The sequence below is a fragment of the Tachypleus tridentatus genome, chromosome 13 (genome assembly GCF_004210375.1).
Source record: "Tachypleus tridentatus isolate NWPU-2018 chromosome 13, ASM421037v1, whole genome shotgun sequence".
Taxonomy (NCBI): Eukaryota; Metazoa; Arthropoda; class Merostomata; order Xiphosura; family Limulidae; genus Tachypleus; species Tachypleus tridentatus.
Window position 1 is genome coordinate 212,095,705 of NC_134837.1, and position 144,179 is coordinate 212,239,883.

Below are 144,179 nucleotides of genomic sequence, written 5' to 3' on the forward strand. Positions count from 1 at the left end.
CAATCTAGCTGACACACTCTCACGTGAGTTTCCTATACCTCAAATATGTACAACACTCAACTCGTTGAATTAGTATGAGAAAAATAAAATGGTTTATAAGATGAAACTTCCCACATAATGAACAATTATTATTTACTGTGGAAGCTATTGCATTTGCAATGAAATTAATTATAGAATGTCATATCCTCGCTTTTCTTTATTCTAGAGAAACGGTGAGTGCCTCTCTTAGATAAATATCTTTTCGAATTCAAGTAAAAATTACTAGAGGGCGCATTTTGTGAGTCGAAAAAATTACGACGAAGACGAAGTATTTAATGGTTTGGATTGTTTTGAGTTTCGTGCAAAGCTACGCGAGGGCTATCTGCGCTAGCCTTCTCTAATTTAGCCGTGATGGAAGGCAGCTAGTCATCACCACCCACCGCCAACTCTTGGGCTACTCTATTACCAACGAATAGTGGGATTGACCGTCACGGTATAACGCCCCCACGGCTGAAAGGGCGAACAGGGATTCGAACCCGCGGCCCTCGGATTACGAGTCGAATACCTTAACCACCTGGCCATGCCAGTCCAAGTACTTAACAAAAAGTATAAAACAACCCAACATTCATGTAAATATTTATTCGTGAAAACCATATGAAAATATTGTACATATGCAACTTGTTTTTAAAGAATAACTGTTCATATTAATATCTATACATACATAACACAAATATTTGTATGGTGGGCATTTATTCCCAGCTAAAGCATTTTTTTTATTATACGATTATATTACGAAATAAAGATACTAATTAAAAATCTATAACGAAAGCACAAAACATTAACAAAGAAGTTTATTTGGGTGAAATTCTTAATCAAAAATAACACAACAGAAAACAAGTTAAACACGAATAGAATTATGTACGTCATTCTTCTTTAATATCATGAATTATCTGGTGTTATTTATGAACATTTTGTCTATTGTTTATCAACGTTTCAATGTCTTTGTTGTAGTTTTTATTTCAAGTTTCTGAACTTCACCAGACGTTGTATCAAAGCATCAAATTTATATATCAATCTACATGCTTGTTGGCGGAACTCTTTATTACTAATAGATTGTGGCGCCATCTCTACAGCTTTCGGAGCAAGTGACTTCTTCGAGTTTTCCATTTAATTAACGTTTTAACTTCTTTCAAATTCGTTTTCTATACTTTAGAGGGTTTTTTTTTCTCATACGAGATTTCAATTGCAACTAGAGACGTATGTGATAACGCTATTAAAAACACAAAACATATTATACTATGTATCTAAAATGCATTCGACGTTCAAATTCAATTAATTTTGAAAACAACTTAGCGAAAGCTGGGACAAATTGGCATTAATCGAATACATGTTGTTAAGCCTTGGCGAAACTCACAAGATATGACTGTCTTTTGATGCTTAGCAAATACGACCAATCACATCCGTGTACAAAACCTATATTCCGAAACGCCTCTATATTACTCCAGCGACACAAATTCGAAAGCTACTTATGTGTATTTATCTTGTAGTAGCCAAAATATGACCATAAAAGAAATACATCATCAAAACTCTTATCCAAACGCTGATGTTATCGATATACTGTTTTATACTTTCTATAAAATCTGTAGTGATGCATTTGTACTATTGTTGTTCTACGCTTGTGAAACACCAGGGGATCGAGGTTCGCTCAGCGTGGACGACTTTGTGCTGGTTTTGGTGACAGAAGTGCTGGAGGAACTAGTCTTACTTCCAGGGGCTCCGGGACGATAACCCGCTTTCTTCTTCTTCTTCTTGCAAAAGAAACAATCTTCTGTGATGAACTTCCGTAGTCCTCTGTGCCACCAAGCGTAGATAAGAGGGTTAAGGAAAGAATTTAGAAACCCAAGCATTGCCAAGACACTGGCTATGGTTACAGCTAACTTCAAAGAGGGGCGAGAAACGTAGACCAAAGAAGCGATAAAGTACGGAAACCATGACAACACAAATGCACCAAGGGTGAGAAGCACCACTTTGATAGCTTTCCACTTCTTCTTTGTCTTCTTGTCAGCGGTCACGTCACCAGTTGCCGAATTCTGACCTCGATTACCATTTACAGACGTGACAGCTGTCGAGGTTTGTTGACTACGATTTTCAGACATCTGCACGTTCTCTTGGGGCTTCTCTTCCGTGCCCCCTTTCCTGATGTCCACCTGATGGATGGCCTTGTACAGGATGAACAAATACAATACAGTAATGAATCCGAGGGGAAAGAATATGCCAACGATAACAGTAAACACGAGATTTGAAGGCTTTACCACTGTGACGTACCAACATCTTGACCCATCACCTGGATAGGACCAACCCATAGCCGGAGAAAAACCAATCAAAAAACATAGAAACCACGCGCCTCCAATCATAAGCCTGGCGCGTCTTGTCGTCATCCAAATGTTGTAATATAGTCCATAAACTATGAAAATAAAACGGTCAATACCAATCAAAGTGATGCTCCAACTGGATGCTAATGTTGCACTGACAATAGTTCCTAGAAATAGAAAAATAGAACGACTTATTTAACTACTGTAGTGTAAATACAATGGTATCGATGTTACGTTATGCAGGTTCTTAAAATACACTTTGTTTTAGGTTTTGTTTCATGTGCCTATTTAATATTTGCTTATGTATCTTGATAGAAGTTTATACGTTTAAATGCAGTTTTAAACCACGTGGTCAGTGTTGAACACTTTATGCCAAATCATTTTTTATACGATTTTACTAAAGTTGTTGTCTAAACAAACGAATACAAAGTGATTACATAAACGTTTCTTCACTAATTAATTTTATGTTTAACTCTGTAAAATGATTTGATTAAATCAAAATATTATATTACTTTCTACTTTACGAAAAGTACAAAAATTATCGAAACACAGACAAAGTCCTGTTCACTGAAACGTTCTAATAACATAACTGTACGATTACTATAGAACACAGACTCAGATCAGATAAATTACAGTTCCTTATGCAAGTAACTAAATTAATGTGTGATCAGGTCTGTTCGCTAAAACTAATATCGTTTAACACTCTATAATAATAAGATATATCACATTATTAACTGTAATTATATATTATTTTAATAAGGAAGATTTGGTTTGAATTTCGCGCAAAGCTACACGAAGGCTATCTGTACCACCAATCCCTAATTAAGTAGTGTAAGACTAGAAGAAAGGCAGCTAGTCATCACCACCAATCGCCAACACTTGGGTTACTCTGAAAATGCGAACATGTTTGGTGCGATAGGGATTCGAACCCGTGATCCTAGGATTACGAGTCGAGTGCCTTAGCCACCTGGCCATTCCGGGCCTATAAGAAAGGTAAAAGCTTAATATAATAATTCGTAAATATTCTGTATGAGACTATCCATAAGATATCTTATTATTTAAAGGTGGAAACCGCAAAGTTTTTTTTTTTAAATAGTTCGAAAATTAAATTTATTTATAGAAGTTCCTTTCAAATATTTTCTTATAAAATATGAGAACACTTTTTATTATCCATAATGTTTGTTCAAATTTCCGTTTCTAATCTTCATCAAAACGTGAATTTCGGTAAAGCAACAATGGCGCTGAGGTTTTATTTTTCATTTCGCTACTTCTGTTGCAGTGGACTAGTTTCTCCGACTTCACGGCTTCGTGGAAAGGCGCAGGTAAAACAAACTAAGCCTCATGTAGTGATGAAGTGTAAGCACTTTGTTCGATTTGACATGCTTTCAATCGACATGTGTACCACGTACTCACCTAAACAGTAATATTTGATGAAAAAATAAATCGCTTCTACACCACTTTTGAAGTTATTAAAGTAAAAGCTTACATACTAGTCTCGGGGTATCTCAACGTACGTTTTAATCGGTTATAACCTAAAACATTTTTTGTCACTCGACTCACCAAGCTGCATCAGGCACGAAAGATGACTTCGAATGGAATCAGGATAAAATTGACCAACTAAAATAGTGAGACCGGTCAGAACGTCCGACATAGCCAGGTTTCCTAAGAAAAGGTACGTAGCTTTAGGGGTAACCCCCTTCTTCAAAATCAGGCCAGATGAAATGACCACAGCCGAATTAGCAAGGACGATTATCACCCCTATCACTGGAATAACAATGTCGTATACCAGAAGTTGCTTCTTCTCAGTAGAAGGGAAATCGGTACTGTTCATGAAGTAGTCGAAATCAGTGAGATTTGTTTCGTTTAAGCCCGACCAGATGTCGCTTCGTGAACCGTTGATATCGTATGGTTCTCTTTCGTCCATTTTGATTAATTTATTGGACCAAATGCTCTTCTTCTGGTATGCTACTAAAAAAAAGAAAGAAAGATAAGTAACAATAGACAGATGTCCAAAATTATTCTTATTAGCTTTTCACGTGATTATTTCGTTTTTATACACCACCTTTTCCAATTCTGTGAAAGCGACACTGATTCTTTGAATTTTACCCATTTAAGTCACCTCATTATATTTTTAATGTCTTCCATCCAACTAAAGTAAAACATGTTATATATCTAGTTGTAATGCACGTCCCTTGAACTCAATTTATATAATTTCGTGATTAATGAAAAGTTATCATAGTACATGAAAAGTTGCTTCCCTTATATGTATTTGTAAAAAAAAAGCAAACACGGCAATAAAAACTACAAAACATAAAATGCGGAGCCACAACTTTCCACATATCTTCGTATAGACTCAACAAACCTTTATATCAAATTCGGAAAGAGCCATTTAGAGGGAGCAAAGTGGTGGTCAAAAATGTTAAAATGTCCAGTAAAATCCGCAAAATGTAAAACGCAAAACTGAACATTAGTAAGTATTCCCACGCATATAAGTCTAATGAGTCTTTATACCAATTTCGGTGAAGATCTGTCCATATGTTGCGAAGTAGTTACAAGGGCATACAACAAATTGTACTGTTATATTTATATAGATAAGTAGTTACAAGGGCATAGAACAGACTAGTATATTTACATAGATGAACAGAAATGTCTTAAAATTACCTCCACTAGATCATTTACCCTGGAATTGTGTTTAAAACAAAACAAACTCGATTAGAAAGCAAGAAAAGTCAAGTAAATATTTTAATTATGGGAAAAAACCTGAAGTAGAATATTAATTAAACCAGTCTTGAACATTGTCGTTGTTGTTTTTTGAATTTCGCGCGAAGCTACACGAAGGCTATCTGCGCTAGCCGTCCCTAATTTAGCAATGTAAGACTAGAGGGAAGGCAGCTAGTCGTCACCACTGCCAACTTTTGGGACTCCTTTACCAACGAAATGTGGGATTGACCGTCACTTTATAACGCTCCCACAGCTGAAAGGACGAGCATGTTTGGTGCGACCGGAATTAGAACCCGCGACCCTTGGATTACGATTCGAACGTCTTAAACCACCTGGCCATACCAGACCCTGAACATTGTCAAACTGAAATTAAAATTAAGTTATATTCCTGTTGCGTTGTTTAGTGTCATTAGCATTAAGTTGTTTTTGAGGTTGAGGAGCATCCACGCATGCGTGTTTTGGAAGCATATCATTGGTTCACAAAGGGTTATTTATGCTCTGTTCACCACAGGTATCAAAACCCGCGTTCTAGTGTTATAAGTCCACAGACACACCGCTGTGTCACTGGGAGAGAGTCTCATATGTTTATAAAGATATTTATTTATAACTTGCCTGTCATATTCTAATTAAAATCAAATAAAATATCTAAAAATTAGCATACATATTTTTTAAGAAACAGTATGTTAAACAATTCTTCATGCGTTTTCTATGAACAACTATAAATATTTAAAGTGCAAGGATAAAACGAACAGAGAAAGAAATCTAAGAAGGAAACGATTTTTTATTGTAATTTAAATCTTCTTATCTGTTCACTGCACATTGCACCAATTAGCCAATCATATGCTGCCCACAGAGTTAGACTATCGTATGGTTGACGTCGAACACTGTTATCGCTTCCTCTTGCCTTTGTGGAACTCGATTGAGAAGCGGCAGTAACTTATATAACTAGCCATGTTCTGGAACTTGGGTTTAGAGGAAAAGAGTTGTTTGTTTGTTTGTTTGTTTTTGAATTTTGCGCAAAGCTACATGAGGGCTATCTGCGCTAGCCATCCTTAATTTAGCAGTGTAAGACTGGAGGGAAGGCACCTAGTCATCACCATCCACCACCAACTTTTGGACTACTCTTTTACCAACAGATAATGGGATTGGCCAACACATTATAACGCCCCTACGGCTGAAAGGGTGAACATGTTTGGTGTGATAGGGATTACGAACTCGAGACCCTCGGATTACGAGTCGAACGCCCTAACTACCTGACCATACCGGGTCAAAGAAAGAGAGAGTAGCATCTCTCCATTTCGTGGAAGTTTATACTAATTTGTATTTTCAAGTTTTAATTTTTACCAGAAAATAAAAGCATGTAGCTGTATGTAAATGTGTAGTAAGGTAATATCAATGAACTTTTCAGAAACAGTAGTTTTACAGAGGAAATTCCAATGAGAATGAATTTTTCATAAAGAAAGGAAGAAACTGTTAGAATACATCATTTAAATACATACCCACGTACATATATATCTTATCTTTTTCCTCAAAAAATAACTGACAATGCAATTTTTCAAAAATCTACAAAATAAATAGCCTGTTGTTAACTAATTATTAATGTATTTTTTCTTTTAATTATGACGTCATCATGTCCGTTCATATCAGATGTACACTTCCTTTTGCGCAAACCAAGAATCAAATTTCATAGAAATTGTTTCCCTGTTCTCCCGTAGATTTTGTTTGTTTGTTTGTTTGTTTGTTTTAAAACACATGTTTAAAGCTGCACAGGAGATATTTGCGCATGCTTGTCTATAATTTTGAAATGATTAACCAGAATGAATATAACAAGTAGTAAGCACCCGCCGCCAACTCTTGTTAGACCTAAGAATGAGACTTGACCGCCATTGTTCTAGTGCACTTAAGGTCCTAATATTTAAAGCTCATTTTCGCAGCAACGGGACGCAAACCATAAAACTCACAGTGTGAGCATGCTAATTAAAATGTTTATTGAAGTTTGTATCTTTTCTGGTAAAGGTTTTCTTTGATAACTGATAAGATACCAATTCTATTTCTTGTCTTAGTTCTCCATAGTACATATGTAAACTTCCCATATCATTGATTCATTTTAGCCTCAGTCAAACAGGTGTTTCTTTATAAAAACATATTAAATCGTATTATATGAAAACTTTCCAACATTGAATGAAGTCAGTGTACCTCTGATAGAATTTATAATGTTTGGTTTGTTATTTCAGGTTTTACGCAAATGAATCCTCGAAGCAAAAAAGATTGTTTTGTTTTTGAATTTCGCGCAAAGCTACTCAAGGTATATCTGCACTAGCCGTCCCTAATTTAGTAGTGTAAGAATAGAGGGAAGGCAGCTAGTCATCACCACTCACCGCCAACTCTTGGACTGTTCTTTTACCTACGAATAGTGGGATTGACTGTACCATTGTAATGCCCATACAGGTGAAAGGGCGAGCATGTTTGGTGTGACGGGGATTCGAACCCGCGACCCTCAGATTATGAGTCGAACACCGTGCCTGACCAGCAAGAAAGAAAGGCATAGCTTTACACTGACTTACATTTATCATCTTTTAGAAGGTTAGGGAAAAAGCTAATTTGTCCCTAGTCTACATAATGTGTATCATAGGGTTACATATTCAAGCATGGAAGTATAGTTATTACATGGCTGCTTCATAAGTCTAAGGTTTTTCACACTAAATATATAGTTTTGATACCAATGGTGAGCAAAGCAAAGATAGCCCAAGGTGTTGCTTTGTGCTTACTAACAAACACACTCTTACAGCTATTGTCGCTTATGGGTAAACTTTTAATGAATATAATTTAGTTCGCGATTACCTTCATAATAAAAACAAAGTTATTGGTAATTTATGATGATATGAAATGTGTGCATGAATAGAAAACCTCGCGGTTTCGTTAAAAAAAAAGGTCAACAGTAATGTTCCTGATTAAGGTCTCTAATTCCGATTATTTTTATTCGTGGAATAAAACGAAATAAAAATAACTTTTGTGTGTTCTTACTTTCACCTCACTCGTGGAAAGAATTACTAGAGACGATTCTGGATGTTTTTGAGTTTCACACATGGCCAGGTGGTTAAGTCACTCGACTCATAATTCGAGGGTCACGGGTTCGAATCCCCATCACACCAAACATGCTCGCTCTTTCGGCAGTGGGAGCGTTATAATATAGCAGTCAGTCCCTCTATTTGTTGGTAATAAGAGTAGCCCTGGAGTTGGCAGTAGGTGGTGATGACTAGATGCTTTCTTCTGGTCTTACATTGCTAAATTAGGGACGGCTAACGCAGATAACCCTCGTTGTAGCATTGCGCGAAATTCGAAAAAATCATTTAAATACGACAAAGAAAATCTAGGAACAAACACTGAATTAAATGATCGACATATTTGCCTTACAAAGAACGTTCGATTTACGTTTTAAATGACGTTAATTAATTTACGAACAATACATCAAATACTTACTGAGTTCCTTAAAGGCTTAAGACTTTGCACGCTGAGACACTTCTCAAGTAAATCATTTCAGTTAATTAATTCTGACCACCATGAATAGATACCATAATAAAACTTAAAAAATAATAGTGTTGACTGTCTTAAAATACGACATGTGCGAAATGAACTTTTTCTGAAGCCAAACTTTGAATCATAACTTTCAAATACAGTGGTTCCCCCAAAATGTTTTTTTTTTTTTCATTATCTCTCACATTCTTGGGACACTTAAACAGACAAAAATAATGGTTTAATCTCCTAGTGGCTTAGCGAGATAAGTCTGTAGATTTATAGTGCTAAACTTCGATACCTGTAGTAACTACAGCGCAGATAGCCCATTACGTGGTTCTGCGCTTAGAGGAATCAAATGTTTTATATATATTTAGGTATTTACACAATGTACTGTTGACGAGAGTAGCGTGTAATATACAAGAAAAATGAATGATAATTCTTTCAAGGACGAAAATTTATTTTTAATTAGAATAATATGGCAGGTTTTTTTCCCTATGACGATACTCTATCTTTAATGGCAATAACATGTGTGTTTTTCTTACAGTAAAGCCATATTGGACTATCGCCTGAGTCCATCGAGGGGAATCGAGCCCCCGATTTTAGTATTGTAAATTCGTAGATTTACCGCTGGACCATTCGTAGACGGTAATAACTTTGCAGTTAATTATTTTCTCGGACAATACACTATCTTTAATGGTAATAACATAACAGTTAACTTTCTCTAGGACGATACTCTATCTTTAATAGTAATAACATGACAATAGATTTTTTTTTATAGGAAGATACTCTATCTTTAATGGTTATAACACGAGAGTTGGTTTTATTCTAGGACGATATCTATTTTTAATAGTAATAACATGACAGTTAATTTTTTTTAGGACAATACTTTATCTTTAATGTTAATAACATGACAGTTAATTTTTTTCTAGGACAATACTTTATCTTTAATAGTAATAACATGACAGTTAATTTTTTTCTAGGACAATACTTTATCTTTAATAGCAATAACATGACATTTATTTTTTTCTAGGACAATACTCTATTTTTAATGTTAATAACATGACAGTTATTTTTTTTCTAGGACAATACTCTATTTTTAATGTTAATAACATGACAGTTATTTTTTTTCTAGGACAATACTCTATTTTTAATGTTAATAACATGACAGTTAATTTTTTCTATGATAATACTCTATCTTTAATGTTAATAAAATTAACTTTTCAAAATAAAAAAATAGTTTTAGGGTCGTTTCCTTAAGAATAAAATATTTAAAATGACAAAAACTTTCTATTTGGTGTATGAAAATCTTGAACTTATGAGGCAAAGAAGACATTTAAGAATTTGTTTGTTTTCATTCAGTGTTGTATAAAAGATAAAATAATATTTCTTTCCATTTTATGGCAGTGCTTCACTGATCCTTGTTGAGAACTGAATGAGCCACGGTAAGAATAATTATCACTTTTTAGAATTCCCATATACTTGTACCAAGGATATGTCATAAGGATTCTGTTTGAATACACACATTGATCAAATCTAAGGTCTGAAATAACTATCATAGTACCCATTGCAGTGTATTAACTATAAAGAAGGAAACTAGCATATGATACCAGTATATGCTAGAAGTAACCAATTTAATAACATTCTTCAAATGCACGTTGATAAAAATGGTGCTTAACACTATGTTTTAGCTTTGTTGTCATGTCACGGCCCAAAAAAAAGTAGATAATTGTCAGTAGAACCTAGAGCTCACATTGAAGCTTTACGTGATGCTAGTTGGACTCTCCAACAAATTGCTGCAGACTTGAAATACTCCCAAACATTGTCAAATATACCCTGGACCGTAAGATAAATGTAAAAATATGAAAGTAAAAAGCATAACACCTGAACTCCATACCACTTATGTTAAGTACCTTATATGCAGAATTCTGAATAGAAGGAAGACTGCCACTGATCTCAAGCATGATATAAACCACCATGTACTAAATAACAGAAAACTGTCTAGATTTACAGCATCGAGAGGACTCAACAAGAATGGTATGTTTGATTGTGTGTCAGTTAAAAACTTGATTTCTAACTATTGTTAATAGTCCGAAATGAGATAAAAATAATATAAAAATTGGAACGTTGATGATTGGAAATGGATTTTATGGACGAATGAGTCCAAGTTTGAAATATTTGGTTCAAAGTGTAGGTTGTACATCCAGCAGAAGAAAGGTGAAATACTTACTTCAACGCATAGCACCTACTATGAAGCATGGGGGAGGCGGTGTGATGGTTTCGGGGTGTTTTTACACTGACCCAACAGTATACATTTGCAAAATAGACGAAATAATGGACCCGCATAAGTAGCATCAGATACTGATCCGTCACAGTCTACCCACTGTTTTGCATATTATTTGTAAAAAATTCTACTACCAAGAAGATAACGTACCCAAACATTCATCTAACCCATACAGAAATTTCTTAGCAAAGAAATAAGCTGCTGGAATCATTAAAATTATTTGCTTCCACAGAATCCCAGTCTCAACCCAATGGAGCAGATTTAGGATTTGACAAATGAAAGGTTATTTCCAAAGAAACTTTACGGGAGTTTATTAGAAACATTTGAAGTAAAATTCCGAAAGAAACTATTGTTTCAACAATGCCTGAAAGACTGTTCGCAGTTATTAAAGCAAAAAGGACAACACAGAAAACAATAAGTGTTTGCTCAACTCAAGGACTTCCACTGAACATATATTGTTACTACATGTGAAGATTAATAAATTTTTAATGTTTCACTTGTGATTTATTGTCCATTGTTCTTTAAAAATAGCCTGAATCTAATTTCTGACTTTGTTCTAACACTTGTGCATAGTATTTTTTATTCGAGCAAAGGTATTCAAAGGACAACGGCGTTAGTTGATAGATATAACGAAGACAGCAAGTAACAGCACTCTGGAACAACTATTTTCTGATCGAACAGTGGTATTTGACAACCACCTTTAAAACCAACCACCAGCCTCAAAGTACAGAGGGTGATTTGTTTTGGACGGTAATGGGATTCGAACAGTGAGTGGCCCACAAGCTGATAGTCCAACATGATGAATACTGGGCCGCGTTCTGTCCTCCATATCAGAGATACACTAAACTGAATAAACTCTGAAACCACTCTTCGACAGCCCGTTTTTAACGTGGAAATTAAGAATAGTAATGATTTATATAATTTTTAATAGCAGTTAACTTCTGAAAAAAATGAATAAGATAAATCAGTATTTTGATTTAAAAGTAATTGCCAAAAACTGCTCTCTCTGGTGTACTCAAAATTACACACACACACATAAATACACACAAACCAGAAAGAGGGATTTCATTTGCTGGGATGTCAAGCGAATTTATCAGTAAAACTACAACAGTTTCTTCATGTTTTGATAGGCTAAATAATTATAGCAAATTTGTTCAGAAGTAAAGATCGTAACTTGTTTCCTGTAATCTGTCGTTTTATAACTTAGATCGTGAAGCAAGTTGGTTTATAATTTTGTGGTGTTTTTATAGATATATTTTCATCACGTAAAACATTCTTTGTAATCAGAATGCTGCTTCAAACAAAACTGAAAATATAAAAAACGTAGAGAACACTGACGTACATAATCATAAACCAGGCAAAATTATCGGTTCTTTATTTTTGATTCTTTTTCGTATTAAATGACGAATTTCAACAGCCTAATTCTTAAGTTTTATATAACATTAAAAAAAGAAAAGATATAATTTCCTGGACTGCGATAAGTGTCTTTAGCAAATTATTATTTTTGAATATCTTAACTTACGGTTCTTATCCTGAGCAGCTGTAACACTTCAAGCTAGATTACCAGAAGATTCGTACTTCACCCTTTGCATCAAGTTCAAGACCGTCCTTGAACATTCAGTTTTTCCTTCAGAGACTCTCTAACCTTCGTTGCTTTAGATTCCAAGCTTCGTTACCAAGGCAACCCCTCGTCTCTTAGTGATTAAATTCTTCCTTCTCTTGTTTACTTTGTTCTAAGCTAGAAAGGAAATAATTTTACTCAACTGAGCACTTACATAAGTGTATTAGGAAAATACCGTGACTGTAATTATGAGGGAACGTTATGATGGGACACGTACGACGCGCCCGAGCGATAGCCTAAGTCGGAATGCCTAGGGGAACTAATCTTTAGTCTGCATTAACCAAGAAGTCGTTGTGTAACATCCTAGAACCAGCTTCTGATAAGGCTGAAGGAGATGTGTGGTGTGTAAAATCTTAAGATGGCGGTAGCCCTTCCAGATAAGGATGTCAACATATCCGGACTAACTGTCACTTCCAGGGAAGTGTGGTTATGCCAATCTAACTACTTCCAGAAATTCATCGTAATCGCATCTGTTAGTTTCGTATATATGATTTGTTTTTCTACAGCTAAGCATCTCTGTTTCTTCCCCATAACAAGTTTCTGAAGTTACACAAAATTATAGTATTTTTAAAACAAGTCTCAAAACGGAACAGTTCAAGTAAATATTCCTAGCAGTGACGCACGTTCACAAGGACACTAGACGTCACAGACATATACGTCAACTGGACTGGGTACACTAACTCCAACTAAATATATCACAACAGTTTTAACTAAATAAATGGTGTGTTTATAACTTCCACTAGATCTCGTTTAGTCCCCTCACAGAAGTATGTCTGCAGATATAAATCGTTAGAAACTGGGTTTCGATACCTGTGACAAGAAAAGCACGGATTGCTCTTTGTGTAGTCTTGTAGTTAATAACAAACAGCAAACAACTTTGGCACATAAAGTCTTCGTAATGTGTCGTTTAAAAATGCACGTGAGGTTTAAACGTTAAAAAACTCAATCCTATCAAATATTTTTGAACGTGGGTAGCATACCCTAATAAGCACCTTATGATAATGTAATAATAAGCAGCAAGCAACAATTTATAAACATAGTGAAGTGGTTTACTCATGGTGGAATGTACTATATGTCTTATTGTGTTGTGATCTAATGTGATAACATTTAAGTGTTATGACTGTTTATTTTAGCAAAGGCACATTGGACCGTCTGCTGCGCCCATCGCAGGATATCGAACCTCGGATTCTAGAGTTGAAATTTTGTAGAATTACTATTGTCCCACGGGAGACGTAATAATTAAATGCATTCCACCATGAATAAGTCACTTCATTGTGCTTATAAATCGTTGCTTGTCTTGCTTGTCTAGTTATTATGTGCATCTAGAGAAAATTGTCTTGGGTGGTTCCTAACTGCCCACCAGTCTTAGCAGTCTTTAGTGCAAATAGCTTTAATGCTTAAATAGCGTTAGCTGTTTAGAATAGAAGAAAATGTTACCCTAAAGCTAAATGCAGAAAATAATTGTTGATTTTTGTGTTTATTTTAAGTGTATGACTTCAGAATAGAAGTCAAATACAATAAACGGTGTACCCTTATCACTGAATGGGTCCTATAGCTTCTGATACCTCTTTTACTGTAATACATTTCACATTTCCACTCTATTGATTGATTTATTTAGCCTATGTGCGATGCTATTGGTTTATGGCCTAATTGTTTGAAATTGTTTGATTTTTTTTTAACAAATATGAAATATATAACCGACTTAGTTGATTGGAAACTTTACCAATGTTATAAGAATTGGTGACAATATTTAAAAATGGTTAAAGTTAATAACAAATACCTTTCATTTGCTAGCGAAGTCAATATCATGTCGTATTCAAGTACAGAATAGCGAAACAATCAGATATTCTAATATTTCAGCATTTGATTGAAGATATGTTTATGTTCCACACATCCCAATACTGACTTACAGACACAGCAAGACAAGTTTCATCTCCTGTTGACTTAAATTGTAATACGCAATTCTTGAAAATAAAAACACACACACATACATATATAATCACACTGCGGTTACGAAAATTAATCTTCAAGAAACGCAAGGACCACATCAAGTTTTAATGTAAAGTAACATAACTTGTTTAAGTGCGCCATCTAGTGGCAAGTCTAAATACACATATACTTGACAGTGCCCAAGGTGCTTTGACATTATAAATGTATCTTTAACTGTCGAAAAACACTGACGGAAAATTTGTATATAAACAGAGAAAATTTGAATTGTACTCAATCATTTCAACTATTATTATAAACACTGGTCGCCATGGATACTTATGTCCTTCTTCTTTAAGCGAAACAATATATTATGGTGATACTTTATGACGACTAACTCGTCTGTTAGTAACTTTCAGTGGCGGCCAACTTAAGACACATCGTGATGAATATAAATTACATATTTATTTGCTGTCAAGCACGAAACTAAACAATGGGCTATTTGTTATAAGCCCTCAGACTTAACACTGAGCTATCTGCTGGCAAATGACATCATCTGAACCACTTACGTGCCCTGAAACTCGACATATTAGCATAATTGTTCAGCATAGCCCCTGACGTAAAATTTCATAACTAGTTCTCGACTGATAAGATTTTATGGTTACGACCAGAATTCTGTGATGGTAAATACAAAATGCTTCACTGACCATATATATTTATATACTGTAGTATTATTTCATGGTATCACTTCCATACTGTCCTCTTTTGTTTTAACGTATTTCATAAGACGGTCGACGTCACTTTACAAAGAGAATACTATACATCTGCACAAAAGCAAAATTTATATATATAGATTAAAACTAATCCTATAATAGATCATGGACATAAGTTTTATGGTCTAAGCCCCTTAAAAGTAAATCTCAAATCATAACATGTGTATTAGATCTTATATATACGTTTATGTTTCACACACCCTAAGAGATAAACTTCACTCCACAACATGTATAATAGATCTCACGAATACATTTATGTTCAATATACTATTAGCAATGAACCTCAAACCACGAAATTCATTATTTTATATCTTAAAAACACGTATTTCTCCTTGAGCAACACCTACAAATTCTAAAATCATAAATTAACACGGTCCATATGTAAAAAGACATAGCTCTAAAACTAAACATGGATCCCACATAGCTCTAACACTAAACATGGATCCCACATAGCTCTAAAACTAAACATGGGTCCAACATAGCCCTAAAACTAAAGATCAGTTTCAATAACACGATTTATGAACGGATACAGATGGTGACTTTTTTAATAACATATTTGCTTCTTACAAATTGACATATTTTGTATACAGTTTGAACTATTTAAATTAAGAAATGTAATGATATTAAAATTACCTCTTTTAAAATTCTGGTTGTTTTTCACTTCTGATTTATCAAGATCTTCTTGGTGAGTCAAACACGATCTGAGAAAGTGACCAAGAATGGGGAATTTTCAGATTTCCTTCCGTTAAGAAACTTTGCGTGACTCAAGAACTGAAACACTCTAACGAATCGCAAGCTTGATACGCGTATTTATCTAACTTCTAAGAGACTATCATTAGTAGCAAACAATGAATGTTCGAAACGTTATTCAAAACTCTGTTTAAAAAGGTTCTCTGGAAAAACCAACACGTGTACATTATGATATGTGCGTTTCTTTGTTTGTTTTCTAATACCATAATAAAAAATGAAATAAAATTCCCAACATATCTTATTTAAATGCCAAGCACGTATGAATGTAAATGTTCGCGGGCACGTGGAAGAGAGGTGACAGTCTGAAGTCCAACTGGACTACACGCAGGTTGCAGTGTTGACGAACTGTAGAGGAAACGTGCGGTTGGAATAATAATTACCAGAAAATAAGTTAAATATATTCTGTAAATACGACTGAAGGTGATGACTGTTATTCAACCACTTACATTGTGAAACACGTGGGAAAACACGTGAATAGAAAACAATCACTGACAATTCGTTGCTATTTTCACATAGTGAATGTGCGTTCAATCGCTCTACGGGGGGTTTGGAGATAAAGGTTGGTTTGTTTCGAATTTCGCGCAAAGCAACTCGAGGGCTATCTGCGCTAGCCGTCCCTAATTTAACAGTGTAAGACTAGAGGGAAGGCAGCTAGTCATCACCACCCGCCGCCAACTCTTGGGCTACTCTTTTACCAACGAATAATGGGATTGACCATCACTATATAACTCTTCCACGACTGAGAGGGCGAGCATGTTTGGTGTGATGGGGATTCGAGCCTGCGACCCTCGGATTACGAGTCGAGTACCTTAACCACATAGCCATACCGGGCCTTTTGTGTTTAATAACAAAGAAACAAACATATACAATGTAATAAAATGTCTTGGCTAGCAACTTTGATGTTAGTAAATTTTGAAACTGATAGACGAATGTATCGACCACTCTGAACAGATAGAATTTCGTAATTTAGCTTTAGAGTACGTAAAATATATGTGTGAAATTTTTGACATGACATTATAACCAATTCTGGTTGTTTTTTGTATATGGGCAAATACATATTTTAATTTTATGTTGCGTCTACCGCGGGAATTGAGCCCCAGCATTTAGCACTCTAAGTCCATAAACTGACCGCTGTCTCACTGGGGATAAAATTTATTGAAAGAACCAATAACAAAACAAAGGAACTATCAAATCTTCTTTAATATTATGCAATAACCACACACCTTCGCTGCTTTCGCCCCGGCATGGCCCCGTGATTAAGGCACTCGACTCATAATCTGAAGATCATAGGTTCAGATCCCCGTTGCACCAAACATGCTCACCCCTTCAGCCGTGGGGACGTTATAATGAGACTGATAGTTCCACTATCGTTGGTAAAAGAGTAGCCCAAATATTGGCTGTGGGTGGTGATAACTAGCTGCCTTCCCTCTAGTCTTATACTGCTAAATTAGGGACGGCTAGCGCAAATAGTCCTCATCTAGCTTTGTGCGAAACTCAAAAACATACAACAAACACAATAAACTATACTGCAAGGAAAATATGTATAAATAAACGTACAAATGTGTTTGTATGTGCATTTGTTCCTTATATGTTTTCACATTTCTTGATCAATAAGCACCAGACTTGACACAGTGGATAAGATAAGGAAGTTAATGGGGGTTTGTTCCCCATCAAATTTCGGAAGCAAACAGATCAGTACAACTTGTTTCAGCAATACAGAGTAACATGACGAAGTCATGAGGTTCTTGGACCCCCATCTAGTTTCGGAAAAAACCAGATCAGCACAATCTGACACAGTAATGCACGAAGGGTGTAGACCCCCATCTAGTTTCATATTAGTAGAATTCTTGTATGTCTTTCTTTTCAGTATTGGTACCTTTATACATTTTCAATGTTTGTTATGCTAAGAAAAAATAAAGAATAGAAACACAGTTTCCCATCCCTTATTACAAGCAAGACGAGTTTTTATTTCACTCGTCCGACGGACGGGTACTCGAGCGAACGATAAATAAACATGGCAAATGTTCAAGAGCTAAAGACTGCTTTATCCTCTTGCCACAAACACTGGAAAGATAAACTTTTATTTGAGCAAAACAATTCGTTACACAAATACCTTATCTTAGTAACGTCATTTGTGTTGGAAGGAGTGAATATCCTGTCGGTCACCTCATGTATTTCCTATGCATTTCCTTTTACTGAGGTCACTTATCAAATTGTTTGTTTCCTAAAATGTTCCTCGTCGTACACATGTATACTCGTATATACACTTTATAAAACTGTTACTCTACCTGCCTTCTAAGTGTTTCATATCGCATTTGTTTAACAGGAGATAAAGACAGAAATATTTCTATTATTAGCTATCTGAAAAACAATAGATTCGGATTTTCATCACGCAGTGTGATAAATTGATTTGGACTTTCATCGCATACAAAACAGAAAATAGAAAAGCTAGCGATATCTTACGTAATACGTTTTAATTGTTTTCTGGCAGACTGTATTTTGCAACGAAAGTTGTTTCATACATACGTAAGCCCAAGTCTTCTGTAGAAGTACTCGATAAAAGTATTAAACGTATACGGGTACTAAAAGAGGAAACAAATATTGACATTATTGTCCTTTACACGAAACAATGAACTTATTTATATAGTCATCGTTTTGGGTTCTTCTCTGCAATTAGATGACAAATTTTATAACATTTAGTGTCGTGAAAGAATGGGCCCCTAGTGAAAATGCTTAAAAAATTAGAAAATCTATTTTCAATAAAAGCAAAAAAAAAAAAAAAACGCATAAAAGTTAATCCAGAACCCAAGACCTTAAAGTGAGCCTGAAACCCAGGCCGTAATGGGCGCACATTCCATCACTTCATTCGATGAAATAAACTACGCCCCTCCCCACTTTCAATTTACCTCCTACACCCCTCTTATGTTATAAATACGTATAACTATAACTTTAAATCCCTAAATAATATTTCCAACCCCCCTCCCCAAGTAGCAGAGCAGTATATCTGAGAACTCAGAGCGCTAGAAACCGAGTTTTGATTTCTTTAGTGGTCAGAGCACAGATAGATCATTGTTTTAGCTCTGCGTTTAATTTCAAAACAAACAAACAAACGTGAGTGAAAATATGTCGATAAAAAGGTTTTGAACATCATTCAATATTGTAGTTTCATTTCAAGTGTTATAAAAAAAACGGTTGTTAATCTTGCTCTGCTGATGCTTGCATTCACGGCCCTTTCAAAGTAAAATACTTAAAAGTTCTTGCTTCTTAATTGTTAAAGAAAGGACATACAAACTCAAACCATGAAATATACAAGGGGAGCCAAAGTGACTAAACACTTGAGTAACAAAGTAAAGACTACTGTGGATCACATAAGAGCACTTTTTCAAATTCCTTACCAATGTAACTGAAACATTCAAAGTAATATTCGATATTTCTTTATTAATGTTGGAGACATTTACTTAAATAATAAAATAGAAAATAGAATAGGTGCAAACTTGAATTATTGATCTGATGATCACTGCTACCTATTTCAGGTATTTATTAAATGTACACATATATACGTATGTGTGTATATATATTTTTACATATAAAAAGCATTATGCTAGGCCTATAATATTTTTAATGCTACGTTCCTAATCTAATCCCTTACAGATTTCAAGAATTAGAATGGCGTATTAATATAACAATATTTCAACAACTTATATTATTATTATTATACACTCTTCAAATTCTTGTGAATATGTAAGGAACTATAATAGGAATGTGATGTTAAAAATTACAGTAGGCCTGACACGATGTCTTATGACAAACGTAAATAAGTCATACTACATCAGCTTCGAAGAGACATTTACACCATAACAATTCATGAATTTTCATGAATCAGTTTGATAAAGTTATACTTAAATTTTTTGGGTTCTAAAACACGAGCTTTGAGTGCATGGTGTGAACGAGAGGTACTTAAACCCAAATGGGCCACACGTGGCATCAAGTGTCACAGTTAAAAGAACTGCTAATTACACCCTCCTCTCACTAATTATACATCTTTATTTGGATGTATTCTAGAGATTTTCGTGTAGATGTTTTGCATGTAACTATACGCGCCCTTGTAAACCGGTTCTATGAAGATCGTAAGACTGAGTTGATCTGTCTGCTTTAGATAAATGTCACATGTTTTTTCAGTAAGGTTTATACTGACTAGACACTGTTTGTATGTCATGCCCTCCTATCAGTCATTTCTTTTCTTTCTCTTTTTTGCCAGGTGGTTAAGCATTTGATTCGTAATCTGAGAGTCGCGGGTTCGAATCCACGTCACACCAAACTGCTCACCCTTTCGGCCGTGGTGGACGTTATAATGTTACGATCAATCCCACTATTCGTTAGTAAAAGAGAGACCCAAGAGTTGGCGGTGGGTGGTGATAACTAGCTACTTTCCCTCTAGTCTTACACTGCTAAATTAAGGACAGCTAGCCCATATAGCCCTCGTGTAGCTTTGCCTCAAATTAAAAAAAAGTTATTTATTCTGACGTTATAATATGTCCGACAGCACAAATCTTCATGATATCTGTACGAGTAGCAAAAGTTGTGTAACTTTTTATATTGTACACTGAACACGTTCAACATTTCGGAAATACAGAAAGTCGGTCAAGGCTGTCCAGGCTGAAAGGAATTATAAAATCACTGTTCTCTTTCTCTCTTCAGCTCATCGACTTATAAAAATCAACACGTGGGACGTAATTATATTCACTGTAATTTCATCGAGCTCTACAAAACTGGCACTTACATGTTCAAGAAGGCCTAAAACAGTGTATTTACTTGTCTTCTTGGGGTTGACATTCAGCCTCTTTCCAGTTTTATGCAGTAATCGATTTCAATCTCTCTTTCAATATAACGTAATTAGTCGTTCTATCCAGCAGGATAAAAATCACTACAAGTCCAGTATATATGTATATTTCTATTTGTTTTTAAATTTTGGTTTGTTTGTTTTGAATTTCGTGCAAAGCTACACGAGGGCTATCTATATTAGCCGTCCCTAATTTAGCAGTGTAAGAATAGAGGGAAGGCAGCTAGTCATCACCACCAACCGCCAACTCTTGGACTACTCTTTTACCAAGGAATAGTGGGATTGATCGTCACATTATAATGCTCCCACGGCTGAAATGGCGAACATGTTTGGTGCGACTGGTATTCGAATCCGCGACCCTCAGATTACGAGTCAAACGCTTTACCCCCCCCCCCTGACCGTGCCGGGCACAGCACTTTTGGTTCACGCACAAATAATAACCATGACAGATAAATAATAATGTTATTGGATTAAGCTTCTTTAGATCCTGGATTAAACTATGAGGATTAAGTCTCAACTTAATCCCAAAAGAAACAGCAGCCCTTGACACTGTTGACTCTAAAATGAAACTTTTCTGTCAAACTTAAAGATTTCAAAAGAAATATTGTTAGTGTTAACATACTGTAAATGTTAATTTAAAAGTAAAAGCAATTGAACTAATTAACCAGTAAATAGTGAATATGAATACAACCTTCTTAAATGATTCATTTTATCGTGGCCAATTACAGTGTTATAATATAGACCTATGAGACCTTATTAAGCATAGCTTGGTTAGTTCGTTATTGTTAAGCACATTGTACAGTTTTGTGCTTAACAATAAATAACCAGTTAGCCAATCGGTGTCGAAGCTCAATATTTGGACATGGTATAAAACTTTTATTTTTATGGAAAATGAGATTAATAAAGATAACTAAATATTTTCACTGCAGATTGAAAACATTAAATTGATTCATTCGTTAGCCAGATGGCGCTGCTGGCGCTATTATTTTGTTTTTAAGTGCAAAGCTGCAATATGGACTATCTGTATTCTATCTATCACGGGCATCAAACCCCGAATTTTAAATACTAAACTTGCATGCTTACCGTTAAGCCACAAGGAGGAGAGGCGGCGTTAAGAACCGCCGTAGACAGTATCAGTTTTGACTGCAAAATAGTGTTTGTATGTTATTATTTTCGGATTTTCAAAGAAACAAATCATCCTGGACTGAGAAATGTTAAAATTAAAGAGATTGAAATTTAAGTGTTGATGATTATTGATTTTGTGTGATAAAAAAGGGGAGGAGGTTAGAGTTATAAATATAACAAAATTACAAAACCTATTAATCACCGCCGGATTTGTCCTGTTTAAAAATATTTTCAATAAAAATTGTATGACGCATGTAACCGTAATCTAGTTATTTCAAATACAATTTCTGTCTTTCTCAGTCTGTTTTGAATTTTCGCTCAAAGCTACAACAGAACATTGTGCGCTAGCTATCCCTAATTTAGCAAAAGACTAGAAGTAAGACAGTTATTCATCATCACCCACCGCCAACTCTTGGGCTACTCTTTTGCCAATGAATAGTAGGATTGACCGTACATTATAACAACCCCACGAGTGAAAGGACGAGCATTTTTATGTGAGTGGTATTCGAACCCATGACCATAAGGTTACAATTCTAGCACCCTAACAACCTGGTCCTGCTAGGCTCTTTATTAAGAGTTTCTTTGAAAACTGTAATTGTTTAAAACAGATTGATATTTTAGTTGGTAATAGTTAGAATGCTGCACATTACTATTAAGAATGAAAGCTCGAAGTTTTATTGAATTGTAAGGGAATGTATTTGTATTTCTTTCTGTTTCATTTTGAAGTGATACACTATAAGGAGGACAGCTAGTCAACATCACCTGCGCGAACTTTTGAGCTACTCTAATTGAATTGCGACGATTAACCATTACATTGTAACGCATCTACAGCTGAAAGGACGAGCGCGTTTTGGCGAGGAAAGTCAAGCGTCCTAACCATCAGGGTTTGCTGGTTTGTTTGCTTTTCAATCTCGCGCAAAGCTACACGAGGGCTATCTGTACTACCCTAATTTAGCAATGTATAAGACTAAATGGAAGGTAGCTAGTCATCACCACCCTCCGCCAATTCTTGGGCTACTCTTTTACCAACAAATAGTAGGATTAACCGAAAATTATAACGCCCCTAGGGCTGAAAGGGCGAGCATCTTTGGTGTGACGGAGATTCGAACCCTCGACCCTCAGATTACGAGTAGAGTGCCTTAACCCACCTGGCCATGCAAGGCGTCTATTCCAGACCCCTGTTAAATATAAAAACAGTATTATATAGGGACACAATAAACCACTTCAGTTCCTATGCTTGTTTATTTTCATACACTGAAAGTAGAAATGCAGAAAGAAAGTTTAAGATAATATCGTTAAATAATTTTTTCGTTTAAATTTGTTTCATTTCATTTTTCCAGTTTTTAACCTTTATGCTCTTAGTGAAGTCGTTTCTTACTTATGTACTTTGTCTTTTCTAACTCCAATTTTATGGTGTTAATAATCCGGTTTAATTTTGTCTACACTTTACGTTTCTCACCTTTTCATTTTACGCTCTTAAATTCAATCATATTTCGTTTCATACCGTTTATCTTAACAGTTCTTTTAACGTTTTTCTTCTCTCCACACATGATTTCTCATCTCGTTTTATACTCTTAATTTTAACCGCGTTCTTTGAGAGTTTTTCTCTTTTCTTTCTCCCCTTTGCTATTAAGATTACTTTTCATTTGTTTATCTCCCTCTCAAGGCTATTCCGTCTCCTACGTCTATTTACTTCTTCGAACAGCTCTCCACAAAGATTACAAAAAAACCTGATAGCTCTTAGACTCGTTTCTGCGCTACAAGCGATAAATATAGGTTTAAAAAAAACAGCTCTCTTTGTGAAAGTTGCCGATGGCCAGCACTTCCTTCTGACTCTTCTAACACGATGTTCTACGGTTGGATAAACACGGAAGATCAAATCTAGAAGAAAAGATTACAGAGTGGAACAGGACGAATGAAATTGTACTGCAGGAGAAAGAATTAATCAAAGGCAAGAACTTGATAATGTATTTTTCTAACATCATATAAACGTTTTGCGCTGTCATTACTTTATATTATGGTGATGAATACGGATCAGATTTCATTGGATTTTCATTCTGATATATCTAATTAATTCAGTAAACAAGCTGACAAATCGAACGCTTAGAGAACAGTCTATGAAATATTCAAGATTTATTTTTCGTAACAATCACGTTTGTTTGTTTCATTGCTAACAGACTAAAGGATCCTCCGCTAGGACAGCGGTAAGTCTTAGGATTTACAACGCTAAAATCACGTGTTCGATTCCCCTCGGTGGATACAGCAGATAGCCCAATGTGGCTTTGCTATAAAAAAAACACACACAATATAAATGTTTGGTTTGAATTTAGTGCAAAACTATACTAGGGCTAGCTGTCTCTAATTTTCCAGTGGAAGACTAGAGGGAAGGCACTTACCCACCGCCAAATTTTGAGCTACTCTTTTACCAATGAACAGTTGGATTGACAGTTATATTATAACACCCTCACGGCTGAAAGGGCGAGCAGGTTTGGAGTTATGGGGATTCGAACTCACGACCCTCAGATCACGAGTCGAGGGCCTTACCCACTTGACCATACCGGGCCTCGCACGACAGGAAACATTGATATTAATTTATAAACGCTGCAAATACCGACCAACAATTAAATGAAAGAAGAAACGAAAAATACGCAGATAAATAAATATAAAAACTAGTGTTTACTCTGTTCCACAGTACTACTGCTTACTCTTTCTGTCTATTACATTTCTGTTCTTCTGTCTAACTACATTTACGTTGCTTGTCAGTATGTAAGCCACATTTTTAATTTATTGTGTGTTTGGCAATCTGCTATGTTTTTCTCCTTTAAACGTCTAAATATTTTCTTGCAAGGTCGACTTTCCCTTTCAAACACAGTAGTTAACATTTTAAAAGACCATTATAAAGTCAAGCCTGGCATGACCTCGTGATTGGAGCTCTCGAATCGCAATCTGTAGGTCGCGAAATCGAATCCCCTTACCGAAAAACTTTCGTATTTTCAATTATAATGTGACAGTCGATTCTAATATTTGTTGGTAAAGTACATCCCAAGAGTTGGCAAGTGGTGATGTTGCCTAGCTCCCTTCAGTTTAGTCTATTACTTCAAAATTAGTTGTGTCTGGCGAGGGTAGTCCTCGAGCAGTTTTGCGCCAAATTAGATCCAAACCCCAATCCAGATAGATAGATAGGTTCTGTCTGCTTCAGTTCAATGACACTGATGTCTTTTTTCCACACTTGAGAATTCCTCTCCACTCACTTGGTTACAGGTTTATTTATATACATGGTTTCTTTCCTATCTATAATCACCAATCTATGTTAGAGCGTATATATATATATTAATTTGAAATGTAACTGACTGGCCATTGAGTCTATGCTAGAGCCTGTACATACACATTGATTTGAAATGTAATGACCAGTTACTTGGTCTATGCTGGAGCATACATATATACATTTATTTGAAATGTAAATGCCTGGCCATTGAGTCTACATTAGAGTCTACATATATATATGTATGCATGTGGATATTGGTTTAAGTCTATATGACTGGGCATTTAGTCTCTTCTAGAACCTGCGTCCATATATATTTTGGAATTTAAGTGACTTGTCGTTAAGTCTGTGCTAGAGACTATAACCAGACCTATATCTATTATACGTTTATTAATATCTATATGGAAATCAAATCTTTCGAATAGTCCATGAGTACAAAGAGGCGAAAAATATTATAATTTTCAGCTATGTTTCACATGTCTTACTACAACTTAAGAAACAGTCATGTGTAAATGTAAACAAACAAGCACACACAGACACACTGTTGATGAAAGCGTTACACGTTATATAAATGTCCGTTTATTTTAAAAAAATTATACACTTTCGAACCAAGCATTGAAAAATATTATTCTATTTTATGTTGCTATTTTTTTCTTTTCATTATGTCATTAGTCGAAATTTTAATATTTTTTGTTTATTTGTGCGTAGTTAAGCACAAACCTACACAGAGGGATATCTGTGCTTTGTCCACCACAGGTATCGAAGAAACCCGGTTTTTAGCATTGTAAGTCCATATACATTCGGCTCGGTATGACCTGGCATGTTCAGGTGGTTCAGGCACTCGACTCATAATCCATGGGTTGTGGGTTTGAATCCCTGTCACACCAAACATGCTTGCCCTTTTAACCGCGGGGGCGTTATAATGTGACGGTCAATCTCACTATTCGTTGGTAAAAGAGTAGCGCAAAAATTGGTGGTGGGTGTGGTGATGACTAGCTGCCTCCCCTCTAGTGTTACACTGCTATATTAAGGACGACCAGCGCAGACAGTCCTTGTGTAGCTTTGCGTAAAATTCAAAAAAGAAACAAACTGTATAAGCTCCGCTGTGCTACTAGGGAAAGAGAGGGGGACTTTTCTGTTCGTATATTTTACTTTTGTTTCAATCATCGCTAAGTAAAAAGTTAAGGTAATGTGCAACACATTGTTTGCAACTACTAGGTTATCTTATATCACGATTAATGAATGACAGAAACTCTCCTGTGCAATAATAAAGAATATGTAGGGAAATAACCCCCTTCCCCTCAAAGTCTGCTTACTTTTCAGTTGTATCTTATTAGTTTCCATTTCTTAAATATATCATGCTGTTTCCTATTCATGTCTTTCGAAACGCCTCCTGGTGGTTCAGCGATAATCTGGGGTCTTATAAAGCTAAATGTCGTGTAGCTTTGCATTTACCATTAACTAAACAGGAAGTTTATATTCGGCTTGTTTTGTTTGTTTTTGAAATTCTCGCAAAGCTACACGAGGGCTATTACACTAGCCGTCCTTAATTTAATAGTGTAAGACTAGAGGGAAGGCAGCTAATTATAACCACTCTCAGTTAACTCTTGGGTTGCTCCTTTATCAACGAATAGTAGGATTGGCCATCATATTATAACACACCCACGTTGTATTGAATTATTTATAATACTTATAGTTTCAGAACTTAATAAATGTTCTAACTATTCAGTCTTAATTGGTCCAGAGTGGCACAGCGGTATATCTGCGGAATTATAATGCAAGAAACCGGTTTTCAATAGCTATGGTGGGTGAAACACAGATAACCCATTGTTTATCTTTGTGCTTAACTTTAAACAAAAAAAACATTTTCTATAATTTTGGAACAAACGAAAGTGTTATGATGAGTTCTTTAAACTCCGAATGATGTCTGAATCCACGTGACTGCAATAAAGATTCGTTTAGATTCGACAAATGGTTTATTAAAGCCTCATTTTATGAAACTAGTACATCGTTGTTATAATGAGGCTTAATCAACGTACCATATAAGAACATTATAAATAGCTTAAGATAAAACAGGACTTCGTATTGAGGAAATACAAGAGTATAAACAACAGCTACAACGAGTAACATCTATTAACAACTGCGCTTACACGATAAAGTGATGTTCAAAAGTTAGAGTTTACATAATATTTCTGTAAGTTCAAGCATACTTCTTGTAGTTCTTAACCCTACACCTTTGTAAGTTCAAGCATACTTCTTGTAGTTCTTACCCTATACCTTTGTAAGTTCAAGCATACTTCTCGTAGTTCTTAACCCTACACCTTTGTAAGTTCAAGCATACTTCTTGTAGTTCTTAACCCTACACCTTTGTAAGTTCAAGCATACTTCTTGTAGTTCTTAACCCTACACCTTTGTAAGTTCAAGCATACTTCTTGCAGCTTTGTAAGTTCAACTTCTTGTAGTTCTTACCCTATACCTTTGTAACACATTTGTAGTTCCTAACCCTACACCTTTGTAAGTTCAAGCATACTTCTTGTAGTTCTTACCCTATACCTTTGTAAGTTCAAGCATACTTCTTGTAGTTCTTAACCCTACACCTTTGTAAGTTCAAGCATACTTCTTGTAGTTCTTACCCTATACCTTTGTAAGTTCAAGTTCTTAACCCTACCTTTGTAAGTTCAAGCATACTTCTTGTAGTTCTTAACCCTACACCTTTGTAAGTTCAAGCATACTTCTTGTAGTTCTTAACCCTATACCTTTGTAAGTTCAAGCATACTTCTTGTAGTTCTTACCCAATACCTTTGTAAGTTCAAGCATACTTCTTGTAGTTCTTACCCTATACCTTTGTAAGTTCAAGCATACTTCTTGTAGTTCTTACCCTATACCTTTGTAAGTTCATACTTCTTGTAGTTCTTACCCTATACCTTTGTAAGTTCAAGCATACTTCTTGTAGTTCTTACCCTATACCTTTGTAAGTTCAAGCATACTTCTTGTAGTTCTTACCCTATACCTTTGTAAGTTCAAGCATACTTCTTGTAGTTCTTACCCTATACCTTAAACACAGAAACATTTACACCACAATCCTTGTACATTCACGAAAAAAAAGGAAAAATATTCAGACGAAACAGGATGTTGTGGTCCTGACTATAACAACATGAGAACTAAGTTATGCGTGTTGTTTTGTAGAAGTTTCAAACTACTGTTGAAATGTTTGTTTTCGGATATTAAAGTAAAGGCTATTCAAACGCTAACTGTGCTAGCCAGCTCTATTTTTGAGCTGATAGACTAGAGCGAAGGTATCCACTGCTATTTCTTAGACTACTTTTTATCTTACAAAATAGTGGGAATACACTGTCACATTTATAACGCCTTTATAATTCTTAAACTGCGAAACGTGCTTTTTATTATGTTTTTCTTTTCCGCTACGGTAACCGGGTTGTGAACTCTGAACCAACAAATCCACAGTCCTTAGAACATGCTCAGGCACAGCGAATGTTGTTCTAAGAATAGTATTAGTTAAAGTGGTTGCATGATATTTTTATGTTAAACATAAAGTACAAATAGTAATAGAGAAGAAGATATTACCTTTCATCTTCACGCGTTCTTAACTGTTGTTTATAAACGTATCATCCTTTTTTTTATCTCGCAAACATTAACAGTCGTAATGGACTGTCTGGGGAATATCTGTTACAGAAATCAATAAAAAAACAAAACAAATACAATATCAGTTCAATCGTCACAATTTTTTCACATTCGCTCGTCAACTGGACATTTTAATAATCAAAGACGAATCTCTGATTAAAAAATAAAAAATAAAATGATCATACTGAATCTTTGTGTCTCAGGGCGTCTACGTAGAGAAAAGCGTTCTACACTGCACGTGCAGTTTACGTAACTTTGTTTTTCTTTATCTCGAGTTTCGAATGAAGTATTATCTTATTTGTTTGAGTAGTCCACTACGTAACGAACTAACAACAAGATCCATTCTGTTGTCCGCACTCTCTTGAAACAGCGCTCAGCTCGTGGACATCTTTATCTCTAACCATTCATCAGATGTTATGACATCAATAAGTTAAGTACTAGAAGCGTACCGAATCACTGTTCACATAAACACGGAAAGATACAGTGAAATGGAATGGTCATCTCACCAGAAACTGGATTGCTTCATTTACTGATGGTGCTCATCTAGATACTTCTAGTGCTTTTGAGAACCAGTAATCATCAGTCATATGGGACGTTCCATTTTGTCTGTCCAAACTAAATAGAGCAATAGATAGCTGTAAGGAGCTGACAAGTTCCGTAGTTATCAGCTAAGGGACCAACCACGCAATATATTCATTGTTTACAGTATTTTGCAATTCAGTTTTAGAAATATCACATTTACTAAAGTGTGTATTTACAAATATTTAGTTCTCATTTGTACCTTGAGTTGAAAATAAGTAAATGATATAACAATGAGTCGTGCACATTAGACCCCAGTGGCTCAAGATCGAGTCTGAAGGCTTATAACGGTAAAAACCTGGGTTCGATACCTGTGATAAACACTACGCATGTAGCTCATTGCGCTTGGTAACAAACTATACATCAGACCTGAGACTTCGTATTTTGTTTCATTTATATGAACATAACTTACAGATGTATTATTTCACTATAAGTTTCATGATGCCACTAAACTTTAACTTTGATAACAGATATACTTGTTTCTGTACGAGAAAGTTATGATATATATAGAACTGAAGTTCACTACATTCATGAATTATATACGAGAAGTTTGCCAAACGATAGGGTTTTCTTTTTATTCCCTGTAAACTAAACATGCCAAATTAAACCAACAAATGTAATCCAGTTAATTTGTCCTAATGGTTCCCATTTATTTTGGTTCAAAGCCTGCTTTACGTACACTGTATAGAATATGCGACCCTTTTCCTTTGCATTATATATATACACATATCTGTAGGACCAAAGGTTTCCAACCTAGGGAGACAGTCTTTCATTCCCACCCCCTTGAAAGTGTTCTAAACATGAAAGGAGTCTCCCGTGTTTGGCGCACCTCCAAAGGGAGTTGGTTAGCAGATGTGAGCAATCATACATTATTTCTCAACATGTTTGTCTTTACATACAGTTCGTTTCTTTAATTATCCATTATCTTGGTCAAAACATTATATAATTCTGATGTAATGATATGAATCCAATAATATACGGTTGCCCTAAAAATGTCGCTTGTTTGGATACCTTACCCTTTGCAGACCTTCCTTTCAGAAACCTAAAAGTGTGAACATTAGTGGATGATTGAACAGGGTGATGAAGGATGGAAAGAAACATTTCTGCCCTTCCATAAAGACAGATATTGTTAGATAAACATGTACATCTATTAACTTGATTATTGGTCAATCACAAGTTACTCACGTAAAAGAAAAACTCTCTTTTTCCTGATACGAAGGATCTTACTTTGTGACGTAATTAAAGCGTCAATACCTATATTTTATAGAGCTGACATATGTATGATCTTTCTTATTATATTTCAAAGTTCGTTATTCTTCTCGATAATTTAATTATATTAGTGTTACTTTACTTTAATTATTTGTGTCGCTAATTCATATATGATTAGTCTTTCTGGTGATCATGTTCATGATAGTATGGAAGGTAGTAAGTATTTGTTGTGATGAACAACATGGTAGTGTGGAAGATAGTAACTCTTTGTTGTGATAAGCTACATGGTAGTGTAGAAGATAGTAAGTCTGTTGTGATGAACTACATGACAGTGTGAAAGGTGGTAAGTCTTTGTTGTGATGAACTGCATGACAGTGTGGAAGATAGTAAGTCTGTTGTGATAAACTACATGATAGTGTGAAAGGTATTAAGTATTTGTTGTGATAAAGTACATGGTAATGTGGAAGGTAGTAAGTCTTTCTCGTTATCATGTTCATTGTAGAGTAATGAACTACATGATAGTATGGAAGGTAGTAAGTCTTTGTTGTGATGAAATACGTGATAGTGTGAAAGGTAGTAAGTCTGTTGTGATGAACTACATGATAGTGTGAAAGGTATTAAGTATTTGTTGTGATGAAGTACATGGTATGTGGAAGGTAGTAAGTCTTTCTCGTGATCATGTTCATGGTAGAGTAATGAACTACATGATAGTATGGAAGGTAGTAAGTCTTACTAGTGATCATGTTCATGGTAGTGTGGAAGGTAGTAAGTGTTTGTGGTGATGAGCTACATGGTAGAGTGCCAGGAAATAGACTGTTTCCTGTGATAATTTATATGGTAGTGTGGCACATTAGTCAACTGTTTGTTTTTATATAAACAGTACGTATATATATGTGTTTTGATAGCAAAGCCTCAACGGGCAAAATACACCGTGTACACCGAGAGGAATCGTACCCTGATTTTAGCGTTGTAAATCCAAATACATATCGCTGTGCCACGAAGTGGCTTTAGGGTCCAACCACGGACACCTGTTTATAAAAGATAACACTATTTGTTTTCTTGTGTGAAGTCCTTGTTATTGTTTGTTAGTAAGCACAAATTTCCACGAAGGGCTAACTGTTCTCTGCCCACCGGATGTATTGAAACCTGGGTTTCTGGCCGTGTAATTCTCCAGGTATGGTGTTGTGCCGCTAGGTGGCGCTATGTAAGGAAACATTCAACTGTTTTTATCTACATTAATGGTTAGCTCATCGATTTTACAAAAGAAGAAAGAACATAACAAACAGCGATCAGAATTTAATTAAAATAACCGGATTTATTGACTCCATATTTAGTCAAGCACTTGTCTTTTAGAAAGCCTACATTTACTAAGTTTAAAGGACTTAAATTTTGACCAAGTTAACTTACTGAAACAGACGTATTACTAGTATGTTCACGAACCGCTCCGTTTCATGCTCTATTTTACGACTGTGCATATTAACAATGGTCCTGCAGCATAGTGTCCATTTCAAAAGGCTCGTTTTTAAAGTTGTTATGTTAAAAGCACACCACTTCTTTCATGATTTACATAATCTATTTATATTACCATGACAAAGGTTTTGTAGCGACCGTTTTAACAGTCTGATCGAACAGATAGCCATACTTATGTATTCGTATAAAATAACACTAATACTTGTTTCATTCTTCATCTCCTTGAGGTATGCGATGGATAAACAGATATGTCATGGAAACAGCTGTGTACCTTGACTTCTGTCCATTTTCCAAATGACGATCCTTTTTTATTACATTGCGTGAATTTGCCTAAGACACGTTGACTACTCATACCACTGACCTTTGTTTTCGTAGGATCCTAGCTGTTACAAGTTACCACATTTTCTTTACCTCTGCTAAGATACAACTTGTTGTAGGTCTCTTTCCGGATTGTCCTGACACCTCAAACTGATCCATATTCCCTTGTTTTTTGACACCATTACGTGTAAGAGATATCCCAGTTTAGGAAGTTATAAAACCCTGAGCTAAAGACATATTTATGATCTCAATACTGCTATATGCTCTTCACACAGACCACCAGCTTATTTGGTGGCATCACACCATCTCCGAACACCATACAATATCAAAACGTGGCTCTGACATATTTCTTTCCACCTCGAATTTACATTGGGTTTGGTTATGAAATGAATTGCATGCTTGCATATTTTCCATCCCGATTTAATATAATGACTAAACTTCAGAAGATTAACTCCAGAACAATGTTTTGCTTGCGTTTCGTTAACATCGTTAATCACTCTCAATGTGAGAGACATGAGCACGAAATTTACGTTAAATATGACAATTTAATTACCCGTGTTGATATTTAACACAGAGACTAGACATTAAAACATTGAGATTACAACCGAGCATTTAACACTTTCCAAAAATGTGGGAAGATGTAATAACCCATGACAAAAGTAACAGAAATAACTGCTCGTTAACAAAAGTGTCTTGATCTAAAAACAATGGGCTTGAACTACATTAACAAACTTTATCCATTGCGATTGCTTGCCTCAACTTTTGTAGGCTTATACGTGTGTAAGTTATGCCATTGTCAGGGTCAAGAACCACCCTAAAGCGGGATGGAGCATAACACACTTCGGGCCAGTGGTTCAAGAACAGACTAATCCGCCATTTCTAGAACCACGGTTTCAGTAACAGATTAATCTAATACCACTAGGATCAATAACAGGTTAATTTGGCGCTGTTAGAGCTAGTAGTTTCTGAACAAGTTAATCTGTCGGTACTAGTATGACCAGCAGTGGTTCATAAACAAGCTAATCCGGCACTACTAGGGCCAATCATTTAATAAAAGATTAATACAGCACCACTGGGGCGAGTGCTTCAATAACAGATTAATTCGGTACTAGTAGGGCCAATAATGGTTCAATACTAGGTTACTCCTGCATTAGTAAGGCCAATGATGGTTCAATACTAGGTTACTCCGGCACTAGTAAGGCCAATATTTCAGCACTTAGTTAATCCAGCATTGGTAAGGCCAGTCTTTCAATAACAGGTTAATCTTGTACTAGTAGGTCAAGTCTTTCAATAACAGGGTAATCCGGCATTAATAATCCGTCATGACGAGAAAACTCACTTGTATAGAAAAATATATATATATAGTGTGATAATTGCCACGACTTATATATTGGAGAAACAAGTAGGAAAATGGAAATCAGATTCAAAGAACACAAAAAGTCATCTTCACACGTTTTCGAACACTGCAAATGAAATAAACACAACATAACCATAAAAACACCCAAATACTAAATAAAGAAACAAACATAAACAAACGCAAAATTAAAGAAGCCTTACTTATACAACAACTTAAACCCAAAATAAACCAATTCAAAGGAACACCTTTACACCTATATTAATAAATATATCCAACATTTAAGCACGCCCTCTACATTCCTACACTCAATTACACAAACACCTTCAAACATGTGGTCAGGTACCGGTCAGTAGCATTTTCTTTCTTTGTGAACCTGACGATGACCGAAGAAGATCAAAACGTCTTCTACATAAAAAAATTCTCAACCCATACCAGCCGTTTTTACATATCTAATCCGGCGTTACTAGGGCAAATCTTTCAATACCAGGTTAATGTACAATATTATGCTTTTAAATGATCAGCGAGCAAAATTTCAAAACCATACGTGTCACAGAATCATTTAGTTTTGCATTATTACGAATAGGAAGGTACTTATAGAAATTACTGCAATAAAAAAACAAATCGTTTCTTTAGTTTGTTTGTTTTGTTTTTGAATTTCGTGCAAAGTTACTCTAGGGCTATCTGCGCTAGCCGTTCCTAATTTAGCAGTGTAAGACTAGATGGAAGGCAGCTAGTCATCACTACCCACCGCCAACTCCTGGGCTACTCTTTTACCAAGGAATAATGGGATTGACCGTCACATTATAACACCCTGTGAGGGCGTTGTGAGGGCTGAGAGGGCGAGCATGTTTGGTGCGACTGTGATTCGAACCCGCGATCCTCGGATTACGAGTCGAACACCTTAACACACTTGGCCATGCCGGGCCTCTTTAGTTTGTAAAACAAAATTGACAAAGCTAACAGAGAATTGAAACTTAAAATATGTTACTCTGTTTTATCTTAAGTTTTTTTTGATATAATGAATAAATCAAAGAAATTGCTCTGAGATTTTCTTCCTGGAAATTTCCAGAAAGTTGGGTAAAATCTCAAATGTAGTTTTACCCTCATCATATGTTTAAAGAAAACGGGTTCTGCTTATACGCTAGTGAGAAGGAAATAGCTGGGTTTTCCGTTTGGGTGTATTTATGTATAAGTGCACAATGTAGAGTAAGTACTGAAGGAAACAGATCAGCGTTTATTTCGTCCAATACGTACTTAACGTTACCCAAAGCACACTCGTATACACGTCTACAATTTCTACGATTTGAGATTGTGAATTTCTACGTTAAAATGTCACACGCAACCCAAATTACAAATTTTAAACACATATTATATAAGAGTTAAATAAATGCTTGGAAGATAGTGCGATTAATCTTACTTCATTTCTTACGTCTTTATATTAATGGATCTTTAATCTGTGTTAGTTCACGAGTCACGTGCTCTCGAGAATCTTTGCTTCTCGTGGTCATCCAAACGGTTTCTCATTCCCTAAACTACTTACTCATGGTAATCTTATAAACTGACCAGCACTATTCAAGTCACGCAACATAGTTATTGGTCTACTACAGAGGGAAAGCCTTCACCATTCCTTTTTATTTCAACAGAATCTCAAATCGTTAGGCTACAATCATATTTCGTGAGCTGTATATCTGAGACTAAGCCTAAACTTATCTATATATTCATCACTCCAGCACACTTATCTGTATCATATTTATAAAAACTAGACTGTTATTAACTCATCCTTTCATTTCGTGAACTACTTGTTTCAAATTATTTGAATTTGTTAACTCTTTGTGAAGAACGACTATTGATTTCCTCATCTTTTATTACGAAGTATTTGAAGTTGAAGATTTTATAAAAATTCTAACTCAAAAATCTTCGTTTTCCTTCTGTCGTCATTCTCAATACTAAGCTGAAATTAAATTAATTATTATAATATTTTGCTTCAAAAGTAAGAAATAACATGTTTAAGTTGGCAATAATATCAGGTGGCTAGGAACATTCTGAAAACAAAACTGATTTTGTAATTAGAAGATGACGAAAGAAAGAACAGAAGTCATAGAGGGCTTCTGTCAACTACGGTCGTCCCCCAGTGGAACAGCGTATGACTGCTAGAAATCGGGTTTTGACACCCGTGGTAGGCTGAGCACAGATGTCCCACTGTGTAGCTTTGTGCTTAATTTCAAACAACTACAGTTGTACAACATAATTGATTGTAAAAGAGGAATCATCGTGTTTTGTAAAACGTTTTCAATGTTACTTGTAAACCACGAATCGTCTCACGGTTTTAAGTTGTTCTCTGCTTAGTATCAGGTCAACCTCTGCTTAGAAACAGGTTAACCTCTTTCGATTCATGGATTTCTTTTTGCTTTCTTTATTCTGTTCAATACCAAGAATGGTTTTAACAGTATAAAGACATTTTAAACCTCGTATTAAATCCACGTTTCACTATAATTCTAATGTGGGCGTTAACGACTGTGATAACATGTGACAGTTCCAAATCAAAATCAAATCTTCAGTGGTGTTTTGGTCGCGACCTTTGGTTGTCTTCTCTCCTCCCCACCCATGTAGTTAATACATTGGTAGGGTATATGTTTTGCATCTGTCGAGCTGTTGTGAAAGAAACTAGTGACCATGAATGCCTATGATGTCATTTCCAATAGTTTGATTTCCGAAAACCGTGGTAAGTTAGGCGTGAGTTGGCCCTGTGATAGAGCTATAGATTTCGGAGCCGTGTGTTACAAAAGTTGCAATCAATTCTTTAGTGTGGAAGGTGGTTGATAGATTTCAGATAACTAATTACCTTCCATCTGATCACTAGTCCACAAACTCGCAATCTGAGGGTCACAAGCTCGTATCCTCGTCACACCAAACATGCTCGCCCTTTCAGCCGTGGGAGCGTTATAAAACGACAGTCAGTCCCACTATTCGTTAGTAAAAGAGTAGCCCAAGGGTTGGTGATGGATGGTGATCACCATCTGCTTTACTTCTATTTACTCTTACACTGCTAAATTAGGGATGAGTAGCGCAGATAACTCTCGTGAAGCTTTGCACGAAATTCAAAAACAAACATTTTATTGCGCATTCATGAGTTTAAGTTACTAGAAGTGTATTTACTTATATACCCTTTAATACACTCTTAATATTTTATTTTAATGATAGATTGTAAGTACTAGCTATGAGCGACTTATTTATTATAGTTAATGTAGTTATTTAACGGGTGGAAGTACCAATCTATCATGTATGACGTATATTGTCACTGCCATCAGTAAGTTGTTCTTATATGGACATTTATTGAAATACTTCATTGTCTATTAAATAATTATAGTATGTTAGAATATTTATGAACATCTTTTACTGTTTTTCTTATTGGTACGTGATATGCTGTGGTTAATATTTTGTCTTGAATTATTTTCACTTCAATTTTTATTATGTTTTGTGATGTATTGTACTAAGCTGGTCATGCGTATTTCAGATATTGGTGTAACACATGTTATATAGATTTTAAGAATGTTTTTTGCTGATATATCTCTCTTCTGTCCTGATGGACGCCACACATATTTTACTATTTTCAACGCTCTCTTTATTTCGTCATTTACATGTTTATTCCAATTTGGTTTTGGATCACACGTGACTCATAAGAATTTTCCGATGTGGCTTTCTGGGGGCAAGTTCCTCGTAAACGTGGTATTGGTAGATCCTTTAGCTGATTTTGTGAAAAGTAAGTGTGTTTCTGGTATGTTTATTTTACTTCTGGATATCTGATAGTATTCTTGTATTCTATTAAGTTGAGATTGTGGGTTTGTTGCTGCTGTTACCAGAGTTGAGGAGATTTTTCCAGGTTACCACATCGTCCACAACATGTGAGCCAAAACCTTCATTCGAGTCATTCGGGACAAGTTACTGACATACATGATGAAAAGTACTGGGCTAACCACCCCTTCCTGAGGGACCATGCTTCGGGGGTAAAATACTCCTAGTAGGTTCCCTCGACATCAGTTTAACATCTTCTGTCTGCCAGAAAGTTGTACAGCCAGCAAATACTTCAGCGGTGTAGCCAAGGGGGGCAGAACCCCTGGAAAATCTCTGCATATTGATCACATAGTATTTTTCAGCTTTTTATATATCACAAACTCGCTTTGTATCATTTAACAAAAAAATAAAACTTATATGAACACTATTACTTTTGATTTAATTTGTTTTAATAACAATTTTATTAAAATGTAGATGGAGTTCAGTTTTTAATTTATTTATCCCCCATAATTTTTTTCTCCCTCTTCCTAAACGGAAACCTGACTACGTCACGGAATAATTCCACGTGATAGTTCAATTTCCTACATGGAGAATCTGAGACCGCCATGTCGCACAGTGTCGGATGTTTTCTTAACATCGATAAAGCATGAGACAGTGAATTCTTTTTTGTTGTTAAAACTATCAGTTATTGTTTCTGTTAATCTGAACAAGTGGCCTACTGTTTTTCTAGGTTTTGGGAAACCAGTTTAGCTTTTTGGTAATTTGTCTGACATTTCTAAATACGTTATTAATCTGTTGCTTACTATTAGGTCAGATGACCGGTCGCGAACTGGTTTTCACTGGTATTCATTGGTTTCCCCTCTCGGTGGAACATTACTGCATTAGTTTTCATTCTAGATGCCGGGCCATATCCTGTTTTGAATGATATATTAAATAATACTGTTAGGTGGCGAAATAATAGCTAAGTGCCTTTGTTGAGTAATATAGCTTAGATTTCGTCTTCATATGATGCTATGTTTTACGTGTTTCTTGTATAGTGTAACACTTTGTTCATAGTGATATTATGTGTTACTAGAGTTGTTTCCGCATTTTGTTTATTTGATTGTGTTTGATAATATTTATTGGAAATTATGGAGTGTATATTTCATTGTTTTTTGTCACAAATTCGTTAACCTGGTTATAGAAATGTGTGTTCATGTCTGGATTGTCACATTATAACGCCCCCATGGCTGTTTGGTGCGACGAGAATTCGAACTCGCGCGCGATCCTCAGATTACGAGTCGAGCGCCCTAACCACCTGATTATTCCGAGCCAATGTTTTTATTACTAATAATACTTTGTCAGTTTCAGCTATCACATTTTTTATATTTTCTTGTGCATGTGTGTGTGTTTTTATGGGGGGACTTCATATCATGAACAGTATCAATAGTTTGTTTATAGTTTAGTTTTACACTACACAATGGGCAGCCCATACCATGCCCACCACAGATATCGAAACCAGGATTTTAGCATCATAAGTCTTCAGATTTACTGCTGCGCCGCTAGGGACACTCTGAGATGCTACTGAGATATAAAGCAAAGAAAAATCTCGATGGCCAGTAAAATGAAATACGAGGTTCAGTAGATTACATTAAAACGATTTTATACAGAGTGATTATGTCTAAAATGTATCGCTTTCATTAAGGTTATGCAACAGCTCTTTCAAACAAATACATTCGTACGTACATACTCAGATCATAAAGGTATTTGTTCTGTCGTAAATTTAAAATATCCTAAAACGAGATATTTTTCTATATGGTGGAACTGAAAACAATAGAATATGAATCAGCTTGGGGTAAAAGGGCCTGCAAAAAATAGACCTGCAACAATTAGCACCCTGCTCGCAGTAAAAAAATCGCGGCGTCTTGTAATAGATAAGAATCAATGATCACATAGGTAATTGGAGAAAGACATTCACGTGACCCACACAAAATAATCAAAAAGATATCCCTCTGGAAATGAGACCAACAGTGTATGGGCCAACTACAACAAGGCTTCCAGCTGTCCCTCCCTTTCAACCTTCGCCTACCTCAAGCAGCTGGAAAAAGAAATGAGTATTTATGCTGTTGCATACGAAGTCACACTGGTAAACTTGCCAGACGCAGTGCTTACTGACTTCTGTGGAATCGAACTATTTAAAGAAGTTCGCTAGAAAACCGTCGTCAGATAGCTCATTGTGTAGGGTTAAGATCTTGTATCAAATTGAATAAATATAACAGAGCACAGATAGCTCATTGTGTAGGGTTAAGATCTGTATCAGATTGAATAAACACAAGAGAGCACAAATAGCTAATTGTGTAGATTTGTACAAACATACAAACATCACTTTATTTAATTAAGTCGTTATCATCATATTTGCTGAGAGTGACTTGTGCTACCACGTGACTGGTTGTTGCCAATGAAACATAAGGAAAGTCAAAACCTCAAGATACAACTGACTGAATAATAAACAGATAGAAATACAGTAACTTAGCAACCTTCTTCATTTTGTTATGTAGAAGTTAAAGACAAGTTGGCATAAGTGAGAGAAAAACAAGTGAAGAATTATTTTATTTAATAATGATGGCAGAAACTCCTGATAAACCTATATACCATATATCTCTACATTAAACATATAAATATAGTTTTATCTTCATCTCGCTCCATATTATCTTAGACTATGTATTATGAACATCACACGTTGACGCTGTAAAATGATCTCGAGCCTTAAAAACAAATATTATCTAATCGGATGATCCATAATAACTATAGGAATGTGAAGGAGTGTGGCTTAATAAAATTATCTTTAACATTACTTGACAACACGAATCAACATAAAACAGAAAAAAAGAAATCTGTTGTCAAATAAACAACATTTTTGATAACTTCCACCACTTATACGTGTGGATATGTGTCAAAGTAACAACTGACACATATTGCTGTGTCAAACAAAAACTAATACACTATATAGCGGCCAAAGACACTTTTTTGTATAGGTTTTTTTTCATTTTGACTACCACCAGTATGTTTAATATTTCTCATTATGACTTAGGTCCACCTTAGGTCAACTTGTGTTCAGGGTTCCTTATGAGGGGTGGAATTCTCTTAAACTAGTTTCACTCAATAACACACGTTGATCAAAGTGTAGACTGAACTGACCTCTCCTGCACTTCGACTTCGAGGGTAAACAATTTTCGGAATACTAAGTTTATTTATTAATACGTCAGATAACAAAAGAACCCTACAATAACCGCAATAAAAAGAACGAAATTAAAATAAAATCGTAACATTCGATTTATATTGAAACAGAGATAGTTACTGGCATGTTTAGGATGTCTTCATTATATTTAATACATTTATGTTTATGTTTGAAATTATGACAGACGAGCTCACGTCATATTAACCTTTGTTGCAGGCCTAAAAGATAGATAAAAAATAATGTACATGTCTCTCACTGTTTTAACAGCTCATAACCACGAAGCCGAGCTTCAAGCATGGACCAATCAGAAAAGAGCAGAAAGAGATCTATTTGGATTATCTGGAAGCTTCTGACAGGCAGCAAGTAATCGGCTATGTTCCGCGAGCTATAAAACGACAGGATCTAAAGGTGAGCTGCTACAACAAGGTGATTTACATACATAACACAGTAATTGTTACTTTTTGTAGTGAGCGCTAAAACCACTGTAATTGACGTGTAATTTTTTTCTGGGGCAAGCATGCTAACATCTAGTAAATGCTTGGCTGACTAACTCCATAATGTCTTCACTCTGACTTTGTAAACTTAGCATGTTAAGCAAATCAAACACCTAATCCTTGTATATTTTAACTGTTTGGAGAGTAAAGAATTGTAGATTGTTGGTTTGGTTTTGGTTTTTTTATATTCTCCCTTCCCGATTTATGTTCCTAATCTCAGTTGTTAACTTACTTCAGTCTTCTAAAACATTACAATAAGTCCGCTGAATATCAAACATTAAACATGTACTTGTTGTTTTTATGAATTATCCATACTCGGAAATTACAGTCGCTATGCTTAAAAATTCGAGTCAGAATATTCATTACGATTGAGTTTGTTTGTTTGTTTGTTTTGAATTTCGCGCATAGCTACAAGAGGGCTATCTGCGCTAGCCGTTCCTAATTTAGCAGTGTAAGACTGCAGGAAAGGCAGCTAGTCATCACCACCCACTGCCAACGCTTGGGCTATTTTTTTTACCAACGAATAGTGGGATTGACCGTCATATTATAACGTCACCACGGCTGAAAGCGCGAGCATGTTTGATGTGACGGAGAATCGAACCCGCAACCCTCAGATTACGAGTCAAGCGCCTTAACCAACTGGCCATGCCGGGCGCCACTGGGAGACAGCAATAACAACTAACTGTGATTTAAGAGGTTTATTACTTAGATTAATTACGTGCCACAAGATATATAAATAAACCAACTAATCCCTGTACTATGGTTACGCGACCGTTTTAATAACCCTCACATTTCAGCCTCGTGCTAAACTGACTCACTGATAAGTACTGAAACTGTATTACTAAAATACGTTATTGTTATTAACAAAAGGCGGTTCGTATTTTGAATTAGTAAATATGTTTGGCACTTTTTTGTTGTCGTTTATTTTATATAAGTTGAATATACCGTTTGACACAATCTCTGTTTTCACGTCAAGAGATCACTAGTATAGAATGAATCTGCCATGATTGTACACGTTTCTAAACGCTCAAGCTTGACAATAATAACTTATTTAGAGAAGCATCGCTAAAGCCTATATACATATATATATATATATATCACTGAATTGTTGTTTGGAATTATAGCAAAACTAACGCTCTTTGTAATACTATGTTTCTGCACTTCGTGTTCGTCAGAACTGTAACACAAGTGGTATTTAGGATTGAGAGAAGGCACGAAAGTTCTGTTTAAATTAAAAGCCGGTTTCCGATCTGTGTAATTATACTCCGTTATTATTACAATGCAATTCCACATGTTCCTCCTGACTCTAATAGAACACAGCACATCATTTTGTAGTTAGACCTGCTTTGTATTGAACGATCTGTGCATACACAAATAAAGTATGCTAGAGGAACTGGTCAAGCTGGTAACACGTTGTCTTTAATCATAAAATACCCCAAATATCTGTTTAATAAATCATATTTTAGGTTGTAAATTATTCCCATTGGTTTGAAAATGGACACTTCAAAATTACAACGAATTATTAGTTTCTAATAAACGAACTTCTCATAATCAAAGTGTAAATCTCGTTATGCTACGTATTGATTTTCCCATTTAGTTAAATAATCATTTCTGAATAATCTAAAACAAAAATCGCCACACTGATGAGCCACGAAATCGTGTTTCTAATCTTTAATCTGTGATAACGAAGACTTTTCTGTCAAGACACGAGCCTACTGTGCCAAGTTTTCTTTTGAAAAAACAACCCTTTTTTTTTTGTAACGTGACAAAAATCACAAGTAAACCGTAACTTTTGTGTCAGTATTTATTGTATACTCCAGTCAGGCAAGTATTCAATGTGATCTGATGCTGGAAGCTTTAACAAAATGAACGTAGCCGGTTATAGTTTGGTTTGTTTTGAATTTCGCGCAAAGTTACACGAGGGCTATCTGCGCTAACCGTCCATAATTTAGCAGTGTAAGACTAGAAGAAAGGCAGATGGTAATCACCACCCGCCGCCAATTCTTGGGCTACTCTTTTACCAACGAATAGTGGGATTGACCGTAACGTTATAATGCTTCCCACGGCTGAAAGGGCGAGCATGTTTGGTGCAACGGGGATCCGAACCCGCGACCCTCAGATTACGAGTCGAGTACCTTAACCACTTGGTCATGGGTAGTTATGAAATAGTGTAAATAAAACTGATATTACAATTATTAACCTATACGACACTTGATTGTTTATACATAGACTTAAAAGCTAGATCAGAGACCACTACGGCTCAACAAAGGACTTTTCTAGTTTGGAACTTCTGACAAGAGATAAAGCAACAAAACCAACGTCACCCACCGCCATATGGACCGACTAGAGCGCTTATAACACCCTCTAACAGCTGAAAATGCGGAGAGTGTTTATCGATGTCAAGTTTTGAATCTCCCACACTTGAATCCACAGCCTGTTACGGTAATAACTAGGGACCATGCCACAGCCAATAGTTTGGTTTGTTTCGAATTTCGCGCAAAGTTACACAAGGACTATCTGCGCTAACCGTCCCTAATTTAGCAGTCTAAGACTAGAGGGAAGGCAGCTAGTCATCACCACACACCGCCAACTCTTGGGCTACTCTTTCACTAAGGAATAGTGGGATTGACCGTAACTTTATAACGCCCCACGGCTGAAAGAGCGAGCATGTTTGGTGTAACAGGAATTCGAACCCATTGCCCTTTGCGAACTCAACCCATGTATTCTCAAGATAGCTAGTATGGGTATTAGCACTTTAATTAAATTAAACTACAAAATAACGTTTCGACCTTCGTAGGTCATCTTCAGGTTAACAAAGAGAGTTTGTTTTGCACTTTATTTTAATTAAAGTTTTAATATTCATACCAGCCGTATTGAGAATACATTTTTACTTCAAGTGGGTTTCTTGACGTTACGCCTCAGGCGACTCTCTTGTGTATTAATTTTGTTTTTTAATCACTTTAGCTTTCTACCTCAAGTAATGTCTCGGGAAGTCTGAAGCTTTTATAAACATCTTATATGCATTTAAACAGTCGTATCCACCCGAGCGTTTGTCTATTTCCCGTTTGAAAAGCTGTGCACGCTGACAAAGCTCAACACTCACTTTTGAAATGACGGGAGATCAGGCACGAATATTGTTGACGTCACATTTTATTTCACGAGCTGAATATTCTACAATAAATCGTCAATAATTAATCACGCTATCATTCATATTTTAAAATGTGACGTAACTCATAGAATAAAAATGTAGATTTATTGTATGTTAATGTTGAGCGGCTCTTAGCATGAGTGAACTGCTTTTCGCGATGGGCAAAATAAATGGCTCAAAGCTTTTGCAACACAATTATCCTTTCAAAAGTCCATAAAGTGATTTAAATTGATAGATGAACTTAAACCTTTCCCGTCACAGTGGACGGATACCTTTTCTTATAATCCATTAATAATTCTATATGAGAACCGTATAGTAAACCCGAGTATTTCGGCGGATTTCCCCGAAACTAACAAACAAGACTAGTTTTGTTGTTTCTTTTTGTTGTTTTTTTTGGCTCTCTCTAAGAATAAATCTGGAATAATATTTGGTTGTCAAGAAAGAGAGAAAAGACGTAGTTCAAAACATTAAAACTTGTTAATATTTTTCAACCAGTAGTCTGCTGATTTTCGTTCTTTTTGTTTTTTTCATCTGCAAGCATGTGAGCATAAGTCAGTTACCAATCTGATCTCTTACACCATATGACTAGATAGTTAAGGTGCTCAACTCGTAATCTGAGGGTCGTGGGCTCGAATCTCCATCACACTAAACATGCTTATCCTTTTAGCCGTGGGGATGTTATAATGTTGGAGATGTTAACGCCGAATCACTTAGAGAATAAACATTCAGATCTGCTTCCGGTTCACAGAACATTTGTGCTTTTCTCTCTTGTCAGAGCGATTGTTTACTTGTACCACATCTGTTTAAAGTGATTCAAAGGCAATGACAGATGGACCAGACGAGAGTCTGACTAATATTTTCACTCACTGCTCTCGTTCTTGATTCTCTGAAAAACATAAAATGATGTTTTGGAACAGCATAGGAACTAGTGGTCCATCTTAGTTGTTCCACACTCTGAACTAAATTAACTTTAAAACACACCTCAAAACCAGCTCTTATAATTCATGTTCTCCTCCTACTTCTCTAGATTGTTATTAAACTCAAGGCCCCGGAATGGCTAGATGGTTATGGCACTCGACAACACGAGGGCTATCTGCGCTAGCCGTCATCCCCACCCACCGCCAACTCTTGAGCTACTCTTTTACCAACGAATAGTGGGATCGACCGTCACATTATAACATCCCTACGGCTGAAAGGGTGAGCATGTTTAGTGTGACGGGGATTCGAACCCGCGACACTTGGATTACGAGTCGAATGCCTTAACCATTTGGCCATGCCGGGGCCTCGTGTTTAATAAAAATCTAGAGAAGTATGAGGAGAACATGAATTATAAGTGCTGGGTTTGAGGTGTGTTTTAAAGTTAATTTAATTCAGAGTGTGGAACAACTAAGATGGACCACTAGTTCCTATGCTGTTCCAAAACATCATTTTATGTTTTTCAGAGAATCAAGAACGAGAGCAGTGAGTGAAAATATTAGTCAGACTCTCGTCTGGTCCATCTGTCATTGCCTTTGAATCACTTTAAACAGATGTGGTACAAGTAAACAATCGCTCTGACAAGAGAGAAAAGCACAGATGTTCTGTGAACCGGGAGCAGATCTGAATGTTTATTCTCTAAGTGATTCGGCGTTAACATTTCCAACATTATAATCTTGTTTAGATAAGGAATTCGTGTAAATATTTTCACTTAAGAGCCAAACTAAATATTCAAAAAATCTGTTAAATATTTATTTATTTCTTAACATACGTGATGATGACTTCAGAGAGAATCACACAGATAAATATCGTTCATGGTATACTGGTTTAGTTAAGCTGATGCTAACTTAGCTGTTTAGATTGTTGAAAAGTATATGTCTGTTAGTGTGTCTGTCCTAGTGAGACCCGGCATGGCCAGGTGGTTAAAGCACACGACTTGTAATCTGAGGGCGGGGGTTCGAATCCCCGTCACACCAAACATGCTCGTCCTTTCAGCCGTAGGGGCGTTATAACGTTACGGTCGATCCCATTACTCGTTGGTAAAAGAGTAGCCCAAGAGTTGGCGATGGAAGGTGATGAAAAGCAGCCTTCTCTCTGGTCTTATACTGCAAAATTGGGGACGGCTAGCACAGATAGCTTTGCGCGAAATTGTAAAGAAACCAAAACCTGTCCTGATGAAGAGGACAATATGGCACGTATGATTATGCGTGGCAACAGGATCCAAACTTCAGATAATAATTTCTAAATATTAATTTACTTATTGAAAGTTATATCTTCCTTGACATTTTCTGGAGTAATAATACTTTTTCTTATGAAAAGGTCAAAAATCAAAATAGTAGCTAAGATTTATTTTTTGTAATATCGTATCGTCGCGATACCTTCCTTGCTATTTTGTAAATAAGTATTTTTATATCTTAAATTAAAAAATCACGATTGTAACTGCTCGTTTACATTATTTACTATAGTTTCCACAAAACATGAAACTATTAGGCCTAAACGATCGTCATAAATCTTCATAACTCTCAGAAACTATTTGTCCCGTTTGATTATTATTGGCAGATTATAATTATCACTTACCTTATGGCATAATTATGATCTTTACAAGTAACATAAGTAACCTCAAACAGAAGGAACGACAGGAAACGACGTTTGGATTAAATTCAGGTTTTTTTTTTACTTTTTTCTGGCTTTAAAAAAGAAAAGTAGTATTTATTTACAGAAGAAGAAAAATGATCATAGGTGAAGAGTACACAAAGAACTAATACAACGCTGTTCTGTGAGTGGCGAGAGCTATTACCGAAAGTTCCGAAAGAAATTCAGTTCTATTTATACAAATAGGAAAGATATAACCTTAAAGTCTCACTAAATCTTCCACACAGCTGATGGCAACAGAAACTACGTAAAAAAACAACAACAACATACTTCGAATAGTATAAGAACAGTATCTCAAAACATCTACCCCCCTAGTGGCATAAAAATATATGTTCGGACTTATAACTCTAGAAACCACGTTTTGATACCTGTTGTGGACAGATCACAGAGAGCCAAATTTGTACCTTTGTGCTTGATTCCAAATAAACAAATTCACCTTACTGCTTGCTTGTTTTGTTTGTTTGAAATTTCGCACAAAGCTACTCGAGGGCTATCTGTGTTAGCCGTCTCTAATTTAGCAGTGTAAGACTAGAGGGAAGGCAGCTAGTCATCACCACCCACCGCCAACTCTTGAGCTAATCTTTTACCAACGAATAGTGGGATTGACCGTCACATTATAACGCCCCCACGGCTGAAAGGGCGAGTATGTTTGGCGCGACGGGGATGCGAACCCGCGATCCTCAGATTACGAGTCGCACGCCTTAACACCTTGGCCATGCCGGGCCCTACTGCTTGCTACATGGTCTACGTACTTTACAAAACGAGGGGTTTTGCTTTTATCAAACAGTAATTTTTTATGGTATTGAGCTCTAAATTTTTCTTTTGTCTTTAAAGAAAAAGTAGCAGCTTTGTTTCTTCAACTGTATAAAAAAATGTGATGGAATAATCTAATTGATTTTTGATATTATTTTCACATTTATTGCCAAGATCGATTTAACATCTCTTTTAACAGCACGTATTCATTTCCAAAGTCTTATATATTTGTGAAAAAGAAGTTAGCTGAAGATGTTTTGTTACCCTTCCTTCAACACCCGATTGTCAGACTTGCCATACGCAGTAAAGTAGAAACTAGCACACTTTACTTTAACAAAATGGACCGCACTGAAACAGTTACATTTCAATAGTCACGAAAAAATCAAATGTCAAAAATAATGTTCTGAGAACATGTGTATTGAACGTTATTTATCATTATGATTGTGTTGTATCTTTAGTTTCATATATAGATTTAGTGTTAATCTAAATCTTTTAAGCTAACCGAATCTCGTAAGACAATATTGGGATTACTACCGAAAATGTCGATAACACTGAGACCGCCCATCTAATGAATCAGTATATTGTAATCACTGTTTGTTTGTTTTTTAATAATTTTGCATTCACTCAACTAATATGGCGCATGACATTACTTGTATTAATTATTAGGCTTTACCTTATTTCTGATCAATGTACCTGCCTTTCTTTCATAATGAATTAATGATAATTCATTTGACTTGTATTCAGTTTTGCAATCAGTTATTGAAAAATCGAATGCTCTAAGCCTATTACTATCATTTGATTCTTAAAGTATTTTATTCGCTTCTCAGTAGACAGCGTCGTTCAAAAATATACAAAATAGTTTCTGCTGGTGTCGCCACCTAACACAGAATACCGCGAACTCTTGATAAATTTTTGGGATATTTTCAACACTGGTGGAAAAATGTGTTGTGATCCAAGTATTTATCGTACTAATAAACGATTAAATTTATTCTTATTCGAAACCTTTTAGTTGTTACAAAATTACAGAGTGAATTTCGATCTACTTTAATAAGCCCAGCAGAATTGGTTGTTTTAACCCTAAAATTAAATTACCCAACATCTTAGATTATACCTAAACACGAAGAATGTTCTTCGAATAGCCAATGACATCTGAACGATTCACAATAGTGAAGAGAAAACACTTTCATTCTATCTTAAGTCTTTAGCTAATAAAACTAATGGGTCTTCAAGAATGCAATTATCTCGATGGTCCTGTTTTGTTTTACCTAGCCGTTGATGGCGATAAGATATAAGAAAGAAAATACTGGACTTGTTTCACATAGAGTAAAAAAAGTAAGGACATCAACGAGCAGCAGTCAAACACTCAAGTTCATCCCTGATTTATCACAAAACGATAACTTCTAAAGTTGGAACTCCAAAGTTCCTACACGAAAGTCGATTCGTAAAGAAAAACGACGTCATCCTCTTGATTGAATTAACTCGAATACAACAAGATGAGTTAAAGAAAAGTCTCAGAAACATTTAGTTAAGATTATAAAATATAAAATGAAAATTTAAGTCATATTTTAACAGAACGATTGTTTGTTTGTTTTGAATTTCGCGCAAAGCTACACGAGGGCTATTTGCGCTAGCCGTCCCTAATTTAGCAGTGTAAGACTAGAGGGAAAGCAGCTAGTCATTACCACCCACCGCCAACTCTTGGGCTACTCTTTTACCAACGAATAGTGGGATTGACCGTAACTTTATAACGCCCCCACGGCTGAAAATGCGAACATGCTTGGTGCGACGGGGATTCGAACCCGCGACCCTCGGATTACGAGTCAAAATCCTTAACACACTTGGCCATGCCGGGCCCTTAACAGAACGAAAGTGTTAAAATTATTACTATTGAAAAATGGCGTGATTATTTTTAAGGTATTAAAGGTTATTTTAAAATCCTGCGACACCTTAAGAGCTCCGTCGCATTTAAGTAAATTGAAACAAGTCTCCACAGCGATTTCTTTTCTATTTAGTTTCGAAGGAAAAAAGAAGGCTTAATTCAACTTAACTTTAAAATTTTTTCGTTATAACCAACATTAAAGAATTTATATTAAGCCTATCTCTAAAAAGTTATATTTATGTTTCGAAGGAAAACAACAAATAAAGCCAACTTTAACAAAAAATAATAAAGAAATTTGAATAATAAATATGTATTAAACACATATGGAAAAAAATAACAAAAACGAAGATAATTTGAGAGTCGAGATACATGAAGCTCATTGAGCCTTTAACCTCAAAACGAGCTGAACAGAACGTCACAAAATTAATATATTTTATCGCCATCTATTGTACAATGTTGTAAGCAATATTTCTGACACTATTTCCCCGCGTCTTTCGTCTTTATAACGATATATACCTTGTATTGCTTAATTTAGATTATACCTGAAATAAACAGAGTAAATGTTCTGTCAAACTATGTATTAATTTTTACCATCAATAAAACTTTTCCTTATGCTTTTAAGTCATTGTTTGCCAACCAATTATTATATTAACATAACATGCTTCCTTTCTGAAGTTAAAGTAGACAGTATTCGCCGATTATCACTGACCACTCTTGAGTCATAAAAGATGCATGTGACTTTGATTCATCTGTAAATACAAAAGTCTTAAAATGTAACTGTTCGCTATTAAACCATTACTTATGCAAACTTTTTCTTTGTTTTTAGACTTGATGAGACTAAAATAATATGACCAATATTAATAGAAAATATTACAGTAGAATTTCTCTTTCTTTAAGGTGTGTTTGTTTCTTTGTTTTGAATTTCGTGTAGAACTACATGAGGGCTCTCTGCGCTAGCCACCCATAATTTAGTTGTGAAAGACTATAATTTTTTATCGTAGCTATCTATCTGCATATAGCTATCCTTAATTTTAAACTTGAGAAAGAAGACCGCTAGCCCTTTGAATACTCTTTTATCTGCCCGAACAGTGGGATTTGACCGTCACTTTATAACCTACCTACAGCCCCAAAGTGTAGGGCGCGTGTCTGCAGCAATGATTGGTTTGGTTTGTTTTGAATTTCGCGCAAAGCTACACGAGGGTTATCTGCGCTAGCCGTACCTAATTTTGCAGTGTAAGACTAGAGGAAAGGCAGCTAGCCATCATTCTTGGGCTACTCTTTGAGCAACGAATAGTGGGATTAACCGTAACATTATAACGTCCACACAGCTATAAGGGTGAGCATGATTAGTGCGATGGGGATTTGAACCCGCGACCTACAGATTACGAGTCGAGTGCCTTAACTACCTGGCCATGCCGGGCCCTGCAGCAATGAGACATGAACCATAAATTTACACTCCGCGTACACTAACCACTGGCCCACACCTTAACGCCTTTCTATAAATAAAAATCTAGTTATATTGTAGACATTTTAAACCAGTATTCTGGATCCACCCATTAATCAACTGATTTTCATTTATCTTATAACTTATATCTCTGTAACTGTATTTTAAGACGAAAGTTCACGATGATGTAATACACGCTTTATTATATACTGAATTTACAACACTTCTTACGTGTTATTCCGTAATTCAGCCATTTTTGCATTCGTCTTGAGCTGGAAATCCGCAAAAATGGTATATGTCGTTTATGTCTGTATATTTCTTGTCCATACGTCTTTGGATGTGACATTTTCAATTTAGATAAAAAAAATTTCAGCCATACGTTTTAAAGTGAACAAGCATAAAAATACAATATTCGTTTTTTAGGTCATTGCACACGAATACTTCTGCAAACACTAGTATTTTGTCTACACCCCAATATTAACATTAAATATTTAGCTTAAATTTATTACCGTATTTTTAGCAACGTATTTATTGTTCATGTTTCTGGGATTACTTTGAATTTGCATGTTTTGTAGTAAAAATAAATTCTTAGTGTTACTGTGTCTGTTTTGGAGGAAAGAAAAAGGCTTAGGAACTACTGTTTCGATCTTTGTTGTAAAAAAACAAAAGGCTTAGGGACTACTGTACCTATTTTTGTGTTGAAAAAGCTTAGGGAATACTCTGTCTGTTTTTGGGGGTAAATAGTTGAAGTGTAATGTGCCTATTTTGATGACTAAAAAGGGTACACTTTTTTGAAATTTGAAAACTTTTGAGTAATTTCAGAAAACATGTGCTCAATATTGTGCAGATTTACAGGTACAAGTTGAGAACATGAGACGATTTATTGATTCAATCAACGATTTTGAGCGTCATAATTTGACAGTAGATCCTTACTTGTTGAAGCGAGACTATATCTGATGGTTCGTTCTCTGGCCAACTTGAACTGGTTTCTTGTTTGTTTTGTTGTTAAGTACACAATGAACTATTTTCTGCCCACCGATGCTATCGAAACTCGATTTTTAGCGTTTTAAGCCGCTAAGCCACCGTTGTCATGGTAGATCGCGTGCTACTTTCTGAAACGTCATCACCTTATTTCACAACATTTGACATTAAATGATAGAAATCCGCATATAAAGTAATAAAATACATAAGTTGTACGTCACAAATGTAATTTGGTGTAGCGCAAGAACAAACAAGATATATTGATTACTCTATCTACATATATCTAATATATCTAGCTTACATTACCTATGTGCCTACAAAAAAGGCTGAAAATCATATCCCATCAACGTTAGTTACACAATGCCCTAAGGCACTCTGTAATGGGAAAAGAACAAAAACAAGTAGAGAAGATATAGTAAAACCTTTTCCTTAAAACACACGTATTATCTTCCAGTCAGATCAAGCTGTCTACTTATATTAAAAATTTAAAAAATCAAACTGGTAACGAGAACAGCTAATCAAATATGCTTTAGTTTTGTTTTTACTAGTTTTCCTCGAATGTTCTAAAGTTATATTTGCTTCTACAAGTTTTCAGAATCTTCTTAAATTAAATATATTAATATCATGTTTTATTTTCTTTTTTTATCAACATCTAGAAAATATTTCACTAGGCATGTACTATAACTATGTTCTCTAATTTTTTTATCTAATTATTTCAAGTAATGTCGGTAAAAAATAAAGAAGTTTTCAGTAAGTACTTTTTATACTTGTTTATTTTTTAAAGTTCATGCAAAGCTACAGGAAAAAAAGCGACTAGTCATCATCACCCATCGACAACTCTTAGACTAATTTTTTACCAACGAATAGTGGGATTGACCGTCGCTTCACCATTATTGTTGTGCATGACCTGAAAAGATTATTGTTTGTTTGTTTTTGAATTTCATGCAAAGCTACACGAGGGATATCTACGCTAGCCGTTACACATTTTGCAGTGTAAGACTAGAAGGAAGGCGGTTAGACATCATCACCCACCGCCAAGTCTTGGACTACTCTTTTACCAACAAATAGTGGTATTGACTGACACATTATAACACCCTCACGGTTAAAATGGCGAGCATATTTGGTGTGACAGGGATTCGAATCCACGACCCTCAGATTACGAGTCGAGTGCTTCAACCACCTTGCTATGCCAGGCCACTTTTTATACGCTTGCTTTTGACCTTCTTGGTTTGCCTGTATCCTAAACTAAAAGTGTTATTTTTGTGTTTTCTTTTAGCAATTCCTATCGATGTACTGCAGAAAGTATTGCTAAATACTGGTTTGTATCTCAGGACGGCTGATGTGGGTATTAACACTTTTACTTTAACAAAGAACATGTGATTTTATGTTTGTTTTTGTTTGTTTTTTTTTTGGAATTTCGCACAAAGCAACTCGAGGGCTATCTGTGCTAGCCGTCCCTAATTTAGCAGTGCAAGACTAGAGGGAAGGCAGCTAGTCATCACCACCCACCGCCAACTCTTGGGCTACTCTTTTACCAACGAATAGTGGGATTGACTGTCACATTAACGCCCCAGGAGGGCGAGGCGACTCGGGCGCGAACCCGCGACCCTCAGATTACGAAGCGCACGCCTTAACGCGCTAGGCCATGCCAGGCCCGTGATTTTATGAAAGGGGCGTTATTAAACTGCAAATTTAAATACAGTTGGACTCCACCCACCAACTGGTTTTAAGCCAAGTTTTGTAGTCTTCGATAAGTTAACAGGTGCGTCCTGGTGAGAATGTTCAATTTAGTCCACCGTAGGAGACGTGTTCGGGGAAGGAGATATTGAGTAACAGTCTATTTTTTGTGTGTGGGTTATGTTGTCTTATTATAATCGCGACAAATGTTAGTCTGGGACTGACTTTTTTATTATTTCAAAATCATTGTGAAACACGTGGGGAGCCATGCATATGAATATATCTCAAAAACGAGTAAATCGTATTGGCGAACAAGAAGTAGCCATAACGTATTGCGATAATAAGTAGGCTTAACGTACTGATGAGCAAGAAGTAGGCTTAATGGACTAATGTATCTGGTGTGGGTGGGTATTAACACTTTTACTAATAAAACACAGAAACTTTATTAGTAAAAGTGTTAATACTCACACTAGACGTCCTCATATACATTTTGACTTGAAATGGGTTTCTCCTCATCACGTATATACTGATTTATCTCTCAATTCACCTTTATTTTCTGGAAGCCTATCATATTGTAATTAAATGCGGAAACAATAGCTTCACGTTTGTAAAAATAACAAAATTAGACAAGGAAACCTGTTTATAATTAATTTGCTTATGCCGTCAGAGCAGCAGCACATGAACATGTAGTGAGTGACGGGTTTAGTAGTTCTTACTTAAAACCTCATGAAGACAGCATTCTTCAGATAGCTACATCTTCCGAGGCGTCCTTTCAGTGCACTACTCAAAACATACAGTTGCATTATTTAGTGCCACACAGAAAGACACTTGATAGCTAATATATTAAATCAATAATTAAGAGCTTATGTGTTTAGTAGAATATTAACAGACATGAGTAGAAAAAAACTTAAAGTTAGTTGTGATTGAATAGTTATATATATATTGCTCTGTGTTAATTCTTGTCTGTGCTGTTGTGAAAGGATTATGTTGCTATCCCTACTACCTTGTTTGTATTGTTTAGAAAGATTGATATTAGTTATCCCTAGATTTACTTTACTTTTTGAACAGTTTTCTTTACTTATGTTTTAACACAGTGTTTCAATATACATAGGAAGGGTGTATTTATAGTTCTAAACACAACGAGGTTCTAACTCTAATATTTATTTATTGTTCGCTGGTAATTTTTGTTTCATCCTGTACTTAAGCTTTTTAAAGGTTCGCCCAAAATTATCTTCAAACGTGATGATAACATCGTTCACACTAGAAATATTATTTTTAAAAGTTACCATTCGTTATTAACAGTATTTACAAAAACGAATGTTGCTGTTGAAACTATGCCATTTCAGTGCAATTAGTTGACACCATTGTTTTGGATTTTGAGTTATTCTGTAATAAAAGGACAACTAGAAAAAGAAAAAGAAGAAACTGAAACTTTTTGTTATGATATTTACAAACGCTATCAGAACTTGTGACTCATTCATTACATAGATATTGTTATAAAAAGTAAAACTGTATAATATTATAAAGTTCTCTTGACCTATTGAGATTTTTAAAATACCCTTTTGATGAACAGTCTGAACCATCCCTACATAATAATAATACTGAAAAGATGTTAATAGGACCAATTATACAAAAGTACACGTATTATTAAGTGTGGAGGAGGATTCACGCACCAATTGTGATCCAGAATGCTAAATGAAGCGATCTAATTTGCTAGCCAAAGTAGGAATTGATCCGAAGTGCACATCCATAACCTCCATCCAGTTATGGGAAAGCAGTTGCCTAGAAATAAGACCAACGGAAGAAAAAACAATCCAACTACATGGAAACCTAAAGATTTCAGAATATTGGTTTGGTTTGTTTTGAATTTTGTGCAAAGCTACACGAGGGTTATCTGCGCTAGCCGTCCCTAATTTAATACCCGTCACCAACTCTTGGGCTATTCTTTTACCAACGAATAGTGGGATTGTAGATGTTTTTTCTACACAATTTAAATATTTTGCTTAACAAAATCACACAATAAATCAAAATCTCATTTTGACCACTGATAATAATATCTGCAACCGAATCTCATTCTATCCGCATTTCTATCCCATTGCTCGTAATCCGTGGGCGCGGGTTTGAATCCCCATCACACCAAACATGGTCGCCTTTTCAGCTGTGAGGGCGTTATGAAGTGACGTTCAATTACTCTATTCGTTGGTAAAAGAATAGCCAAAGAGTTGGCGGTGGGTGGTGATGACTAGCTGCCTTCCCTTTAGTCTTACACTGCTAAATTAGGGACGGCTAGCGCAGATAGCCCTAGTGTAGCTTTGCGCGAAATTCAAAAACAAATTATCCCATTGAAATAATGCGCATGCGTATTAGGTAAACGATGCAATATTTCTGGTAATATCGTTATAATAGTGTGTATATGGCTATTTTAGGCAATAATTGCCTTTTTAAGTATATTGTTATTCTTGAAAGTTTCATCGAGTTCGAATCTGTAAGTTATGCTTACTTCGTTTGTATCGAGAAAATTCTGTTTGTGCTTTGGTTTGAGAGCTGTAACTTATAATTTATTCGTTATTACAATATATAAAATGAAGAATACACGTTAAATATTAAATTAATGAAAAAATTTTAATGTAAAAATTATAACCGTCATGGGCCAGTGGCGCAACGGATAACGCGTCTGACTACGGATCAGAAGATTCCAGGTTCGAATCCTGGCTGGCTCGAATTTTAAAACAATTTTTTTATTACGATATTATAACCTTATAAGTGTTTTAGTTTAAGCGTTTTTACCAGGTATTTATAATAACATTCAGTCGTTTTGAATTTCACACGCTAATTTAAAACTTGTAGGCTTACCGAAGGCATAAACGTGATGCAGATAAAACTGGAAAGTTGTGTGATCAGTAATATATTTGAAAGAAAATAATTTACACGTATTTTAGTTATGACGAGAAACACACTTGAAGTAAAAATGTATCTCAGAACGGCTGGTTACGGTATTAACACTTTCACCAAAATAAAGCAGAGAACAACGTTTTGGACTTCTTAGATCGTCGTTAGGTTAACAAAGGTTATACGTATTTTGGCAAATAGCTAAAATAGGTTATAAAGGAATGTTGAGAGTGTTTAAAATAATGGACGTTGTTGCAACCTCTATAGGTATCAACAGTTGAAAGAAAGGTAAGATGTAGCGATGATTTTTCAATTTAATCTACACAAACTGCTTTGGTTGAAAGACAAGCTTTTCTAATAACTTATATTGAAATAAAGTTTTTATGTCCCTGGAAATTTAATACTTCTAAATAGAATATATGGATATTATCTTTTTTCCCAATTATATTTCTTGAAATGGCAAGTGCCCTATATTTTATTTTTAGTTTTTAAATATTTTATTTATGTTGTAATAATTTAAAACTAGGCATAAACCTATATATTGTATCGGTAGTATGAATACGATTTATTTTTAATATACATTAGAAACACAGTATTACAGTTCAAAAAAGTTGTCCCCTGTGTCACAGAGGTGTGTTGGTAGATATACATCACTAGAAACTAGGTTTTGATACTCGTGGTGAACAGAGCACAGACCCTTTGTCTAGCTTTGCACTTAGCTACAAACATACAAAACAATTGAAAAGACGATGAAACTGGTAGCGGCACCTAGTGCAATAAAATGTAACTGCTTCAAATCACGCTATTCTGTTCACACTTTGTAATGTTAATAACGTGCGTTGGTGTGTGTTTTCTTATAGCAAAGCCACATCGAGCTATCTACAATTAATAAATCGTCTGAAATATTTGGAAAGAAATGGACAATGATTTTAATTTAACCACATGGCGTATTTTCGTTTATTTCAGATCTTCACGCAAGGTTACACAAAGGCTAGCCATGCATTTTCAGCTGTAATTTCGAAAGGATAGACCAGAAGGAAGACACAGTCAACAGTAACTATCGCCTACTCTTGAATTACACCTTAATACGACTATTTCATATTTCGATAAATACATGCATAAGACGCACAAGATTATACATCTATAAAGTACAGTTTCCACTTCTACATTTTTGGTTATTAAGGTTTGTTTCACTCGTATCAAAATCATGATTTTTTTAAAACTATTAACTCTTTTAAGATAAGCTTCTCTGCCATTGGTCAAACATTTTGTGTTTCCTAATAATTTTCTTAAAAGACAACTTTATCTTTTATAAGTTAACAAAACTGTTAAAAAAGAACTACTGATTACATTACAGCCTGCTTTTTTCACACTTATTAAAACACATTTATTTATGTAAACGTAAGGGATCCCTTTAATCCCACAGAAAATATAGATTATAGTAACATAAATAAATGTAATCATACAGTAGGGATTTATTATTTCTGTGAAATGATTAGGAATAATGATTCCTTACAATGTCCTTAAAAGGCTTGTTTGTTTATGGTGTGCCCTGCATGAATATCAAAACCCGGTTTTTAGTGTTACATGCCTGCGAACTTGTCGCACGACTATACCTAAAAAATAACAAGAACATCGGAATATACTGGCCTTTTACAGCATTACAGCCATTGACCGTACTCCCAAAAAAAAACGCTCTCGAGATAACAGTCAGGTGGTTAAAAGAATTAGAAGATGAAAAACTGGTATAACCACCTTCCCATTTCTGATTTGATCAAGAAAGCCAAAATTAAAACAACTAAACCAATGCACAACTAAACATGTTATTCGTTAGTTAAAGGGTCAGATTTTACCTTGCCCACCAACAGTAACATTAAATTATAAACATAGGTTCTTTGTAACCCGAATAAACGAAAATCCTTTATAAATGGCGATTTGTAAAGCATACAAGAAGCAGAAACCCATTCGGGAGTATTTAGTATCGCACCTTTAAACTCTCCAAATTGCAAATTGCTTCCAATATTGATAACTTGTGAGGATAATATTAAATAAGTTACTATTTACTATTATCCTTATTAGATTTTGTGCTTTTAAATAATTATTTTATCTTCAGCTCAAACGTTTATCACCATTAAGAGGGAGTGGTTAAAGGAGCAGGTATAAGTTTTTGCTTTACTCTTTTATTTCACTATTATGTAACAGTTTAAATGAACATACAGGGTCCAATAATAATAATAAAACAGTTTGTTCAACTTAAAACACTTGGAATAAACTTCCGCCCTTACCAAAAGAATACACTTAATAAACATATGCTTGGCCAGAATTTGACGTCAATGTTAATGAATGTCAATATTATTTCAAATAATGGAATGAAGAAAAAAAAACTAATTCCAAAAAATACAGCAACACAAAAAGTACCTTTCAATATTAATAATAAAATCAAGTGATAAACAGCAATAATTAACTGACTGTATCGGTCAATAATTAGCTCGTGACTCTTTTCTTACTGAAGCTTTTGGTTCGGTGTTTACACACGTCTCTTGTGATCATAAATCTACATAATCTTCTGCTACATCAATGGTATTGGTACTTCACCTCTAGGAAAGCTGGTGTCAGTTTCATTATGTAAATGGTTAGCTAGAAGGTGAGTTATCGTTTGAATCCAACTAAAACTTTATATATAAACTAACCAATAGAAGGAAGTAATAAATGAAAGATAAACACACACATAACCTTTAAAGATATGAGTAGATATCTAGAAATTGTTGAAGGGAAGATCTTGTTATCCTTGTTAAAACAAACTGCGGTGTCTCCTTCATTGTACAGATCTTGACAGGACATCTTTGGAATTTGGCACTATGAGATTAAAAACTTATTACACATTCATTCTTTCCTCAATAACCATCATCCCAACACATTCATTTTTAAAACTGATTGAAATTGTTATCTACGTTATTGTCACGTGTATGTTTTTGTGACTTATTATTCCAGTTCATCACTTGTCGTTAAATTATACCATTTTCGGGAAATGTCATCCCTAACCAAGTAATCAGTAACTATGAAAGACTTGGTTTCATATTTATAGTTCACCATTGCAAAAAGCCTAATTTTGTTTTGTTTTCTCTGATCCATTTTTATCGATTAGGTTATGTGGAATTTTTTGAAACTTGTATAACGTAGCAGTTAGTTGTGAAATGAATGATAAAATGGGTTTCATGCTTATTACCCTAATGCAAGTTCTAATTGTATTAATTGATTAAAGACGAGTCATGTATTGTGATACTGAGTGCAATACATGTACAAGTAGCATTTTGTTACCTATTTGTCTTGAAAAATGCCCATGTTCTTTTAAGTATGTTAACATAAAATTCATAAATCAAAAACGTTTAAAGGAACAAAAAGGCGTTTATTAGTCCATCAAGGATGTCACTTCCAGTTTCCTACTATTCATGTATTCATCCAATGTACTCTTGAACTCGGCTAAATTTTCTGTCTCTACCACCCTTGATGGCAGCTCATTCCAAAAACCAACCATCCTTTTTGAAAAGTAATACTGTCTAATCTGCAGATAGCTCCACGTTGCAAAAATTTGAATTCATGACCCCTTGTCCAAATGTTTTCACTGCTAAACTAAAAATTTGATGGATCTATATTGTCAGTATGCTCAATAATCTTAAATTTCACCTAATTCCTTCTGAATCTCCTTCTCTGTATCACTCTAGTGGCTCTTCACTGAACCTACTCCAATAATTCAATGTCTTTCTTGAAGAAGGGAACCCAAAACTGTACACAATGCATTAAATGAACCCTTATAAGCGATTGAAGAAGGGAGCCCAAAACTGTACACAATGCATTAAATGAATCCTTATAAGTAATCTGTATAGTGAAAGAATAATATATCTTGTATTATATCCAGTATTTATATAGATGCTACCCAAAATTTTATTAGTCTCATTGCTAGCTACAACACACGGTATAGATGACTTTGTGGTTTTCGATTATAATACCAAGATATTTTCTTCAACCACAGTATTTAATATATTCCCTTTTAAATTACAACAATAATTTGAATTGTGAAAACCGATATACATCACCTTACATATTGGATAGTTAAACATCATCTGCCACGTACAGTCCCAGTGCATCAAATGATCTAAACCTATCTGTAATACTGTATCATCTTTAATACAGTTAACCTCTCCAAAAATATTAATATCATGCGCAAACTTCAAAATTTTGTTAGTCATTCCAGAGTCAGTATCATTTTAAAAATTATAAACAGCAGAAGACCCAGCACAGAATCTTAAGGCACACCACTTGTAACTGTGATCTAGCTAGATCTAACTCTGTTTATTACTACTCTCTGCTTTCTACTCTTCAGACAGTTTTCTATCAAATTTAATAACGTTTCCCTCACACACACAGATTTAGTTTTTGTAACAAGTCTTTTGTGAAAATGCTTTTTAAAAATCAGGGTAAACCAAATCCACAGTATTCCCTTTATCAACTCTTACAATCATATACTCGAATAATATTTGTTAAACGAGACTTTCCCATAGTGAAACCATACTGGTTCTTCGACACTATATTAAACTACTTTAAGTGGCTTTGCAATACATTTTAAATCAAAATCTCCAAAACCTTTCGAACAACTGATGTAAGATTAACTGGACTATAATTGTTTGGACATTGTTTATCACCTTCTTTAAATATTGGATTAATATTAACCAACTTCCAGTCTTCTAATTCTTTTCTACTACTCAATGACCTATAACAATATTTGCTTGTGGATCACAAATACCTTCTTTAAGGTAATTTAAGAAACTGGATAATTCAGCTTAAGAAATTAACAATTTGAATACGAAGAAGTAAAACCAAACCATGAATTGCTTCAGATATGAATAATTTATTTGTTACCTTAAAAAAAAGTGCATACCATAGAGCAAAGCAATATTAAGCTAACTACTGTGTCCATCGCGAAGAATCAAACCACTAATTTTAGCATTGTTATCTGTAAAGTTAGCGAGGGATAAAAAGCTTCAATAAAATTATAAATCATTTACATTAAATGTTTAATTGGTAGATCAGTTTATTTTAGTATTTAAACTATATATTTAGTGTCGTATTTTGAAACATATTCTTACATAAGAGAATATTGAAACTATTATTATGTATGTACATAAACATAATCTCTAGTCCAAGAAAGCAGGAAGCAGGAAGAAAATAAAAAAATAAAAAACGGTTCCTAGGATTGGTTTGTTTTGAATTTCGCTCAAAGCTACACGAAGGCTATTGGGGTTGGCGGTTCCTAATTTAGCAGTATAAGACTAGAGGGAAGGCAGCTAGTCATCACCTCCCACTGCCAACTCTTGGGCTAATGTTTAACCAATGAATAGTGGGATTGACCGTAACATAATAACGACCTCACGGCTGAAAGGACGAACATGTTTGGTGTAACGGGGATTTGAACCCCCGGCCCTCAGATTACGAGTTGAGTTCCTTAACCACTTGGCCATGCCGGGCCCGCTTCTTAGGAGACTGTACATCTTCCATCAGACCCGAACAAGCACACGACACAAATCAGTCAAGTTTAATTAACTAAATATAGCTAAGAAACTAAAAAGAACAAACTGTACCCAACTATATAACTAATTTCCAAGATAAGATAACAAGGTAAGATAACAGAAATAAATAAATTTAGTTATATGGAATAATTTCCAACCTTCTACAGTTTAATGTAAATTAATACCTCAAAATAATAAAAACAGAAACTGAATAATAAGTATAATTATTTGTTAGAACCCTTCTGTTTTTAAATACTACAATCTTTTACTAGTCCGTTAGGAATTTTCAACAATTAGAATAGCGTATAATGATAGTATTCAACATCACTGTGTACGCCATATCCATTGCTGATGACGCATTTGTTGTTTCCCGTGTGACGGATTTACTATTAAATATTTATTTTAATATCAATGTTTGTTTAAGTCATATTCATATTTCGAAATGTACGTAACTTGAATTGTTAAATCTGTATTGTGAAATTCCCGCCTATCCACTGAAATTGTAGAAAATTCTCGAGTATAAAAATCAACAATATATACGTGTACGTGAACACCAATGTATAGTCTATATTGTTATGCAAGCTGAAATTTCGTGGAACCCTTCCCATGGCTATAAATATAACCAACGCGATGTGCTAAGACACAGTATATATTATTGGTTTGCTATAAGCCTCGGAAGAAATAACTGTGATTTATACAACACTTATTAATCGGAATTTTCAGATATTTGATATTTAAAGATTTTAAATATTACAAACCATTTAGCTCTAGCAAATTCACAATAAAGATTAGTATTTTTCACGTAAACATTATATAACTTTAGCGATAAAAAACTTTGACTGGCGAAGAACTTAGAACGGAGAGCTAGCTAGCTCCCTGCTAAGTAAGTTATACGTACTTCAACTTAAAATTAATTCGTTTATCGTGAACCCTCGATTAAATATCAAGAAATTTTCAGATCAAATAGAAGACTCGATATTGTTTATAAGTTCATAAAATTTGTGCATGTAGATCATTATTTGAAATAACCGTTATGATAAATTGTGTTATTATTTGTGCATTAAATTTCTTCATATTAAAAAGAAAAAGAAAAAGATGGGGTAAGCCTATTCCAAAGATTGTTGAAAATACTTGTAAAAGTAAGCACAAGTTAGATATCTCTTTCAACAATGCTTACTTAAAACAGTCGTTGATGAATATAATCTAACTAAATGTGGAATACTTCACGCAGATCTTGGTCTTACTCAAAAGTGAGGTATCTTCATGATTGTTTCTCCTATTACCCCATTCTTTATTTTCATTTTTTTTCGTCTGGTGTAGAAATTATTTTGTGCTCCAGCATCCTGTAGAACTCATTTTGTAAATATCGAAGCGAGAAGTTTATTTGTATGATTAAAGAGTTTCTTAATTTGTAAATTGTGCATTTATCCGAAATCAGTCAGTGTACATAAATTTTGTACTTAAGTTTCACAATATGATATCGACTGCATAACTTATGTGCTACACGCCATAGTCGGTAAAACATTTCACTCAATATCCTAGCTTTGCCGGCAAAAAACGTTATGTACCATGATAACCGATATCTTGATGGAAACTGGTATGGAGGAAAATGCTTCGTCAAAAGCGGCAAACAGCGTAAAAGGCGTGTTGCCGAAGTACTGTTATATTATTTTTATTGGGAAACCGTATAATGCTAGTAAAAAAGGATTTGTTTAAAAATTATTACTAGTGTTATTGTAATGTAAAGCCACACAAACAATCATCCTATAGGTAGCGCTCCTCTGGAGTGAACACGTATGTAAAGAATAAATTTATTGTTGTAAGTGTTATTGCTTATTTCCCGAGAGTCCCCCGCCGGAAAGCCTTTGGATTTACAACGCTAAAATTAGGGTTTGATTCCCTTCGATGGACTCAGCACATAGTTAGATGAGGCTTTGTTAAAAGAAAACACATACACACTGTTTCCTGAGTCTTTACATTATGTCCCTTTCCCTAGTAGCACAGCAGTATATCTGTGGACTCACACCTCTAAAAACTGGGTTTCAATATCTATGTTAGGCACAGTACAGATAATCACTTGAGTAGCTTTGTGCTTAATTCCAAACAAACAAAACAAATTTTGTGTCCCCTGATGAGAGAGCGGTAACTCTTCGAATATACAGTGCTTATATCAGGAGTTCGATTCCCTTCAGTGGTCATAGCAGATAACTTTAAGTATCTTTGCGATAAGTAATACACACTACGTTTCACAAATTGCTAAGAAATTACTTGTACTTAAATTAATAGATGGAAAAGTCAAGGCTTATAATACGATATTTAGAAACAAGAAAACAGTTTCTTAAAACTTGAAAATTTTATTTTTACTGCAAAAATCCTTTTTTCATAATCTAGTGAACTGAGAACCAAACATTCAGACACTAAAAAGAATCTCGGATTCAAGTATAGACGTGTTTTGAAATTCCATCTGATTTTTAGTTCTTCGGAATTTAATTTTTTAACATTCAAAACAACCTGACGCAAGCGTATTTATTTAATATTATTAGCGTTTCTTTAAGTAAGATTATTTTATATGTATTGAATTTTTTAATAAGTGTCAGAATTACTGTATATGTTTAACACGAGTTCAAAGGTGTTAGCGATATTTCTTATCGTAATACAAACTGTTGATACAAATTCTTACATTAAATAAATAGTTAAGTCAATTAATTTACTTTTAATCTTGTACTGTGATTGTGAATATTAAGTGTTCAGTTAAACTTCTTTAATTGACAAATATTATGGTTAACTTTTCTGAAAATGCTAATAAATACTATTTTCACTTTCATTTAACTTGGAGAGTCTTTTCCACGATTCTCTGTATATTAATTTTAGTATGTTGCTTGGTTTTTATCATGACGTTGTTCAGGAAGTTGTAGAGGAGGGGGTTTTTAGGCTTCGAGTAAGCCTAATAGAAGTACAACTGGGTAGTTGCTGCTAAAGGCTCTGAAAAATTTAATAAGAAACTTATTTATGATTTCAGTTTATGACGACCTTTTTGTTGTGTTTTGTTTTTATGATTAGTAGAGAATATCCGAGGTTAAGTTCCTTCAGGTGAGAATATTATTTTATCAAATTACGCAAACCTAATCAAGTTAGGCCTAACGTGTTAATAATATAAAAAAGCAGTAAAGGTGGTTATATTATTTACATTTGTTATTACAAATATAAAAATATATCATGTCTAAGTCATAAGGCAGGTCACTTGTGTAGTATCTCTGAACAAATAATGTTAATAGCAGTAGCATAAATGCTTATGCAATAAATTAAATTGGAACTTGAAGGAAAAACAAGGATAGGAAGAGTTATTTTAATACTAATGTTGGAACGATATCTGTAAACTGATACAGGCTGAGAGCGAGAAAGTTCAAAGCGTGTTAAAGGATCAAGCCTAAAAGTGAAATGTGTTGAAGAAACTTTTTATGCATATGCAAATAGTGTTGCAATTAAAATCTTAATATTTTAATACATTTTTTTGAACTGTGCAATTCAGTGCATGTTTCACAGAGTTGTAGAATTAGTTGTCACATAACAGTGCACACATCTGACATCCATGCATACATAAGAAAAATGCACACCTGTAAATTTCATACCAAAACTGTTTGTAGATACAAATAATTCCTTGATTATACTTAACAAACAGTTTGAAAATCATTGAAATAATATTATTATTACATTATTTTTGTCTATAGTACTGTAAAGGTTTAACTGCCTGTTGTAGGAAGAATTTGTGATAAAATAGTGGAAAGCTTTGAACTTTTATTACTTACATTAAATACCATATCAGTTCATGGTGGCATTAACATAAATCAAGATTATTTTTTTTGTTTATCACTTTGTATTTAGGTTACTATACATACTGCATTGTAAAATCCTAATTATTAAATGTAAATGTTAAAATCCATGAAATACACCCCACTGGTAGCTCAGCTTGTAACATTAAAAACTAGGCTTTAGTGATAATGATGGGCAGAATACTGATAGCCTGTTGTGTAATTTTGTGCTTAACAACAAACATAAATACATGTACAAATTTATGAAATAATTTGATGCAAAATTGAGCCGACATAAGCATGGTATTGAGTGTGCTCACTTTTAGTGTTAAATACAAATAAATTTAGGATGTGTATTTTTCTAACATTTTTTCCTTCAGATAAGGAAGCTTTGCTTCCTGGCTTCACATTTTAAGACTAAATTTTAAAATATCTATATCACTGGCTACTGCCTAATCTACTCTTGGCTGTTTCATACTGCTATTGCAAAATAAAAATGACTTAAAAAATGAGGTAAAGACAACAGTGACATAAGGCCTATCAGTTGTGTATCATTACAGTTGAATATGGGGAGAAAAATGATATTGTTTCTGTGTAAAAGGAATGCATTACAGCAAAGTGTTTATGTAAAACACTTAATTTCTTGTTTTAATTACTACAGATGCTATTTTTATGAAAAAGTTATGACCAGCACAATTTCTAGTGTATTATATGTGCTATAGATCCTGCTGTTACTAATCAAAATATTCACATAGAAATTGACGTATCTTTTTACAACACTTTTCATGCACCGATATCATGACTGATCCAAAGTTGTCCAAGTTCCCAATTTGTTTTTTGTTAGAGATTAATGATTACATAATGAAAGATTATAGATATAGAAAGGGTATTGTTTATTATTTCATTTGTTTGAGATTAAATTATAACTACAATTTTATTTAATGTGCACATTGTTTTTCTTGCAGTCATTTGTTAAATTAGTAAGAGCCATTCCATCCCAGTTTTAGGAAACCTAGCTTCTGAAGACAGCAGAATATTTTGAGGAGAAAAGTTCAGATGGTTAATTGAACAAGATGAGTGTCATGATATTGGCATTGTTTTTTTTTCAGGTACAGCATAAGATAGCTGAAAAGAAATGTTTCTGAATATTTATTTTCTAAAAAAAAAAATATTTACATGCAAATGGATAATACACATGTATAATTATTTACTTTCAGCACTTTTCTACCCTGTATATACTTATTCAGGACTGTATGATGATTAAATTTTGGCCAACGAGGCAGGGAAGTCTACCAGTATTGCTTAATTGATAGAAATTTTGGTCACTTCACTTCTCTAGTGGATTTGCTCACATTAGTCATTGTGAGTCAAGGAAGTGTGAGCTAGGCTGTCTGATTATAGCACTCTTGTCTGTTGAGAGGCATGTCATAAAGCAGAGTATAGGCTTTGGTCTATTTGAACCTTAAAATAGAAGTGTTTCCATTGAATGTAAGAGAAATTGGCAGGTTATTAGTATGTAACAAGACAATTTACTTAGGTGGTTGATAAAATTAACATTACAGCTTGTTTATTATCAGTGAAGATTGAATGTTAGCAAAGAAGGCTCCAAATAAACTCCAGAGACAAGTGTCACTTCCATTTTCTTTTGTACAAATGAATGTGGCAGTATTAATACAAGTTGGGGAATATAAAAATAACGCACAAGAAGTACGTTGGGAAAAAAAACCTCTCCATTTTCAATCCTGTATTTTTATTATTATTTAGAACCCTACTATTACTTGGAACTCTAAAGATATTAGAAACTTTTAATTTATAATAAATGAAATATGCTTATTTTATAAAAGTATGAAATTCATTCATATAATTGGGAACACATGATAAGAATAAATTAGAAAGCTATTTTTCATGATAAGACCAAGAAAAAATTTGCACATCACTTTAGTACAAAATGTCAGATTTTATGTTTCTATTTCTTTAAAAAAAAAAAAGAAGCTAAGAATAACAGGTGTCTTTCGATAGATTTTTTGAAGGGCAGTCTTTTTTCACAAAAGGAGAAAGACTGGATAAAATGCTAAACAGCTTTTTATTTTAAAGGTTATTACAGATCTGGGCAGTAAGTTTGAGGTTTTTCAGCTTGAACTGTTGGTGTCACAGCTCATGAAAATAATCAGCTAATGAAAATGAATGTTTCTGATTATTTCTGTTTTTGATTATTCCAGTTATCAGACTCATGTGAGAATAGTCAATTAATGAGCCCAATTATTAATTGCTTGGCATCTTCCACTAATTGCCAGCTCTACTAGTGAAGGTGAGAATTTTTGAGATGAACCATTTCTTTAAAATTGGAAAATATTTTTATACTGGAGTTAGTTAAAGAAACATCTGTTTTGGGAAAAAAAAATCAAAATATCCTGGCTTCAACAACATTGCTTTTAAAAACTCAAAAGATGAACGTACCAGTGGCTATTTGAAATGTTATTGAAAAGTTCGTAATATAGATAAGTGGAGGTTATGACCTTAGCATTTAGAAGTAGAGTTCATGGCTGCTGATAGCTATTCAGTGCTATAGCATTAACAGCCTGGTATATTATTGCTCGTGCTAAGTATATTATTTCAAATTCATTGTTGTATATGAAGGTAACATAATAAATTAAGACAATATTAAAATTTGTAACTATAGTTGTGAGCAAAAGCTGTTAAGAGTTACATTTGAGTTTATTCATAACTGGTAATTAACACAATAAAATCTTAATTTTCTTAAATTGTTGTTTTATTACAGTATTTGATGACTTTGACAGGATTAAACAAATCGTACCTTGGATCATATGAATTAACTATTGAAAAAACTACATATTTAACATGCAGCTGAAATACGTGTGTACAGTGTGGTTCCAGTGTATTTCAGGTGAGTTTTTTATCCTTATTATAAGTGCCAGTTTGCCTTATAAGTACAGACATATACAAATAATTTAAGGACAACACTGCACAACAAAGTTTTTGCTTCTTGAACACTGTTGGGTGTTCCTTGTAGATTTTTGGCTGCTGATCACGAAAATCACATCCAGATTTGCCCATCACATACCGTTTCATCAAAATCTTCAGTTTCGTTATGTTTTTTCTTATATTTGTGTCTAAAAACTTTCGTTTGTGTAAGAGACCTATGAACAATGTTTTGTGCAGTCTGGGCATGTCCAGACATGAAATCAGGCCAGGTTGGAAGCTGTTGTGTGGAAGTATGCAGCCCGGGCAGGCTGGAGCCAGTTTGACCCTGTCTCAGCAGGCTATAAAAGTGGCTTGCATACACAGATGCTGCTCATTGGATTAATATAGATATTACAGTGTGTACGTATTGTTTCAGAATATAGCATTGCCTCAGTAGCACTGTAACAAGTAAGTTAGATGTTATAGATGTTTTACAGGACAATTGGTGTCGGTCAGTATGTCTCATCAATGTCGTAACAGCCACGATACATTCTACTATATTTGTGGCAAGTATTCCTTGTTCATCAGAGACACTCAATGACTGCTCTTGTGAAGAAAGCATATCATCTGTACTTCAGCTGTAAAATTGATGATCAAGACCAGGAATGGGCATCTCGCATTTGTTGTGCAACATGTGCTGTCTGTCTGAGAGCTTGGCTCGGAGGCACTTGAATGACAATGCCGCTTGCTGTTCCCGATGATATGGTGGGAACAAAAAGAGCATGTGACAGACTGTCACTTTTGTTTGACTAATGTGTCTGGTTTCTCTGCCAAAAACAAGAAGTCAATTGAATACCCTAATCTGCCTTCAGCAATGAGACACATACCACATGACGACAGTCTTCCAATGATATTGATCCAGATTTTGAACCTCCTCAGGTGATCCACATCTCATAACACAGTCAGAATTAAACGATTTGGTCAGAGATTTGGGTCTGTCAAAAGCAAAAGCTGAATTGCTGGGTTCGAGACTGTAGGAATGGTGTTTGTTGTCACCAGGTATGAAAATTTCTGTTTTTCGAAGCTGCCAAGATGATATAACCAAATTCTTTGCACAAGTTGACAGTCTCTTTGTGTTGACATCGAAGGATTGCTCTCTGCTTTGGGTTGTGACCGTGACCCACAAGAGTGGCATCTCTTTATTGATTCATCAGTGTTAAGCCTCAAAGCTGTTCTGTTACACAGTGACAACGTTCACCCTTCAATACCTGTTGACTATGCAGCACACATGAAAGAAACCTACGAGAACATAAAATGTTGCTGAAGCACATCCGGTACAGCAAGTACAAATGGAATATCTGTGGAGATCTGAAAGTCGTTGCCCTGTTACTGGGACTGCAGGTCAGCTATACAAAGTACTGTTGTTTCATCTGTGAATGGGACAGTCATGCCAAAGAGTCACATTATTCTACACAGAGCTGGCCACTCCGTAAAATGTTAGTTTCACGACAGAAAAAATGTAGTGCATGAACCACTTGTCGACCCCGGCAAAGATTTTTTTGCCTCCTCTTCCCGTAAAATTGGGACTTATGAAGAATTTCATGAAATCAATGAACAAAGAAGGCAAAGTTTTTTTTTATTTAAGACAGATGTTTCCAAGAATAAGTTAGGCCAAGATCAAACAGGGCATTTTTGTTGGCCCTCAGATCAGGCATGCTATTATGAGTGACAAGAGATTCGAAGATCTGTTAGTTGGGCCAGAAAATATTGCCTGGAAAGCCTTCAAAAACATTGTTGACAATTTTCTTGGCAATTACAGAGCCCAACACTACATTCAGACTTCTCAAAACATACAAAACAATGAAGTGCAACATGTCACCAAGATTCATTTCCTCCACTCACACTTGGATTTTTTCCCTGCAAATCTCAGTGCTGTCAGTGATGAACACGGTGAAAGGTTTCACCAGGACATTGCTGCAATGGAAAAACGATATCAGGGCAACTGGAATCCGTCAATGCTTGCTGTCTACTGTTGGACACTGCAACATGATGCACCAAACATTGAATACAAACAAAATCAGGAGAAAAAAACTTTTAATTATGTTGAACTTAATCGCGTATTAGAAACATAAACATAATTAAATACATTATTGCTGGTAAACAGTTAACTGTCTATTTCTTAGAGTTCCTATGTGATGAACCCAAACCAAAACTATATTTGTGCATAACCACAAGGTACCTGTCACAATCAACAAAAACTTTTCAGGAAGTAAAACTTTAAAAAAAATTGTTGTGCAGTGCATCTGATACATCTAAGTTATCCCATCTATTAACTACAAAAATAAAATGAACCATCTCAAGAAGTATTAGCCCCACCCACAGTTAACATAAGGAGTGTAATAAGGGTAACAAAAATGAAAAGAAAAATACACAATATTTATTAAAATGAGCAGTGAACAGCAATATGTTGACACTAACTTTCAAAAACAGCATCTATTGAAGCCAGTGAATAAATGTTGAGGAATTGTGACACAACAGTGGTAGAATGACAGTCTGGAAGGTATTGCCTGCCATGGAGGTCTGATGCTTGACTAAACATTTGTTAGCTGACCTCTGAAACTACTTGAAGGTTAAGCACCCCAGGTCATCCAATCTGAAGAAATGTCACCATGTGAAACTCTGTGGTGACGATTCTTTAGCTGATCCAGTAAAACTTAGCTAGTCATCATTCAGTCATCAAGCCTGCTCTCAAATTTCTTTAAACTTCATCTATGACATCTGAAGGCAGCCCATTCCAATAGTCAAACACCCTTTTAGTGTTAACAGAAGGTGACTTCTACTTTGTCAAAATTTATACTTATGTTCCCTAGTCTTATCATTCTCACCATTAAATACCAAAAAGTAGATGCTTCAAACTTATTGATTCCCATAACAATCTTAAACATCTCAGTCAGATCCTCTCTAACTCTTGGCTTTTTGAAAAGAAAATTATTTCAAAGATCTTTGCTTATCCTCTTATGACATCCTTTCCTTCCTAGGTATCATCCTAATATTCCTCCTTTAAACTCTTTTGAATAATTTAAAGTACTTTCTAAAGTAAGGAGCTCAAAACTGAACACACTACTCCAGATGTGGCCTGACCAATAATCTGTACAGTGGTCTTGTGACCTCTTTATGTTTTAAAATAGCATTTATGTAGATACAGTTTGAAATACAATTTACCCTACCACTTGTAACAGTACATTGTTTCAATGTCCTGAGAGTCTGATCACTTAGAATATTAACTTCGTTTTCATCTATACCAAGGGTGGCCAAACTTGTTTAATGTAGGAGCCACATATGATAAACTTCAGATGTTCGAGAGCCACAAGACATGAAAAAATATTACACAAGTTTTTATATAAATATTAAGAAATACATGTATGTAGTTTTTAAACTGTTAATTTGTATTAGTTTCAATAATCACAAAGCACACACACATGTATATATATCAAATGTTTTCAAAATCCTGGCTGATTATTGTTTTAACTATATTGAACATATTTAATATGGTAATGAACTATGGAAACATCTAAGAAAAATATGCAAATTTGCATTTCATTAACATTAAATGAGACTGCAAAAAATAAAAGGGGTAAAAACAGATATTTTTAATTATATTTGTCTTAATAAATATCTGGTCAAAACATGGAGGAAAATATGTAAAACAATATAATTAGAGATATTTTAATCAGATACCACCTTACAAAATTTTAGTCTTATCATAATATTTTTCTGGTACAGACATTGATACAATTATCAGACTATTTACTGTTAGTAGAGATCTTGTGAGTTTTCATCTTGGTCGTGAGTCATTGAAAGTCTGGCTGATATGTTGTCAAGGCTGTATGAATTAACTCCATTGGGTGTTGATTTGTAAGGATTGCACAATGCTTTGTCTTCACAAACCTTGTTACAGAGTACAATGATTCACAGTAGTATGTTGTGCTGAAAATTGAGATGAGCTACACACTGGTTTTCTTTAGTTCAGGATATTTCTGGAACTTGCTTCCAGAACTCAGTTGTAGAATGGGATTTATGTATCATCTTTAGATCCGGGTCCTCATGTAGTTCTATTTGTTCCATTTCCACAGCAGATGATTCTGTAACCAGAGGTTTGAGAATTGGACATCCATTATTTGATCACATCAACCATGAATGGATTTACAAGAAAGGTGAAGTAGGGCTTTAGCTTCTGCAAGTTCTTGAAGCTATCTAGGAAATTATCGTGCAGACCTTGTAATTTATCTTTGGTTTCTTTTAGTCTGTGGTCTTTTATTTCAATATCAGGGAATGTATTTACTCTCCTTTTGAGATTGGGAAAGTAACTGAAGTTTCTTAATAGTATGTCTCTTTGAAAAAGTCTTATTTTATTCTGAAAGCTGAAAATTGTCTGAGTAAGATCAGGAACAATCTTATCCTTCCCCTGGAGTGCCAAGTTGAGAGTTTGTAGATGATTCATTATATTAGTAAGGAACATTAGATCTTGCATCCATTTATCATTTCCCTATTGAGAAGAGAATCTTTTCTTCAAGAATGATAATAATGGGTTCCAACAGATCTACAAACTTAAGACATTTCTGGTTGACAGCCACCTCACAGTGCAGTAGAAAGAGACATTACTGGGTTTATCTTCCAAGCTCCAGTTCTTCAATAAAATTTTTGAACTGTCAGTGGGTCTTCCCATTTAAGCATATGAAACTGACCATTTCAAGAACAAATTTCATAACATCTTCATACTTGAAGTATCTGGCTGCCAGGTGTTCATGATGAATAATGCAATGAATAGGGAGAAACTCTGGAAAACTGGGATCACTTTTCATAATTCCAATTATTCTTGCATTTTTCCTCACCAGTGCAGGTGCTACATCTGTTAAAACACTGATGAGTTTATCCAGTAGAATATCAGCATTTGTTAAAGCACTGTCAAGTGCATTTTTAATGTCCACACCAGAAGTTGTTTGTTCTAGTGCCACTAAGTCCAACATCTCTTCTTTCACAGTTACATCAGAGGAAACATAACGAACAAATACTGCCAGTTGTGGGCTGTCTTGTATGTCTGTAGATTCATAAAGGGCTAAGCTGAGTGTAAGGGAATTCTTTAAATTAGTTTGCATTTTGTCTGCAACATCACCACTGATCTTGGAGTAGAGATATGTCACTCTGTATTGTGGCATGAAACTTATGTTTATGCTATTAGTCACTGAAGTTTTGTGTTATGTGAATATAACACTACAACAACTTCAGCTATATTCTTCTTGACAAATTCACTATCAAAATATGGGCATTAGGTATGAGCAATATTCCATGATATAACAAAACCAGCTTCAGTTGTATCAACTTCCTTACTGAACATTGTCAGCAGTGTCTGCTGGCTATTTAGTGATGATGTTAAAACAGTTAACTTGTTTTTGTGTAATTTTAATTTACGTGGATGAGCAGATGAAAAGTTTTTGTGATTTGTTTCATAGTGGCATTTCAAGTTACTGGCTTTGTAATGACTGAGTAGCATATTACAGATAAGACACAAAGGTTTACTTCCTTTAATGGTGAATGCAAAATCTTTCTCCCACTCTGGCTTAAAATTTGCATTTTCATCTTCATACTTTTGCTTCTTACAATTTGATGACACCATCTTCCTTCAAGATTTTCACGGACACTTCTAGAAAGGTAAAGTGAAATAAACAGTTATCTCCAATATGCACAACACAACCAAACCCTACAGCACCTGGTATAACACTAACACCCGCTAAAGTTCACTGCTCGCAACATAGCCACACACCACAATAACGCGACTGCAAGCCATGCCCACTAAAACTAACATTATCAGTACCAGCTTATATGATTACTGATTCTCCAGTATAATTCCTCTGTAATTCTTGCTGATCCAAAATTTCTTTAATCCTTGACTTAAATTTAGCATTAAAATTAGGATTTAAATTCTTAAATATATTTAATCACCATGAACATTAAACTTACATTTTAATCCAGTGGACTCTCAGCTTATACATGGTAAATAATTATAAAGCTTGAAAGTTTTTATTTACCTTTTATATTAATTGTGATGCAAAAAGGAGCTCGGCCATGTATTTCTGTGAACTGTACATTATATGTGAAAGAGCCACGTGTGGATCGAAAGCCACAGTTGTTCCTATAAAAATATACTCATAAATAAATTGCAATATCATACAGGCATTACCTTCCATTTAGTATAATTGAAAGTCAACTGCAATTTATCCATTCAAGTCAACAAATATTACAAAACCTTTTGTAAGGCACTAGCAACCTTCATGCAATCAGAAAACCCCAGACTTCAATATCTATATAAAATGACAAACTCTGGATTGCATGGTACAGTAATATTAATTCTTCACAGTATTGTGTAATACTTTGTAACATTGTCCCAACTTAAAATCTTTATCCTTACATGAACCATGTGACTAATCAGTTTCTACCAGATCAGTTTGAGATGCTAAAAGTACAAAGAAATAATCTTGTATCTTGAAAAATAAGATATTAGTTTTACTACTGGGAACATTACAACATGCAGAATTAAGTTCACTTTAAAAGTGTTAGTTATTCATTGTTAAAGACTATATTAGGGTAACCAGTGGAATTTGACTTGACAGTTGGTAATTTTTAACCAAGAAATAAAGTTGCATCAAATTGTTTTTGCTGGAAGTATCTCATATTGGTTACAAGAGAAAGAAACTTAAATTAATAGTTATTGGTTTTTTGAGTTATGAATCAGTGGCACATTATAATTTGAACTATCAGACTGAATACATTTACTTATAACATTTCTGGATTTTCCTTAAAAAATTGTGAAATTTCTAAAGAAAGAGACAGAATTTATAAGATATAGATATAATAAAATGAAAGTCTGTACCAGCCTAAATGTTTATGTCGTGAAGATTTATTTGAAATATTGTATTTTTATGAGAAAAAAAATTCTTTATACCTTATATAAATATTACTTTTATTCTATTTGCAATATAGGTTTAGGGACTCGGTTACATATTCCATAATTCTTGTGGTTTATTTATACCAATTAAACAAAAGGCACAGTAGTAATAATTAGTGTACATAATAACTACTACGTTAAAGAAGTTTAAAAACTGCTTATTGTGAACTTAGAAAACTTTTATTTAAATATCATGTACAAGGAAGACTAGGCCTGGCATGATCAGGTGGTTCAGGCACTCGACTCATAATCCATGGGTTGTGGGTTTGAATTCCTGGGCATTATAATGTCAGTCAATCCCACTATTTGTTGGTAAAAGAGTAGCCTAAGAGTTGATGACTAGCTACCTTCCCTCTAGTCTTACACTGCTAAATTAGGGACGGCTAGTGCAGATAGCCCTTGTGTAGCTTTGCACAAAATGCAAAAGAAACCAAAAAGGAATACTACTTATTACATTTCTACCAGTTGCCCTTCTTCACGAGTAAAATGCATTATTTAAAAAATATATCCATATTATTTGTAAATGTACAGGGTGGTCCAAATTCTTTTTCCTGTTTTAAAATTTAGTAATTGAATAACTAAAGAAATAGAAGCATGTTCTAGTTGTCAACATCCTGTAGATTAACTCATTTATTTTGTAGCATGTTGCTAGACTTCATGTGTGTACCTTTGGTGTTTCTCAGCATTTGCAACTGATATTTGATTTCAGTTCACATTTACTGTAGTTGATTTTTATAACATTTTTTTCTGAACAAAACGTGTCAAGAAGTGAAGGGATTTTAGATATATTCCCAAGTAAACATCCTGATTAATAGCTGAAAGTAATTTTTAAAGAACAGTCTGAGAGGCTATATACCTGGTTTCTGATTAGCATCATAATTAACAACTAGAAGTAAATTCTAAGGAACAGCATGAGAAGCTGTATGCATGGAGTTTTGTCAATTAAAAGTGACAGCCAAAATCCGTGATTAAGTCCATAGTTACAACAGGTGATCACTTACTTGACCATGACCAAGTGCTTCCATCAGTTTTCCAGTACTTAGTTTGACACTCATAGGATATTCAAAAAACAACTAAAATAAAGTTTAAATAAATATTTTCTGTATGTTCTGGTAACTGTATTTAATAGTCTTCTTAAAAATCTTGGTAGATACTTCAGTGCGACTACTGATGTGTAATTTAATTTATGAGGTCGTTTTTATTATATAAGGAGGTATTTAGAGGTAATTCTAAAGCTTTTCTCAGCCAGTTGGAGAAAAGCCTAGTTAATTATCCTTTCAATAAGTGAGTTCTGATACCACATGTTTAGCAAGTATTAGAAGCTTGTTGTAAATGCCATTTACTCCAATAAACTTATCTTTACCAATTTTGTCTATTTGATAGCAAACAAAATTCTCAGTTATATGAATAAAAAGTATATCAATTATATTAGACTTGGTGACAGGTATAGATGGATGACAAAATAAGATAAACCATATCTTTCAACCCAAAGTAATTTACAGTGTTTATAAATAATTTAAAATTTTGCTAACCTTTGACTGCTCACAAATGACTGTCCATCTCTGAAAAACAACAACAAACAAACAAACAAAGCATTCAAAGAATAAAAATATGATACACTAATATTCAGATCCTGTTATCAGATTTCTCTGAAAATATCCTTGTTTACCAATGGTTTTACATTTATATTTACAGAAGGACCTGATTTAGTTATGACAGGCTAACTTCTTACCTATGTCTTCTCATAACCTTTACTTGTGTGAGAATGATATGTTCTAATAAAGTAGGCATCCTTAACTTCTTACCTCTCTTTCTCATCACACGTAGACCACCTCAGAAAGCATCTTAAATAAGACTACACCCACTATTGGAAGTATTTCAATACTGATTGGACACATTTTTAAAATATAACACTGTTTAAAAAAAGGGCTACTTTTTTTTGCTAAACAAATTGGACCCTTGCCATTTTAAGAAAATCCAAAATATCATCATTTCAGCAGGAAGTCTACATTAAAATATGTCAAAAAATATATATTGCCAATAAGGAAAAGATTATTATTAGTCTTAGATGTATTATTACTTCTAGATGTGTTAGGACAACAACAGTTTCTGTCTGTAGACAGTGGCTAATAAGCACTTTCAATGAGCCATTTGATTTTTAATAACATGTACCTTATTAGTAATAGATTCAGTGTTTTGAAAGTTACAATTCCTGCATCAATGCTGTGGAATATTGAAGTATTTTATAAACTGAAGTAAGCATTTCAGAAAAGCTTGTACGAGTTAATTATGCCACAAAGTAGTCTGGTTGTTAGGGTACTCAACTCACAATTTGTGGGTCATGCGTTCTAACTCCCATCAACAAACATCCTTGCTTTTTCATGTGCATGGGCATTATATCATGATGGTCTATCTAACTGTTTGTTGATAGAAAGAGTAGTCCAAGAGTTGATTGTGAGTGGTGTTATCAGATAGGTGAAATTAACCTATCATTTTATTGTTTTTTGTTTAAATTCATATGATCAGATTTTTTTCAATGTTAGAAGAAGGGTTAAAGAATAAAAATTTGTTTATTTTGTATTTTATGCTAAATAAAAGAGCAAATAATTATAAATAACCTGTAGGATAAAGTTTTTATGCTGGTGTATTCTTATAAAAATGTATGACCATATTTTTTGTTTACTCAGCCTTATTTTTCTAATATTTGTACAGCCTTGCTGGTTTTATTTTAGGAATATTTATTGTGTATGTATATGTGTTACAGTTTTTATGATCGGTGTGTGGAAAATTACCGAAGCTCGTGGACAAAATCATCTCATACGTGAAGGTAAGTTTACTTTTCCTTCAGTTAATTTCTTTTGTATTTTAGAATTTGAATTTGTTGAAATTGAAGTTATTTTTCTGTCAGTTTGTATCTGCTTTTATGTTAGCTCTGATCATTTTATTTTTTTAAATTGACAGTACTACATATTTTACCAAACTTGGACAATATTTTGTTCTTTTCTTAAGTGAGAGTTTGTACAAATCTGAGATTGTTTTTTTGATGGGGATAAATATATTAGCCCCAATTAAAATACAAAAATGGATATGTTTTTGCAACTGAGAAATCTTCAAATGAGGGAGTAAATGGTAATATAAATAACTTTGATATAGTTTTTTTTAATTGTTAAATAATTTATTTAATCACCTTTTTGTAAAGAGATTTTATTATTTTATAATGTTTTGGCATTCTTTTAACATATTAAAAACTAGTTGTGTGTACTTTCTTTGTCAAATGAATTAGGTTGTAGGAGAAAATGTTAAAATATTTATTAGGCTTGTCTTTGATAGATTGTTTAATAAAGCAGCATATTTATGATGAATAAACTGTAATGGATGGCAACTGCCTGTTGTAAATTAACATATAAATATATGGATGATGTTTCAAAGGTCCTATCTTTTGCCTTATTACTGGCTTACTGAGGCATGAAAAAAACAAATTCTGAGATTACATCTTTCTCATAAGGATCAATTACTAAAATCTTTTTAAAAGTAGTGTTAGAAAGAAATTACCTCAGTGATCATGATGAACTTTTATAGAATGGACAGAAATTGTCTGTTGTGAAGACACAAGTGTAGAAGACGATGTTTCAAAAGTCTTCTGCCGTTTTTCTTCAGGTCACTGACCTAAAGATGAAAGGTGGAAGACTTTTGAAACATCGTCTTTTACACAATTTATCAAAGAATACCTTAGTGGTCATTTATGAACAAACTGAATAATAATTTGTTGATGAACCTAGTTGAGTATGTTTCTTTTTTTGTTTATTACACAAAAATTTCAAATTCCTTTTAGGATGCATAATATTTTAATTAAAAAGGCCCTGTACAAATTCTGTGATATATAGAAATATTACTACAAACAAATCTATTTTTTATATAATATGATGTCAGAATTTTGCCACTGGCATTTTTATGCTTGTTATTTTCTCATTGCTTACTATGCTATCATTAAAAAAGTTACGTCAAGCCTTATTTAAGATTTCATGTGTTGCTTACAAATATCAAAGTCAAATTGTTTGAAGATTGGTTGTCATTTTTAACAATGTTTTATAAAGATACAATTTTAAACAATTTTTTAGGTCATCATTTAACAGAAACAAATTAAGTATATACAGATTTGTAAATTAGCTGAGTGTGCTCATTGGTTAAAAACAAGGTGATTAAATTCTGTAGGTAATTGTAATTTAATTGTGTCAGTTTCATTTTTTGAAGGTAAGTATAGATGTATAACTTTGAATTCTATTTATGTCCTTTTATAATTTGTGTTTAAACTTTAGTTTTGACAATTGGAATCTTGTATTTAGTTCTTCAATATTCATCAATTTCTAATAATTGTTGTTGAAGAAATTCGTGAGAACTGATACAAATTAAGCAATAATTTCTCGTTTGTTGTACAAGATGGTGATGTGTGTTCTCTTGCTTGTAGAAATTTGAAGTAAACATTAGTATTGGAACAGTTAAATAACTTGTTTTGTGATTTTTATACAAAGCTCAAACAGTGGCGAGTATAGCACCTGTTAGTGATGGAAAAATGTTTTTTTTCAACTGCATTCATTCAGAGAACTTTAAATTGTCAGAGTTAAAAGGTCATATGAGCATCTTGTTGTTCAAAAGTGTATTTACAGTCTTATAATGTAAATAGGCTTTTTTTTTTCAGGATTTTTACCCAAGAAGAGAAAGAGAACACCCTGAAATAGGGCACAATTTCACATTGTTATAGTCTTTTGATTTTGAATTTAGAGAGACAACTATATCATCAATAAGGATTGTGAATGTTATATGTCTGTTTAAGAATGTCTTACTATTTTTTTCTGATATGCAGTAGTTGTTTTTAACATATTATAAGATTTTATGTTAAATTAATAAAAACAGTTAATTCAATTATCTGTTATTTTACTTTATATATATTTTCTTTTCATTCAGATTCCAGCTACAAGTGCACTGTTGAGGAACACACAAGTCGTCATGGGGTTATTAAAAGTCCTGGATATCCTCAACCATACAATAACCATACTTGTGTGATATATATTATTAATGTAAAGGGACCTGATGAAGTGGTTACAGTCAGGTATGTGTGTGTATATCTTAATTTATTACAGCTCTTTCTACTTTCTGTATTAACTCTTTCTACTTGGGTCAATGGATTATAGCAACCTTGTAATCTGAACATAATCTTCAGAGTTTTAATATGATACGTGTACTTTTATGAAACTTGGCAAACTTTCAATAAACGCTATTTTTTTTTTGTAAACAAAAAATCAGGGTTGTTAATTGGTGTCAATGTTCTGTATTCATACATGTACTGTTTTTTACTTTTCATTATTTGTGCTAACAACATTGTAATAGGAAACCTGCCTCAGTTTTATTATTTCAAAATTGAATATTATTAGTATAAAAAATCATGGAACAGTAATCTTGTACAATGTATTCAAGCACGAGTCTACTAATATGTGTAGACTGGTCTAATTTCAGATACTTAGTAATATCATAAGTCTATAAGATTATATTGTCCAGTTAGTTATACATGAAGGGCATACATATATATATATAAAAATATCTGTAATCAACCCCTTGGTGGTTGACCTACAGTAAACTGCTTTTTATATCTTTCAACAACCACTATTCTAATTTCCTACACAGTTTTAGTAATGTTTTATGTCCCATTTTTATGTGGGTGGTTGACTAATTGCTTTCACTCTGATCTTTCTCTTCATAATGAAATATGTCTGGTGCAGAAAGCCTTATATAGCATTATTTGTAATTCCATAAATAACAATATATAAAGGTAAATACATAATCTGTGATGATGAGAAAACTCACTTGTAGAGAAAATTATATATATCAGAAACAGCTGGTATGGGTAGAGAAAGCACTATGTAGAGAAGCGAACAAGTGTTTCGACCTTCTTCGGTCATGGTCAGGTTCACAAAGAAAGAAAGAGGTGACCAATGGCTGACCACATGTTTGGAGGCAGTTGTGTAATGGAGTGTAGGAATGTAGAGGGTGTGCTTAGATGTTGATGTTGATGAAGTATTGTTTTATTTTGTCTAATTCATTGTTAATTTTATCTGGTGAGCATAGTTTTATGGCTGTGTTTATTTGGTTTCTTAGTATGTTGAGTTTTTGTATTGTTTCATATGCTGAGTCCCAAGGAATGTATAGTCCAGTATGGGTGATATTTCAGTGAATTTCTGTTTTAAAGTGTGTATCGGTTCTTGTAATTTTGAGGTTTCTTCCACAAACCAAGAAAACATTATGCACACACCTAAACAAAAAGCAAAATCAACTAACAAAAGTAAATATACCCCATTATTTAAAAAATCATGAAACCATATACTGCTGCATACCATGTATTCCCGACATCAGCAGAAAAATAACCATTTGGCAAAAACTAGTAACAAAATATGACATTCCAGTTAATACCAAATTTATTCAAAAACCAGGCACAAAACTAAGTTCTATACTGTATAAAAACTACACTGACAAACACCACACCAACATTATTTATAAAATACAGTGTGATAACTGCCACGACTTCTATATTGGATAAACAAATAGTAAAATGGAAACCAGATTCACAGAACACAAAAAGTTACCTTCATACATTTTTGAACACTACAAATCAAATAAACACAATATAACCATAGAAAACATTCAGATACTAAATAAAGAAACAAACATAAACAAATGCAAAATTAAAGAAGCCTTACTTATACAACTCAAGACCAAAATAAACCAATACAAAGGAACATCTTTATACCTACATTAATAAAAATAATCCAACATCTAAGCATGCCCTCTACATTCCTACACTCATTTACACAACTACCTTCAAACATGTGGTCAGCCATCAGTCAGTCACCTTTTTTGTGAACCTAACGATGACTGAAGAAGGTAGAAACATTGTTATGCTCCTCCACGTAGTGCTTTCTCTAGCCATACCAGTTGTTTTTTACATATACAAAAGTTAACTACAGTTTTGGGTTTAAATATAAATGGTACTAAATTTCAGCTTCTAAAAGAACTTTCCATATTTCATTCAGTTTTCTTACAGAATCATGTTGTTTTCATTACATTAATTGACAATTTCTGGTTTCTGCTAAAAGCTTTGATGACTTGGATGTTGAAGAAAGTAGTGGGATATGCTTCAGCCCTCCTTGTTGTGAGCATAACTGGTTGAAGGTAGGACCATTACTCCAAGCCAAATTCAGACACTACTGTGGACAGGGTAGAGCCTTACCAGATCCAGTTATTATACAAGGCAAATCATTATGGATTAAATTCTTTACATCATCTGTTTTCAAAGGGGCAAGAGGATTTAACCTGTCTTATGTAATTGGTAAGTGTATGTAATGCAAGAGGATTTAACCTATCTTATGTAGTAGGTAAGTGTATGTAATGTTGTTTTTGATTTACTACCCAAATTATGAACTTGTTTTATACTATGCAAGTGGAATCCACATGTTGAGTAATTTTATAAGGTTTTATTTTTCAGCATTCAGGGTGAAGAGCTGATCAGTCAGATTTCGTGAAATCATGCAGTTCCTTGAAAGAATATACAGGGGAAATGAACTGTAATTTGTAGGATTAAATGCAACAGAAATTTTGAAACTTGTCCTCATTTTTGTGTGTTGTATGGATCATTTTAACCAAAAGGTTGTGAATTCAGATCCAATTCCATAAGTAGATAGGTTTAAACAAAAACGTACTTAGAAGTTATAGAGTTAGGAACAGCATAATACTCAAGTTAGAAATAGATCCACAAAGTGTCATAACTGTTGATGAATGTGAGAAACGGCAAGCGTTCCAAAAATTAGTAATGAAAATTCATTTAACAGAATATGAGGTTTTTCATAAGAAAAGTATTTCTTAAACTTTCTTGGATTCTCAATTTAGGTGATAAGAATGCAGCTGAATGTCAAGATAATGAGTTCCACTGTGACAATAAAAAATGCATTCCCAGCAGGTGGTGCTGTAATGGATTTAATGAGTGTGGAGATGGATCTGATGAGAAATCCTGTTCAGGTGATTTATTTGTTTCTTGATAAATGTAAATGATTGCAGATTTTAATCTACTAATGTACTTTAAACTTGTCTGTTATGTTTGCTGTTTAGAAATACTGTTGCAAAATTAAAAATGTTAGAAATGTAACTGTTTTGGTCAAGTGCTGAATATTTAGGTGACGAATTAACTAAGCAGTTTCACAGTATGCTAAAAATTGATATTATATACACAGCTCTTTCAAGTTTCTATAACTGGGAGTAGTATGTTTTTTGTTTTATAAGATGGAATTATTTTTTGAATATTATTTTTGTCTGAGCATTTCCATGTTTTCTTTAATTCTCAACCTGTAAATACGAGGTCTGTTCAAAAAATACGCGGACTGACGTCATAAAACAAAATGTACTTTATTTAGAAGTTACAGGTCTGGGACCCCTTCAAAGTACTCTCCTCCCCAATGCACACACTTATCCCAACGGTGTTTCCACTTGTTGAAACAGTCCTGGTATGCTTTTTTGTAATGTCCTCCAGCTCCTTCGTCACATTTGCCTTAATCGCTGGAATCGTCTCAAATCTTCTTCCTTTCAAGGGTCTTTTGAGTTTGGAGAACAAGAAAAAATTGCAAGGAGCAAGGTCAGGTGAGTAGGGGGGGTGGAGAAGAACAGTGATCGAATGTTTGGCCAAAAACTCACGAGTTCTGAGGGCTGAATTTCGCAGCAACGTGGTGCATCTTCAATTTTTCAGTCAAAATCTCGTAACAAGATCTATCTGATATCCCACACTCTTCAGCAAGCTCCCTGACAGTCAGACGTCGAGTTGCCCACACCAGGGTGTTGATTTTGTCGACGTGTGGGTCGACAATTGACATGGAAGGACGTCCAGGACGCTCATCATCTTCAATGGACTGTCGACCATCCTTAAAACGTTCATGTCACTTGAAACATGCCGTACGCTTCATAGCAACATCACCGTAAGTCGTGTTAAGCATAGCAAAAGTTTCAGTCGCAGATTTTCCAAGTTTAACACAAAATTTCACAGCAAGTCGTTGCTCCTTCAGGTCATTCATTCTGAAATTCGCCAAACGAAAAAATCGCACTTCACTTAAAACCACGTAGCTAATACACAAATGAAGATATCTGCAATCGGAAAATGGCGTCGTAATCAGCTGATCTGTGCGAACCTAGCGACACCAAGCGGATTCCCCTAAAACCAACTGGAGCCGCGCAATTCAAACAGTCCGCGTATTTTTTGAACAGCCCTCGTATGGTGTTGACTTATCAATGGACATATCAATTTCTTTAAATCCCAGCTTGTAGTAAGCTCTGGAATATTGTTTTGTTTAACAGTGGACATTAGACTGTGTCCAGTTCTTCTTTAAGTTTCAAGGAGTTGTATGACCTGCACACTATGGTGTTGCTTTAACCCTGGACGTTCTAGTTCAAGTCACTTTTTTATTCTCTACTTGTTTTATTCTCTGTATGTTGTCATAACATTGGACAATATCCTGTGTCCAGTTTTTCTTTAAATTCCAACTGCAATATACCATGGTGTTTAGGAACAGATGTAGTGTATGTCCATTTCCTCTTGATATATTCTCCCATTTTACTTGGAGGGTTGACAATAATAATTTTCCTCTAATTTTGAGAGAGACTGGCCGTGGTCTATGCCACCCTACTCACATGCCCTGGTGGCAGCTGGATCAAGCAAACTGGCTCTTTTTCATTGCTCTTGTAGAACTTGATCCTGCCTTCAATAGATGACCGTGTGGCAGCAATAACTGATTGTATTATATAAACAGCTGCTCAATGTATTCCGAAAACCTCAACACGTTTTCCATGATACCCTCATCCGTGGTGGAATCCTGCTTGCCACATGGCATGGAAGGCTCAAGAACGGGCCTGGGAAACTTTTTTTAGGTATCCTACATTCTTGCACCACATTGCTTTCCAGCAGGCCCGTGCACATGCTTGGTGGATAAGACATCAAAGCCAGAAGGAATCTTGGATTTAGTACACATTCAGCATATCTCCCACCAATTCCAAAGATACATGGGACAAGATTCGAAAGGTCAATGGAGATTATATTACTGTCCCCCTCTTGATCTCGCTGTCTGATAGCCAGGAAGTAGCTGATACCTGCAGCATTGCCGATACTCTAGGTGAAAGCTTTTTGAGGGTATCTAGCACTTCTGCTTCTTCCTCCACCTTCTTAGCCATCAAGACTCAGACAGAGCGATCACCTCTTTCATTCCTGTTGATTGTCTCTACGACTATAATCACCCCTTTACACTGGTGGAACTGAAACTGAGCCCATCATTGGTCTGGCAGTACATCGGTTGCACCTGATGATGTACACTATGACATGCTGCACCATCTATCTCCTGCTTCTCTTGCTATTCTTCTGATTGTTTTTAATCGAATCTGGCAGGAGAATGGTTTTCTTGATGCTTGGCACCAGGCTATTGTCTTACCTTTCTCTGTGCTTGAGAAGGATCCCAAGATTCCTTCATACTACTGTCAACTTGCTTTGATGAGCTGTCTATGTAAGACCTTAGAGAGGATGGTTAATGCTCATCTTGTTTGGTTCGTCAAATCAAACAACCTCCTCTCACTCACCCAGTGTGGATTCTGACGACAGTTTTCCACTGTGGACCACCTGATTTGACTTGAAATGTCAGTCAGAGAAACCTTTCTCAAATGACAATGATCTTGTGTCAATATTCTTTGACATTGAGAAGGCTTATGATACAACGTGGAGGTCTGGCATTTTGCGAGACCTCCTTGTATGTGGGTCACGTGGCTATTTGCCCAATTTTATTAAATTTTTTAATGGACAGGAGATTAGAAATTCATGTGGGTTTGACACTTTTCTGTTCTTTTCTATAGGAAATTGGACTCCCTCATGGCTGTGTTTTGAGTGTCACACTTTTCAGTATAAAGATTAATGTCATCACTGAACAACTCCCTCTTACTGCTGCAAATGGGTTCTATATCGATGACTTTCACATCTCGTTATTTGTCAGATGAGGTATATTGAGTGGCAGCTACAGACTGCCCTCAATCGTTTATTGAAGTGGACCACAGCATATGGCTTTAACTTTTCTCTCTCTAAAACCGTTTGCATCTTGAACTCCATATTGGTGAAGTTGTGCTGCCTGTGGTCTCAGAGACAAAGTTCTTGGGGTTTATCTTCGACTATAAGCTGACCTTTATACCACACATCAAGCAGCTACAGGTCAAATGTACAAGAGAACTGAACATTCTTCATGTCCTCTTTACCACCACTTGGGGAGCGGGTCGATGTTGTATGGTAAAAATATATCATGCTCTTAATCGATCGAAGCTAGTCTATGGATCACTGGTCTATGACTCTGCTAGACCATCGGCCTTAAAGATAAGAGACCCTATTAATCATCAAGGACTTTGGCTCTGCATTTGGGCTTTCCGCTTTTCCCCAGTTCAGAGCTTATACATAGTCTCGTGAACATTCTTTGCACCTCCGCCATTAGTAGCTGTATTTACTATATGTTTCTAAACTTCGTTCCTTACCAAAGCATCCCACCTGGGGTTGTGTTTTCCTTCTTTGGATGGGCCATACTTTTTCAGAACATACTATCTGCCATTGCTCCTATTGGCCTTCCTATCCAGGTGCAGTTGGATGAATTGGGTCTGTTCTTGGATAACATTTCTGTATCCACTGGTCAGCCCATCCCACCATGGATTTTTACATTCCCCAAATGTGACCTATCTTTAAGTCATCTGAGAAGAGCAGACACTCTTAATTGGAAATACTTTCTGTTATTTGCTGAACATCTTTTGAACCATCCTTCCATTCCTATTTATACAGATGGTTCAAAGTCTGGTGACTGTATGGGCCCTGCCATGGTTTGTTGGGGTTTGGTGGTTGTGTGAAGAATTCCTTCTACAGCTTCTGTGTTCACTGCTAAACCATATGCCATTTCTTTTGCCCTGATCATATAGAAGCTAAGCAGTACTCCAACTGCACTATTTATACTGACTTGCTTAGTTCACTTCTGGCCCTGGAACTGCTTCACGTTAGTTCACACGTTGTTCTTGCAGATATTCAAAACTGACTGGCCCATTTCTCTCCCCTTGGTGTGGATTCCTGTACGTGGTGAGGGGACCTCCCAGGGAAGGTTCTGTTCTTTTAGTTTATCTCCTCTGGGATCTAAACATCCACCCATGTGTTTGCCGTGGGTGGCGACCTGTGAAGGGGAGGAGAGGATCCTGGTGGTTGAGTAATACAACCCTAACACACCACTTTAGCCTTGAATTTTTGTAGATGGGCAGCTTTTGGTGGACCCTTGGGTCAATCGGCTGGTCCACTTGGGCTAGAGTCAACCAAGTACCAGTGTTGGAAGTTCTCAACGGGCATTGTGGATTTGATGCTGGTGTTTGGATATAGTACTCACGAAACCCTGGCGTTACTGCACTGTTCTTGCATGACATTATAGTGCATCCCCTCATAGGGGTCAGTGGGTACCGAAATTTTCCTTTTTTCCTATGGATCCTCCTTCAAAAAATTTAAATAAAATAGTGAAAAAACAGTCAATAGGTAAAACAACCACATCTTGAAGACTCTGAGCAGCAGTCTTCAACATCTGTAACACGCATTTCTTATTCTCTTATATTACATTCTTTTTCAGAAAAACCTTTAGGGCAAATGTCCCCCTTTTTTATTCAGAAGAGACTAGAGGGTCTTGCTGGATCTCCAAAGTCAGTAATGAAGCTTTGATCTGGAGACATATTGGTTGAAACATCCACATCCCAACACAGTGAACTCCTTTTGAATTCAAAGGCAATTGGGGATGTACCTATGATGATCCCTCATGCTACCTTGAATTCATCACGAGGAGTTATTGTTGAGAGGGATTTGAAGAACGTCACTGAGTCAGAGATTCTCGCTGGTCTCTCCACTCAAGGAGTTTCTGCAGTGAGGTGCATCTCCACTTGCAAAGATGGAGTTACACTCACCGACAAATATCCTTGTTTTGATATTTTCATCACCATGTGCACCTGCTACCATCAAGGCAGGTTATCTAATTTGCAGGGTACAGCCATGCATTCCAAACCCTTTCCGATGTTTCCAATTTCAGAGGTTCGGCCACTCAAAGACCTTATGCAGTGGTTCCCTGACATGTGCTTGTTGCGGTGGCAAGGACCACGATGCCTATGAATGTAACATGGACCCACACTGTGTCAACTGCAATTGTTCTCACCCTTCCTACTTTCGTTCTTGCCCAAAATGGTTGGAGGAAAAAGAGGTGCAGCATTTGAAAACAACCCATAACATTAGTTATCCTGAGGCTCGGAAATTGCTGTCCGCCACTCCATCTCGGACATATGCTGATGCACGTTGTTCCACAACTACAGTGGGAATGCAGACAGATCTCTCTGTGCCTCCAAGAGAATCGTTTTCAAAACAAATGAAAAACCTTTTGACCTCCATGGTTAAAAAGGTTGATGAATCGACTTCCACACCCATCTCTGTTCCTCTCATACATTCCAACAAACCTCAAGATCCAAATCCTTCAGTTTCAGATACAGGCATTTCTTCTGATACATCTTTTTCTCCCACCCCAAGATGCAAAACAATCATTCATTTGCATCCTCAGTCACCGGAATCTCCTTCCAACAACAAAGACCTGCCCAATCGACCCGGGGCAGGATCCAAGGAGGTTGATAGACCTCCTCCAAATAAGGACAGTAAGGGGAAAAGACGTGGTTGTAAACAGAAGGGTTCTCCAGCCACTTTGCCTACTCGTATTTGCCATTAAAAATGGCCACCTTGATACAATGGAACTGTCGAACAATCATTCCATTCCAATTTATACGGATGGTTCCAAATCACGTAATTCTGTGGGCTCTGCCATGGTTTGTTGCGGTTCAGTAATTGTGAGGAGAATCCCCTCTACAGCTTCTGTGTTCACTGCTGAACTGTATGCCATATCTCTTGCACTGGATCATATTGAAGCTAAGTAGTACTCCAACTGCACTGTTTATGCTGACTTGCTTAGTTCTCTACTGGCCCTGGAATCACTTCACGTTGGCTCACACCCTGTTCTTGCTGATATTCAAAACCAACTGGCCCAATTCTCATTAACATCTACTTCCATCCAGTTTTTCTGGATACCAGACCAGGTTGGTATTCACGGAACGAGCTTGCAGACATGGCAGCTAAATCTATCTGCTCTGGCACTATCACCATTGTGCCTATTCCATGCATGATCTATGGTCCTGTATTCAAGGCTCAGTTCTGTGCCAGCTGGCAGTCCATTTGGAGTGAGCAATGCGACAACAAGCTTTTTCAAATAAAACCCTATATTGGGCTTTGGCCTTCTAGCTTCTGTAAGATTTGGAAGGAGGAAGTTGTTCTAACTAGACTACGCATTGGTCACAGTTTTTTAACTCATCATTTTCTTTCATCTGGAACTGTTGCACCAGTGTGTAGTTTGTGTAACACTCAAGTCACTGTAAGCCACATTTTACTTTATTGCCATTGTTAACACTCTCAACGACGGCACTATTTTAAACATGTTTTGTCCCAGGGTTTGTCCGTAATATTGGACAGTGTTATTGGTGATGGTGACACCATCCACCTTGATAAAGTTTTTAGATTTTTAATGGCCATTAATCTTTTTAACCTCATTTAAGTGTTTGATATTTATTCATTACACCTTTTTAATTGTGGTTCCCTTTTCAGAATCTCAATCTCTCTCGTTCAATTTGAAATTGGAAAATAGCCAGAGCATTAAATAACTCGACACCAGGACTGGAAAGGCCAACTTCAGGTGACTAACGCTGCTGTTTGAACTAGCCGTTAGTCGTCCTGGCGAGTTGTTATTACAATTTTGCTGCATGTCTTCTAACACTTTTATTACTTTACCTTTTAGCACTGGCCATAATGACATATAACCCGGAACCAGGACTGGAAAGACCAAATATAGGTAACTGACGGTGGTTCTTGTACTTATCTGTTAGTCTTCCTGGCAGGTTATGATCATTACCATTCTGCTACAGGAAGTCCTTTACAACTTTGTAGACTGGATGTCAACATTGGTTTTATGCCATTTTCTGTTTTTTTATTGCTGTTTTGTTTTTACCTTCATTTCTTTTTAGAAATTTTACTACATTTACTTTACTTTTACCTTTTTACAGGGCATTTGGCTAATTTTTATTATGATTTTGCTATATGTCTTTTAAAACTTTTATTATTTTACCTTTTGATAATGGCTGTTATGACAAATAACCCGGAACCAGGACTGGAAAGGCCAACTTCAGGTGACTGATGGTGGTTCTTGTACTTACCTGTTAGTCTTCCTGGTGGGTTATGATCATTACCATTTTGCTAGAGAAAGTCCTTTACAACTTCTCTTACTCTGCTTTCTCTCTTAACATTGTAGACTAGGTGTCAACATTGGTTTTATGCCTTTTCTGTTTTTCAATGATGTTTTGTTTTGCCTTCATTTCCTTTTATGTATTTTACTACATTTAATTTATTTTTACCTGTTTACCGGACGTTTGGCATAGATAGCCTTGCTGCTTTGTGCCATAAAACACTAAATCAATCAATCAATCAACCCATTTCTTTTTAACATCTACTTCTTTCAAGTTTTTCTGGATACCAGGCCACGTTGGTATTCACGGAAACTAGGTCGCTGACATCACAATCAAATCTATCTGCTTTGGCATTATCACTGCTGTGCCTGTTCCATGCATGGACTATGGTCCTGTATTCAAGGCTTGGCTCCATGCCAGTTGGCAGTCGACTTAAAGTAAGCAATGTGAAAACAAGCTTTTCCTAATAAAACCCTATATTGAAGTTTGGCTGTCTTGCTTCCATAAGGATCGGAAAGAGGAAGTTGTTCTAACTAGATTACACATTGGTCACAGTTTTTAACTCATCATTTTTTTTTATCTGGGACTGATGCACCAACATGTAGTCTGTGTAACACTCAGGTCACAATAAGTCATATTTTACTTGCTGTCATTATGACTCTCAAAGACGGCACCCTTTTAAACATTTTCTCTCCCAAGATTTATCCATAACGTTAGACAGTGTTATTGGTGATGATGACACTGTCCACCTTGGAAATGTTTGTAGGTTTTAAAGGCCATTAATCTTTTTAATTCTATTTAAGTTTTTTAATGTATACATTAAACTTTTTTAATGTGATTCCTTTTTAAGAATCAGTCCACTTAGTTCAATTTGAAATTAGAAAATGGCTGTAATATCAAATAACTCAACCAGGACTGGAAAGGCCAACTTCAGGTGACTAATGCTGCTGTTTGAACTACAGTTACGACAGAAAGTGTTCGTACCCCTGCGTCCTGAGTAGTTTTTCCTCTTAACTTAAAAAGTATCACAATTAGGATAATGAAGTATAGTATATTATAAATATTATACTAACACACATCTACATAAATTTTTATGTAAACTAAATGACAAATAAACTGTTTATAAACAAATAACCAAAAATAAGAGTAGAAAGTGTTCGTACAGTTCAGAACGTGTGAAAAAACTGTTATTCCCGTAAAATTTTTGTTTAGTTTGGCAAATAAACTACATTATACCATTCTGAGTTCATAATTATTGGAATTTGGCCAGCAAAAAATGTACTTTTGGCAATTTAGCTCCATCTCCATCATTATCTGCTTAGTCATCATGGCGAACAGGAAACAACTGTCCAGTGATTTAAAGAAATGAATTATTGTAAAATACAAGTCTTGTGTGTTTCTTTCCGGTATTGCTACACAACTTAATGTGCTGAAATCTACTGTTCAAAGCATAATTGTCAAGTTTAAGGATCAACTGCTAACCTCCCTCGTTCTGGACGCCCCACCAAAATTCCAGAGAGAACCAAGAGGACGGTTCTCAGAGAAGTTTGTAGAAAACCTTGTTTAACACATAATGACATACAGAAAGTAGTAAGGGAAACTGGGGTTGAAGTAAACACCTTTACAGTTACGAACATGTTACCCTCTTTTGGGTTCAAAGCATGCCGTTCTCGTAGAACTCCATCTTTAAACCCTGTTCATTTAAAAGCACGATTGAGGTATGCAAGAAAGCATGTAGATAAACCCTTTACCAATTTGAAGAGTAATCTTTGGTCAGCCAAGACTAAAATCGAGCTTTTCGGTCACAATGATGTTCGCTATATTTTCCGTGAAGAAGGGGGAACGAAATCTTCCAAAGAACACCTTCCCTACAGTTAAACACAGAGGTGACTCAATTATGCTATGGGGTTCCTTCAGCTCTTCTGGTGTAGGCAGCCTTCACCGCATCAACGGAATCATAACAAAAGATGAGTACATTGATATATTAGGCACTTATATCAAGAATGATGCTCAGAACTTGCGGCTTGGGCATCGTTGGATCTTCCAACACAACAATGACCCTAAGCACACATCGAAATATGTGCAATCCTGGTTGCGGAGGAACCATATAAGCATTCTAGAGTGGGCATCGCAGTCACCTGATCTCAACCCAATTGAAAACGTTTGGCATGAGTTGAAGACCAGGGTTTATCAGAATCATCCGAAAAACTTGCAAGTGTTGGAGACTTTTGTAAAGAAGAATGGAAGAAATTACCAGTCAAACAATCATGGAGGGCTATGAGGAGAGATTGCACCAAGTAATTTACCTGAAAGGCTACACAATTGACCATTAAAGTCGATGCACAAACACTTTCTGCCCCTCCTATGTTTGGTTATTTGTTTGTAAACAATTTATTTGTCATTCAATTTACATAAAAATTTATGTAGATGTGTGTTAGTATAATATTTATAATATACTATACTTCACATTATCCTAATCTTGATACTTCTTAAGTTATGAGGAAAAAAACTACTCACGACGCAGGGGTACGAACACTTTCTGTCGTAACTGTACCTGTTAGTCATCCTGGTAAGTTATTATTAAAATTTTGCTACAAGTCTTTTAAAGCAATTATTATTTTACCTATTAAAAACGGCCATAACATCAAATAATTTTGAACCAAGACTGGAAAAGCCAACTTCAGGTGACTGACGGTGATTTTTGAACTTACCTGTTAGTCTTCTTGGCAAGTTATGATTATTACAATTATGCTACAGAAAGTCCTTTACAATTTGTATTATTGTAGTTTTTCTCTTACCACTCAAGGCTAGATATAAACATTGGTTTTAATGCTATTTGTTTTGTTTTTTTAACTTTTTTTTGTTTTACCTTAATTTTCTTTTATGAATTTTACTAAATTTACTTTTAACTTTTTACTGGATGTTTGGTGCAGATTGTCTAGCTGCTTTGTGCCATAAAACACTAAATCAACCAACCAACCATTTCTGTAACCAGACAAGATTGAAAGCTATAATAATTATGTTTTGGCTGAGTGGTGACTATATGATAGTGAGTAATTTACATTAAATTTTATACTTATTATGCTTGAAAAATTTAGTATTTTTTTTAAAATATTTCATTATAAAACCTAGAACTTCAAACTTGTATACTATTAAAATATGGATTATTGGTTATGATTTTATGCTATATTAATTAGTATAACACAACTAGTTTAATTACATACTTAATGTAAGTTACAAAAAAAACAAGTAACATGAGCAGTACAGGATGCCTGTTGTAAAACGGTTATAAATGTCAACCAGCATTGTGTTTTCTTAGCAGTGGGCAGTCAGATCTTCTTTAAAACCCAAACTATCGTATGTCCTCTAATGTGGTGTTGCTTTAGCAATGGATATTGTAGCATATGTCCAGTCTTTTAAATGCCGTTTTTCATATTCCTTCCAGTATGTTGTCATCATGACAATAGATGTTTTAGCCTCTGTTGAAAGTTTTGGTTTTCAAATTAGTTTATGGAAGTCTGTGTGCATGTACATTTTTGTTTACAAACTGTACATAAAGGAATATGATTTTACATGTATACAGATACGGCAAGTCGTACTCCGTGTTTAGAAGGATGGTTTCATTGTAACAATCAACAGTGTATAGATAAATCTCAGACCTGTAATGGAATCAATGACTGTGGAGACTGGTCTGATGAGGCATCTTGTGAAGGTAAATATCTGGTAAAGTCAGCTGTATACATTATTAATATATTGATTTTAATTAAAATTGATCCCCATGTGTGACCTAATTGTTTGTGTGCCTGGACTGTGAATTTGAGGATATGTAGTTTTCATTCCAATGTTATAAAAATTTGCAAAGCATATTGGTACCATGGATTAACCATGAGAGTGGTAATCAACTAAACTGATCAGTTAGACAAAAACAGCCAAAGAATTGGTTCTGGGTCCGTTATTGACTGAATACATTCATTGAAAGCTCTTTTCAAAATTAAGGATGGCTGTATGCAGATGGCTCTTGTAAAGGCTCGTACAGAAATTCTGAAACTCAACAAATTAAGTGCTTTGATATTCTGTATGTGACCAAGACATGTGATATTATATATGTTATACATGAACAAAGAAAAGTAGATATAATTTTTGTTATTCTCTTTGCTGTCAAGCATTTTATTATATTACTTCTAGTTAAACTAAATCAGATGGAATCAATTCAATGTACAACAATAAACATTGGCTACTTAGTACTACACTAGCTAGGCTAAACAAAGTTATATATATTTTCAATAATGTGTAATTAAAAGTATTAGTTCCTTTCCCCCCCCCCCATAAATGTTTTGTGTTTTGTAAGAATGATTTCTCATTAACAGTATGTAGACATTGTTATAATGTGTTGCATTTAAATACTTTTGTAATAAAGGTTTTAAATAATAACATGATTGTATGGAGGCTTAGAATGCTACACTAATATGATTTTGAAACCTCACCGTATTGCTACATCTGAAGATGCACTGCACAGAAGACTCCCAATTATAGTCTGTTATGCCAATAGCACAGAACTCCACGCTTGCTTTCTGTAAGTTACCTCATGTATGAGAATCATTGTTTTCCATTTCCCATTTCAACAGTGAACATACAGAAACCTGTAAGTGTTGGATTTGGCACCTTGACTGATGTGTCGTTTTATAAATAACATGAGTATCTGTTTTATTCTGTAGCTGTTTAAAGTATGCAGTAGTTGAACAGTGGATTTTTTATGTACTGTTCCTCAAAACATGGAAAGATTTTGCCACTGACCTTTGTGTTAAAGACACCATGTGTTATTTTTTTATGGCTGGACTGTGACTTGTTGCAAGTCTAATTCTTGATGGTCTTGGGACCACAAGTTTATTAACTTTCTTTTTTCTCAGTGTCAATAAGTATAAGAAATATCCTCAACTCTGAAAAGTCCAGGTATATGATCTGAACATATATTTATAATTGGAGTGTATGGATATTTGGCATTGGACAGGGTTTATATGTACTGTTTTCAAAAGCAATGAATATTTGCCAGTGTCACACTACCTATAAAATAACAGTCAAAGTGTAGTTCCCATACATTTCATTGTGACTGTATTGTCACATGACTCGTTGATATGTATATTTAAAGAAACTTTAATATGGTATGTTTATAAGTATTAGTGTTTTAATAATATTTGATTACTATATATTTGTATTGAGAAATGTATTTCATCCACTATAAACTGTTTTTTTGTTGTTTTTTTTTCACATTGCCTTTAATAAAACCTTCACCTAGTTACTTGGTACAACTAAATTGCTCCTAAGAATAATAAAAATAGATGGATGTTCTTTGTCAAGAGTGGTTTAGGTAACTTATAGTTTATATTAATAATAAAGGAAACAAAATTTGTTTTTAATGATTAAAAAGTGTGTAGTTTTTTGAGTTTGGATGGAAGGACCTTGTACAGATAAACTTCTAGATAGGTGGTTGTCTCTTTCTCTTTACTAAAATCAAATGATTAAAAATCATATTTGTTTACTTAAGTATATTTTGAAGAAACTTGTCCTCATGTAAACTATTAAGTGTTAGATGTTTAAATTTTCAAACCTTTCCAGGAAATTAGTTATGATATTTTCATTTATACTGCATTATTTATTTTGTTTGTTATATAATTTAGATCAACTTATTTTATGGTTCTCAGAAACATGCAGTGTCATGGAGTTTAGGTGTCATTCAGGAAACGGCTGTATTCCAGCAGAAAATCGTTGCAACATGGAACCGGATTGCCTAGATGCTAGTGATGAGCTAGATTGTGATTGTGGTCCTAACCAGACAAGATGTAGCTTCACATCTGCAAACTGTTATAATGTTATCACTGAAAGATGTGACAGGTGAGCACAAATAAAAAATATCGGCTTTTGATATTACCATTATGTTTGTTCTGTCTGTTTTGGTACATGTTCAATTTATATTTGTGACATAGTAAATAGCAACTTGTTAGTTAGTGTTTTAAGATAATAGAAGAACCTTAGCATCTTTCAGCAGGCTAGTGGTTAAAGTAAGATACTTAGATCAGTTTAGAAATTTAAGTATCTTGTACACATGAATGAGTAATTATTTGGGAAAGAGAAAAGCACTTGTCTGTTTTTATTTAATCAAAATTTGAGGTTTGATAACTTTCTCTGATGTGAGATCTTTGTTTCCTTTAGAAAATTTGATTGTCCTAAAGGTGAAGATGAGATGGGATGTAGCAAAGACTGTGAAAACAGTATTACCTGTTTGTCTGGATTTGGTTGTTACACAGTGGAGCAACATTGTGATGGTAATCCTCACTGTGGTGATTTTTCAGATGAAATGAACTGTGGTAAGATTTTCCTCCCTTTAGAATCTAAATTGAGTTTTCATTAGTAGTTTACAATAGTAGTTCTTATAATTCTTACTTTGACATGTGATATGATCATTATTAGGTATAGCATCTAGAGCTAACTTTGCAATATTATTTGTCAAAAACAAAAGTTTGTGGATTAGCGAATTAGGTTCCACAACTTTCTTTTAAATATCTCTCATTGTTCCCCACTTTTAGTTTGTGAGTAAATGCCAATTAATCTCACCAAAATTTAAGAATTATAAAAAATTTAAATTTTGCCCTTTTTCTGAAGCCTGTTGTTATGAATTCTAACAAATATGTTTTTCTTCTGTTGTATTAACCAGTTTTCTTTAATTAGATATATCACTAAAGTATAATTATACTTGTCAGTACAAATTATAAGCTTGTACACTAATAATGTTACCCAAGAAAAACTGTGCAGACACATTATGCACTTGACAACAACCAGCTTGTTTGTGGCAGTGAGCTGAAAACCTGAGTGCTATATGAATGATGCAGTAACAACCAAAGGTGGATGTTAATATACATTACCAATCACTTTGTACAACATTAAAAACTCTAATGTCTTCAAAATGGTCTGACATTAGGTCATAGTATAGCATTATAAATTTATAGTATCAAGTATAGTAAAGCTTAGTCCTATTTAAACTAAAGTAAAAAATATATAAAGGATACAGTGTTAACTGAGGCCTAACATTAATTAAGGTTTCATAAGGCATGACTTGTACATAAGTGGAGTTGCATATTTTGATGTCTGTGATGACAGGAATCTTATATTTAAAGAAATACCAGTGCAATAAAGGTACTAGAAGAATCATGCAAATATTTTGCTGGTATCTGATACTGGGTCTGAACACATTCAAGCTAATATCTTAAAACTTATAAGGATAACATATATTTTATGATATAAATATTTCTATGCTGTGAATGTTTCTTTCTTGAAATGAATTTTTCATTGTTAATGGTGTCGTCTTGGTGAGTTATTACAATTTTGCTGCACGTCTTTTAACACTTTTATTACTTTACCTTTTGATAATGGCTGTTATGACACATAACCCGGAACCAGGACTGGAAAGGCCAACTTCAGGTGACTGACGGTGGTTTTTGTACTTACCTGTTAGTCTTCCTGGTGGGTTATGATCATTACCATTTTGCTAGAGAAAGTCCTTTACAACTTCTCTTACTCTGCTTTCTCTCTTAACGTTGTAGATAGACTAGGTGTCAACATTGATTTTATACTTTTTCTGTTTTTTGATGATGTTTTGTTTTACCTTCATTTCCTTTTATGTATTTTACTACATTTAATTTATTTTTATCTTTTTACTGGACATTTGGTGCAGATAGCTTAGCTGCTTTGTGCCATAAAACACTAAATCAATCATTGTTAATGGTATCATTTTGGTGTTCGATAATAGTAATACATGAAAACCTTGTTAACTTGTACCTGAATGGACCAGTAGTGTCAGTATCAATTTGTAATAGCATAAATTAGCCACATTTATAGACATGGTTTAGTTGAAAGTAATGGTAAGTTTCTGAATATTAATGTACAGTGCTATTCAAATGTAATATCCCATGTGAAAGAGTGCACAGATACTGAACAATTTTAGCACCTAAAACATTTTAGTTCTTAATGTAATCACAGCTTGGAGTGTGGCAACAAGAAGTATATGGCACATCTGAAGAAAACATTCATACTGACTTAGTGATATAAGAAAAAAAACAACTGTCCTTAAAATCTTTCTTAATTAGTATTAAAATATTAAAAACACATCACATAACCTAGTGAAAAGATTATAAAACATTTGGTATCTGTAATGGTTTGGTACTAAAAAAGTTATTTTGATGGATTTTAAAATTCAGATACTCTGGAAGAAATTGAAAACAATTCTTGAAAATACAATATACAGATGTAAAAGTTAAAGAATGATTCTCATTTCCTAGGGAAAGTAAAAAAAGTAGATAAGACAGGTTTTGTTTCTGTGACATGAAATTGTTTGCATGTTACCTGCATAAAGAATCCTCATAGAAATATGCAAGTATAAAACTTCCAGTTCCTATACTCAAACTTTATATTTTCTAGAATAAATGTTCCTTCAATAGTGTATTTGCAATAAATATGTGCAGTAGATCACACATTAGAGGGAAGTATAAAGTGGAGATGAATTGAAAGATTCATAGCAGGACAAAGAAAGACATGTTTCATTCTAGTTTAAAGTGTTGCCTAGTGTGGTGAATGGGATGTGGAGATGGTTTCTATGTACCAGAACTGTTTTCTTGAGACCTAGAACAGGCTGTCCCTCAGTCTAAACAGTGCCTCAGGACTGCTGCTTATCCTCATTGGCCCCCTCGGTGTGGATTCCTGTACGTGGTGAGGGGACCTCCCAGGGAAGGTTCTGTTCTGTCTGGTTACCTTCTCTGGGATCTAAACATCTACCCACGTGTTTGCCATGCGTGGTGACCCTTGAAGGGGAGGAGAGGATCCTGGTGGTTGAGTGGTACAACCCTAACACACCACTTTGGCCTTGAATTCCTGTAGACAGGCAGCCTTTGGGTGGCCCCCCTTGGGTCAATCGGCTGGTCCACTTGGGCTAGAGTCAACCAAGTACCAGTTGGAAGTTCTCATTGTGCCCGATGCTGGTGTTTGGGTATAGTGCTCACAAAACCCTGGCATTGCTGCATTGTCCTTGCATGACATTGTAGTGCATCCCCTCGTAGGGCTCCATGGTGGGTGGAGTCAGTGGTTACCAAATTTTTCTTTTTCCTATGGATCCTCCTTCAAAAAAATTTAAATAAAATAGTGAAACAGTCAATAGGTAAGCGACCACGTTTCGAAGACTCTGAGCAGCAATCTTCGACATCTGTAACACGCATTCCTCATTTTCTTATACTACATTCTCTTTCAGAAAAACCTTTAGGGCAATTATCCCCTTTTTTATTCAGAAGAGACTAGAGGATCTTGCTGGCTCTCCAAAGTCAGTAAAGAAGCTTCAATCTGGAGACATATTGGTTGAAACATCCACAACCCACCACAGTGAACTCCTATTGAATTCAACGGCAATTGGGGATATACCTATTGAGGTTACCCCTCATGCTACCTTGAATTCACACGAGGAGTTATTGTTGAGAAGGATTTGAAGAATGTCACTGAGTCAGAGATTCTTGCTGGTCTCTCCACTCAAAGAGTTTCTGCAGTGAGGTGCATCTCCACTCGCAAAGATGGAGTTACACTGCCAACAAATACCCTCGTTTTGACATTTACATCATCACGTGCACCTGCCACCATCAAGGCAGGTTAACTAATTTGCAGGGTACAGCCATACATTCCAAACCCTCTCCAATGTTTCCAATGTCAGAGGTTCGGCCACTCAAAGACATCATGTCGTGGTTCCCTGACACAATGCCTATGAATGTGACATGGACCCACGTTGCGTCAACTGCAATGGTTCTCACCCTTCCTACTTTCGTTCTTGCCCAAAATGGTTGGAGGAGAAAGAGGTGCAGCATTTGAAAACGACTCATAACATTAGTTATCCTGAGACTCGGAAATTGCTGCCCGCCACTACATCTCGGACATATGCTGCTGCACTTCATTCCACAACTACAGTGGGAGTGCAGACAGATCTCTCTCTGTGCCTCCAAGAGAATCGTTTTCAAAACAAATGAAAAACCTTTTGACCTCCATGGTTAAAAAGGTTGATGAATCGACTTCCACACCCATCTCTGTTCCTCCCATACATTCCAACAAACCTCAAGATCCACATCCTTCAGTTTCAAATACAGGCATTTCTTCTGATACATCTTTTTCTCCCACCCCAAGAGGCAAAACAATCATTCATTTGCGTCCTCAGTCACTGGAATCCCCTTCCAATAACAAAGACCTGCCCAATCGAACCGGGGCAGTTTCCATGGAGGTTGATAGACCTCCACCGACTAAGGACAGTAAGGAAAAAAGACGTGGTCGTACACAGAAGGGTTTCCAGCCACTTTACCTGGCCACCTTCATACAATAGAACTGTCGAGGTTTACGTTCTAATCTGGATTATATCAAAACACTGATTGCTTCCTACCATCCTCTATGTCTTTCCTTACAAGAAACATTTCTAAAACCTGCTGATACTGTTACCATTCGGCAGTTTTCTCTGTACAGAAATGACAGGCTGTGTGATGGACGAGTACATGGAGAGGTGGCACTATTGGTTGATCAGCATGTGCTCACCCGGTCTTTGTCACTCAACACACCCTTAGAGGTCGTAGCCATCTGTGTTTCCTTGGGTCGTACCATCACTGTTTGTTCTCTCTACTTGTCCTCTGGAGAGACATATGATCAATCAGACCTTGATGCTCTCGTTGAACAGAGCATCTCCCTTTCTACTCCTGGGGGACTTTGATGGACATCATCCCTCTGGGAAGTGCTGTTATTGATGGGAGGGGTCGCTCTGTAGAGCCTATGCTCTCTGATCACAATCTTTCTCTTTTCAATGCTGGTTCTTCTACTTATTTTCATGCACCTAGTCAGTCCTTTACCACTATTGATCTTTCAGTTTGCTCCTCTTAATTATTCTCCCATTTTTTATGGAGGGTTGACAATTATCTGCTAGGCAATGATCATTTTCCTATACTTTTGAGAGAGACTGGCCGTGGTCGATGCCATCGTACCCTCGTGCCCCGGTGGAAGCTGGATCAGGCAGACTGGTCACTTTCACTGCATTCGCAGAACTTGATCCTGCCATTGTGAATCAGCCATCAATAGACAACTGTGTGGCAGCGGTAACAGGCTGTATTATACAAGCAGCTGCTCAGTGTATTCCTAAAACCTTGACACGTTTTCCATGATATCTTCGTCCGTGGTGGAATCATGCTTGCCACTTAGCAAGGAAAGCTCAAAAACGGGCCTGGTATACTTTTCGTAGATATCCCACACTTTCGAATCACGTCGCTTTCCAACGGGTCCGTGCACATGCTAGGTGGGTAAAACGTCAAAGCCAGAAGGAATCTTGGATTAAGTTCACAACTAGCATATCTTCTATCACCAGTTCCAAGGTCATGTGGGACAGGATTCGAAAGGTCAGTGGGCACTACAATTCTGTCCCCCTCTCGATCTTACTCTCTGATGGTCAGGAGGTGGCTGATGTCTGTAGCATCGCTGATACTCCAGGTGAAAGCTTTTGCCAGGTATCTAGCACCTCTGCTTGTTCCTCCACCTTGTTGGCCATCAAGACTCGGGCAGAGCGTTCACCTCTTTCCTTTCAAACTGACTGTCTCTTTGACTATAATTGTCCCTTTACACTGGTGGAACTGAAAATGGCCCTTCATCGGTCTGGCAGTACATCTGTTGGACCTGACAATGTACACTATGACATGCTGCACCATCTATCTCCTGCTTCTCTTGATGTTCTTTTAATTGTCTTTAACCAGATCTGGCAGGAGAAAGTTTTTCCTTATGCCTGGTGCCAGGCTATTATTTTACCTTTCTCTAAGCCAGGGAAAGATCCCAAGATTCCTTCAAACTGTCTCTGTAAGGTCTTAGAAAGGATGGTTAATGCTCATCTTGTTTGGTTCCTCGAATCAAACAACCTCCTTTCGCTGGGAATCCACCCAGTGTGGGTTCCGATGACAGCACTCCACCACAGACCACCTAATTTGACTTGAAACGTCAATCAGAGAAGCCTTTCTCAAATGCCAACATCTTGTATCAATATTCTTTGACATTGAGAAGGCTTATGACACAACATGGAGGTATGGCATTTTGCACTACCTCCTTGTATATGGGTTACGTGGCCATTTACCCATGTTTATTAAAAAATTTTAATGGACAGGAGATTCCAAGTTCCTGTGGGTTTGTCAATTTCCTGTTCTTTTGTACAGGAACTTGGGGTGCATGGAACTTGGAAATGGGCTGCATGTCGGCGACTTTCACATCTCATGTCAGTTGTCGAACATGAGATATGTTGAGCGGCAACTACAAACTGCCCTCAGTCGTGTACTGAAGTGGACTATGGCGAACAGTTTTAATTTCTCTCTCTCTAAAACTGTTTGCATGCACTTTTGCTGCCAACGGGGTATTCACCCTGATCGCGAACTTCATATCGGTGAAGCTTCACTGCCAGTGGTCCCTGAGACCAAGTTCTTGGGGCTTATCTTTGACCTAAGCTGACCTTTATACCACACTTAAAGCAGCTACGGGTCAAATACACAAGAGCACTGAACATCCTCCGTGTCTTCTCTACTACCAGTTGGGGAGCAGATCGATGTTCTATGTTAAAGGTATATCGTGCTCTTATTCGATCAAGACTCGACTATGGATCAATGGTCTGTGGCTCTGGCAGACCCTCAGCCTTAAAGATGCAAGACCCCATTCATCACCAAGGACTTCGACTCTGCACTGGGGCTTTCTGCACCTCTCCAGTTCAAAGCTTTTTTGTTGAATCTCATGAACCTTCTCTGCACCTTCGCCTTTTGCAACTATCTTTACTATATTCTTCAAAACTTCATTCCTTACCAAAGCATTCCACCTGGGGATGTGTTTTCCATCCTCGGTGGGCTGTACTTTTTCAGAACAGACGATCTGCCATTGCTCCATTTGGCCTTCTCATCCAGGCCCAATTGGATGACTTGGGTCTGTCCTTGGATAACATTGCAGATTCCACAGGTCAGCCCATCCCACCATGGCTTATTACAGCCCCGAAATGTGACCTTTCTTTCAGTCATCTGAAAAATGCAGATACTCCAGATTGGAAGTACCCTCATTTATTTAATGAACATCTTTCAAACAATCCTTCCATTCCCATTTATACCGATGGCTCCAAATCAGGTAGTTCAGTGGGCTCTGCTATGGTTTGCTGCAGTTCAGTGGTTGCGAGCAGAATCCTCTTTACAGCTTCTGTGTTCACTGCTGAACTGTATGCCATATCTCTTGCCCTGGATCATATTGAAGCTGAGCAGTACTCCAACTGCACTATTTATACTGACTTGCTTAGTTCTATACTGGCCCTGGAATCGCAACACGTTGGCTCACACCCTGTTCTCGCTGATATTCAAAATTGACTGGCCCATTTCTCATTAACTGCTACTTCTATCCAGTTTGTCTGGATACCAGGCCATGTTGGTATTCGCGGGAACGAGCTTGCAGACATGGCAGCTAAATCTATCTGCTCTGGCACTATCACCACTGTGCTTATTCCGTACATGGGCTATGGTCTTGTATTCAAGGCTATATTCGGCTCGGTGCCAGCTGGCAGTCCACTTGGAGTGAGCAATGCGACAACAAGCTTTTTCAAATAAAACCCTATATTGGGCTTTGGCCATCTAGCTTCCGTAAGGTTCGGAAGGAGGAAGTTGTTCTAACTAGACTATGCATTGGTCACAGTTTTTTAACTCATCGTTTTCTTTTATCTGGAACTGATGCACCAGTGTGTAACACTCAAATCACTATCAGCCACATTTTACTTTCTTTCCATCGTTACGATTCTCAACGACGGCAATATTTTAAACATGTTTTTTTCCCAGGGTTTATCTGTAACATTGGACAGTGTTATTGGTGATTGTGACTCTGTCCACCTTGATAAAGTTTTTAGTTTTTTAGTGGCCATTAATCTTTTTAATCTCATTTAAATGTTGGATATTTATTCATTACACCTTTTCAATTGTGGTTCCCTTTTCACAGTTTCATTCTCTCTAATTCAATTTGACATTGAAAAATGGTCAGAACATTAAATAACTCAACACCAGGACTGGAAAGGCCAACTTCAGGTGACTAATGCTGCTGTTTGAACTACCCGTTAGTCGTCCTGGCGAGTTGTTATTCCAATTTTGCTGCATGTCTTTTAAACTTTTATTACTTTACCCTTTGGTACTGGCTGTAATGACACATAACCGGGAACCAGGACTGGAAAGACCAACTTCAGGTGACTGACGGTGGTTCTGGTACTTGCCTGTTAGTCTTCCTGGCGGGTTATGATCATTACCATTCTACCACAGGAAGTCCTTTACAACTTTATAGACTGGATGTCAACATCAGTTTTATGCAATTTTCTGTTTTTAATTGCTGTTTTGTTTTTACCTTCATTTACTTTTACAAATTTTACTACATTTACTTTACTTTTACCTTTTTACTGGACATTTGGCTACTCATTATTATGATTTTGCTATATGTCTTTTAAAACTTCTATTATTTTACATTTTGATAATGGCTGCTATGACACATAACCCGGGAACCAGGACTGGAAAGGCCAACTTCAGGTGACTGACGGTGGTTCTTGAACTTACCTGATAGTCTTCCTGGCGGGTTATAATCATTACCATTTTGCTAGAGTAAGTACTTTACAACTTCTTTTACTCTGCTTTCTCTCTTACCATTGTAAACTAGGTGTCAACATTGGTTTTATGCTTTTCTGTTTTTCAATTATGTTTTGTTTTGCCTTCATTTCCTTTTCTGTATTTTACTACATTTAATTTATTCTTACCTTTTTACCGGACGTTTGGTGCAGATAGCCTAGTTGCTTTGTGCCATAAAACACTAAATCAATCAATCCTCATTGGACAAGAGAGATAGGAGAAGACAGCACCAGCTGTATTTGGCCTCTGGGTCTAAACATATGCACTCAAACTGTTAGGAATGGATGTAATAGGACTGGATTATACTCTCATAGACCTACAGTTTGTGTTTCATTAAGCCAGACCTGTTGCACAGAGAGAAGAAAATGGTGTTAGGAACACCTCAGCATGGACAATGAAAAATAGGTCAGTGTGTTCTGGTTACCAGTGAACCAAGGTTAAGTTTGGAGAGTGAGTCCTTGTGTGTTAAGAGTTTGAAGAGTACGTAATGAATAGTTATTGTTTTACTGTGGAGAGAGAGAGAAATCCTTTAGAAGTGGTGGAACCATGGAATTAGTGATTTGGTCTGGCATCTTCATCAGTGGGCACTTAACTGCTTCATGCCTTGTGGGAGTGGCTCTGTGAATGCTTTGAGGTCAAAGGACAAAATTCTTGAACATTATGTACACCCACATACTAATGCTATAGGAATTCTCTTCATCTTTGTGAATAATAATACTAGACCACACAGAGCCATGATCATGGAGTAATACTTAGTGTTAGAGTAGTGAACTTTCTCTGAAAGTCATAATCCAGTTGAACACATTTTTGATATCCTGGTAGTAGCTCTGTCTGAAGAGTTGTTCTTAATTCCACAGGACTTGATCATCTGCCTCATTGAGAGCATGAGTAATTATCACTGAGAATCCTCAGGAGGTCATATTCCTTGTTAGTGAACTTTCTGCTGAACAATTATGTATTGCTATACTGTCATGATTATCAAACACATTATCCTCTTGTCATTTTTCCAACTGATGTTTGTATTTTGGTTTATACATATTGCTTATAGCCCTTAATATATGTAAATTGTAAACCTTCATTTGTAAAGCATCCTGGTGTTTCTTAACATCTTTTGATTTTCATAGTTTATAACTCCTTTATTTTATTAAATGTTTCACCAATTACACTATTACAAGAATATTTCATCTTTTTGTGTACAAGACTTTGCATTTTGGGAAATGTATTTTACAGTGACTTTACCATGAGATCAGAAATTCTTAGCATGTTAAGTTGGAAGGTAAGATTTTATCCATCTGACCTTTTGTAAAGCTAACACTTACTGTTATGTTAGAAGGCATTAGACTGAATTTTTTTAAATTCTGATGTTCATATGTATATTCTACCAGATTCTCTCTCTTGTCGATCAGAAAGGGGTGGTTTCCTCTGTGGCAATGGTATTTGTATACACAACACTTGGAAATGTGATCGTGTAGATGATTGTGGAGATGGTAGCGATGAAAAAGTTTGTGAGTATATTTTTGTTCTGGAATATTTTATCTGAGGAAGTAGGATTGTAGGTGTCATGTCTGAACATTTGTCTGTGTTATTTTTGTTATTGTAATGAAACATATGTTTACCTCAAAGCAAAATGTTGATTTTATATTAAAAATCTTAATATACATATATATTTTCATTTATTTAGTTTTATTATGCCTGTGTTGTGCTGTAGTCCTAAGTTGTAATATCTCTTGATAAGCCTGCCATTGCATTAAGACTTATAATCACAGTTATAATAAGAACGTAAAATGTTATTGTTACAGTATCAGAACCGATATGGTCACAGTTACACTATATCAGAACTGATAAAGTCACAATATGTAGGAAATAATCTAGATAAACTGTTGTGCCATATGTCCTAATAAAGTAAATAATATAGTTTAAATGGAGTAACCATTTTGAAATAGAAGCCACAGGAAATTAAATCTTTCAGCAGAGTATTATTGTTGTTATTTCGTTTGATGAACTGGTTTTCTCCTAAGTGTAAGAAAGAAATTAATTCATTTTAATTACATCAATTTGTATGAAATACAAACATTGTTTGTACCAGAAACAGAAAGACTGTGCCACAATAATAATATGTATAGTTGGAACTGGGTTAACAATCTTTTGCCTCATCCCATTAATGAAACATAGAACACATGAACATGACATATTTTTTTAAAAACAGGATGTTAAAAGTAAGAATATTCTGGAAGATATTTTAAATATCAAATTTTACATAAAGTGTTCAGATAATTTACTCATGATATCTGTGTGTCAGATATTTATATTGTTGTATAAGTAAATATTTTTTTCTCTGCTAATTCTTGCTAAACGATTTTCTACTTTGTTGCTTTATTTCTGTTAGTGTCTGGTAGTCTACCAAATAATCATGTATACCTCAAGTTTACTCTTCAATTCTGAATCAAACATTAAATTACTTCTCACGTTTGATACTTCCCTGTGGAATACCAGTATAAGTGTATGAACTTCTGACACTAAAATCCAGGGTTCATTTCTCCACGGTGGACACAGTAAATAGCTCAGTGTGGCTTTGCACTAAAACAAGTTTATTATTCAGTTGTGGTTTGACTGGTATCATCTTGCTGTATAAACATGTGATTTTAGACTTTTCAGATATTCTCTAATAAAGAAAACTCATTTTGTATGATAGCATTAAATTTTTTAATAATTTGCTATTTTTTTTAATGATAAACTTTCTCTGGTGGTATGACCATTATTGTTAGTAGACCATGATACTTTTTTTAAATCTGTACAACTATATTTATATCCTTAAGATTTTTTTATATCATTATTGATTATTTCAGGTCAAATAAACAATTAAACACACTGTATGATCAAACTAAAATAATTAACTCTGGATTGTTAGTTAATTGTCGTGCTGATTTCTGAGGTGTTGCCCTTCTTTTCTATTTTCGCACAAAAAATCCTGGCTGTAAAAGTACTGCATAAGAAAACGAGTAAAGACATTATAATGTATTATCTTGAATCCTTGTTTAATCTAGGTAATTTTATCTCAATACAGTCATTTTTCATCATCACACTATTCATGGATTTGTCATTAGGGTATAAGTACTTATATTTTGAGGCCCTGCATGGCCAGGTGGTTATGGCACTCAACTCATAATCCGAGGGTCATGGGTTCAAGTCCCCTTCACACCAAACATGCTTGCCCTTTCAGCTGTGGGGGCGTTATAATGTAATTGGCAATCCCACTTTTTGTTGGTAAAAGAGTAGCCCAAGAGTTGGCAGTGGGTGGCAATGAGTAGCTGCCTTCCTTCTAGTCTTACACTCCTAAATTAGAGATGGCTAGTGCAGATAGCCCTCGTGTAGCTTCGTGCAAAATTCAAAACCAAACCAAAACCACACACAATAAAGGAACAGTTTAGACCTTAAAAATTAGCAACAGAAATTGGGTATAAATATGAAATTTATAAGGTTTGTATGAAGAGATTTGGATAACTAAGCCAACATTCAGCAAGTATTATTCTAAAGTTGAAGAGACCAAAGTTATTATTAAATAATTTTTGTTATATCATGTAACATGATTATTAGACAGTATCTTGTATATAGTTAGAATGCAAGTTCTAAGTGAGAAGATGAACTGACTCTGGTTTTTCCAAGATTCTTATTTCGAGCTACTCACTTATTAGCATAAATTATATGTCCTTTATTGCTTATAAACTAATTCTTTCACTGCCACTTTTAAAACTTAAATTACTTTCCCAATGCCAGGTTTATTTTTAGACACACCCAAAAACAAGGTACATACTTTAACATTTCTTTAGTTATTTTAAACTTGTAAACTTTTGGAAGCTTAAAGAGTAATACCTTTTTCTGAATGATTGTATAAAAGTCCGAGTTCCTAGCGCAGTTCTCTATGAAGGAGAGCATACTTGCATGTACCCCTGGTGGTGAACAAGTTAACTAATATGAATACTTAGTGTGAAACTTCTTTGCAGCACTATTAAGTTCATGGTAGCACAGTTTATTTGTATTGTTTGGAGTTTGTGTGTAAAATAAGTATTGTAGGAAACTAAGATGGGTTTTTTAATTCTTTTATCAATTGATTTTATTAACAAAATATTTTCTTATCAAGTACATTTATATTTTATTGAACTTTTTTATGTACTGTTGGTACATTTTATTTGTCACTAGCCAGTTATTTTAACAGTTTATTTTTCTCTATCAGTCATAAGAGATGTCTTGTTCACTGCTTAGGTGTGAAGAACAGTGTTATAACAGCAGCTGTAATGGGCTCATTAATTTGTGGCCTGTTACTGGTGGTTGCTATTAGCTGCACGTGTAAACTATTTGCCCTGCGGTACTTGGAACATCATCCAGACTATTCCAGACAGACTCCACTCTCACGACTTGAGCAAGAGATTTTGTACCGAGAGCCTCCACCTTCTTACGCTGTTGCAGTCAGCCACGACAGACCTGAAGTATCGAATCTGAATTCACAACGATTTCGGTCACAGCGCGGCCGAAGGGCTAGAAGGTTATCGCGCACTCGTCGACAAGCGCAACACTTGCCAAGCAGCTTAAGCGATAATACTGCTCTTGTGGAGCCTTCTCCAGCATCTTTGCAGAGGCCTCTTTTATCTTCCCCTTCTTTAAGTCCCTGTGGTAGCACACAATCTAGATCTAGTTACCATTCCCAAACCTTAGAAAATACAAGCGAAAGTGATGTAAGCATATCAACTACCACCACTTTTGTTCCTAATCTGGATTATGATGGAGAAAGTGCTTGTATCGCTAACAGTCGGCAGAGTGTCCACAAAAAGTCTTCCTCCTCACAGCAGACTGCGCTACCACAGTCGTCGAGGTCAATAAAGTGCGACCAGGATTCTGAGATGGATTCTTCTCGTGTAGCTCAAAGGGATGAGTGCAGCAGTGGCAATAAAAACAAACCTCATGGAAGTGGTGATGAATGTATGTCAATTGACCTAGGAAGACTTGATGTTCATCACTCTTGTGAAAGTCTGACCTCAGCAGTCGAAGACTGCAACTCCTCTGATACAATGCCATTAATATCATAACAAAGAATTCATTAAGTGAAACTTGTGTATTTCAAAAATTATGATTACTGTTTGTGTTTACTGACAAATGTTAATATATTAATATCAACATAAATTTATCGAACCATAATAGAAGCTTTTTTATCGTGCGAGGTTTGTTGGTATCAAAACCTCCCAGTGAATTACTTGTATTTTTGTTGCTGCTTCTCAACGAATGACCTTGACCATTTAGAGATTCCTCCATCTTTTCTTCTTATAAAGCTCCTACAGTATAGATTATTTCTGAACTGAAAACAAATTGTTTTACGATACTACTAGACAAAAAGTGAGTGTGTAAGGTTCATGCTGTAGTGATGAAATAGAAATAAAACATACTACAATATACACAAGAACTATTTTTATATGAAGAGTAAATAAGAAACAAGGTCTATAATTCCTGTGATAAATGTTTTCAATATATATATATATATCTGTACTCCATGAAATTAGTAAATTACATGATACGTATGGTTTTGTGTTTTCTTTGCAATGTGTACAAGTCTGTAGAGAAACAAATGTATTCAGTGTTTATTTTTTGTTTTACAGATGATAAAGGTCTGTATAAAGTTACATTTTAAATTCTGAATGTGATTTAAGATATTAACTAGAATTCTGTAGAAACTAAACCAGTAATTACTTTCATATTAAGTTTAAAAGGTTTGCTTCCTTATACAGCAATAGTTGAACAGAAAAAGTCCTCAATTTGTTTATAACATGTAGATACCAAACTTTTGTCAAAATACTACATAGTAACACCTTAAATTTTATTCTGTTACATCATCATTCTGTTGCATCTTAGGTTTATGGTCACTAATTCATATTTAAACAAGTTTCACATATTTAATAAGTGTATAACAAAAATTAATGTTTCAGAAAAGTTGCATATTTTATCAGTTGAAAATATGGTAAAATCATATACAATATTGGAATTTTAATTGACATAAGAGTGCATGTCTAACAATGTTACAAGATTTATGATTTCACTCCTTTGTGTATACGTGTGTGATTGTTTGTCAGCAGGGTTTCTCAAGTAGTTGAATGTGTTTGTACAGAAGTTTATGTAAGTTTGGACTATGACCCAACTTACAAATGATTAGCTTTTGGAGGTTCAGTTCACAAAAATTTAAGTTCTTATCTGTTAATATGGGACACTGGATTTACATTATAACTCGGTCAAAATGATCAGATTATGATGAAATTTGGTGGGCATATTTAAAATATTAGTCCTTACCGTCCTGGTAAAAATGGTCTGTGTCAATTGGTACTCAAACACACAGACAAAATTTTGTATTTTAAATTTGTAGTTTAAAATAAATTTTCAGTGCATTGTTGGCAGGTGACAGAGAAAACAAGCACATTACTTTGTAACCATGTTTGGGGTGTTAAATTTTGTAATATTCTTTCATACACTCCCCACAACGAACAACTACATATGGTAATATAGTTGAAATTACTTTCAAATTCAGTAGGCCATAGATTTATGGCATTGCTTACATGAGAAAATCAAATGCTCAAAACATATCTGCTGAATTTTATGAGCCGTCAGACCACTCAAATATATTTCACTAAACCAACCAATGAAAGGTTGTATTCTAATATATACCTAAGTTGTTTTTTTTCTAAGATACATAAAGTTTGTTTTGGCAACAACTTCAGCTTTCCTTACAATTGTTTCTGAAATTTACATATATGTTAGTAACACCTTCAACAATATATCCCCATAAGAAAAAAGTGGGGGATTTGTATAAGTGTACAGAAATATTTTGCATAGACCTATAAACATTTTATAACCAAGAATGATTTCTAACAAACTTTCAACTTCTGTGAAGCACATTTTAGTTTATTGTACCATAATATAGCAATGTTCAAAAGACCTTTTTATTTGTTAGGCTTCAAAAGTATGCCAGTCACATACAAATGGTTTTCTTTTTCATCACCAGATCACAGAATATAGCTCTAGTCCAGCTAGTTTATTGTACCATAATATAGCAATGTTCAAAAGACCTTTTTATTTGTTAGGCTTCAAAAGTATGCCAGTCACATACAAATGGTTTTCTTTTTCATCACCAGATCACAGAATATAGCTCTAGTCCAGCTAGTGAGCTTTTATTATGTTTACTGGACAAAATAAACTAGGGTAATAGAAGGACTTGCATAAAATTTTCTATCATTACTAACACTAGTCTAACCTGAAAAATCATCAAGAACAGATCTATAGAAATACATTAGTCCTAAGCAATTAAATAACATTTTTCAGCTCTTTTGTAAATATATTAACACTGTGTGTAATGAAGTGCTTATTAAGATTGTAATATTAGACATGTGAGAGTTATGAAATAGAAGTAGTCATTAGATTTTTTCGAGTGAGCATTTTGAAAATAAAAATAAATGATTGCCTGCACCACCAAGTAATTTGTTTATCAGATTCATAAACATTTACATTCAACTACTTTCTTTTTTGTACTTAATGCAAGCTTTCTTCAAATTGTTAATTTTTAAGCTGTGAAAGCAAAGGTCTGGCTTATTACAATATGTTTTTGTAAGATAATTTTAATATGCTAATCCTGGAATTTAAGAAATTCTTACTTTTGTATTGTTATCCACCTGCCAGTAAGTTGTAGGTTAGGGTCATTTGTTTGCAAAAAAAAAATTGTATACATTATATGTTTTAGGAATTTTTTCTTTATGTAATAAAGAGTATACAGTTAAACACATTTATTGTTTCCCAAGTGCATCTGTTCCTTTGATGAATGGATGTTGTTTTTTATATATCAAAATGAAACTATTAGTGGAAAAAAATATACCTGACTCATTCTGTATGTTTCGATTCACTGGTTTACTGTAAGGGGTGACAAGTTATTTTTCGAAACCATTTTATGGTTTTAGTGCTTATTATTTTTGAAGGGTTTGTGTAATTAATATGTTAAAGTTACTAACAATTTCTTCCAAAGTTAACTCTGGACAGTGTAATGGTACGTGTTGTATTTTATTGATGCATTTAAAAAATGTCTTAGAAATTGTACAGAATGTATGTACAACAATCATTGTAGTTGCTTCAGTTAGTGCTAAACATACATTAGCTGATGCTTTTTTAACCCTAACCCAAACTTCAAACACCTCCATACTTGGTTTTAAACAACTCTCTGGGTGTAGTATAATTTAACAACATGTCATAGCACTACACAGATTTATTGGAAAACTGAACCACAAGTTATATGTATATATAAAAACTAAACATTACCCTAAATACATACCAGAAAAATTGAAAAAAAAATAAATATAGGAAGACTTAAAGTAAGCATTCATTTATGTACATAACATGCTGTTATATGAACATCATGCTTACAATTTAATTTTGAACCCATAAACACCATAAATCACAATGTTTATTCACAGCTGATACATATATGGTGTTTTAAAATTTGAACCTCAGAAGTAGTAAGTACAAAAATGTGATTAAAACTAATTATTTTTAGCATATAAAACCTACAATATTTTTTTTTGAGTTAAAATTGTATTAATAAATTATCTACTTTTGGACGGATAGCAAATTTTTCTTTTTTAGACTTTATGTACTAATTTTGATTTTATTTTGAAGCCTTAGACTATTATACACTTTTACACAGTTACCATTAAGTTAATATTTTAAGTGCATCCTATGGATAAAAATATTAAATGTTTTTTATAAAAGCCATTACTTATGAAATCATCCCAACTGTGCCGTCTTCCAATATTAATTTTTAAAAATTTCAATGAATATTAAAATATCACCCTATTCTTATGGTGGCACATACAAGTGCCCAAGGTGTATTCACAACGTTTCTGTGCCATTTTGTTCATTTATGAAACTATCTCAATAACAGTGGGCATTCTGACTGGAAAGAAAGGAAATAGGCTAAGCCTCATTTTGACAAAACTTTCTGAAATCTGATAATATGAGGGTGGTAAAAAACAATAATTTATCTTATAGATAAGAAACTTATATTAACCAGCTGAGATGTCCAACAATGATTACCAGTTTTGTGGAATGTGATATTAGAGTACTTACACAACATATGCAAAACTTAATATCTTGTTAATAAAAAACAAACTTATAAATGCATTATTAGTGTTAAATAAATTTTTAGAATATCTCCCAAAGACCTTTCAAAGTTAATAATTCTTTATAGTGGTAGATACCATAACCTAGTTATCAGTTATTTTCATAAATGTTCAAGATATTCCAGAAACATTGTGACTGCTACCCTGAAAAGATGCATTAATAACTTGTCTTCTAAAAAAATGTTCAGATAAATTAGTTTTACTGAAACTAGCATACAAAGTTTAAACTGAACAATAAAACACATATAAAAGCATGCAAAAAGAGTAATGTTATAAAGAGCAAAATATACTACATTTTATCAAATAAACATAATACTAGTACTTTTAATAATAAACACAATGTTTGTGCATTATTTTAATGGCACATACCAATAATGAAATAATAAGTTGACTAGATGTCACATACATTGTACATTTAAATATGATAACCATTAATGCAAGAATTGTTTTATTGTTCTAAAAAAATGATTTATCACAGATACAATCTAGCACAATTTTTTTTTAAATTAAAACCTTGGAGTAATTTTATATTAATTAAAATCAGACCATATTTTACATTTAAAAAACAACTGTTCTTTACAAAAATAGTCTGGTTAATTATCTGGCCAATGATGATTTTAGTACTTCAAATTACCTTAAGTGTTTTTGGTTGTTTATGAATTACATTTTTCAATTTAAAGGAATAATAAAAAATTACTGTTGTAAATGTAAAGGTTTAAGAACTGTAAAAAACAAACAAAAAAAACGTACACCAATAATAATAATTCTGCTAATTGTATGCCCTGATCTAAATGTCTGAATGTTTACTCTGTGTGGTTTAAGAGCATAAATTAACATAATTTACACAAAAATGAAGCATTTGTATCTACAGTGTTATATTTAAGAGAGAAATTCTCATATCTGGACCTTCTTAAATTGAAATTTAACTCCTAATTATTTCATGTAACTGACGTAAAAAGTAACTTGTGGTTACACCTTGACATAACACACATTGCTTATTAAACTGCCTTGAAAATTCAAATATTTTTGTTTAAAAACCTAATTTTGTTTGCTTATACTTAGTTGTATATCCTGCTAAACCTAAAAAGTAATAGCATTTACATTTATTTATAAGGGTGAATCAAAATTCAAGCATTTAGTATGTAACAGTTTTTTTACAGACTCAATTTAATGACATATTCAGATTAATTGGAGGCTGACTATATATCATTAGTCGTGTTTAAAATGACATCCATCTCAAGAAATAAAGCAGAAACAGTTTATACATAATTAAGTACTACATTAACTACCCTGCCTCAAATTCTAGCTAAAAAACAAAATCCAAATTTGCAAGCTATGAATTCAACACTATTTTCTAGACCTAAAAATGTTAGTGAAATATACATTACTTTAAAACTTTAAATGCAGTCTTTACTGCAGAGCAAACAAAAAAAATATTTTTACAACAGCAACTTACCTGCAGCTGTTTTTTTTTCTTCTTTGTTATACTCACTGTAATGTGATTGCTACATATAAAACATAAAAATATTTCACAAATTTTATTTTTTAGAACTTAACTTAATATCCAATTCAGCCAACTGCCGTAGAAATCCTGTATTGGGTCTTACAGCTCTATTATTTCGTAACGTACGCAGCGAATCTTCAGCCGTCATTCCTTTTTTGATTACGAGGTAGGCAATGGCTACAGTTGAAGATCGTGATACGCCCATAAGACAGTGAATCAATACTTTTCCTAATGATGAAGAAATTTATAATCATATGTTTTAACTTTCAAGGTTGTTTTGTACTTATGTCAAAAAACGATTATACATGTTAAACAAATTCAGAGTATAAACACAGATTTTTTAAATGCCAAAATGTAAGTAATCACATCCCCAGGGCTTGTTTAAAACACGTTAATGACTGAAATTTGAAATGGAATTTACAACTTCATGTACTTAAATATGATAGTATGCTCCATTAATCAAGTAAAGATTTCATGATTTAAATATAATGAATGTATTACATGACTATACCCCAAATACATATATGAAGGTTTAAGCTAACTGAATTATTAACAATATGAGACCTGTCACGAAATTAGGTAGAAATGAGTGTAATTGTACAAAAAAAACATACTTTAGGCTTAAGTTTTAATAGTGTTAGCATTCTTACTGGCTGAAACATTTATGCACTGCTGGGTTATGTTTGTCCCAGCTTATCTTTGGATAGGACTGGTAGAACCCATACATCTCACAAAAATACTTTCAAGATGGCACTCCAGTCACTGTGGTGTATCCACAGCGACATATAAGGTTTCCATTTTAAAAACAGTTGTACTGAAAAGGTTAAATCATCATCAAGTACTGCAAAAGAGGAATGAAATAAATGGTACATGGCCAGAGAAGGAATATGCTGATTAATTTGTCTCATCTTGCTAATGTTTGTGCACCATTAAAATTGTTCTGTTTATACTCGACTGGTAAAAAATAAATAAATAGGTCACTTAAAATATTAAAACAATAAGCCAGTTTTTAATATCGATAAACTTAAGTTTTATTTAACAAGTAAATTACATAATTTATTAAGCAAAATGTTAACCTGAAGATGACCTAAGAAGGTTGAAACTTTCTTCTCTACTTTATTGTAATAAAAGTTTTAATACCCATACCAGCTGTCTCGAGATACAAAGAGGACAGTAAGAAAACATAACCATCCATATGGTGATTGCCATGGAAATCAGATATCATTAGGCCTAGCAACAAAAAAGAACCTCACCTGATCAGTAGCAACCAAAGTACTTCTCTAAGAGCATGATTAAATCTTTTAACATATATTCAACATGCTTTGGACGAATTACAATTTCATGTATGGACATAAGTTGCTAGTTTCATGTTACTTTAATTTATCATTTAAAAAAATTATAAAAGGTGCACTTAATGTTTGAATTTCCATTTGATTTCTTTAAACAACTGTTCACAACAGATGCTATAGGTGTGGTTTGGCTTGCCTGCCCCATGCCATGTTCCCTAGCTCCTCCCCTACATAAGATTTCTTCTTCCATCATATTGCTCACTGAATACTACTGTATCAACAGCATGAATCTCATACACAACTCTGAAACAGATCTATACAGTTCACAAAAGTGTCCAAGCAAATACAATCCCCTCTAGATTGGTAAAAATATTTATAATACTATCAAACTTGTTCCAAAAACATCCATCAACTTCCCCTGTATGATAAACAGATAATGCACTGTAAAATAACAAAAAAACATACCTCCACTTCTCAAAGCAGAATCAATGAAATTTGCTGCTTCATCAAAATGATCACAAATTCGAGCCTGTGGATTATCCAACACATTCATACCTAAATATTGGATATTAGTGCCATAGTAATAACTTCTTCCAGTGTTGACCTGACCAAAACCACAACCTTCTGCTGTGTTCACAACATGTGTGATGCCTATTTGCTGAAGATAAGCTTTGTTCCTGGCAGCTCTTCTGAAAAAAACAAACAACATATATTGTAAATTGCACACATTGGTAAATTCAAATTTATAGTAATTTATTTGACAAAATTCTAAGAATGTTACACACACACACACACAATTTGTTATATATTCTTATCCAACAGGAATTACAAGTTAATGCACATTTCAAGAAGTACATGTCAGATTGAGTATGTTACACTCAAACTATTTTCAGCATGCAAACAATTCATATAAGTAACACAAGAACAGATTGTATCAAAACTATATTTTGACATCATTTTGAATTTCACTAATAACCTCAGGTCCAAAATATTCACACTCGCATTATAAAGATATGCTCAGATTAGGAATTTAGAATTTCAAGAGGGGGGATATCCCTCACACTTAAAACCAGAAAATAAAGAAATATGGGACACTTGAAGCAACAAGTCATATCTCAGCTGTAGTAAGCTAAGTACAGTATCTTGTAACAGACTAGAGGTCACAAACACAAAGGTCACTGGCAAAAATTGTCACTGTGACACATACACAACAGCATTCAAAATAACAAAGAGATATCTTTGTCAGGGAACAATGCCAACAGAGTATGGGTGTCATCAAGATAAAACCAATAATCACACCTGTCATACAACCATCACATGCATCAAGCAGTTGTAGAATGAATCCTATTTCACATTAGGAGAAAGGTGTCAAATTGCCAGTTGCATCTCGCATGTGTGATCAGACTGTTGAAAAGGACAATGGGAAACTATTGTCCCCATAAATTTGATATATTATAGGAAGCACGCAAGGAAGTGTACAATGTTTTAGATGTGACAGCCTTATGATACTAGATTTTGCAATGGAAACTAGGCTGCAGAGATACCATCACAACACATATGGATTGTAACAATTTTGCTGGGCTGACTCCAAAATATTTTTGATATAATAAATTCATCTGTTTATAACCAACTTATTAAACTAAAACTACCATTCAGCAAATGAATAATGTTTACATTTTTAATTTGTCTTACATAGTCCAGAAACTGTTATACCTACAGAGATCCTCACCATTATATTAACTAAACTGTGGTATCAGTTTACTGTGTCCATTAATTTAACAATCCAACAAAATAAGGTTTTGTTCCTAATGAAGACACAGAAATTACAAACTGCAGGTTGTTTAAAACAAAACAGAGTATTTCTACATATATAGAACAGTAATGTTGATTGTGTGTTTATTTTTAATGTCTACTGTGTTTGACCACTATCAACCAGACTTATCAAACATACCCACCACTAGAACCCCAAGAAACATTGTTAAAAAATATGAGAGAAGTTAGAGATAAAATTTCACCTGGTCTATGCGTATTGAGAACTTGCAAATAATGTGTTGTTTTCCCATTTTTTTTATGTAAACAATCATTCAAATCTGTTTTGGCATTGGAATTATACTAAAGTATTGCTATTCAAAAGTAGTGACACTGCTAATTATTCATGCTAAACCAGAGGTTTAAGATGACAGCTCTAAGTTAAAGGAGAGTTTGCCAAAAGACAAACATGATACAATATGTTTTATTATCAAAAATAGAACTTAATAGCCATTTTTGCTTAACAATATTTCAGTCTTGTATGAATGAGATTTAGATTTTGACAGGCACACATATTTTGGAAAGAACAAAATCTTACTCATCTCCTATAAATATGCCTGGATAAACTTCGTCACAATCTTCAATCATCCTTGTTCGTTCTTCTGAAAACACCTGTCGACCCAGAAGACGTGGGAAAATAGTATAACCAGACACACGTAGCTTGGGGCAAGGCCGAGTATGAAGAATTATATTATGCAAGCGGGTGACTGATGTCGTCCCACTGCTATGTGTATGGTTATCTGGATACATGTATGCAGACATTTGCTATGTGAATAAAAATACTTATGGGACAAAAATGTATGGGAGAATTTGCAGAAGATTTCTATGCATAGTATTTCTCAAAGTGCAGTTTGAAACTGAAAATAAAAAGAAGAAACAGAATATTTTTCACCTAAACTTACCTCATATAAAAAACAACAACAACATTGTTATATATGCATTAAACATTTGACACGCAGCTTAAAGGTTCTTAAGAGATTATGGTAAGCAATTTGGTCAGGAGTCATTGTTGTTTTTTTGCATTTTTTAACAAGTTTTTTAATTTGACAAAAATTTGGAGGCAGTCATAACTATGTAACTAACTTGTATATTCTAACATATCAATCACTTTATCAAGATGAAATTAATTAGTTTAACCAATACATAAGCACAAAAGAACAGCAGAACAGAAATTTTCCTTTTGATAAATATTAGAGGTCAATGGTTTGTTACATAGTTTAACAGTCTTGTCTGTAAATTATTATTTATATTACTAACATTGACTTATTCTCAGGTTTGATCAAATAAATGACAGCTGGCAAGAAAAATAAAATAATAGTTAATATCCGTCTATCTATTTTATGTTACTTTGCATGTAATATTTTGGATAAAAGAAATGAAGCATACAGTACTCAATACTTACCTTCTTTACTGAATTATTTATTTAAAAAAATATTAAAAATTCTTACTTTTTTCTGTACTAAAGACATATAATGTTTACTAAAAGCTTGCCACATTTTATGAAGATACCTAAATGATATTATATTGTATTAGATAATGTATTAAAACAATCATATCACGGTTTTACTCATATTGTATTGCTGTATCAACACACTTTTAATAAATATGTAAAAACATGAGTTAAAGTAGGCTTACCACCGAAAATGGCTTTATTTGCAAAAGCAGAAATTAACGATCGGTGAACTATATTTCCTTATATTCATACAGTTGTCTTTTTTTCTTTTAGTGATGGTTTTCATACAAGACTGGCAGAATGATTGAGCTGCTACATTAAAAGCTTAGTCTGTGTTATTTTACCCAATAAATATTCAGTATTTTTCATTTAAAGGAATGTTACAATCAGGAGAAAGCATTTAAGTTAAAAAAAAAAAAGAAAAAAAAAACATTGTAAATTGAGAAACCTACTTTCAAGAACTAATATGGTCCAAGAACACAAGTGAGAACCAAAGAGAGACAATATAGACTTTTTTTAATATGCAGGGGGGTGCATATAAATATATATGCCAGTAATTAAATAATAATAAGTTGCTTTAAGAAAAAATGCTATTATGACAAGTACACAGCAAAATGTGCACTCAGGAGTGAGTTTCCTTTTTGTACATAATAAAAACTAAAAAAACTTTGCATTTAAACTCTGCCAATCAAAGATAAGTTTAAAATCAGGTCCTGCATTAGAATTACTGTACAGAAGAAAAACGACACTTCTATGTAACATTAAAACTACTTTTTGTTTAGTTATCAAAGTTACTAGATATTACATATGAAATAAAACTATTGGGTTGAGGAATAATTCGTGAGCGTTTTTTCAAGTTAACAAAATATATTCATAAATGAAATGCTTTCGCAAAATATTGCATGTCATTTGGTTGATAATTTTTGCTCTAATAGATGGTGTGTTTGATTTTCATATGTCTTTAATTTTTGCTTTCATTTTCAGCTCATTAAATGGAATGTCAAATGGACAAAATCGAGCGTTTTCGACACCATCTGCTTTTCGCATTTAATTTCTTGCAATTTCGTTTACAACAATGCATGCTATATACCTAGGTATTACATGAAATAAAGTATCATAATAAATGTTTTGGGTGTAATGTGTTCATGCATTGAAGTATTGTATAGTCTTGCATGTAATGCTTGAATGAAATTATTTAAAAACGCTCACGAATTATTCCTCAACCTAATATTTTATTAGTACACTGAGCAACAATTAAACCAGAAATTAAACACCAAAACATTCTAACAAGAATTACAATTTCACTTTACAACATCATTCTCTGTGTTTCATAAACGTTTAGTAGCATTATAAAGGAATAAAAATTTTGTGAAAAATTAGTTTTTTTCAAATTCATGAAAAAATATGGAAGTTTCAAGTAACTAGAGACAGCAGGAATCAGTAGCTTCATGACTTCAGCTTGTGGTTGGATGGATACGAGTTCAAGTCTAGCACACAACATGCTGTTGTGCCCTGTCAAGATACTACCCCATTTGTCCAGTCTGTCAAGCTATATGGTGGGTACCAGCTATTAGCTGGGACTAACCTGTAGTCAACTGGCATCTTGTGTGGCAAGTAAGGATGAGTAACCACTGTCATCTGTTTATGTCACTTGAAAGCACCAGCCCTATGTGCCTTACATAGTACACAGGGATTGAACCTTATTAACTTACTTTATTGTAAGCACATGTTAATTACAATAGATTTAGCAAGTTAAAAAAAAATCTATAAATATTAATTTTTTTAAGTTTTTATTTCAGTATTTAGATCTCTTGAATATTCTCAGTAATGCTCAAGTTGCATCAGAAACTCACCAAAAGCTTCACCTGGCTGTTTAAATTAGTCTTAGGAAATAAAAAACTACCTACTCGTTTATTTTAAGGTTCCTTTCATACAATACTGCAAAACATTTTCTACTCAGTTGACCTATCTATAACACAGACGAATTTAAGTTTAAAAAATTTTGCCAATCTAAGTTCTAAACATGCATGAAAAACTACAGAAATCAAAATATTTAATAATATCATCATAAGTTTAATTTGTCATCCACAATGATAGTTAACACAACACACATTATTAAATACTACAAAACTGTGCCTGACAAATAACAAAACGAGGCTTAATGGTAGGTAATGTTTGACATACCCTACAGTGGTGTGCACGGACAACTGATAGAACATAAAACATACAGCAATAGCTTACATAAACCAATTACAGTATATTATATGCACTGCAGAAACATAAATAAACAAATGACAGTATATTATGTATATATAACAGTAAGTTAAATACAACACAGTAGATCAGTATTACATAGGCACAATGAAGTTATTCAAAAACAAAGGTTTAGAAATTCTTTCAGAAACTAAACTTTTAGGAAACAATTGGGAATATTTTTAAATTTTACAAACTGACAAAGGCAAGTAATTTGTTCCCTCACTCAAAGTGACCAACAGTCACAATGACAAGTTATATTACAAATATTAGGTTACTTAAAATCTATAACAGTTATTAATGTAACTAATTATAAATTATTAGTAGTAGTAATTACGAAAAACATATGGAATTACTATCTAAATAGTAACTTTAATAATAATGGCATATGCAATTTAAATTTATAAATTATTTTACACATCTTGTGGATATTAAAATCTACAATGTGGAGCTTAAGTTATTTAAATAAAAAGTAAAAAAAAAAAAGTTATATAACACATAAGACACCCATGTTCCACATAAGCCGAGTGTTCAAAGGTTTGTTGCAATTACTACATTATTGTTGCTTATTAAGTATTTATAACTTGTATTACTACTAATACCTGTTTCTTCAAATAATACTTTATATTACTGTCATTGTGCCAATAAAACTGGTAACTGCGTTATAAACTACGAACAAAAACTACAAACTACTAACTTCATCACCACTGAAACCGTAGTTCGTAAAAACACGACAGTGTCTTAGGTTTAAACCATCAATTAATGACAATAGTTACTACATTGACTAATAGTAGTACAAATTTAAATTACAAAACACACCAAAGGTAGTTTATTTTTTATTTTCGGAAAATTTTAGTATTTTAACGTTTAAATGACATAACACTTTTCACTTAAAAGTTTAAAAGCATCTATGCAACAATAAACAGTAAAGAAACGTTTAAATATTTTTAATAAAGTAATATCACAATAATTTACATTTGTCATGTAAGAAATATATTTAACTGAAGATAAAAATAGCTAAGCCTAACATTCACTAAAACTACATACAACCACAGTTAGTAGCTGAAACAAAACAATTAATACACAAATACGAAGACAAGCTTCTTAAAAAACACAAAAGGCCTGCAGCATGTTATTCTATTGGAAAATGTAATTTCGTTTTTACTTCTAACAAGTTAACCAGTAATAGGGAGAAAATTTCGAAGTACCTTTACGCATGTACTTATTTGCTTTTACTTTGATGTATTCTAAAACAATAATGCTTAATCTTTCCTTTCAAAATTGACTCTTGAGATTCGGCCATTAACAAACAAGGAGTGTTCTACGCTTTCTCAAAACACAAAACATTATATTGAATTTGTAATTCTTTTCGCCGTGCGAGGGGATTGCAGTCGAATCCGAATGTCTATGTTTTCGAGTGTTTATCTCTAAAACTGACATCCCGATGTACAAGAAATTTTTACGCAAGATGGAAAGTCAGTGTCGGATAGTCCTTCCTAAATTTGGTCCGGATCCCGATACTGAATTATTTTGAAGCTATTAAATAAATAAATATATATGGGAGATATATTTTCGCGGGGTTCGGTAAATTATTATCGGATTTATACTAAATTTCATTGACACTTTACAATTGAGACTACTCATCACATTACAGAAAACGATCTAGATCGTTGATCTTTCTGGTTTTGAGAAGGTTTTTAGGAGTTTTCGAAAGTAAAATTTGATGTTGTTCAATAGAAACGCATGCAATCTCGAAAAGAAGCAGCTTGGAGAGGGTATGCACCTTTTCATCGCCGATAATATTTAGTTAAAAGCCTCCTTTTTTTATTTTTCGGAGCTTGTTACACGCAGTTCTGCCAGAAAATAAAATATGATTTATTCTTAGTTTATGTGGGCCCGGCATGGCCTAGCGCGTAAGGCGTGCGACTCGTAATCCGTGGATCGCGGGTTCGCGCCCGCGTCGCGCTAAACATGCTCGCCCTCCCAGCCATGGGGGCGTTATAATGTGACGGTCAATCCCACTATTCGTTGGTAACAGAGTAGCCCAAGAGTTGGCGGTGGGTGGTGATGACTAGCTGCCTTCCCTCTAGTCTTACACTACTAAATTAGGGACGGCTAGCACAGATAGCCCTCGAGTAGCTTTGTGCGAAATTCCAAAACAAACAAAAAAAACTTAGTTTATGTATTTTAGTACAGTACAAGAAATTTTCATATCATTAATACTAAACACAGCGAAAAAAAACACATCAATTATTTCGTAGTTATAATGATCACATATGTGAAAAATGTTGCAAAGTATACCTAGTTTTAACTTTTTTTCTCCACACTTGTTGAGTTTCTAGTGTTGTATTTTAAAACATTCTTATTTAGTTTAGTGTATAGTTCTTTACTCACTATTAATAACCTAAAATACTTGAAATATTTCAATAACATATGACGTGCTGTGACAATTAATTATCTATTATTATTCAGTGGAACAAATGACTATTAATTTATTTGTTAATTGTTCTCTATCACTAAAACGTAATTTACCACGAAGAAGCAGCGACCTAACCTACTCTCTAATTTGATACAGACTAGTTTTACCGAATTCGGGGTAAAGTAGGCCTTATTTAGAGGTGGAATGTTAGCAGTCTGTTTATTTCAGATATATAGGCATTTACTTACCACTAATAATCTAAACTACCTTAGGTATTTGGATAACATATATGACTAGATTGAATTAATTCTCTCTGTTTCTTTTAAATTCATATTTAAATGAGGGAAAGCAAATAAATAACAAATAAATAAATAAATGTCTTATTAAATCACTGTTATACCCTTTCTCAAACAAAATTTTATCGAGCATATTCTATTGTTAACCGGCTCATTGCACAAAATTTCCAGATTTTTAGAACATCACACTCTTTATTGGTCTTCTAGGACTACCTTTACGAACTTTCTACCATCATCATTCTGATTATCAATTCCCTCTAGAAAACGTCTGAGTTATAACATTGAAAATATAACTTAATGGTATCTTCCTGAATTGTGACGACTCCAATCTTAATACATAATTAATTCAGCTTTCTGAATGGTCTCTTCGCCAAGTATCTTTGGTGGTTTTCTCTTCCGAAACTTATTGTATACAACTTAGATGGCCACTCGTCCCTTGTTATCAATTGCTCTCCTGTCACTGGGGAAGTTATCATCGAGCGAATACATTGATGGTTCTATCCTTGTTGACATTTTAAAGTGGTATCGAAAGAAATACTGAGTTATTCCATAAGTTGAGTTTCTCACAGAAAATTCTCATCTGGCGTTATCCAGTTGGTTATACTCTCACCACTATATTTCTAAATATGACAATGATGGATGAACTTTGATTCGGACTGTTTAATCTTCTAGACTGTGTAAATTTAATCTTTGATTCTTTTCAGTATAACATAGAACCCTTAGCAATACCTACTTAACTTTAAAGCTTCTTCTTTCATGCGATAAGAATCTTTGTTATAACTTTTCACCTTGAGAAAATCCAGTCTTATAGCATTAAGATCATAGCAGCTTTTCAGGGTAAACATCTTTGTTCTGCAGATCCACAAGAGTTATTCCAATCTTTCTGAACACCCTGAATTATTAATTTCCACTTTGCTTCAACCACTAAGGGTAGACTTATTCCTAACAACTTCTGATATGAACATTTCCATTTTTAATGGTGCAGTAACCATACTTCTATTGTCACTTGAAGTCATTAGTATATAAGGATTTCTTGGTCATAGATTATGAAGTTAGCTCAACCTCACTTACATGTCTTCATGTCAATTTCAAATAAGCATTCTTCCTCGATGTCAATTACAAACGCACATCATGAGGTGTGGAGAAGCTTCCTACGGTAAAGATAACTTCGAACTCTCTCTTCTTGGTAGAAATTTTTATTCACTTACTGTTTACATCAATCCATTTTTCTCCAACTATTTGTAGTTGTAGAACCAATGTGAATACACGTACACCAAATAAACCCTAAAACTCGTGGACAGATATAGTTTCTTGAGAATGAACTTCTCATCTCACTAGAAAAATATGGGATATTTACAGATGACTTTTGCCTCATAAGTCCAGCTGATGCCTGTTTTTTGATATCTGGCTAACTCTTTGTTTTGCTTTTGAGCTGGTTAGGCTCAAAGACTCATTCTTAAAGGACTGCTTCTTCAGTTAATTACCAACAATTGATTTCTCACATTCTCTGTTATAATGGCTGTGCTTCTTACACCTGTAACAACCCCTTTTATCGATACCTTTTGAAAAACTGTTATTCCCTATTCACTTCTTTTTGTTTGTAGATTCTAGCAATATGTCCTTTCAAGTTACATTTAAGGTACCTATTGTATTATGGTTTATTTCCGCTATTTTCTGTAATCACTTTTCTAACCAATAGTTTCAGTTCTTCTAGATTATTCTCAAAAGGAGTTGATGTTTTGATACTTCTGGATTGATGTCCCTGTAGCTATTAGTTGGGCGTTACACTGTTTATCTGTGACTTTAGTCGATTCATGTCACACTGTCAACTGTAGAACTTGCTATAAAAATGTACGCCTACTTTACCTCAACCTAATTTTCATATCCTCGTTCGTTATTGTGTCTATAAAGTGGCCACGAGCTAATGAATTCGTGTTTTGTATGTTAGTTAGTTATCACCATTATATTCCATCAAGGAACATAGGACCGCAATCGCTTGCGGATTCTTCAATCGGTATTTAAGTGAGTAGGTTGTTAGCCCACAGCACCGAGCCGTCCCTAATTTAGTAGTGTAAGACTAGAGGGAAGGCAGCTAGTCATCACCACCCACCGCCAACTCTTGGGCTACTCTTGTAATAACGAATAGTGGGATTGACCGTCACATTATAACGCCCCCACGGCTGGGAGGGCGAGCATGTTTGGCGCGACGCGGGCACGAACCCGCGACCCTCGGATTACGAGTCGCACGCCTTACGCGCTTGGCCATGCCAGGCCTGTTTTGTATGTGGAGAATTTAAATTATATAATTTTGAAGACCTTACTAAATATTATCTATGTTTGGTTATTAATGTTAAAACAAAATAAAAACTATTGTACACGCTAATATTAATATTTAACTATATAGAGAAAATAATAATATACAAAATGAAATTCATAGTGCAATACCTTTTAACAAGGACTGAAACAGATAAAAAACATTCCTATTGATAGCATTTCATAATGATAAACACACTACGTAATGAAAGACATCGTAATAATCATGAAACAATAAATATTTGATAATTCATAAAAATGAAACACTCTCATATAATGAAACTGCACAACAAAGAAATATCAAATACAGAAATCTTGTTAGTGAAGCAGTATCAAGTAAACATAATCATTCTTAAACAATGACACGACGTATACACATAACTTTATAATTAAAACAAAGATAATAAAACTGGAAGCGCCTATATATACTTACAAAACTTAATAAATTCCAAAAATGAAAGGAGAATATATAATATTTATACTTACCCAGTAGCCAGAACGAGGTTCAGTTCCCTATATTTCTCTTTTTTATGCCAGTTATCACACCTATGGCATAACTTTTATCCAGTGATTGGCCACAGTAGTTGCCTTGATAGTGTCTTAGGCTTTAGCCAAAGCTCTCTTCTAGCCCCAGTAAAGGAATTTCCATCCATCACAGCCAACCTTCCTCCTTATTATATATAATCAGGGTCTTGGTCCACTTGATGATCATCTTTTGACAGTGACACTTCACTAGTCACTTCTGTTAGGGTACAGGATGACCCGTAATGATGGTCAATGCTATTGTTCAAAATGTCATCCTTGACTGCTATTGGGTTGTTTCGCATAGTCAAGCTTCCATAGAATCTCTGACGTCTCTGCCGTGAAGAATGGTATCACTTGGTCAACTGTTGATATGGAAACTCTGTTGTTCACTTTGAAAGTCTTCATAATCAACAGTGGCGTTGTTACAAGAGAAAGAGAGGTCTTCCTAGCTGTCTGGCTGATTTTTATCGCACTATCTCTGGCCATTGCAATCTCTGTTGTAGTTGGTGATTTTGCCAGTTAAACCTTGTTCTTGTCTCCATGGTGCTTGGTTGCTCAATTAGATTAATTAACTTTGGGAATGTCTTCTTCAATTTAGGAACGAACCAGAGATTGGCAGACGTTTGACGGTAGCACCAACACTTTTTAGTGAGGCATTTTCTGATAGGGCATCTGAGTAACAGCTTTCAGTGTCAAGATTTCTATCACATTCTTTTTCATCACTGCTATATATGGCTGTTAGTGCCATATAAGCTGTTAGCTTTGCTTGACAAGTACCAAGGTTTTTATCTATGGTGTGATTCTTAGTGCTGTTATTAAGGCTTAATTATCTGGTACGACAATCCATCTGTGTTTCCATTTTGTGGACTAAGGCAATTATGTATGCCTGAAATGGTATGATTAAAAAAATATCACTCCCATGGGGTCTTTAAAGGTTATAATCCGGTTCATTGACACATGGTCCATTTGAAAACTAAACTTTTTACCATATTAGCAGTACCAAAAGTATTTTGCAGAGAAACAACTGCAAGAAGCTATTTCATTGTTGTATAACATCTTTGTTCACGAGCTTTAAGCGAACAACTAGTATATAAAATTATATGTTCCATTCTGTCCTGCAACTGTCACAGCAAGTTTCTAAGTCTACATTTTCTGGGACTGGTATTTATCAAGAATTCACAATAATGTCATGCTTACGTCAAAACTAAAGCTTCTACTAAAGCAAATTTCAGAGACTAGAATGCTTTTCATATTCCTCACCTCATCGTAAGTATATTTACTCCTTGATAAGAGCAAGTAAAAGTAGAGTTTTTTTTTTCAATTTCGTGCAAAGCTACACGAGGGTTATTTACACTAGCCGTTCCTAATTTAGCAGTGTAAGAGTAGAGGAAAAGCAGGTAGTCATCACCATCCACCGCCAATTCTTGGGTTACTCTTTTGCCGACGAATCGCTGTTGTAGAATTAACTGTCAGATTGTCACGCTTCCACGGCTGAAAGTGCGAATACGTTTGGCGTGACGGGAATTCAAGCTTGTGACCTTCAGATTATAAGTTGAGCGCCCTAATCACCTGGTCATGCCAGGCCCAGTCACGAACATGCACAATGATCTTCTATTTGCTAGTTTTTATCAACCCGTAAATGAACCAAAGAAAACAAAACAGAAATTAAGTTATGATCAAATACATGTTTATTTTAACAAAATGTTTAAATTTTTCTTATTCTGCAAAACAAGTCTATTTTGGGTTATTCGAAAAATAACAGTTTTATAAATTATGTTTTTCTGGCATTTTTATCTATTTTATATCATATAAAATATTAAAGTCTGGATGGATTAATGTCGCATTTAATGAAAGCAATTAAATATTGTTATTTGGCTTGTTTTTGAATTTCGCGCAAAGCTACACGAGGGCTATCTGCGCTAGCCGTCCCTAATTTAGGAGTGTAAGACTAGAGGGAAGGTAGCTATCACCACCTATTTTTGGACTACTCTGTTACCAAAGAAGAGTGAAATTGACCGTTATTAGAATGGGTATAGAATAAATGAGGCAGAAATAACATAGCAATAAGCGTTGTCCAGGAAACGAATGAAACTAATATCGATGCACATCACTTTACAAGATTGTAATACATTATTAAGTCAAATAAAACAATTAAATATTTGTTTATTGATATGATTGATACAATCGTGTTTGATTAATCAGTTTCTGAAAAACAATTTTAAATAATTTCAGTTGACATTGCGTAAATGATGCTTGTTTGTTGATTTTTTTTTGTCATTTTTCAATGATATTTTGACAAAACATACATAATCAACATCCGTTACCGGATATAATTCAGAACTTTTAATGAAATTTCAAAAGCTTCTGACTGGTGTTAGTGTGCGATAAGAACAGGGAAGCTTTTCCATCGACATCAAGCATGATGTTGGATTTACTGATACTTATACTGCGAGTCCAAGTGTTAGGATAAAGATAAGGCAGAGGCGCCTCATTAGAGTCTTATCGTTGAACAACAGCAGACGATCCCTTTTTCAAGAAACAAGAAATCGTTGATAGATGGCGCTCTAAAACCACAAGTGATGCCATTTGATTTCTAAAATGTCTGATTTCTTTGCAGTTTATTATAAAAAGAAGTAAAGGAACTAATTTTTTCTCAGAGGAAATATTTTAAAATGTTGACAATAAATGACTTTAATACTTCAAATTTATTTGCATTAATAAACAAATACAATTTTTTTTCTAATTAATAGTAAAATATGACCTATAATCTTAGAAAAAAAGAGAATAAATACGGTGATTTTTGTATTCACATGGCCATAATTCAGGGTGACTTTTCTCGTGCTTATCGGTCTGCCATTCCTGGTAAACATGAAACAATATTTGTTATATTTAATATTTTAATATGGAATTAATTGTAAGTATTCGCCAATACTTAAGTTAAAATGCAATTTTTTTTCTTTCTCACAAACATAGTTACTTTATTTGTTTAACTAGCATGAATCTTTTATTTAATACTTTTTATACCGGATTACGTACTATGGATTATAATTTATTTTAATTATACTTTCCATATTTATTGAGCTCGATGTCCAGTCATCCTTTAGAAGTATTAACTTAAACCTTTTAAATCCAAAACCGACGTGTTTGTCACTGACATACATGACTACCAGACTTCTCATTTTACAACCTTAACGAGTTTGGTGTCATTTTGCAAGACGGTGACAACATGTCAAAAACATTAATGTCGTAGAAAATCACGTTTTTCTGCAATTAACAAAAGGTTCATGTTTGTGTTTTTGTGCGCTATTTTGACATTAAAATTTTGCTTCTGTTAAAACCAGAGTGAGATTATTAAGCAATAAACTAAGTTGGAAAGTTTCCAAATTGAAATTTCTGAAGTAACTAAAAGTTAGTGAAACAAAATCGCACGTTTATACCGCTCACTAGGGGGCTTTTATTAAATGACAAAAGCAGCTGCTGTACAAAGGGATCCTTTCTCTTCTCGCTCCTTGATTGGTTTGGGCGAAGCTTCAAAACCAGGACAATATTGGAATAAAGATTTAAAAATATTCTTAGAAGTCTTTGTGTTTTGTCAGTCTGTGTACTGATAAAAACAAATTTTAAGAAATGCTTCTGTTAAAATGAGTTGAACGTACAGTTTTTACAAGCGCAATGCGTCAGGCTTAGAGTTATTTTAAGCATATTTCTGCTTCTTTTCGAAGACAAAGGTAGTGTAATATATTGCATTACTTTTTTATATACTAGTAAAAAATTAATACAGGATTTTATTTGTAATGCTTAAGTGATTACGTATTGGTAATTTCCAGTCTGACATCTGATACTTTCAACTTGAACACCACTTTATGCGACACGTGGAGTAAATGACCATGTCACAAACCGCAACGTTCAAATATAGTTATCCTTATTTTCAGGCCGGGCATGGCCAGGTGGTTAAGACACTCGACTCGTAATCTGAGGGCCGCGGGTTCGAATTCCCGTCACACGAAATATGCTCGCCCTTTCAGCCGTGGGGGCGTTATAAAGTGACGATCAATCCCATTACCCTTTTGGTAAAAGAGCAGCCCAAAAGGTGGCGGTGGGAAGTGATGACTAGCTGCCTTCCCTCTAGTCTTACACTGCTAAATTAGGGACGACTAGCGCAGATAACCCTCGCGTAGCTTTGCGCGAAATTTAAAACAAACCAAACAAAATATTGTTTTAGGTTTGCTGGTCAGAAGAGGTAAGCAGCAGCGCAAAACGGTGGTTTCTAGCGGAAGAGCGACACCGTGTGTCATTTTCAGAACACGACTCGGCTGAAAAAATATACTGCGTGTTTGGCTCAAATTGAAGACACGAACCTTGAATCTTTTACTTACAATAAAGCCAGACACAGAAAATATTTACTTTTTTTTCTCTCTCTCTTAGTTCTGCAGAAGTTGGAATGAGAAATAACCCCTTTACTATTTATCGGTTGTGCTTTTCAAACACTTTCCTATGCTAATTGCCATGATATTTTACTCAAAAGAAAATTAAAAAAAGATGTTTTTGAGATAAAATATGAAAGACAATAATGTACAAGTTCTCAACAGGCGGTCAGCTCAACGTTCGAAGTGTTTTTTTGTTTTTTTAATTTCGTGCAAAGCTACACGAAAGCTATCTGCACTAGCCGTCCCTAATTTAGCAGTGTAAGACTAAAGAGAAGGCAGCTAGCCATCACCACCCACCACCAACTCTTGGGCTACTCTTTTACCAACGAATAGTGGGACTGACCGTAACATTATAATGCCCCCACGGATGAAAGGACGAACATGTTTGGTGTGACGGGGATTCGAACTCGCAACCCTCAGCTTACGAGTCGAGCTCCTTACTGACTATGCCGGACCTCGCTACAGCAAAGGGGGGGGGGAATGGAGCTCCACGCTTCTGTGCTCCGATTGTGTTGTAATAGGGAAGGTAATATACAATTTTTAGGTCTGATAAATGGTGTTTATTAGCTGTCTTTCCTCTATTTTATCACCTCAAAATTTGGCAGACTAACATAGATAGTCCTTTAGGTGCATTGCCGAAAAAAACAAAACTAACGAACAAATAAAGACTCGTAATGGACTGTCGTTCAAATGGGCTTTGGGTGATGTCTTCAAATCAGTTTGAGCAAACTACACGAGCACGTTGACATAGAGAAAACCAATACCGGAATAGGAGATAAGGCACAGTATCACTTATCAAGTGTATCAATTTTAAACGTAAACACGAATGACTTGTAACGACTTTGAACTAGTGATTCAGATAAACCAGTGGTTCTCAACCAGGGGTGCTCTCACCCTTTGAGGGTGCGAGATAACATTTGTTTTGGCCACCATCACCTTTATTCTTAAATAAATAATTACTGTGATGGGTGCGAGAAAATATTAAAATATTTTAGGGGTGCGGGGCATAAAAAAGGTTGGGAACCACTGAGATAAACAAACTTAGCAGTTTTAAATATTCGAAATAAGCATAGCAACTTCTCACTTATAAGACAAAGAGATTATTTGCAAAATAATGTGCTGTAAATGTGTTTGCTGTTGCTCTGAAGTGGAAGGCAGTAATAAACATTATTTTTAAAAGGTACTAATTATTCATAAGTAAAAGAATTAAATATATCGAGCTTGTGAAGTGCTAAACACAAGTTGATTAGTTTTAAGCAGTTGTTTGAAACAGTTACGGCTGATTTCAATCCAATATATAAAGGTATAACTGCAGTTAAATTTGTTAACCCCCAAAATACACATTTCATGTTTTTTTTTAGATTATCAATTATTATAAATACACTGCATGGCTAAAAGTATGTGGAGACCCGACCATCACAGCCATATGTGCTTGTTGAACATCTTATTCCAAAACCATGGGCATTAATATGGAGTTGGTCCTCCTTTTGCTGCTATAACAGCCTCCACCCTTCTGGGAAGGTTTTTCACTATATTTTGGAATATGGCTGCGGGGATTCAGCCACAAAAGCATTAGTGATGTCAGGCGAGAAGACCTGGCTCGCAGTCGGCGTTCCAATTCATCCCAAAGGTGTTCGATGGGGTTGAGGTCAGGACTCTGTGCAGGCCAGTCAAGTTCTTCCATATCAACCTCGGCAAATTATGTCTTTATGGACCTCGCTTTGTGCGCAGGGACGTTGTCATGCTGAACCAAAAAAGGGCCTTCACCAAACTGTTGCCACAAAGTTGGAAGTACACAATTCTCTAGAATGTCATTGTATGCTGTAGCATTAAGATTTCCCTTCACTGGAACTAAAGAGCCTAGTCCAAACCATGAAAAACAGCTCCAGACCATTGTTCCTCTTTCACAAAACTGCTCGGCCATGGAAACTCAGCTTTCGATGAACAGTTATTGTGCTGACGTTTCTTCCAGAAGCAGTTTGGAACTCGATAGTGAGTGTTGCAATTATGAATAGACGATTTTTACGCGCTACGTGCTTCAGCACTCGGCGATCCTGTTCTGTGAGCTTGTGTGGCCTACCGCTTCGTGGCTGAGCTGTTGTTGCTCCTAGACCTTTCAACTTTACAATAACAGCACTTACAGTTGACCGGGGCAGCTCTAGTAGAGCAGAAATTTGACAAAATAACTTGTTGGAAAGTTGGCAACCTATGACAGTGCCACGTTGAAAGTCACTGAGCTCTTCAGTACGACCCATTCTACTGCCAATGTTTGCCTACGGATATTGCATGGCATATGCTTAATTTTATGCATCTGTTAGCAGTGGATGTGGCTGAAATAGCCGAATCCACTAATCAGAAGGGGTGCCAACATACTTTTGACCATGTAGTGTATTATATATATATATATGTGTGTGTGTGTGTGTGTGGCTGGAATAAAATAAGTTTAAGTATAAGTGTATAGGCAATAGTTATACCATTTGGTACAGGTGTATGAAAACGGACGAGAAATACACGTGTGATAAAAAGGAAAAAAGAAAAATATAATTACAGAAAACAAAATCGATGCTTTAAGCCTCAAAATTCGCAAAACAAATGTTTGCAACAAGCAACATATTTAAAAAGAATCGCGTTTTTCTTATTAGTATTTGTGTCAACAAAGGGAATCCTCAATAGCCGCAGCAGGATTGGGCAGGATTAGAGTAAATTGACCTATAATATATTTTTCTTCTTTTAATTAGCTATTTTCTGTGCGCCAGCAATATCAAACACTAGGATCGCGTATACCTGATTCGATTTTATTACTCATCAGGATCTCTACCTACTTACCCTCAAATTGAAGTTTTTTTTTAGGCAGGATTACAGTAAATTAATCTATGGGAATTTGAACTTGATCAAACAGAAAGGGTTTCAGTTTCTTTGTCCAAAACCGTAATTAGATCTCAAATCGGTCAAGAGATGAGGGAGCTATATAAAACAGCAATAAAGAAACTCAGAGCCATTTTTCTGCAGCTAAAGAAATTGCTCTAGTAGTTGAAAAATAAAACCCTATTTAATTATAAAAGTTCTATATAATAAATATCACCATAGAAAGTCAAACAGTTCAATAAACTTAAGGGTTTATTTTATACATTATTCACTAAGAGGCAGTTTAAAAATTGTATGGTGACAAAAGAAAAATCTTCTTAGGACCTGACTAGCTATGGAATTCGAATTTTAAACCTGAACAGCACCTTCTACGTATGTGAGCAAAACTTTCATAACAAAACAGGGCAGGCATGGCCAGGTGGTTAAGGCGCTCGACTCGTAATCCGATGGTCGTGGGTTCGAATCCCCGTCACACCAAACATGCTCGCCCTTTCAGCCGTGAGGGCGTTATAATGTGACGGTCAATCCCACTATTCGTTGGTAAAAGAGTAGCGCAAGAGTTTGTGGTGGGTGGTGATGACTAGCTGTTAACATCTCGAAACGTCGTTCTAACTACTAACTTGAAACACTGGTCATTTTAGTTAGCATTTCTGTAATCGATGAGCCACACTACTGATCAGTTTAACTAGAATTTTAGTAACCAACGAGCTACGCTCAGTTACAGGTATTTTAACCTGTTCAGTGCCGTAGACGAGATAACTCGTCCAAGCCGATGGGTAACACAGTGCCACAAACGAGTTAATTCGTTCTCAATAATACCTAACTTCAACGCTAGATGCCAGCATTATACATGCATTTGACCTACTTACAAATTGTTTCACTTTCGATCCAAAATGGCGACACGAAAAAAGTTACAAAATGAAGAAGCATTAGAGTTGTATTGTAGCAACTGAAATATTTGGCAGTCAACAGGTTAATGGAGCTGGGGTAAGTGCAAAAAAATCCTCAAATACATATTCTTAGATGTTAAGGAAACTAACAAATAAAATAAAATCTGATTGTTTTCTAATAATACATTTTTAATACTGAAGATAATTCAATATAATAACTCCACTTGGAAATGGGCCCGGTATGGGCAGATGGTTAGGGCTCTCGACTCTCATTGTAAGAGTCGCTGGTTCGAATCACCATTACATCAAATATGCTCGGCCTTTCAGCTGTTGAAGCGTTATAATATTACGGTCAATCTCACTATTCGTTGGTAAAAGAGTAGTCCAATAGTAGGCGGTGGGTGGTGATGAATATTGCATACCACACTGCCTCATTAGGGACGGCTAATGCAAATGGTCTTCGTGTAGTTTTGAGCGAAATTGAAAACAAACAAACAAACTCTCCGGAAATAAGGTGTCGTATCAAATATGTGTATATAACTTTGTGATAAGTGTAACTTAATGTCAATGTTTTGTACGATAACCGTTTTTTCCTATGTATTTATTTTACGCTCCTGCACACTCGTTCACGTGTGGTTGTAAAAACAAACTGCTTGCACTTTACACACCCGTGATTTCGAATCGAATAAGCAATATATTAAAATATCCGTGATAATCGTCTGCAGTTAGCTTGTTTTTATAACAACTTTTAGCCCTATTATTTTCCCCTAATATTTCGTCGGCTTTTGTCGTTTAAAATATAATCTTTATTCGCACGTGTATGTCTACATTGTAGCGTTTCTAATTAAACGAATCTAGATATTTTGACATTAACAACAAACTTCCGCGAAGGATAACAGATTCCGGACATTTTCTCCAGTTGCTTTTGCTCAATCAGCTGGGAGGTTTGGTTTGTTTTGAATTTCGCGCAAAGCTACTCGAGGGCTATCTGCACTAGCCGTCCCTAATTTGGCAGTGTACGTTTCTTTTTGTTGTTGTTTGGAATTTCGCGCAAAGCTACTCAAGGCTATCTGCCTTAGCCGTCCGTAATTTATCAGTGTAAGACCAGATGGAAGGCAACTAGTCATCACCACCCACCGCCAACTATTGGGTTACTCTTTTATCAACGAATAGTGGGATTGATCGTAACATTATAACGCCCCCACAGCTGAAAGGACGAGCATGTTTGGTACGACGGGGATTCGAACCCGCGACCCTCAGATTACGAGTCGAACGCCTAAATCACCTGGCCATGTCGGGCCTAGCGTGGTCGGAAGAACAAGTTAAGGTTTAATACGAGACATTCTAAAGATGTCCTAGTTTGAATAGTTATTAAATGGTTTGCTATGAAGACCTAACAATACTGGCGATAGTGTTATTTATTTAGTGTTAGTAATAGAATAACATGTGCCATTGGGAGGCTTTTTCATGGCTCTTCCAACGAAATTAGATTAGAAACCTCTATTTAGCGCTGCGTATTTGATTAATAACAGTTCATTTTGTTAAATATTCTGTAATAAAAACATCACTTGAAAGATCTGTAAATATAAGAATAAAAAGATGATATTTACTGTGATTCTTGGTGACCACAGTAACAGAAAAATGTTTCTGATAAACGGTGATTTCTAACTTTTTTTAAACTAAAACACCAAGAATCGGTAAGTTATCATTTTCCTCAATTTCATAAGTAAACTTAATAGTAGGTATTTGAATAATTTTTCAAAAGAACTATCACGATTGTTTTTACCATGCCACGACACCACTACAGTGCCATTAACATACCTAATTCATATTACTGTTTAAGTTTAGTATTCTGTTAAATTTAAAATCTGCGTATTTAAAGATCATCTAACACTAGAGTTAATGGAGATCCCATAACTAGGCCTTCAGACATGTTATTGGTATTGCTTTTAAATTGATAAAGTCATTACAGTTGGTAGTTTCATGGATAATGATACGATATTAATGTTATCATTATTTAGTTTTATCTCAGTTATTTTTACCACAAATAGTATAACTCTTTTTAAGAATAATAAACGTTTGGCAAGGCTCTTTCAAAATGTAATTAAAGTACAGTAGAGCTTTTTCTAAGTATAATAAAGGCATAGTAGAACTCTTACTAAACCAAATATACGTATAGTAGGTCTCTTCTTCAATACAATAAACTTACAGTAGAGCTCTTTCTAAATCTAATAAACATATACTAGGTCTCTTTCGAAATCCAATAAGAGTATAAGAAAGCTCTTTCTAAATTTGTCGTAAACTCATTTAAAATGTTATGAACCCATAATAGTTCTCTTTTATGTAATAAATGATTTTGTCATTAAGGAAAAAAACTTACGTGAAAAAAAACTTTAGCAGCATCGTAAAAGGATGAACTTAAATTTGACAATATGGGTTTTTAAGGGTCTTCTATTTTATGAACCTTTAGTAAGGCCTAAAATATCGAAGTAACAAAACATTTAGAAACATATATGGTTTTTCTTACGGAATTGGGCTTATACATTCCTTAGCTTTTTTCTTTTGTTTGTTTGCTTGCTGTTTTGAATTTTCGCACAAAGCTACACGAGGGCTATCTTTGCTAGCCGTCCCTAATTTTGCAGTGTAAGACAAGAGGGAAGGCAACTAGTAATCACCACCCGCCGCTAACTCCTGGGCTAATCTTTTACCAACGAATAGTAGGATTGACCGTCACATAATAACGCCCCTATGGCTGAAAGGACGAGCATGTTTGGTGTGAGGGGAGTTGAACCCGCGACTCTCGGGTTACGAGTCGAGCACTTTAACCACCTGGCCATATCGGGTCCAGCTGTGAGGTCCCCTCAGTGGAACAGCGGGATGTCTGCGTATTTAAAACGCAAAAAAAACGAGAACCAATGGTCCATTTTATAGTATTTTACTTAACTTCAAATAAACAAGCAGTTGGAAGTATTTTTGTTAAAATGATGTCTTTACACCAACATTATTTCTGCTGAGAAATGAAATGTGTATATCAAATTCCTCACATTTTGACGTATAATTACCACTGATTTAACCACGAGTCTGTAAATGTAATTAACAAACTTTGTTACATTTACATTATCACAATTTTGAAACAAAAATCTGGATTACGGAACCTGAAATTTTCATTTGATTAATAGACACTCTTTGCTTAGATATAAACTCATACTTTCAAACAATGTTAAGTCTTTATTATTTTCTCACCTAACAACGCTAGGGTTTAGACCAGTGTTACTCTTAATTAGGCATAAGATACGCTTTGGTGGGGCATTTCTCTATATCTCCACGCCGCCCCCCGCTAGTGCAGCGGTATGTCTCCGGATATACAACGCTAAAATCAGGGGTTCGATTCCCCTCGGTGGGCTGAGCAGATAGTCCTTTGTGGCTTTGCTATACGAAACACACACACTATATCTCCACTCTTGTTGAACGCAATAAATACATGACCATCATTAGTTATTGACAAAAAATCCCGAGTGGAGGCATTTTGCAGTTCAAGTGAGAGTTTAATTTTAGCTTCTAGAGAGATTTTTTTGTTATTTGTTGAACAAGTAATAAACTATCAATTCGTTCAACAGAGGGCATTTTCATTACTGGCGATCCTTGAGCTCGAAACCAAGAACTTTGCATAAAAATAGCAAGACACCTAACTATAAAAGTTTGGCACAATGCCATCATATACAAACTAAACCACCTACAAATAAATCCTACGATAGTCAAATGGATTTCAAATTTTTTAACCAATAGAACAGCACAAGTAAAAGTCAATAAAACCATATCCAAATTGTTTAATATAACGGCAGGAGTGCCCCAAGGATCAGTCCTCTCTCCACTTCTTTACATAATTTTCGTCAGTGACATACCTTTTCCAAATCTAACATACACACACAATTCACAATACGCAGATGACATCGCAATCTGGAGCACCTCCAGAAACCCAGTAATGGCCATGTCTCGCGTACAAGAATCACTAAACAACGTCTCAACATGGAGCAACAAGTGGAGGGTCGTGTTAAATCCGACAAAAACACAAGCAATCACCTTCTATAGAAAACTAAAGAAGCAAAGAAAAATCTAGAAAAATAAATCTATCACTTGGAAACACAACCATCAACATGAGCAAAACATCACATTCCTTGGCGTCACTTTCGACACAAAACTAACATGGAAAAACACATAAACAATATACACTCATCAATAAGAAAAAGGATTTCATATCTAAAGACTATAACTGGTAAACAATCAAAATGCGCACCGAACACCATTATACAAATATACAAGGCTTACATCCGTCCACTAATAGAGTACGGATGTCAAGTAACATACAACATGTCAAACAACACACTCCAAAAAAATCCAAGTGCAACAAAACAAAATATTAAAATCCGCATTCAGTTTACCATCTTTTACACCAACAAATTATCTACACCAAATTAGTAATTTACCAACTATAAGAGATAGAATAACAGAACTTTCTATGAAATATTATCGAAAAGCAGAAAACAGAAACAAACTAACGGCATCACTACACAAATTATCAAGTGCACCAACAAAATACATATCACCATACAACATATTTCAAGAATCACAATCCACTCAACAAAGAGTCTAAATACATAAAAACTATGTTATTAACATGAATTCCTTTTTTTTTCAGGTACAGGGCACACGACAGGCAAAACTTTCGGCGCCTGTCGGGTGAAAGTGGGTTTTCTCGGGGTACTCCCGTTTCCCCCCCCACATCAAAATCTTCAGGCATTGGATTTCTAGATCCCAGCCCAGGCAACCTTTTTGCCAGACCCAGAATCGGGCCGTTTGATTTGATCTGAACTTGAATGAATTACATTCATGTTCACATCTACCCAACTTTTTCTTTTCGAGACAGGTCCCGACCTTTCCTTCTTTCCACTGCCACCTTTGCCTCCACCCAAAAGACCATTTAGTGAGACATTCCCCACCCAAAAAGTCAAGAATAATAACGATAATTAATTTATTAAAATAATAATAATAAAAAAAAAACCCACCACTTAATCCTAATAACAATTCACGAAAGGGGACGAAGAGGAACTACAAAGTTCCTGAACACCCCAGTTGGAGAGAGAACTCTTCGGATTTCTCTCTCTCTAAACTGAACCCCTGCCACGTTAGTTTAGTTTAGTTTTACTATAAAAGTTATTCCCGAAGAAAAACCTTTGCTTCGATACGTTTCTTCCAGTCTGATGTTGCAAGGAAAGTTCTAAGCTCTTAATATTCACCATGTAGTTGTGATACCTTTTTTTTTTCCAGTTTTAGTAGATTTTCGGTGGGGAACGTGACGTGAGAACGTGACATCTGCCACTTAAAGAATAATAAGGAATCCCAAACTTAAACTCTTTCACATCTACTCTCAACCTCGGCTGTAATGTCTAATGCCTTCCATTAAACGAAATGTAAGGTGAGTACAAGCAATCGGATATTCTTAACTTTGTATCTCTATGTATTTCTCTCTATTGGTTACTACCTTAAAATCCTTTTGTGCTGTATTTTCATGCCAAAAACAGATAATATAAACTTTCACACTTTTAAAACATATTGTTTATTTTGATCAGGGGAAATTGGCACGTGTGTAGCTGATGTTTTGCATGAAGTGTGAGACGTCGCTTGATGGTATTTTGTTGTTGTTTTAATTTCGCGCAAAGCTACACGAGAACTATCTGCGCCAGCCGTCCCTAATTTAGCAGTATAAGACCAGAGGGAAGGCGGCTAGTCATCACCGCCCACCGCCAACTCTTCGGCTACTCTTTTACCAACGCATAGTGGGATTGACTGTAACTTATAACGTCCCTACGGCTGAATAGGCGAGCATGTTTGGTACGACGTGGATTCGAAGTCGCTCTTTGGTCTTAAACTGCTAATTTAGGAACGGCCAGTGTAGATAGCCCTCGTGTAACTTTGCGCGAAATTAAAAAAACAGACAAACACTAAGGAATAATAATATTAATGCTTTATTTATTTAATTAAGTAAATGATTCTCGTGAAGCCCACACCGCACGTGCCTGTATCCTGGAAAAGTAGCTTCGTAACTATCAGATTTTCATAGTTTACTCCAAAGTATTCCAAAACCTAGCTTGACATTTAATCGTGATACTCCAAACTTTGGTATAGTTTTACTTTTGTCCATTTTTCAACCGGGTGGTGTGGCACGGCCTGGTGATTAAAGCTTTCGCCTTGCAACCTGAGGATCGCGGGTTCGAATCCCCGTCACTCAACATACTCGACCTTTCAGCCATGAAGTCGTTATAAAGTGATGGTGAGTCCCACTATTAGTTTGTTTTAGAATTTCGCACAAAGCTACACGAGAGCTATTTGTGCTAGCCATCTCGAATTTAGCAGTGTAAGACTAGAGGAAAGGCAGCTAGTCATCACCACCCACACCAAACATGCTCGCTCTTTCAGCCGTGGGGACGTTATAATGTGACGATCAATCCAACTATTCGTTGGTAAAAGAGTAGCTCAAGAGTGTGTGATGGCACTCGACTCCGACAACGTTTCTTCTACATGTCAGATTCCTCCCCTCCATTCCAATATCTCAGAGGTAATTATGGGAGATAAAAACGTTAAAAATCGGGTTTCGATACCTATGATTGGGGACCATAATGATAGCCTTACGCATGACAGAGAACAAACAAAAACCTTTTCAAACGTGTGTCGTATGATGGACTGAAATAACGAAGGGAAATGTTAAATTTACAATGACGCCTGGACAAAAATAATACACGTCATATGAAAGCACGTTGACACAAAGCTGGCCTGGCATGGCCTAGCGCGTTAAGGCGTGCACTTCGTAATCTGAGG

General features: G+C 35.0%; 3 protein-coding genes, 1 long non-coding RNA gene and 1 other non-coding gene across 26 annotated transcripts; 3 read left to right on the forward strand and 2 right to left on the reverse strand.

The window, feature by feature from the left end:
• Positions 1-603: 603 nt before the first annotated feature.
• LOC143240347 (glucose-dependent insulinotropic receptor-like) lies at positions 604-16,165 on the reverse strand. Of its 8 annotated transcripts, none has more exons than XM_076482643.1 (4): positions 15,823-16,012; positions 12,392-12,607; positions 3,912-4,316; positions 604-2,518 (listed from the first exon to the last, which is right to left on the reverse strand). In XM_076482643.1, the coding sequence occupies exons 3-4, from the start codon at positions 4,273-4,275 to the stop codon at positions 1,650-1,652; spliced, it is 1,233 nt and encodes a 410-aa protein (XP_076338758.1). In that variant the 5' UTR covers positions 4,276-4,316; positions 12,392-12,607; positions 15,823-16,012; the 3' UTR covers positions 604-1,649. The 8 variants fall into 8 exon arrangements, with proteins under 8 accessions (XP_076338758.1, XP_076338756.1, XP_076338759.1 ...); XM_076482641.1 differs by having other exon boundaries at positions 3,912-4,319; XM_076482644.1 differs by lacking the exon at positions 12,392-12,607 and having other exon boundaries at positions 3,912-4,319; positions 15,823-16,165.
• Positions 16,166-23,662: 7,497 nt separating this feature from the next.
• Positions 23,663-59,904, forward strand: LOC143238504 (uncharacterized). Of its 5 annotated transcripts, none has more exons than XR_013020614.1 (3): positions 23,663-23,855; positions 41,018-41,158; positions 57,610-59,904. It is a non-coding gene; the product is annotated as an uncharacterized LOC143238504 (long non-coding RNA). The 5 variants fall into 5 exon arrangements; XR_013020612.1 differs by lacking the exons at positions 23,663-23,855; positions 57,610-59,904 and adding exons at positions 37,065-37,501; positions 52,862-53,244; XR_013020611.1 differs by lacking the exon at positions 23,663-23,855 and adding an exon at positions 37,102-37,501.
• Positions 56,402-56,474, forward strand: TRNAR-ACG (transfer RNA arginine (anticodon ACG)). The gene has a single exon. It is a non-coding gene; the product is annotated as a tRNA-Arg (tRNA).
• Positions 59,905-65,115: 5,211 nt separating the features above from the next.
• LOC143240348 (low-density lipoprotein receptor-related protein 3-like) lies at positions 65,116-111,630 on the forward strand. 3 transcript variants are annotated; one of them, XM_076482646.1, is made up of 12 exons: positions 65,119-65,297; positions 68,236-68,324; positions 68,796-68,921; positions 78,706-78,768; positions 80,904-81,048; positions 83,087-83,319; positions 83,877-84,005; positions 94,924-95,052; positions 97,040-97,229; positions 97,548-97,702; positions 107,449-107,568; positions 110,324-111,630. In XM_076482646.1, exons 3-12 carry the CDS (start codon positions 68,876-68,878, stop codon positions 111,142-111,144), a joined length of 2,031 nt encoding a protein of 676 aa, XP_076338761.1. In that variant the 5' UTR covers positions 65,119-65,297; positions 68,236-68,324; positions 68,796-68,875; the 3' UTR covers positions 111,145-111,630. The 3 variants fall into 3 exon arrangements, with proteins under 3 accessions (XP_076338763.1, XP_076338761.1, XP_076338762.1); XM_076482647.1 differs by lacking the exon at positions 65,119-65,297 and adding an exon at positions 67,033-67,125; XM_076482648.1 differs by lacking the exon at positions 68,236-68,324 and having other exon boundaries at positions 65,116-65,297.
• Positions 111,631-114,335: 2,705 nt separating this feature from the next.
• Positions 114,336-125,036, reverse strand: LOC143240349 (dual specificity protein phosphatase 3-like). Of its 9 annotated transcripts, none has more exons than XM_076482652.1 (4): positions 124,780-125,036; positions 120,404-120,722; positions 118,522-118,745; positions 114,336-116,995 (listed from the first exon to the last, which is right to left on the reverse strand). In XM_076482652.1, the coding sequence occupies exons 2-4, from the start codon at positions 120,625-120,627 to the stop codon at positions 116,802-116,804; spliced, it is 642 nt and encodes a 213-aa protein (XP_076338767.1). In that variant the 5' UTR covers positions 120,628-120,722; positions 124,780-125,036; the 3' UTR covers positions 114,336-116,801. The 9 variants fall into 9 exon arrangements, with proteins under 9 accessions (XP_076338767.1, XP_076338772.1, XP_076338770.1 ...); XM_076482657.1 differs by having other exon boundaries at positions 120,404-120,630; positions 124,780-125,021; XM_076482655.1 differs by lacking the exon at positions 124,780-125,036 and adding an exon at positions 124,547-124,649.
• Positions 125,037-144,179: the final 19,143 nt, after the last annotated feature.

Excerpts from the sequence above, each read along its gene's own strand:
- LOC143240347 (XM_076482637.1), bottom strand. Across the intron at positions 2,519-3,911 it reads TTCGTGCCTGATGCAGCTTG|GAACTATTGTCAGTGCAACA; the intron begins GTGAGTCGAGTG and ends TTCTATTTCTAG.
- LOC143240348 (XM_076482648.1), top strand. The coding sequence starts at position 68,876 with ATGCAGCTGAAATACGTGTGTACAGTGTGGTTCCAGTGTATTTCAG. Across the intron at positions 83,320-83,876 it reads TAACCTGTCTTATGTAATTG|GTGATAAGAATGCAGCTGAA; the intron begins GTAAGTGTATGT and ends TTCTCAATTTAG. Across the intron at positions 107,569-110,323 it reads TGGTAGCGATGAAAAAGTTT|GTGTGAAGAACAGTGTTATA; the intron begins GTGAGTATATTT and ends TTCACTGCTTAG.
- LOC143240349 (XM_076482651.1), bottom strand. Across the intron at positions 118,746-120,403 it reads GGCATATTTATAGGAGATGA|AAGAGCTGCCAGGAACAAAG; the intron begins GTAAGATTTTGT and ends TGTTTTTTTCAG. Across the intron at positions 116,996-118,521 it reads TTCTGCTTTGAGAAGTGGAG|GAAAAGTATTGATTCACTGT; the intron begins GTATGTTTTTTT and ends CTTCATCATTAG.